This window comes from Melopsittacus undulatus, chromosome 1 (genome assembly GCF_012275295.1).
Source record: "Melopsittacus undulatus isolate bMelUnd1 chromosome 1, bMelUnd1.mat.Z, whole genome shotgun sequence".
Taxonomy (NCBI): Eukaryota; Metazoa; Chordata; class Aves; order Psittaciformes; family Psittaculidae; genus Melopsittacus; species Melopsittacus undulatus.
This window is the reverse complement of record NC_047527.1, coordinates 115187038-115311655: the sequence shown is the minus strand read 5'-3', so window position 1 is coordinate 115311655 and position 124618 is coordinate 115187038. Positions and strand designations below refer to the sequence as shown.

The following is a 124618-nucleotide window of genomic DNA, read 5'->3' as shown; positions in this document are numbered from 1 at the left end:
AAGCTCTTACAGCAAACTCCTTGAAGGCAGCTACGCTCCAGCAGGCAAGGCCCATGTACGCTGAACACTCTCCTTGACCACTTCACCACCACACCAACAGAGACCTCAAAGTACTCTTCACAGGAGCCTTTCCAAATGCCATTCCCTTTTCCCACCTGTGGTCTCAGAAATTTAAATCTTGAGTAGAACTCACACATCTTTAATGATACAAATGCTACGGAGAAAGGTGCCACTTAGAAGCATTAACACTGAATCATTTCCTGCAGTTTGAAGCCAAACTTTTGTGAAATATTACAGCAGCACTCCCACTTCTAAGCAAATTTTTAAAACCTGACATTTAAAAATTGCCACTCCCTATATATAGGGAATATATAAAAAAGGGTCCTTAAGCAAACACCATTGACTTGAAACCTACAGCTTGTCAAGAAGGAAACAAGAGACATTCATTAGCATGTTCTTCCTGTAGATCGATGGACAGGAGACAGATTCAAAGACATTAAACTACTAATGAGCAATATTCTTCACATCTGCACTTCCACTTTTTTTTTGTAAGGAGATAAAGTGTTTTGTAGGGAGATAAAGTGTAAATATAGTAGCTAACATATGCTGCCAAATCAAGCTACTACAGGTTAGATTTTCAAAGCTGTCAGACAATTTGTTGTATTGATTACAGTCAACATAATGCAGCACAGAGAACTCCTATCACACTCCAGCTACAGAACGCAGCAGAGAAACAAGTATCACCACTTGTCACTCCTAACTGAAGAAGAGTTAAATAAAAACAGCTTGTTAACTAATACAGCTTGGTGACTGTTATGTCTAGCTTTCTCTTTTGACTGCCTCAAATTTGAATAAGTTGTGAAGTGCCAGAGGCACAAATTCTGATGGACTTTATCGTCATAAAACCCTTCAGATGAAGCTGAAATACCTCAGAAAACAAACAGAAAAATCAAAACACCCCTGCCTGTCAAGTTTACAAATAACATTTTAGTTTATCCCCTATAACCTTGCTTCTATATATGCTGTGTTTTCAGAGCATACAGTTTTCGAACTCTAGTCTTTACTTTTAAAAAAAGAATCCAAAGATTAAACTCAAAGATAAATTCTATCTATCTAGGAATCTCCCCAGGCAATTTAGGCAATTGGAAGAAATTCAAAAATCCAAATTTTCCTTCAATTTCTCCATCACTTTTTCCATGTAGACCAAGCCCAGCTTTGCACCATGTTATCAGAACAGTCATCTGACATGTTCTGAGGCTAGCTTTAATCACTTCCAGTATCTTTTGCTGTATAAAATATGTGCATTTGATCAAAGTTCTTCCACACTATTGTGCAAGTTTCTGCCTTTTCACTAAAACCTTCATTCATCCAAAGGTGGATTGATTTGGAAGAAAATAGACTTAAAAAGTTAACGTATTTTCCAGCAAGCTTTGGAATTCTAAGAAGGCTTAAGGTTTATTTTAGAAACAAACATATCAAGTTGCTACATGAGTAGTAGAATTGACTTTGGTTTCATACGTGTCATATCTCCCTCTCATCGCCTTTCCTCCCATTAGATCCCCTATCAAGGAAAGAATGAGTTTTTTTGGCCAGACAGCAGTCATGCGTGTGCTGACTGGCCACCAAAGCTCCTCACCTCACCTTCTGTGTGAAGCATTAACACAGGCTGCTCCCGCACTTAGCTACTGAGTTGCTGCAAACTTCCAGGCACCTCATTGTTTCTGAGACCTTTTTCCTGCCTTGAAATTTGACCAAAATCAGCCCATGAGCTCACAGCATCTGCAGAAGAGCTAACAGATGGGCAGACTGATGGAAGGGATCAGCTTCAAGAATTCTACACTCCACTACCTCACTTGCTTCCCACCATGTCTTTTGCATAAAGAACACTGGCCTTGCATTTTCAACTGTATGGCCTTACGCTTCTTTATCATGCAGTTGTTATTGCATGAGCTACGTTCCATAGCCCCTTTTTTTTTTTTAAATAAACCAATTCTCTATTTCATTCAAACTTTCTCCATAATGCTACAGGATTATTGTTCTGACACTGTCCTACAGAAATACAGAGATCATGATCTTCTTATCAGAAGTATAAAAGAAATTTCAGAACCCTGGGCTAGTTCTTTTAATATGTTTCAGGCCTATAATCCTCATGTGACTTCCTTAGGAAAAAAAAAAAAAACAAAAGACAGAAACTGAAAATTATTAAGTCAGAAAAGGCCTACAGCCATATTCTTGTAAAAAAAAATTATGAGTACAAGCAGAAAAAAAAAACCTATTTTATTCTGATCAATTTTTGTTTTCCAATAGGTTAACTTTTGCTTTCCTCATTGTCTGTATGTCTGTAAGGAAAACCAATGAAAGAGCTGAAGAAAGCATGCTCTTCTGAAAACAAATGCTCAAATTCAAAAAACTCAGGCACAGCAAAGGTGGTGCTGCACTTCACTTTACAGGGTGTAGCTCTAGGAGGGGCACTTAGAATGTGAGAAGCTCAGGTTCCTATCTTAGCATCTAGTGCTCAGCTAAGCATCTAGTAAAGAAATTCAAAATAGTGAAGTACAGCCCAAGCAGATGCTAAAAGCAGCAACATATTATGCTGAAGAAAGGAGTACGTCCAAAAATCCCACTTATTTCTACAGTTCAGACAAGTGAACCTATTTTTAGACAGAATGTGAAAAGAACTGTGTAAAATTAAGCATTGCTGTAATGTGTGTCTAAACAATCAAAAGCACAGAAGCCAGGTGTCTGAATTTGTCTGTATGTAACAGGCAATTACTTGTGGCATGAAAGAGACTTGACATGATACTTAATTCTTTCTTACACTGGAATTTAAAACCTTTTAATTTCTTAACCACAGGATAAAAGAAACTTTTTATGACAAAAACAAACAGTATGCAAAATACCAGTGTAGCGCTGGTAAAGACCTGCTTTTTCTCAACTAGAAGCACTGCCCTCTTACATTTATGGAGGAAGTTGATGGCTTCACCCTCTGGCCTCAAAATTTCAATTACACTGTGAACCCAGGGTAATTTTTAGTGGTTACCGCTAAAGGGAAATACACTGATTGCAAAAAACCACAGACTCAACACATATAGCTCTGCAGAGATGGTATCTAAGTAGATCTTAGTAATAATGTGTCGCTTAGAATTATACTTTTTTTAAACCTTGCTATGCTGGTGGCACAATTCATCCTTCCAAAACTCATAAAAGAAAAAAAGCCAGTGCATCCTCTGAAAGGTAAGACAAACACAACACTACGGTTTCCCCACAGTGTAGGAAGTGCCAAAAGCAGGCAGCATCTTAAAAAACAGAAACTTGCTCATATTAGCATGTTAACACTCATCAGCACAAAAAGAAAAATCTAATGATAAACAAGCAGGGTTGGCCAACCTAACAGCCTACTGTTTGACCCTTCAAGGAACCACTTCAGTAAGAGACTGATATGAACATCACCAGAAACACAGCCAGGCCGCAGAGGAGCTGAGGAGTCCCTAGGGAGCAGAGGAAACTGGCTTCTGAGCATTACTGATCTTCGTTCAATTCCTAAAAATAAATAAAAAGCCTAATCTGAAATTAATTCTAGAAGCAAGGACTAACTCAACTGAATTACTGTTTTTCTGTCAACTTTCTAATAAACAGGAGAAGATTGCACAAAATATCACTTTTCTTAGCTTAAAAATATTGTACACGAATATGCACATAGCTTTAACATTTTGAAACCGTTAACAGTATCCACAGAAGTAACCTCACTAATAAATGAAAAACAAGAATGGCATTGCATCTGTGGTCTGATGGCTAAAACTGTAACTTCATCATTACCATCAAGATTTATCAATGAGATGCATGCTCATCTCACATCTATTTTTCCTACTCCTTATTCCCAAGATCTCAACAGAATGATTTACAGTATGAAGTTAAAGCATGATGAGAAAAACCACAAAGGGCCTCGAGGATCTTATTTTAAAATACATTTCTGGAATTCCCCAACATAAGGATAAGACAAGAAAGAAACCTCTAGAAACCAGACATACACCTTCACTTTACTTGAGCACTGTTTCTGCAAAAACTTAATTAATACAGAAGTCACACGGGCAAGACAGCTCTTAATGAAGTTAACCTAATTCTGATTTTCTCATTTTCCTTACCAAAACTTCATCCTCTAAAGTGAAGTGATAAAGAGGAACTTTAAGTTTGACCTAAGCATCACCCTAGTCACAAATAATGATGGATGATGAAAAGCCATCTCCTCTTCAGTCATCACACTGAAGTTCTTCACCCAGGCTTAAGATCAAGATGAATCATCCTTTTCTTATCCCTGAAACACCTTCATCCTTAAATAGACCCATTAAAAGAGAAAGTCTTTGCCATGCACTAAGTAACAGAAAAAAAAACCAACAATGAAGAAAATTCGTTTCATTAGGAAGAGTAAGGTGAGGGAGGGCATAAGGATGTCCTCATTTTTAGGCTAACAGGGTCCCTTTCTGCAAAAGAGGGATAGAGTTAAAGACTTAAGATTTTTGTATTTTATTTTTCAAGTGAGAAGTTCAGGGCTACAATGCAAAACAAATGAAAAAAGGTTAAAAATCCCACACTTAAATGCTCCTAGCAGTTATGAAATAAATACAAGAGCACTTAAAATCTCAAAGAAACTCCTAATGATTAAAGACTGAATCAAACAACCAAACCCAAAAATCCAGGTGCACGATACACACAAATAGCACATAAAACCACCTGAACCGGCATACTTCAACAAACGAGAAAGTTGTTCACTCACCAATATATTTTCTGTATGGGAAAGAACACACCAGGCAAAATGCTATCAGAAAGTTCTAGTCAGTCTATAAGAGCTATATTCAAGACCTGAAATTAATGTGGCAATGAAACCTAATGAAATTACAGTTTCAAGAAAAACACACCAAATTTACAAGCAAAACCTAAATCAATCATGATGTATCTAATACTAGATTTCTGTCAGTGCTCAGGAAAGGATTAATATTACAGCCAAAAAATCCTACAAAATAAGTTATTGAACACTCCAACATTCAAAAGAAATTAAAAAAGCCCACGCATAGCTGCATGTGTTGAATACAGGGAAAAAAAACAAAACCAAACACAGCAGCAGAAACTAAGAAATAAATGAGGCTTATTAGTAGTAGACTACAGCTTGACTATAGAACAAAGAATAAGTACAGGGAAATAAATTCAGAATTGCTTATGTTTGAGCAGAAAGTCTGCCTTGTATCACCACAACCTTCAGTCAACAGCAGATCCTAATCCTTTAAAAAAAAATAAAACTCACTTAGCATCATATTACATTCACAGTATATATTAGTAATGTCTTTTACCAGTCTTGTCCAACTGTGAGTACACACACAGTGACCTATCAATCACAAACTCTACTACGCACATACCAAGCTCTTCATTACATAAGTGACCGTAATAGGACTGCACAAAAATATCTGGTACTAAAGAGGTGGCTCTCTCCTGGAGGGTCTTGTTTTCTTTCTTTTTTTTACTAATAGGACTGCACAAAAATATCTGGTACTAAAGAGGTGGCTCTCTCCTGGAGGGTCTTGTTTTCTTTCCTTTTTTTTTACTACATCTGTAAAAGAACAATGCATTTTCTAACTTTTCTACACTTACTTCAATAAATCACCACATTGCTACTTCAGATCAAATGGCAGAAACTCCAAGATCAAAAAGAAGGAAGAAGTGTTTGCACACAGTAACTACAGCATGTCAAACAATGATATAATAAAGAACACCACTAACATGCAGCAAGACATAAAGATGGCAAAAATTTTCAAACACATTTTGAGTATGCAACAGACATAAACCAGCAATGAAAAGAATCATCTAGTTCCAACCCTCCTGCCATGGGCAGGGACACCTTCCACTAGACCAGGTTGCTCAGAGCCCCATCCAACCTGGCCTTGAACACTGCCAGGGATGGGGCAGCCACAGCTTCTCTGGGCAACCTGTGAAATGTCTCAACATCCTTATAGTAAAAAATCACTTCCTAGTAGCTAACCTAAATCTTCCCTCTTGTCAGTTTAAAGCCATTCCCCCTTGTCCTATCAGTAAATACACATGTAAAGAGTCCCTCTCCAGATTTATAGTCCCTTTAGGCCCTGGAAGCTGCTCTAAGGCCTCCCCAGAATCCTTTCTTCTCCAGCATGAACAAGCCCAACTCTCTCAACCTGTCTTTACAGCAGAGGAGCTCCAGCCTCATTTTCATGCCCTCCTCTGGACTCAATCAAGCAGGTCTATGTCTTTCTTGTGGTGGGGGCCCAGAGCTGAATACAGGACTTCAGGTGGGGTGTCACAAGAGCATAGGGGAATAATTATCTCCCTGGACCTGCTGGTCACACTTCTTTCAATGAGGCCCAGCATACAGTTGGCTTTCTGGGCTCATCTTCAACTTCTTACCGGCCAACAGTTCCAAGTCTTTTTCCTCAGGGCTGCTCTCAATCCATTCTCCACCCAGCCTTTTTATGTACTTAGATTTCCTCAGCCCAGGTGCAGGACCCTGCACTTGGCCTTGCTGAACTTCATGACATAGGCATTGCCTCACCTCTGGAGTCTGCCCACGTCCTTCTGGATGACATCCCTTCTTCCCACCATGTTGACCACACCACACAGCTTGCCATCAGCAAGCTTACTGAGGGCACACTCAATCCCTCTGTCCACACCTCCACCAAATGTTATACAGCACTAGTCCCAATACCAACCCTGGAGGAACACCACTTGTCATGGTCTCCACTTGGACATCAAGCCATTGACCACAACCCCCTGAGTGAGACCATTCAGCCAATTCCCTATCCACTTAAAAGCCTATCCATCAAAAGCCACTTAAAAGTAGGAATGTAAGCTGTTACTTCAGTTTTATTGAGTAGCTCTTTATCAAAAACCTCTTCACTCTTTTTTTTTTTGTAACCAATTTTATATGCTGACATTTAAATTTTATTGTATGATGAAACAGGTTAATCCCCTAATGAAGCTTCCCCATCTCTGCATTTATTTCTCCTGGACAAGTTCCTGGCCAAAAGCCTGTGAGGACAGTTCCCATTTTACACCTTGAACAAAAACAATTCAGAAAGTATCCACAAAAAATGTATTTAATAAAAATATCATAATTTTATTAACATCACAGAAAGTCACAGGCAATCCAGTACGTTTCTGGAATGTACTGACAGTTACTTCCTGACACAGATGACTTAAGTTCCAAAAAGGAAGAGGCAATCTGCTGGACTTTGTACTTACAGACAATGAAGAACTGTTGAGAGTGTAAAGTTCAGGGGCAACCTTAGCTATGGTGACCATGAACAGTGGAGTTCTGTATCCTGAGAGAAGGGAACAAAACCAAATGGCAGCATCACAACCCTAGACTTAAGAAGAACGAAGACTGTTCAGGGATCAGCTTGAAAGAATCCCACAGGAGACAGTCCTGGAGAATAGAGGGGTCCAGGAGACCTGATTGATTTTAGTGGACTTCCCTCTCCAAACACATGAATGGTTCATACCAGTGCACAGAAAATCAAACAAAGGTGGCAGGAGACCTGCAAGCAGCTTCTGACTGAACTCCAACACAAAAAGGAAGCATGCAAGCATTGCAAGCAAGACCCAGATGGATCCAGGAGGAATAGAGACCCTGCCTGAGCGTGCAGCAATGGGTTTAGGACAGCCAGCACCCACCTGGATTTCTATCTGGGAAAAGACAGACCCTTATGGGCAAGCTTATGCAGTATGGGCTAGATAAATGGACAGTGAACTTTACTGCAAAGTGGTTAAACTGCCTGGCTGAAAGGGGTTATGACCAACACAAGTTCCAGACGGAGGCCAGCCACTGGTGGTATACTCCCAGAGGTCAATATTGGAACCAAAACTTACCTCTTCACTAATGACTTTGATAATTGAGCAGAGTATACCCTCAGCAAGTTTCCAGTTTTGTATCATCTGCAGGCTGCTGGACTCTATAAAGCAAAGCACAGCCAGCAGGTTGAGGGAGGGGACCCTCCCCTTCTACTCAGCACTGGTGAGATCACATCGGGAGTAGTATGTCCAGTTCTTTGGTTTCCAGTGTAGGACAGACATGTAGATAATAAACCAAGTCCAGCGAGGGGCCACAAAGATGATTAAAGGACAGGAGCACATGTCACATTAGGAAAGGCTGAGAGAGTTGGGAACATTTTAGCTTGGAAAGGCTTGGGGGCAGGGCAGAAACTTATCCATGTGTACAAATACCTGATGGGAGAAGCAGGAGGAGTGGTGCCAGACTCTCTCAACTTTGCCAAAAATGTGATTATCAGAGCCAGTGGACGTAAACTGAAATAGAGGAACTCCCATTTAAACGTAAGAAAACCCTTTTATTACAAGCACGATTGAACGCTGGAACAGGTTGCTCAGAGAACCTGCTGAATCTTCATCCTCAGAATCAAAACCAGCCTAGACAGTCCTGGGTGGCCTGCTCCAAGTGGTTGAACTAAATGATCTCCAGAAGCACCTCCCAGCCTCAGTGACTCACTGATTCTTGAGAACTGCTTTTAACTCCACGCATTATTTTCAATGGTGAAAACGCATTATACAGCAGCTACACAAACAGTTGCTGCAGACAAATTTGGTTCAGGCTGGGGTCTGGCATAGTACTACACTCTAGCTCAAATCCCTAACATTCCCTAACTGTTCATATCTAATATAGTCTGGCAGTACTCTCTGCTAACGTGCATAAGCCTTTACGGTAAGCATAAAGGTGCATCAATTCCTTCTCTGCCATACCTATCTAACTTCATAGAAACTGTGTTATTCATGCAACTATCATTCTTTTCTCAAACTTCTGGCTTCAGCAACCACTTTTAGGACCTACAATGACAACACATAATGACATGTATTTAGGGAATAAAGGAAGAAACAGAACAAATTCACTCTGATACTGACGTCAGAAAGCCAGAAACTCTTGAGTCATAGAAAGATCTATTACCAAAGACTAACTGCAGCAGGTAGCAGGCTCCACATGAAATCCCGTGAATACTACAGAAAAGCCTTTTCTATGTACCACAACCAGTTATCACGTATCAGCTGATCCCTGTATTTTGCCATTGTGGGCAGTCTTCTGACTGCCTCTTACTTTCAAGTTCAGGATATACAAAAATCTACTTCCCAAATATATAACTATATTCTTTAATAAGTTGACTTTTCACATTAACCTACCTCATTATCCAAAAGCCAACAGGAGGCAGGAAACAAAAACAAAACAAAACAAAAAAAGCTTCAAATATTCACAGCTGCCCACAAAAAGCTGCAAAGGATCCCATAGCAGAAGGACAGACAATATTCAACTGCAATGCAAACCCCTTAAGGCAGAGTTTCTTAACAAAGCTTTAGTATGTTGTTGCTACTTTCCCAGCCTAGTGCTTAGGTAGCATATTTAAGCACTCTGTTATTTCCAAATAACAAAAAAACAAAAAAAAAAAAAGCCAGGAAGAGGTAATTATAATATGCAGACTTTGTTAATGCTGGAAAGCGACAGTAGATGAAGTCTAATTATACTTCAGTCCATAACACGCTGTGGAAAGATGCTCAAGATACTTAATTTTAGATTAAATTTACAACTTAAAAATTCACAATCTGTACTATGTTTACAGCAAGAAGTCCTTTTTTGCCTAGTTTTGGAAAAGTATCTACAACTCTTTCAAGCTGCAGGCATTCAAAAAAGCAGTCCATATTCTTCCCAGAATTCCTTTAAAGAGGCAAGATTTCCCCTCCCTCCAAATACGACTGAGAGAAGTAGCAACTTTTCGTTTCAGACACGAACACATCTACTTCCACTGTGTTTAATTAACTTCAAAATACTGCTATTTTTTACAACATTCCTCATATTTTCATTTTCTTTGACTTCATATATAACACCATGTCATGTTTTAGACATTATCTATAGTTTTGCATTATAAAAAGAAACAGAACTTGCATTGGTAGGATTTTACTCTAATACTTGAAAAAAATTTTAGTTGCTTGGGGTATCCATGATTAAACCTGGCACTGATTCCTCCAAAAGGTTTGCAGGAAGTACATGATCCAAGTTCTTATATTCTAGCACACAATATAATAAGTGGTGAGTGTTAGAGAAGAATAGAATAGGCACAACTGGTACACTTTCAGAAGCTCATTTATTAGAACTGCTGATCCAAAGCGTGCTGAAATACATGAGAAACTTCAGCTGAAAGGACTTACACAGGTTACTTTATGAAATAGAAACAATATCATTTTCCCACCATTTCACAGAATCACAGGCTGGTTTGGGTTGACGTTAAAGCTCATCTAGTTCCAGCCCCCCCACCACAGGCAGGGTCACCCTCCACTAGATCAGGTTGTTCCAAGCCCCATCCAACCTGGCTCTGAACCCTGCCAGAGATGGGGCAGCCACAGCTTCTCTGGGCAACCTGTGCCAGTGTCTCACCATCCTCACAGGATAGAGCTTCTTCATAACATCTAATCCAAGTCTAACCTCTTGACAGTTTACAGCCATTGCCTCTACATAACTCCCTATTTCAGTATTTTAAATTAGACTGTGAATACTATTTTTTCCCCCAATTATAAAAAAAAACAACTTTTATTAACACAAGTCATCACAAAATGTCTTCCTACACACATATAATTTCTGAAATCATCTAAATCTGCACTTAATAATTAAAGGAAAAAAACAGACTACAATCATTTTAAGCAATACATCATACGATAAAACTTCTGGGAACCAACTGGATGGAACTCAAAGTACAAAATAGTGTAATGGAACAGTACCATTTATGTAGTAGCAATGTGTAAAATAAAGTAACAGTGAAAAAACAGGCTTGTGAAAGAAAACACAACTATGGAGAAAGGCTTTCTTAAGAGCTAACAATTAATTGGAAGGTCCTTCTGAAGTGAGTCATTCTAAAATGCAACTAGTCCTGTTGCTTTCCCAAGCAAGAGTCTCTGCAAAAAAGAAACCAAGTTCCCCAGAAAACAACTGCACCATGGGATAAAAAAATACTGAGGAAGAACCATCACTTCTCTCCTCATGGGCTGAAAAGGCTACTTTCTCACAAAAGAAGAGAAGACTCCATGAACCTTCTAAGAAGGAAAGCTCATGGTATCTTGGGTCCTAAGAGAGAGAAATCTGCAAAGGCAGATTATCTAAGTGAGGGAAGTGACCACAGTATTAACCGAATTTAAGGTCAAGTCACTCCCACAGGTCCTGTTCTTAATCTCACACATAATGCCTTCCCCTCAATTCATCTGCTGTCATTAATGGCCTGGGAGGAAAAAAAAAAAACAAACAAAAAAAAAAAACCAACCAAAACCAAACCACCACACACACAAAACCCCAAAAAACAACCCAAATCCACAATCAACCCCCCCCACACTAAAACATGATTCACCCTGCTGGCACTATCCAAAATGAGACAGAGATGATTGTGGTGTTTGTGCTTCACCTCCCTAAAAGCAGACAAAATATAACACACAGATAAAATTCTGTTTCCAAACTTCAGGTTCCCATTGCAAACTGCAGGGAAGCCTACAGACAACGATTACATCACTGACCAATGTTGCATCATCTGTAATTTAATACTGACAACTGGCCATGGAACGGATAAAGGTCAACATGCTGATAGACTTGGGGGGATCTTTTTCCAAACTCACACCACATAGTGTGAGAAACAGGCATCACTGAATTCTACACAGTAAGCCTTAAACTGAATGCAAGATTCTTCCATGAATTTGTACAACTCCCCAGCTTAAATGAAATGAGGAAAAAATGATTCTCTACATACAAACTCACCAGGGAGAACTGTTTACTCTGAACACGCCTTGCTGAGTGGCTGTCTAATATTACCAATGTCTCTACTCACCTCAAAGAATTTTAGTTTCTCAGTCATGAATCACTGATTACAAGAGCAGAAACCATCTTAGCCACAGATGCCTTTTTATGTTTTAGATCTAGTTTTAAAAATAGGTTTTGGGGGCGTGGGTTGCTGGTCTGTCCACTCACAAAAGACAAAAATCACCAACTCAGCAAAATTATTTTGTGGCCACCTCATTTCACAGTTCTTTAGGTACACATTTACCTTTTTTTTTGTTGTGTTTTGTTTAAACATCTTGATAACTGATTTTGGGATTAGCAAAGGGAAGAAGTTTTTCGCCAGGTAGCTTTTCCCTTCAGTGCTTTCTCTATCTGTACACCACTCAATCCCATTCAGCAGTCTTTGAAGCTACGTAACTTGCAATATAGCCTCTCCAAGAGCCACTTCCTTTTCTTAAACTGCTACCACAAAACTGGAGTGGAAAAGGAGTAAATATTTTAGAGCAAACAAAATATCCAGGAGCATCATTCACGACAGGAGAAATAAGTTTTCCACTCGTTCTTAGGGATTCACTGGGTTTGCTGCTGCTGTATTTGCTAGACTTAGAATTAAAGTCCTGCAATATAATCCAGTCCACCAAGAAAAGTAATGCAGAAAACAACTTGACAGACAAAAAAAAGTACTTGCCTAATTGCAAACAAGTAGAAAGGAAAGGAGAACTACACAACAGCCTATGTAAGTTCTGTGCCCAAGCCACACAATCACCTTGCCTTCTCCTTCAACTGGTAAGGGGGATGGAGAAGGGGATGAGAGGAATGCAAAAGCAGGTAACTGTGAATTCATTTTAACTTATCAAAACTGGAGAACATGAGACCTGTGTGATACAGCCAGAATAGCAACTTTGACAAAGGTGAGCAAAACCAAAGCCTAAGTTTGATATCTAGCCTGAAACTTTTGAAGCAAAAATAGGTCCAAGTCCTGAACATTTGAAAACTGCACTTCCTGTTCCGGATCACAAACAGCTGTCTTCTTTCAGCAGGTCTAATACAGAACTTCCTGAAAGATGGAGGAATCCTGACAAATCAGTACTATAGCACATACAAACACCTGTAAATCAGACTAAATGTCCACCTAGCTCATCTTTAACAGGGACATAATGCATAGTTGCAGATATTTAGGAAAGAACACAAAAGCAAGCATTACTAGAATATCCTCCCAGCTTCAATTATTCACAAATTCATAATTCATGCCACTACAAGGGCATTCAGCTCTGTATTCCTGCTCAAAAAATAAATCTAGGTTATCCTTCAGCTTACATACACACTTTGTAGCATCAAAAGTACTATGGTGCAGAGTAACAAGCTTAATAAGCTTCCATGCAAAGGGCTATCTCCTTTTGCCTTTTCTCAATCCATCATGCCCATCTGACATCCCTAGCTCTTGAGTAGATACTAAAAAGCTACCTGCAGAAGTTAGAGAGATGGAGAAAGGTACCCCATCTCAAAATCATCTCTCCATCTAAACAGTCTCCTCTTTCCCAAATTGTCAGTTTCTAGATTTCTTACTTGGTTTTGGTACAGAAACAACTCCATATACTGAATTACCATAGTCACCGTTTCGAAGACTTTCCAGACCCTACTTTACTGTTTCTGAAATAGGGAAAAATGAAGGGACAGAACTAGACCTAGACACATCAGCTCCAAGTGCAGTACGGATTTACATGCTGAGGCATGCCAGAGAACATTAACTGTTCAAAATTATTAGGAAATGGATGACAATTTGCTTTTTTGACCAACATGGAGCATTAAGCTGCTGTTTAATTCTTAGACTTACCTATCACAACTCTTAAGACCTCACCCATGAGCTCCTAGTTAATCATTAGCTCTCAGTATTTTGTATGTGACATTTACTAGACATTTATGTACACTAAGTTTGATTTTATTTTTTTATCAACTAGCACTGAACATCACAAGGTCTTTCTGCATTTCTTCACAGACAATTCATCTTCACATAGCCTGAATACACAAGCAAGAATTCTGTACAAAGGAAGAAAAATAAGCACATTACTTCTCCATTGCCATTTAACTCATGAAAACAGCAGAAAGCTATCAGACCTATTTAGATACAGAGCTGAATCATATTCTCAGTCACAGTGCAAACAGAGAAAATTATTCAAAACCATCTACAAAAACATGACAAACAACACCTAAAGGGTATGGACTATGAAATGCTACCAGTATTGGCCTGTATCCATTATACAATGTCATGTTTTGCAACACTGGTATACAGAAAAATCCTTTGTTCCACAAACAGGGCTACAAGGACCATTCTGGTCAGGTATGCAGTATCCTTCAAAAGCAGTAATACTACTTTTAATAAGAAAAAAGAAAAACACTATCCAGAGATGCAATTAACAAGCTTGTGAGATTACCTCCATGACCTGAGCATCAGTACACCAGCTTGCCAAACCATTCATGGCTACTCAATTACTCCTGCATCTCAATTCAGATGCACAGACTGCAAGAAACATTGAAGACTATTCATATAAACTTGTTTCACTCTTTGAACATTCATACTAATGCTAATCTGGCAAGATGGCTTACTTTAATACCATAAGAGCAATACACAAGCTATTTCTTCTTCCTTAAGGAACAGCTCCAAAACAACTTCTCCCACACAATTTTGAAAAAAAAAAAAAAAATAACTGAAGTGAATAGAAAATGGGAGACTTTATTCAAACAGACCCATATGAAAATGGTGTAAGTACACAGAATGCAGCAGAAGGCCTGTAAAATTGCCATGAAAATTGATTACTCCAGGCAAACTTTACTTACTCACCTTTTACCATGGTGATTGCGGATAATAAAATTTTAAAATGCATGCAAGAAGGAACAAGTCAGATTTTACAGCCATTGATGAATAAGAAATGTTTGTGGCTACACATGGGAATACTTTTCACCAGAGTCACAGACTCCCTATTCAAGTTGCATCAAAACTGGAGAGCTGAGAAGTACAGCAACAATAACAAACATGAGCTGCAATGGAGTAGCTTGTTACACAAAAACTGCAGCATTCCTTTCGGAGATAAACTTAACCAGATTTTTATCTTCCAAAAACAGGTCAGAACCTACAGGTAGTAAGAGCCACCTGCTTGAGGTGCACATACCTTATCTGCTGCTTCTTTTGCTGCACAAAAGAACACCAAAACATTCTGGTTCTCAATTCCTGCAGTTTTGCATACCCCTGCCAGCAGTGCCTGAACTCTAGCCTTTTAAAACATTATAAAACTTAGGATATATTATTTTAGATTTGTTTAAAGTGTTTAACAGACTTAAATAATTAAGTATCAGTCAAGTTTCTTAGAAAATCAAGCACTTCCATGTTCCATTACAACAGACCTTGGACAAGTTAAAATGTTGTGCTTTCCTCAAAAATAACTGGAACCATCTTTAAAATCCACATTCATTTGGCTCCATAAACTAGCATTTGAACAGTGTCTCTTTGTGTAAAATTTTCCAACACAAAAGTGCAACAAGTTGTAGATTGAGCTCAGCTTTAGTTCTCAAAATTGAGAAGTTCACCTTAATGCCATGAATATATCACTGGGTAGGCTACGTCTATTTGTCACAAGCCAAATGATCGTGAAGAGATTTCTGAAAACTTAAAGATCCTTTTTTAGTACATCCCATGGTCAGAGCAGGTCCTACCCAATACAACTATTTACCTCAATGTTAAATGGCAGCACAAGAACATATTTTTATTTTAGCCTTTTCTGCCCTCACACTTAGAATAAAAACAAATATACTTTAAGTAGATAAGACCTATGTGTTCAACACTAACATTAAAGGAGTTTATGAAGCTTTGATTTTTCTGTAGCTTTTTTTTTATTATTATAGGAACATTCATGCTTTATGTTTTTATCAACTTTTTAACATAAAACCCCCATATACTTAGATGAAAAATTAAAATAGAAGAAAATAAAATACAGCCTTTTAAAGGGTGGGTTATTTGTAATTAAGTTTCTGTAAGAAACAGTACTCCATTAAAGTATACAAGGCAACACAGATAGAAATAGAATGCCACAGTACCCTTTCTATTAGTTAATAAAAGAAAAAAATCACTTCAGAAACAGGCTCAGGTTTCTCTTTTCAACTGATTTGTACAAACTGCAACTGCTACTCGTAAGTATTTAAAACCTCTCTCCTTAATAAAATTTATAGCTTTCTATTTGATTTCTTCTCCTTAAGCCTCCAAGAAAACCAACCAAACAAAAAATAAACTTCAAAATTTCAAATAAGGGAGATTATTTCATCCAGCCAGCTCAGTGATACTAGGCAAGATTATTCTCTACAGAGTATTTGCTAGTGCTTAATGCAGCCCATACTGTGTGTCCTAACACATTATGCAAATGACACAGGCATAAAAGAAAATGTCTATCTCAAAGTGCACCCATCCACCAATAGCCAATCTGTAATTAGCCATGTCCTCTAAGGAGGCACCTCATTCACTCTCAGCAAAGCAGCAGCTGCTGGCAAATGAAAATAAAGAAATTTAGAACAAAAATAAGCCTACTACCTACTCCCAAAGGTGTACGTCCAAGCCAGAGTCAAAATCAAGGCAGATATTTGTTATTTTCCAGAATGCCCACACAGAACCTCTCATGCTATTCTATGATTCTATGCCCAATGCCAAACACTTATTAAGATGATTTGTATCAGGCTCTCTCAAGCATCATGCTGTTCAGAGCTTGCAGCAACAGCTCCTAGCGTTTCTTTACTCATAAATACTTTCTAAGCTACAAGTTTTCAATGCAAAAATCGAGAATAGAAATATAAAGCAGCAACATTTCCTGCTGAACACAATTCACTGACAAGGTACAAAACGGTAACAGGATACACTAATTCAGAAAAATGCAGTAGTTCTAGCCCCCCCCATACAGAGCTTCAGAGAACACAGCATACAGCTGTGCCTAGTTTTTACTTTCCTTTTACAAAATGTTCCAATCTCTAAACTCTACCACCATCTCCATGTAGATTCTCTTCAAATCTAACAGCAATGACAGAACATTAACAAAGTTCAGAAAATTATTTCACCATTACTAATAAAAGACAATAAACAACAATTCAGGGAGTAGCCAGAATTCCCACATAACTGGAAAAAAGCAAGAATGTATTTCAACCTCTTAGAAAGGAAACAGAAAACACAATAGAGGAAGCCTTCCTACTAAATAATCTTTATGTATTTAAGAACTGTATACATAAAACAGCTTATCCTACCTTGCAGTTGTAAGACTAGACACTTTCAGGTTTACAAGATGCATTGAGCCTCTGACAGGAACACAATCACAGTGCATTTGGCATCACTGTTCCTACCCATCAGTTGTACTTCCACAGTACGTACCTACTACTATGTGATGGGGGAAAAAGTACCATGGAAGTGTCTTCACAAAAATATTAAAAATGACAAGACTTAGGAAGGACTTTGACAGAAGGAATGTACACCATTTACACTAATCTACACTCTGTAAAATAAACAGGCAAAGTTGATGCAATCATCCCTTTTCGTCCACCAGTCTGACCCAACAGCATAATTCTCATCCACTGTTTACCTCCTATGCTCAGCACAACATATTATTTAGTACATATAACTATATTATCTACTATGGGAGGCAGACAAACACTTCCCCTGTAACAAGGCCCTAAATTCAAGGATCTGATGGGATCACAAGCTCTGACGCCTTCTACAACCACGGAGTTATACCTAACAGCTCATCAGACTGACTTCTGGACTGCTGTCAATTCAGACTGTTTAAACACCAATTTAAGAGCCTCCCCATTTATACTAGGGCTAACTCATGCTTTTTAAAAACAATGACCCCTGTTAACAACAGGAAATAAATCTGCTTTCATTTAACATCATTTCCTAACTCTTTTATATCTGCTTCCTATCCTATGCAATTTAATACACAAACAACTGCAAGGAAGAGTAACACACAACCCAATGCTAGAAAACATTTGTTTTTCTTCCAGTTGTTATCAGATTAAAAAAAAAAAAAAAAACAAAACAAAACAATATGCCAGTTACAAAGCACCAGTATATATTCCTGACATGTCAGTCTAATGCTGCTACACTCAACTCCTTAGGAAGAGAGACAGAAAGGTTTTCTTTTAATAAGGCTCACAGGTTGCACACATTTATATTCTAATCACCATCTACACAGCAACAGATGTATGTATTCACAAGATTATTATTAAAAGCCCAGCGTCTACTCTTTTCAGAGCCCATACTGTTCTGCTGAGTGACGATTTGGTCATCCATCTACACAAAGATGTTTTCATACATTCAAGAGGGACAAGATCATTAGAGAGACAAGATCACAAATACATACAGTGCACAAGATTAAATACTTTCCCTTCCTCAACTATTTTCTCAATTGGTTTTTCTTCTGAAAGCAAGTAAATACAACAGACTAGAAATAATACAGCTGAGGTATCAGAATGAAAACTACTAAAAATAGCTTATACAAGGTATACATCAAGTGCCTTGATGTACCTCAAACTATTCTATGATTCTATCTTTGCTAAACCTGTTTAAAAAAAAAAGTTCACTCTTATAATGTGTATATTGCATGCAGCAACTGCAATTATTTTGTACTGACCCAGTTCAAGATATTCCTCTGTCCATCACGATTCTCTTGCAAAAAATGATGGTCTGGTTTAGGGTTTGGTTTTGGGTTCCCCTCCCCCCCCTGACAATTATCAAAATGGTACCATCAACACACGTGTATTTTTGGGAACAAAAAGTCACTTTAAAACCCACCATGTGCAGCTACATACAAGGAATTATTTGTTGCTTTATATTGTCACTTAATCAAATACCTAGCATTACCTCATGGAAGAGGTCCATGTTGTTTCAAATTATCTTAGGCATACCCCTACATAAATTAGAGCAGAAGTCAGCATTACGCTCACGTGATTAGGCAGGATTTGACCCAAGCAGTTTGAATAGCTATAACCACAACTGCTGCTAAGGTTGGTATTTATAGTGAATTTTATTCTCCCTTTATGAAAGGTTTATGCAGAATTCTTCATCACCATTAGGAATATACACTTCCAATGACTTGTTCTGGTACTGTGCATTGTTTGACATAGAATCTTACAAATGCATTTCTCTAACTTGGATTTAACATTATAGTTAAACTGTATTGCTTTTAAGCATTAGGCATAAGAAAAGTATTGACATCCAGCCACAGAGTTCCACAACAGTTTACATGTTTACAGGCATATCTACATAAAGATGATATTTAAATAAAGGATCAAAACACAGCCCTTCAGTGCCTGTGTCCCTCTAGTAGAGAGACACAGCACCTGGGAGACACCACTTCAAGTTTACCAATGTCATCCCAACCAAGTTGTTAAAATAGTACGCGATCTATTAATTATTGTTAGCAAGAGCACCAATCATTTTCTATTTTTAGTATCATCATTGCCCTTCTCTGGTTCCTGACCCTTCTAGCACAGGCTTCTCTTCAGTTTATGCAGTTGTGCTCTCTCTGATAAGGTATATGAGCGAGTATGTTTTTTTCTTTCTTCTTCTGAAATCAGTATTTACGGTTGCAATGCAAATACAAAATAACCTCTGACTTTTCTTTTACAAAAATCTTTGGAGATTTTTTTTCCTAATTATTGCCAAATACAGAAACTCTGATGAATCTCTAAAGACAGTCAACTGCTCCTAACAACTCAGCTGTTAAACCAAAAAAAAAAAAAACTAAAAACCCAAAGCCAAAAATCCCACAAAACCAAAACCCCAAAGCCCACACTCCTAATGCAAATTTGCAGCAAGGTATTAGAAACTTGCAACAAATACCTAAATGCATGTGTGTTCTGATGAGATCCAACAGAAAAATACCAAACACTTTAAAAAAATTATTTTATCAACTACTTCTAGTTTTCATAAACTAAGGAAACTATTGTTTACAGTAAAAAGTCTACTTCTAAAACTACACATGCTGTGGTTAATATTTTTTCATCCTACGTTTAACATTTTGAATGTGATTTTAATACAGATTAACAGTAAACTATACCACAAACTTAGCAATTCTTTTAAAGTAAACACAAAATAGTGGGAATAGAAAAACAAACCAAAAAAAGCACTTTTTGTTGTGCCTTTCTAGGTAGAGGAAGGGAGATTAAAAGTGCACTAAAGATGAAGCCAGTTCCAGCCTCAAATCTGGACAAGCCTATAGATGGGACGTTGTGACTGAAGCAGTACTGCTTGTACCTCAGCAGGACTTAGGCCAGCAAAACACTGCTACAACCTGACAAAACAGAGATAGTATATGCCTATTAATCTAAAAGCCAGAAAGAACACCCTCACTTATCTGTCCTTATGAACATAAGCTCAGCAATTCTTGCACCCATTTGCAAATGTGTGTCAGATTTCAAACAGAATGGCAAACAGCCCTAAGAGTCTCTGGCCCTCTCTGCCAGCTCCCCCAGGAGCTCAGAATACGTGATCTGCCCTGTCCCTTTGAACAGGCGCTGTATGTTCAAATGGGAGCCTGCAAGCCTGAATGCACAATCTTTGTTCTCAACACTCATTTCAGTGAGGGGGCTCTGAAGTGACAAAGACCACCAGGTACAGTGTCAAAGAGAGATCAGAAAAAGTGAACTGGAAATAAAAATAGAAACCATGGCAAGGCATGACCAAATGGAACATAGTATCAGTGTAGACAGGCATTCAAAATAAACAAAAAACAAACAACAAACTATTATCAACCACCATGTGTGTTACCTAAGGGAGTTAAATCTCCTGTCCTCAGTTCTCCTACCCCTGTGCAGACACACAGAAGCACTAACTTTTCAGTCAGAAATTCCCTTTGACTGGCCATTGATCTTAAAGCCAGAGGGCAAGTTTTTCCAGTATTTGATCAAATCTTTATGATTATAGTTGTACATTTCCAAAACCTTTAACTGGCTGAAAATCCTAATTTCTGTTACAACTCCCTTGCCAGTGATGAGCACCAGCTATGTCTGGAGTCATCCTTGTGACAACCTGCTGTGCATACAGGTCTACAGCTAAACATAAAATGTAGATGAGTTCATACTGCATTATGAAACAAGCACCATATGGGATATAGCATCCCAAAAACATGTATCATTTCCCAAAACTGCTAATACCTTGCATGTCAGTATGAGCACACTATAAAAGCCTGCAACTCCAGTGACTTTTTTTTGCAAACTTCAAATTCCTTTTATATAGTAATTGTGTCTCACTAAAGGTGTTTTCTGGTTTGGTTTTGTTATCCCCAAGAGAAAAGCAGTTCTTACTGTTCAGTACAAGAAAGACTTCAGTTAAAGGGATTTGTTCACACATACAGCACAAACACTGCACAGAGTAACTGACACAGCAGATCTCACATCACAAACTCTAACTCTCTCTTGGCATTTTACACCAATTTATGAAAAAAGATATAAGAAAGTACGTTGACCTTTAAGCTATGCAGCAATATGCATACTAAAGTTACTGAGATAGCACTGCAACCTTGATTAGGTATTCATGAGGGGTATCTACATTCAAGCAAAGATTATGCCAGGCCTGCTGCAATTAAGGTAATCATCAGTGTAAGTGCATGTTTTCTAGCAGTTAAAATGTAACTGCAACATGTAAGTATCAGGCAAAACAACAGGCAGAGCAGTCCATTTTGCAATTCCACACCTATTAGTAGTCCCCAATTAGACAGCTTTAACATAACGATCTCCAAAAGCGCCACAGGCCGTGTTAGGGCTTACCACAGTAGGGATATGTGGATTATGACAAATGCCAGTGCCAAAAGACCAGCAATCTCAATATGACAGAATTAAAAATCAAGTTTTAACTTTTACACTTAGACAGGTGGCTTCCCCATTCTTCACACATTAGCTGAACAGTATTAAAGGACAGGTTCTCCCAAAATGGCCTTGCTTTCAGTCACATTTTTAAAAAGGACATCAACAAGAATAATGCATGCTTAAATCTACATACAAATTAAGAATCATAATTGACCACGGTCTTAAAGGTTAAATAAGAAAGCAGATGATATTAAGCCTCACGTTGTCCTCACCTAACCTACCTGCTTTAAGAGACTGTATCTTACAAAACCATATGTGCCACTTTCAAACCAAGGCAAAAGGGTGAATTGAGGACAGCACTAAACTAAAGCCTGATGTCCTTAGAACACAAAATAAAACAAAAAAAACAAAAAAAAAAAAAACACAAAACCAACCAACCTCACAACAAACCAAAAACAACCCACACTATTTTTTTTCAGTTATGTAGATTTAACAATCATTCTACTTTGTATCAGTTTCAGCAACAAAAGCAGGGAATCCATATAAAAGGCATCCATTCCACAGCCCTACAAAGATTTAAGGCAGTTTTCTTGATAAAACTTGCCCTAACTGTGATAAATACAAAAGCAAGTTTGTCTTTGTAAATAAAGTTTAGGACAGATGTTAGAACAAGTTCCCTAAAGCTGTTATACGTATTTTGTTGGATCTGAAATTATAGTTGTTTCGCAGACATTTATTACTATTAATAGAGCATACAGAAGGCAGCGTCAGGCACAACTCTGTGTTAAAAACTGTGTGGCGAGTCCAAACATGCAGTGGTGCCACCATAGGGCATACTATGAAGTTTTCAAACTAAGCACACAGACGACTGTTCCAGCAACAAATGCTGTTAACAGAAATACGTTTAATACAAGCCGCTACATATAGACAGGAGGGTGACAAGTACTACCTATAAGGAGGCACAGGCCCAGCCAGTATTCCTACTAAAAAGTAGCATAGTTTGAGTGGGACGAGGAGGTGCGGGACGGGGAAGACGAAGCCGTAGCCCAGCACCGTCCGCTGGGAACAGGCCAGGGACGGGGCGGACAGGCGCCGGGAGACCGCAGGGGTGCTGCGCGTGGGGCGACACTCCGCGATCTGACCGCGGGACTGGGGGCTCACCCCACGGAAACCGCCGCCCCGAGGGCGAGGCCGCCGGCGGCTCCGCAGGGCGGGAAGCGGAGCAGCCGCCCGGGCCGCAAGGCAGCGGAGCCGTCCCCCCCATACACACTTCCCTCGGCCTGGGAGCGACTCCCCGAGTGCGAGGGGAGCCCTCAAGCGGGGCGGCAGCCGGTCCCCCTCTGCCGGGGAGCCGTACGCCCGCACCGCTCCCAGCGTCCAACTCCCAGCAACTCCAAGGCGGGCGGGCAGGAAGAGAGCGGGAGGGAGAAAGGGAGGGAGAGAGGGGGCGGCCATTAAGTCCGCTCCAGCCAAGCCGTTCCCCGCGGCGGGAGGCGGCCGCCCAGCCCGGCCCGGCCCTGCCCGCCGCGTACGCGCAGCCCGCGCCCCTCCCGCCCCCGCTGCTCATACCTGGCCGCCGGTGCCGCCGCCCGGGGGGGGTTCGTTGTCTCCATCTCCGCCGGGTGGCCCCGCTGCCCACCGGGTCGCCATTATTTCATTCCCGGTTACAAAGGAGAAGCAAATCCTCTGGAGCCCACATCGGGGAAGAGAAGGGACAGAAGGGGAGAACCAGAGCCGTTCGCGCACACCCGGGACGACAAGGCCAGCCCCACCGCCGGGGGAGGGGGGCTCAGCCCCTTCACGCAGCTGCCATAGGGAAGCGCGCCGGGACGACCCTGGGCTTCAGCTGCGCTCCCCGGCTTCTGCCTTCATGGCTGGAGAAGAGAGAGAGCAGATGTGTCAGTCCTCGGCGCAGGGACGCTGCCGCCTCCTCCGGCACCAGTCCCTTGTTAGGCTAATTGCACCCGCTCGTCATCTTCCTCTTCCTCCGGCTCCTCCTATCCAGAGCCCCAGCCGCGGGGAGGAGAGGGCAGGCGGGGAGAAACGGGAGGCTCCCGCTCCCTCCTACCTCGCTACACACAAGCTTTCGTGCCGCCGGAGGGAGCGGTGATGAGGGAGCGTTGCCCCGGGCCGCAGAGGCAGAGGAGCCGTGGCTACCGAGGACAGCAGGCCGGTCTCGCCTTGGCCCAGCCGAACTTTGATCAACTGGTGGAGTACGGAGCAAGCAGCCAAGGGGCCGCTTGTTCGCCGGGCTGGGCGGAAGCCGCCGCCCGTTCACGGTCCTCGTCCCGGCCGTAACCACTCTTGTGCCCGTGCGGGGGGCAGCGGGAACGCACAAACGCCGGTTAGAAAACAGCAACAAAAGAACCCTCCCAGCAGCAGTGAGGCCGAGACTCCTACTCGGCAGAGATAGGCTTTTGTCTCTCACACGAGTCTACCCCGCTCGCAGGCAGCTCCCTCCCCCAGTCTACGTATTCGGAGCCGTTCACGATCAGACCACCGCGCCCCACGCCCCGCCCGCCACCCCTCCCTCGGGCCTCCCGCCTCTCTCCGCACAGACGCGCTGTTTCGCCTCGACCGTGGCAGCAGGCGGCCGTTCCGAGCCAGCCCTACCCTGCCCCCCGCTGCCAGCTCCACCGCCGCCAATTAGGGCGTCTCGGCGCTGGGGCCATCGCGCCAAGCCAGCTGCGGCCGCCGCACTCCCCCGTCTACCTGCGCACCGGCCTCGCCCACCGCCGCAGGAGGCGGCAGCTCTCTGCACTCCAGCCCTGTGCCGGGCTCGGCGTGAGGGGGAGCAGTGGGCGCACTGAGGAGCTACAGCCAGCGCCCAGCTGAAGGCGCGGGGATTTGCGCCGTCCTCCGCGCCACTGGCCGCGGTCTCTCGTCGGGCCAGCGCAGCACCTCTTGTCGTCCGCGGCCCAAGCACCCGAACACGGGTTGCGTCTTCCCCCGTCCCGTTACACCACCGCCACGGGAAGGCCCCAGCGCCTCGCGGTGGTCCCCGCCCTGACAGCCGGGGCGGCAACCCCTCTCCCTCCCCTCAGCCCGCAGAGCCCGAGCCGGCAGCGCGACCCCGCGGCGGGCGGCAGTGGCTCACCGGCCCTCAACATGCCCCAGGCAGCCCGGGGGTCTCCGGCACCTCAGTCTCGCCGGCGGCGATGAAGCCTTCCCGGCTGTATCGGTTCCCGCTGCTCTGAGGGTGGGGAGCCCGTCCCCGTCCCATTCCCCCGCCTCCAAGCTGGCGGTTGCTGTTCCCTCCAAAAATCCACCCACCTCCTCAGACGACACCGCGAGGACAGGAACTGGCTCCCGGCTGCCTTCCAGGGCACCAGCCCTTCGGCCCGGGAGCGCAGAGCCCAGCCGGGCCCGCACCCCGCCACCGGCCTCCGGCCGCTGCCCACCAGCACGCCTGAGGCGGAGGCGTCGGCGTTTTCTGCCCCCCCCCCCCCCCGCCACCCGCGCTTTCGAGGGGTGGGTCACATAGGAGTAATGTGGTGTTCCGCCCTAAGGCAGAATCTAGTGCTTGTCTCGCCAGCTCTGACCCACACCTGGCTTCGTGAGGGCTCACCTGGCGGTGGAGACGGCTGGCCTTGTGGGATGGGGCCAGGCCGGAACCCTGAGACCGCTGTTCAGTGTGTGGGGAGCTTGGTTTTGTGGTCTCCTTGAAGGTGTTAAATAAAACCATTTTCTACACTTCATCTATCGTCAGAGTGTGTGATTTTATTATTTTTTCCCTTAAATGGTTATTTTCAGCATAGAGGCTGGACAAGTGAAGTGTCTGAAAGGAAAAGAAGAGCAAGGCATTTGTATTAAATGGTAACGGTCTTCTGGGAAATGAAAGGTCTTGTCTGGTTTGTGGGCTCAAAACTGATGTTTTGGGTTGTGGTGGGGTTTTTTTACTATGCTACTCCTAAGTAATCTCTGAAAAGAGGTGACTGGCCTGGTTATCCCTCACATTGGCAGCAGGTATGAATATTGGTATCCAAAGGTCTGAGTGAAGACCTTATATCCAGTAGCTGGAGAAAAAGTCAGTTCATGTGCTGGTTCTTTACAACCAAGGTCACATTGCCATGTTTAAAAGGGTGTTACAACTCAAGGCCTGTTGCACAGGTGCTTACCTACATCTAGGTGGTGCCATGGATTTCATCAGGTGTATATACAGTTAAGAACCTGTAGTGGTCTCTGAAGAGTTTGAGCTTCTCATAAATTTCTGATGTTAATGGCTACTTTGTGGATGAACCTGACCTGGACCAGAGATTATATATATGTATTTTAAATAAGCATCCTGCTGTCCAGCTGGCAATCCACTGATGGTTCTGCCCAGCTCCCTAATTGTTTCTCACTGTTGTCCAGACCCTGAGCAAACTCTTGTAATATAGCCCGGTCCATGGCTGTCAAGAAGTTGAAAAGACCAGAATTAAAATCACTTGAGATTTTTGAAGGGTGGAGAAGGGAAACAGTGGGAGCACTTTTCCTGTTTAGAAGCTGTTAGCAAACAGAACAAAGCATAGCTGTGTGCTCGGCTGCGTACTGCTCTCTGCACTGTAGTCATCATGTCAATCCACAGAGCATCATCAAAAATCCATGATGTATCTAAAACCAGCTCTGTGTATTCAGAATAATTACTTTTTTCTGTAGGAACCACAGTGCTGACTCCAAATCTGAATTAGCACTGTCACCAATATCCACGCAGAAAGTCGTCAGATTCACAAAATATCTCAAAGAGATTAAACCAGAAGTAGACTCTGAGTGATCATTTAGTATCTATCAAGTCTCTATTTAGATCAGCACAGCTACATCAGTATGGTGACAAATCTTCCATTTTTACTTTTCTTACATTGCCAGTCAGTTTCTCTAGCTTTAGCTTTCAAACTATAACAGGGAGATGAAAATATCATTGAGGAAAATGTGATCCTAGAATCATAAATTACTTCATAGCTAGGCTGAGGAAATAGATCTTCTTATTAACCCTGAAAAGGTCATATTTGTGTAATTATCAAAAGTATTTACACTAGCAAATCTTTATTGAACTGTGTATTTAATTTTCTTCCTCTTAATCATAGTGTTCTATTTTTCTGTGGCAGATGCTTTTGTCTGAGGTGCTGGGGTGTACTTATGACATTCATGTATGGTGCTGTAATTTTTGATTCTAACTATGGTGCCATAGTTGAACAGAAGAACTTAGAGAAGGAAGCAACCTTTCAGGAACATGCTTATTATCTTGGATTCTTAACACCCAAGCAAAACCTCGTAGTCCCTTAACCAGCCTTGAAAGTGGTTTAATAAAAGAGATTGCAAAAGCAGAATTAGGGTTACAGGGCTGTAATTTCACTTTCTCACCTTCCAGTCTGAAGGTGTTGACACATACTCACTTAGCAGACAGCTGCAGCAGCTTAAAGCGTTAGCACCATCCTACTGTTTATTATCACTCCTTGCTAAAGAGTACCATCCCCCCAGGAGAGTTAGTGCAGACATCTTCAGCCGCTTCAGTGCAAAGTCTAGCAGCTGAATTTAAATTGCTGAGGTAGGCAGAGCTGAGCCTGGCACTGCTCCCCAGGGCCTGAGGTGTGCTCAGTCATTCTGTTCTCCCTGTTCCCTGGGTCATTCGTGGCACAATAATGGGGGTCTCTCTTCTTAAACTGTCACTTGCTGAATGAATATGTTGAGAACATAGAAATTCAAGAGGTTAAATTGTGGACATCAAAATTCACATGGCAAGGTAGTCTGGAGGACTCCTTCCCACGTGGTCCTTAATATCTGCCTCTAACAGGGCCCAGGGGCATGCCTTTCTCTCACATGTACAATGTGTTCAGACATCTAACCTGCATCTAGCCCACTGTGAGGCAACTCATTTCCCAAGCAGTTATATTGTTCTTGCTATCTTGAAGGCCCTCTCTTTTTCTCACCATCTGCAGCACACCATGGTACGTCAGACCTGAGGTGCCATGAGCAGTGAGGAGACTTTGCCATAGTGAGTCCCAGCTGCCCTACCTTTGGGATAGAGAACAATATGAGTAGAGAGAAACAGAAGTTAAAGTGAAAGCAAGATTCTTACAGGTCTTTTTAGATTAGATTATTGTGGAGTACCTGGGGAGGGAAGATTAGATAGGCAGTAGTGGAAGATAGCAGTAAATCTTGGGTATTTCATTCTGTGATAAGAAGAATAGAAAGTCTGAAAAGTTATGAAAAGGTCTGAGCTTAACAGAGCCTGAATTTGGGAATGAAAGGAAGAGTGAGTGGAGATATGTCTTTAAGGAAGTAGATGTTTGCACTGATGATTGCTCTCAGAAATTGTCACTTGGAGCTGCTGGGGCAATGATCATTCTGATAACACTTTTCAGCATGGACCCCAGCTGCTTAAATCTCACAATAACAGCTCTGCAATATCTTCTGTTTTGGAGGTAATGAATGCTGCTACCTCCCTGAAAGTGTTTGCAAGCACTGCTGTGAGCACCTTGGCTACAGACACTTCAGAACATGGTCAAAACACTGATTGGCATCAGCCTAACAACTCCCCACTCCTAAGGATGTTGACAGGTGCCCTGAGTGAGGATGACTCATTAGATTCTCCCCAAAATGGGAGATTGAGAAGTGGATGACAGATACATTTTTCATTAATCGATATTTGCAAGATACTACAGCTAGTAGTCCCATCCGAGACATGTAAAAGCCATGAAATCTTGACAAGAGCTGTGCAGTAATATGACCTTTTTTTGTAATTGTATTTACTTTACAGACTTCTGCACTGTGATTCCTGTGATTCAGTCATGACACAAGCATCTGTTTGCTTTCCAACACTACTACATTATGATCCTAGACATCACTAGTGATGGCTGTTTTCTTGGTAATTGTACCACAATATCCCCTTTCATACTATGGATGTTCTTATCACCTACACTCTGGCAACAGAAATAAATGTAATCACTGCCATGCCTACGTCTTGGTTCCCATGTACACAGTGAACTATGCTCAAAGTGTTTCCTTTCTTTTGTTTTAATCTTCAATCTTCTTTTTAAAAGAGATCACACCTACCTCATTTGGCCCCGGATGCTGATGCTTTTCAGGTGCTCCTGGGCACTGCCAAAGAGAATTGCAGGCAGACCTGCCTCTGGGTCCATTAGTAAGAGAGGATTTTGGCATTCTGAAGCTTCAGTCATGCTATCTTCACCAGTCACATGGTGCTGGGCAATATCCCATGGAAGGAGCACCATTTTAAGGGCATACAATATTCTGCAGGGCTTAACCTTTAGGAAAGATCTCCGCCTGTCCAAAGTTGTGGTAAAAAGGAGGCATTTGCCTGCTGGAAACCTAAGGAGGATGTTTAAGATATGTGGTGTGCTGTACATCTTAAGAGTGCTAAGGTGTCATCTATGAGCTTTAACAGTGGTCAGCTTAAGACCACTGATCAGAGGTGTCCAAAGATCTTATGAACAGAAAGATAGCTCTGTTTGCAGGTGACCATCAAGGCACAAGAAATGAGATAGGACATAAGAGGACTATACTTAGGTCAGACATCCAGAGAAGGATTAACATTTTGGAGCAAAATTCAGATGGATAAACTTAAAATGGGAATACTACAAAAAAGAAGAATATATTGAAAGCATGGAAAAAATGTATAGCAAGGGCTCCAGTCTGAGATACGAGGTTGTTTGCCAGCATTGCCCATGAATAATGATATGTGCAGAGCAGGTACAGGGCAAGCCTGCGGGAATTAGTCTCCTGTGAATGCTTGGGCACTGAAGCAGACCAGAGGCAGTATCACTAGACTTGCTGAATACAGGTGAGGGGGAGAGAAAGCGATTCTCTGTAAGACCAGAAGTGTGTCACTGATGACTCGTGTGTCCTCATAATATTCTCCAGCACTTAGCTAGCAGTCTGATGGGCAGTACAGCCTGTTGCCTTCCCCTGTGATCCTCCTTCTTGCCATAGCTGTAAATGACTTGAGGCAATGAGGCAGCTTGAGTGTGACATTGCATTAATGCATGGTAAGTCCAGGACCATGAGGGAAAGATCACTACTGGGCATGCTCAGTGAAGCTGTGGGGAACAGCTCCCCGGACCCATGTCACGAGGGTGTGTCCATTGGGTAAGAGATGTACATGGGAAGATGACTGCCCCTTCCATGCAGAAGCTACCAGGGCTTATTTCCAGTTCTGTGCCAGGACAACTCCCCCACCCATTGCTTTGAGGACACCTCAGCAAGATGCCTGCTCCTCCTGGTTAACATCACTGATCCACCACCAACAGAAAGAAGCTGTGTTCTGGTAGGAGGCTCATGGTTCTTCATTCCCCTCAGAGCAAGGATGACCAAGTAGTGAGGTAGGTTATTCTTCCATTAAAGATGTACCCAAAACAGAGATGGTAGAAAGTTTCTGATGTTTCCTGAATTCACAGCTGAACTTGGTACTTATTAATACTCCCTTGTCTGCCTGCATATACCCTGAACTAGAACTGAAGGTGTTTGCCTGAGGCATCAAGGCAGGCTGATGCATGACTCCTCCAGCAATAAGCCTCTTGTTCACACCAATCACCCCTGCTATTCTGTCTAGAGTCTGGTACATTTTGGTGGGTTTGGGGCATTAGCATTTCAGTTCCAACAGCAAACTTGTTACTCTGTAAAGAAATATGAAATTGTTCAAGCCTGCAGGAATTTACCATCATCTAGCCAGAGACAAAAGCAATTTCAAGTATAATTCAGTGAGCCCAGGGGAATGAGTTGCAGTGTAAAATCTGAACAAGTATGATTATGGCTAGGAGGAGTCCAGGAGAACTCGCTTTACTTTAACTTGGGTTCCTAGCAATGAAAATCTCCTGAAACACTCTGAAACCATAAGCAAAGCAAAACTCCTGTTTTTCATGTTTTGCTGTTGGAAACTGTCACTGTGGAATAACAACTTGTTTCTGAAAATGCCATGCCTGTTTACAGCAAGATTTCCTAATTCTGTAAAGGTCTAGGGGAAGAAAAATATCACTCCCATCTCTTCTGCATTCACTTAAACTATCTACATTCTTTCATTTGTTTTAAATTAGTGGAGTCAGAGTCTAACAGATAAAGTCATCAGCCTCATCTCTGCTGAGGGTTTATTCACTTTAGGTCAAACAATGTTAACTTGTTTTAGAAAGCCAGCAGGGACTATGAGACGTGCAGCATTTTCCCTCAGAAACCCTCCCCTCCCACACACACACAGTTTAAAAGAGTTCAGCACAATAAATATACAATCTATTTAAAATTGGCTGTGACAGAAAAGGTTTAAGTGCTCAATGACAGAGAAAAGTGAAATGACAATTGGGGTTACCTTAACTCCTCTACTGAAATAACAGTTCTGTGTTTCCTTCTGTGCTATCCGCTGGGAGGTGGTAAATCAGCCCTGCTTTGTAAAATGTTTAGTTTAACTACTGAACTGACAATTTAGGTGGAAGTAGCCAGTAATGAATTGACAACAGTTTTATCACTGTCTCCTTGCTTTATCACATAGTCAGCAGCTTGATCCGCTGATTAGTGAAACCTTTTTTTAGTAGCACAGTGGTGCTAACAGCCGTCTCCAAAATCCAGGCTACACATCCTGTATTTTTACTGACTATCAACAGCTTCCCTGTATATATGGACAAAGTGTGACAGCTTTCTCTTGCGCCCTGCCATTTAACAGAACTTTCTCTATAGCTGAGGCTGGATCAAGATAGCTTTCAGGCATTGAGAAAAAGCTCAGGAGTAAAAATGGCACATTTATATCATGTATATTGATTTTATCAGAACCCCACCTCCTTCCAACAATGACATGCTCCACCCAAGGGCAGTGTATCAGTTGCTGCTTTCTTATTTTGCCTGCTCTGTGCAGAAAGCTTTTGCTTCATTTTGAGCTCCTCAAAACCTTGCTCTCATATATCCTGTAGAAACCACATACTCAGCTCTTACTGGCTTCTAAACCTGACTCCACATGCTGCTACTTATTCTGACTGACCGCTGATCAGCTCTCTTTTCACTGAAGAGAGACACAAGAGATGTTCTCTGGGACAGAAGGAGCCATCTAAAGGCCAGAAGGTCTTTAAACCTGTAAGCTGATTACTGTTTATGGGGAGTAGGCTCTGAAAGTGATATTACAATGTTTTGTTTTTTTCCCACTCCTTTCCCACCACCTGTTTTCCTGTTCCAGCTTTTAAAAAGTGAAATAAAAGAGACAGTAAGGGGATACAGTAGCAGGAAAGCATGACCCCCCCATGCCCCCCCCCCAAGAATAATCTGTGAAGCAACCTGGGTTGTATTTATGTCTGTATGGTATGAGTTTTCCAGGAGAGGCTGGATTAGGAATGTGTTTAGTATTTTGACAGAACTAAACTGTCACCACTTCCCTTCTTGGAAGAAGTATTATAAATTCCCCAGCAAACTACATCCTACTTCCAGAGAAAGGGTTGCCTATGAATGTTGCTTTCAAGGAGAAGAAAGTATTGGATTCATTCTCTTTCAGTGTTTTACAAATCCTTTGAACAAATGTCAGATGCTCCAGAAGATGCTGGCTGGTCAGAGTTAGAGGTAATGAGTGATTCTGCACTATTTTTAGGGACCAAGAGAGACAAGTGTGAGAATAGAGATACTTGGGGTTGGGTTCAGCTTCCAAGTAGCTCATGTGCCAGTATGAAAAAAAGCCAAGATATGTAAGTTACTGCAACTAATGAACAGAAACACTCATTAATTTTCTGTAAATAGGCTATGCTGACTGCTTATGTGAACTGTAGTATATAAAGAAGAAACATGCTTTTGAATTGACTGAAGAAAGCCTTGAATATAACATGTTTCTAGTGTGACTAAATTAATTATTAGCACCCTCCACCAGTTTGTCCTTCTTTGGCAATGGACTTAAAGTTGCAAATCTAGACAAAAACCAATCCAGAAATGTGATCAGGAATAACATAATGGTGGGGGAAGTCAAAATGAAAGTAATGAGCTAAGGAACAAAGCCACGTTTACAGAATATTTTCAGCCCAGTCTTCTGCTGAGACACCCTCAGATGTTCATTTCAATACTGCTTTCCCATAAGAAAGCAGCAGCCAAATATTTTAACTCATTAGATATACTTGAACTCTTCACTCCAGTACTGTGCTGTTTCACATGCACCAGACTCCAAATGGCTCCATGTGGATGCAAAATATGTCCACACAAAGGTCATGTGCAGGATTAGACCAAAGCGTTACAAGGGAGGCCAGGGGAAATAGTCCAAGTTAATTTAATTCTCAAGGCGGTCCTTAAGCCCTGAGCAAAATACAAAACAAACTCTGCACACAGCAATGCAAAGCATTTTTCTGCAGAGTCTGAGGACAGGGCTTCATCTTCTTGGTACAGTAAGAGTGGTCTTTCCTTTTGATCTGGTGGGGACAGACTATTAGATTTCAGGACTATACAACTGCCTGAGGTGAGGGCCCAAAACATTCTACAACTTCTGTAAAGGTAATTAGTCTTAATGACTGCATCTGATTAATATAAAAAGAAATCTAAAGGGGAAATCCTCCTCCTTGATATACTGTATTCCTGTTCACTCATCTCACTCCCAGACCTGTAGGACCAGCTGCAGGAGCCACAGGTTCTGTTCCATTTGTGATGTGTCAAGTTCCTCTTTTGGAAAAACCCTTAAGTTTAGGAAAATCTTGCTGAAAGCCAGAGAAAAAGCAGAGATCTGCACTAGCTGCCATTTGTCAAACTTTTGTATTCAGTGAGACTTTTTTATGCTGTTGATAGCTTCTATGTTTATTTAATCTGCTTTCCCATATTTATTGTTTGTCTTTTGCAAAGAAACAGTTGTTAAAACATTGCCAGCACAATAATTGTCTTAAAATTTAGTCATATTGCCTTTTGAACTGTGTGATACTTCCAAAGCACAAAAGAGTTAAAGAAAAATAAACAGATTACTGCAACTTTTTGCATTTCAAAACAGAAGTAAATAACAGCTGTGCAGAGCTCAGGTCCGCTTCCAATAGCTAGCTGCTACAGCAAAGGGGATGAACTGAGGGGAAACAGTGCAGCAGTCATCTTTTGGCCTTTCCTCCTGCAAGATGTTTTCTGACTCCAGCTTGGGGGATTACGTTCTTCTTGATCATGACAATATTGTTCTTACAAGAACAAAGATGAGGGCAGAGGGCAAGGCATGCTGCTTGGATCACTGGGAAAGGATGGTCCATGTTAGTGTCTTCTAAAGACAGCTACCTCAGACAGCTGCCTACTTTAGCTGTGCTTAGAGCTAAATGGTTATTTCACAGACTGCTGGACTAATGAAATAGTGCCCCACTGTTTATGCTACTCTGCACTGAAAAAGGGTCTAGGAAAAACTCACCCAGCCAGAGGATATACCAGCTACAGGGAGACTGGCACGGCCGGTCCATGATACTGCTTCTTGCAGCATCCTTTGCAGGAGTGTGGCCAGAACATCTTATTACTGGCAAGGGTGTCACTCAGCACAGAGCAGCCTGGCAGGCTGCTCTCAACTGTGTCAGGGCTCACTTGCCACCCCTCAACAGACAGCAGGTCCATTTAGTAGCTAAATATTTTGGTTCTTCTCTGATAAATGCCAGAGCCCTATTCTTGTAATCTACGGTCTAGACTATTATAGTCTTTGCTCATATTACATTGGCTTCCTCCAACCCTTCTTAGCCTCTGCTCATGCAATTTCCATTGACTATGCATAAGATACGTGCAGAATCTAAACGTTCCTTAGCGTATTGGCTGGAAATGTTTTAATTAAATGGATCTCATTCTCCCTCTCTCCTTCTGGCTTTTAATGAAAAGACTTGCTTTTGGTTCCAATTCAGAGCAGAAGCGCTGCTGAAATATTGAAAACGTTAATGGATTAGCAAAGTATGCTGGGTACTCCCTTTGAAGAATATGAATGTCTTATTCACCTGGCTTACTTTGAAGGCAAGAATGAGAGGCTTTTGCTGTGGATAAAGATGTTCCACATGGAGCTGTTGCCACTGCTGCTATCTCCAGATGTAAACAAATCCTTACAAATCCGGCTGCAATAGGATTCCTTCTGGGCAAAGAGGGAGCCTAATAGCACATCCTGAGGCATCCCCAAGTGTGCTAGACACTGAGGATGGTATTCATGACGCCTGATTTACCCACCTGTAAATTATTAATTTGATCTGAGCTAATCAGCTAGGCTCTCTCAATAGTCGATGAAGACACACACAAGTTGACATGGTTTGCATCAAGTTCTTAGGGATCTTGTTTCTCTTCACTGACTTCTTGGAGAGCCCAGACTACGGTAACTGTAATGGTATATTAGTAGCCTATTTCCTTTTCATCCACAGTTGTATTGTGAGAATTACAATGAAAGTAGCATGTTATTCCTGTATATAATCTAGCACTCCTTTCATGACTAGCAGAGAACAGCTGTGCAATTCTGCTCTGTATAACTGCACATATACAACTATTAATTATTTCTATATTAAGAAATAAGGATGACATGAGTTACTGGTAAGGCTTTCATCCAAGTGTGTAGGGGGAATTTTCTCCTGGTAGCATTGCTGTTCATTAAGTGTACTAACTGAGACATTTCAATTATGTTAATTAGTTATTTCCTAATTCTCTGGCTTATCACTTTATAAATTGTCATGCTGTTTGTGGGGTGAGAGCAACAGTGTGACTGTGATTCAGGATCTATACTACTGGAGGTTTGTCTTTAATAAAAAAGGATGTTTTACTCTGAGCAAGGCACTGGGGCTTGTATTTTGAAAGCTTCTGTAAAAGAAAGTATTGATTTTCAGTTTGGTTTCATTCATCATGTTACAAAACTTAGCATTCTGTGGCAGACTATACCAGTAATGGTTGTGACCCTGGAAACAATATGCCTAGTATATGTCATTTTTATTGACAAAGAAATCGAGTTCATTTAATAGTAATGAAGAATTGAGTAGTGGTGTCCAGTTCCATAAGAAATTATTATAAGATCTGTTTCACAACTGACTTGTGTGTAAGGCCAGAGAAAAGTAAAATACTGAGACATGATACAATTGACCTCTCTTGAGGTGAAGTGTTAAACATCATCTACTGTGTGCTGAATGCATTAAAACTGAATTCAAATCTTGTCTTTTCACAGTACACTTCTACAAAGGTTGTTGGAAGATTTTCAGTACAGATATTCTCTAAAGTATTCTGTAGCAAGGAGTGACTAAATCCTCATCTTGTTCGTTGCTGGACAAGATAGTAGTTGGACAGGTGTCCTTTTCATGTAATGGGGACTGATAACCAAAGCCTCCCTACAGCAGGTTATTTTCCTATCCTTGTGGCCTTTGGTGTGCGTGACTTGAACTGAGACCACAGCAGTTATTCTCCTGATACTGCCAGCAAACAGCATGAAACAGTAACTTTGTTATCCAAGAACTGCTTATCCAAGAACATTTATCACAGCTGGGATGTTAATTCCGAAAGCAAATATAACAGGGTTTTAGCAGTATGTCTGTTTTAAGGTTGAGTGTATGGGAAGGCACGCCGTAGGTCAAAGGTGCTGTTGATTAGTTGCAGATCAGTAAAGTTTTGGAAAGGAGATGCCAATGTGATCAAAAATAATTTCGTTTTGTGAGCATTAGCACTGCAGAAACTATGATTCAGGGACACATCTAGCATATGCAAAAAGCATTTGGCACTGAGAAAGGCCTTCAGTAGAAACCATAGTATTCAAAAGGTGCCAGAACACGAAAGTAGCTGGGTACAGCCTCTGTGGATTTCTTGGTAGCAGCTCCTGCAAAGTGCTCCAAAGCCTATGTATCCATCACGGTACTTTCTCATTTATCTACTTGCCTTTGGTGTCAAGAAACAGACTCCCACAAGTTCCTGAGTACCAAAATTACAGCTACCCACTCTCTTGTTACAAAACCCTCTGGTTCTCCTGTGACAGCCATTGGAATGGAGTAGTGCTGGAGGAGAGTCCTGCAGCCCACTGGCAGCCAAGAAGTGTGAAGACAGCCTGAGGACTGAAAGATCCTCAGGCTGCTGAGGATCTGACCATTATTACAGCATATGCATATATGAAATAATGACTGTAGCATTGATTATACTGTGTATTGCCCTTCTTAATTATAAGAAATGCCTTTTTCAGCTTTCTTGAGGTTGACAACAAAATGCTCCTGTGTCACAGGACCTGCAAACCCCACTTTTTTTAAGACACTTCATCTTGATTAGAAGAATTCCCAGTAGTAAGACTATGTCAGTGAAGTCAAACAAGCACAAAAGCCATCTCACACACTCTTGTATTAGCCTGTGGGCAGTTCAGGCCTCATTACTCCTTTCATGAAGCTATATCAGTATGATAACTGTTATAAAGACCAGAGAGCCTTTGGGATATTAGTAGCATGTTAGATATCTTACCCTGTGTTCACTGTGAATGTCAGAGGGTTTGGGTTTTTTTCATCATTTTCAGTGGAGAAACCCCTACGAATGTAGGAGCCAATTTCTAGTCACCTAACTGGTCACACATGTAACCTGTAATTACAGGATTTGTGTTCAGTAAGCAACACTCACGATGTTTATTTCACCCACTATATAACCAGCTCAACTATATACGTGGCTCCATGCTTATTTCAAGCTAAAAGCATGTAAGTATTTAGCACTGAACCAGAAGGGTATCATTTCCTGTTTTACCTCCAAAGTAGTCCTATTATGAAGATCTATTCCTAAACTAGCACATAGATGTCACTTAGAGACAGGTTGTAATGGGAAACATTTGCTTTTTGGCTAGATCAGTGCATTTAAATGGATCAATGATGAGATGCAGCTGTAGGGTGGAGGCTCTTTAAAAGCTGCACTTCTCAGTGCCAAATATAATGAAATACGGATGACTTCCAGCTAACTTATTGTTGATCTTTATTTGAGGGGAAATTTTGCAATATGAGTATTTGATACCATGAAGCTGTTCTGTGGAAAATCAAAAAAGATACACAGTAATTATAAGACAGATAAAGGGAGGAAACAAAAGCCAACAAAATAGGTAAAGTAAGCGTGAAATGAGCTGGAGACAAAGATGAGTAAGAAATGAGAAATGGTAAAACTCTTTGTAAAAAAGAGATGAAAATAAAGGGAAGTAGATAGAAGGAGTAATAAGGAAATGATCAGTAAAAGACTGGGTGCAAGCAGAATAACCATTATATAAGAAGAAAAATCTTCAGGAATGAACTGTAAAGCTACACAAATTCAGAGCTAAGAAGCCTGATTCTGAACTGATGACATACCAACACAGGTAAAATAATCTACTTGGTTTGCTATGCTCTATTTATAGCTCTAGATTTGGGTTGCATTACTTACCTAAACTTACATGCTCATGTATGTAAGAAAAGGAGACTCTTGAAGTCATTCAGAACAATCTTGCTTCCCAAGTAATTTCCTTTTTCTCTCTATATACCTACCACAGCCCTTATCAGTTTATTTACCTTGTCTCTGACTGTGAGATGAAGAACTCTCAGGCACCTTGTGCTAATCCAACAATCTTTCAAACAGAAAAATGAAGTCTTTTGCAAGTGGAGAAATGCAACACACCACATGGAGCTGCTCAGCTGAGAAAGAAATGGCATACAAAAAAAGCCCTGACCTACTGTCCTTTTCTGCAAATGAAGACCGTTCTGGAGATAACAGAAGTCAAATAATTTTTATCAGATCCTTAAGCTTAAAGAAAGATGTGTATGTGATTTCAGAAGAAATCCTCAAAAAATGACTCAGTTTGGGTTCAGCTTTCTTCAGCACTTCAACACAAAAAAATGCATTGCAGTAGAATTCAATTAGTTGGAAAAACATCTGTGTGAGGATGGAAAGAAAAACTGTGCAGACTAACACTGCTCATGAGGTAACCCGTGGTTTTACGTAACAGAAGGCTTGACAAGTGCAAGTGGACAAGAAGGTCAGCTGTAGCTTCTCAGAACTTGCCTCATCACGTTCATTTCTTTTACCAAGCATTTGCACAACTGTATCAAAGCTGATTTTTCTTCTCAGAAAGTCCATGCAGCTGGACCAAGGGGGTTTGCTAAAGACACAACCACAAATGAACCATTTTCTTGGCTTGATCTTTCTGAGAACTGGAAACTTGAATCGTTCATGGGAAACAATGTATTTTTGGGTCCCGATTCTAACTGCAGTAACTGTTAGAGGAGTTGGACAATCTGTCACATGCGGCAAAGAGTGAAATGCAACAATAGAAGCTGTTTCTAACAAGGGCTGTCTATGGCAGTCCCTGTTACAGCAAGGCTGCATAAAGCATTTTGCATTTCAAATCGCTTCAGCTCTGCCATCTAGGGGAGCTCAGCCCAACAGGGTACGTGGTCGAGGAAATAATGAGGATTCAGTCCAAAACAAAGAAGCATTTTGGCAGAAAAATCCTCTGATGTTCCCCAACCAGGTCCGCGATGTGGGGAGGAGGAGGGCCCATGGGGGACTCCTCTGGTTACCCTAGCAGGCCTGAGCTGTAACATTACCACAACACAGAAAAATGATCAGTGAGAGTCACATTAGCATTTCAACCTGACCATAATGAGGAGAACACAGTGCAGCTGCAGGTCTGTCAGTCCTGCCTGAGCAGACTCTATACAAGTCATGTTACTTAATTTCAGGATAAGAGAAACAGAGACTAAAACCATCTTTTGAAACAGTCTAGTTCATCCCTTTCCAATTCCGACTGGGTTGTTCCTAGCCCTCTGTCTTTTAGTGATTTATCTTGTCTAATTTTAAATGACTCAAGAGATGGAGTTTCCACCGCTTCCCGTGGGAAATTAGTCCATGGTCTGATAGACACGGCCAGGATATTTTCCTGATGTTCAACCTTCAGTGGTTTTCCTTTGTTCAGTTTAATCTCATTACTCCCAGTTATTCCCCGTTGGTCAGTGCTAAGCACTCAGCCCTTCTTTTTTGTGTTTACACCTTCACAGTTGGATACAGTTGCCTTTAGAAAACTCTGGTAGGCTTGATTATTATTCATCTTCTCAAATGCAGAGATAAGACAGAAAAATGTGAGCAAAGGGTGGTCTGGGTTAGTCTCAAAGGATGTTTTCAGACTTAATCTACTTTCATTCACCAAATCTACTGAGACCTGCACATGTGTTTTAGGATACAGTGACTAGTGACCCCATGCAAACCTGTCACGTCTTTCCTGCATGTATCAGAACTATGAGAACACAAGTTATACAAGGTGGGAGTAAAGGACGTGGGAAGCCAAAATCAGGTTTCTATATTAAAAGGACACAGAAGCTAAAGAGTTGTTAGAAAATGTGTCTAGTGGAGTGGCATTAAAGAAGATTACCCAAAATACCTCAATGTGGGTGCTGCGCTTGCTCAGCTTAGGAAATACCAGACAGTAGCTTGGCAATTAATGCCAGAGAGACAAGTCAAAATTTTCACTTGGAAAGACCATGACAGATCCAAAGTAGAGAGGCTGGTGAATCATAAGCATGGAGAAAGCTGCTGAAGTTATATTTGTGCTGAGATCCTTCACAGGCAAAAGTACAGAGAGGGAAGAAAAGGTGACTGAAGGAAGCTATTTCTTGAATGTGCAGAAAATGCTCAGGAGAGAATGAGGACCCCTGAAGGCATTATAAGAAAGATTAAAGATGTGGAAGCCGAAACAGAATTGTTGAAGCCAAATGAAAGTAACCTGAGCAAATCTCTTGAAAGCAGGAGACAGCTCAGAGGAGGGAGCCAGTAGCGTTAGCTGGAAATAAATCAATAGAGGCTTTTGTGGGACCCTTAAGAGATAACTGGCTTTTCCGGAAGCTTGGGCTGAAATGCAGCATCAATAGAACAGTCTGTTCCTTGTTAGCCTTCATCATAAGGAAGCTGCTGAGAAAGATGCACTATTCCTTCTCCTTCCCTCACCAGCTCCTGTCTCTAAAATACCAATTTTTACAAGTAACAGTTTAAAATGTTTTTAAAGTGACAGTTTAAAATCAGAATGAAAGACTCATCTTACCACCATTTCTGAATTTCAGTTCATGAGCTAAGTACACTGATTCAGTGGAGCACAGGAAGCAGAAGCCAAATCAGGGAAGATCTAGGCTAGAACTGAAGAAGAAAACTGAGCAGTGGTTGTAGATGTGCTGCCCAAGGAGCAGACCCACAGCAAGGAGGGGAGAGCAATTGGAGTCAAGGACAGGCTTCTTAAGGTGGGAAAGGCTGAAGTAGCCTTGGGAAGCATTGCTCCTTGCACCTGCAGATGGGCTATGTGAATCCACTCAGGAGGCAGCAGGAGAACATTACTGTTATCAAGGATAATGACTGTAACTGTGACACTGACATTATCAGGGCCACTCAGATAGCACATGCACAAGCTCTGGGCTGTTGTCCTGTCACACAACTGAAAACAGAAAGAACATTCCGATACTGAGTAGGACAAAAAAAAACCAACGGTTGTTACGGGCTCAGGCACAGCTACTCCCAGGACATTGCTTTGCCTTCCAGCCTGCCTGGACTGCAGTGAGGTGCAGAAGATTCTCTGGCATGCCTTCATGAGCTAAGTGTAAAGTTATTGTTGTTATGATATGGGCTAGTGATAGAAACTGGATGAACTTGTCTGCAGACAGAAGAAGCTCCTTTCAACTAGCTCAATTCAGATAACACCAAACTGAGAGATAGACCCAAGCCAAAGACATCCAAGCCTGGAGATATTTATTAAAATAAGCCATTCAGATTTTGAATGTTAGATATTTAAACTCTATATCCTCTCTTGCTGCAGGTAGCCTCTGTAATGTGTGTTTAAAAAAACAAATTTTCTCTATGATCTCTTGCCTTTTTTCTTTATGCATTTTTCCCCATCGGACAGGTTATATTATATGGTTTACAAGGTGCTGCATGTTCAGTTTGACTTCCTACAGCGTGAAACAAGCTGAAGCAGCTGGTGGCTGGCTGGGGTTGCCAGCACTCCGGTTGTCAGGCAGGAATGAAGAAATGCTGCAAAATGGCAAATAGGGTCTCAGGTTCAACCTTTTGAAAAAGAAAATAATATGGGGTTATGGTAACAGATAAGATGTGGGGAGATTTTAAACACTGACTTAGGAGTTGTCAGGCTGTGTCATTTTTATTTCATCTGGAAAGCAGTAGAACAAACAGAAAAATACTGTACTGGCCAAAATCCAGCGATCTTTCTTAATTCTGCATGTTACAGTGACTCCACCTAAGCCATTTGTCTGGATGTTATTTGGCTGGGCTGCAGTGGTGTGTATGCAGTTTCACTTAGTTATCCATTTTAAGGATCAGCCTTCACTCAGAAAGATAAGAGAAATGTCAGGACAGAAAGCAAGAATCTGTGATTCACAAGATGTCACATGCTTCGGTTTCTTCACTGAAATTTCTGCAATGAGAACCACCTGCTCCTGGTAGTAAGGCAGCATCTCCTGTTGGAAAGTCAAACAGCTATTTCAGTGGAGTCTGGGAACAAAAAAGGCTACAAGAAAGAAACTCTGCCAGAAGCTTCAGCAGCAGCCCTGCAAGACCAGAGAGGAAGTACAGCAGATCCTTCAAGGTCTGAGAGCCCAGCAGAAGGCTGCTAGTTCCAGTGAAATCAAGACAAAGCAGAATTAAACACACAGCAAACAAAGAAGGAAGACAGTGAAAGAAATGCAGTGAGAGAAAAAGGGGGTGATATTAGGAAGAGGTCAAGGAGCAGGATCAGATTTTGAGATAGCAGTTGCCCTACTGGCCAAGGGGCTACATAGCTCAATCCCAGCACAACTGGCTGGTGCTGTAATGAGGGCGTCTTCTCGAGATGCTGCTGCTAAGTAGGACCCTTTGCCATGTGCAGTGCCAGTGCTGGATATGAAAAATCATTCAAACTACAGCCCCTACAGTATCCTGTTTTCATTTGTTGTGGCACACTCCCTACTAGACTGAAATGAGATCTGAGATGAATCTCTAAAATCAGGGCTGTAACTTCTTCATTTTCAAGACAGAAAATCTAAGACTGTCCGCTTGCCCACATCACATATTTATATTGTGAAAGTCAGCTTAGAAATGTCTGCAAAGGGCCAGCTTGTAGCATGCTTATCTGAAGTATCACTTTGCTCTTGGATGTCACTACACTTGGCTGTCCACTCAATTAGATGAACTTCCATGGTTTTCAAGAGCTGTTTGAAAATATGAATAATAGAAGGGAAGATGATATCCAGAAAGAAGGAGAAAGGAAGGATCTGGCCTCAAGTAATATGCAGTATTTGGGTGGGAAGTGCTGAAAGCACACAACTGTTGCTTTTGATTTTAATTGCAATAGAATTTAAAGGAATCACAATTAATATGACATGAAAGCTCAGATGGAATGGCCTGGCACAAACCAAGCCTGTGGTTAGTTTAAACATCTATCATGCTGACCTCTTGTAAATCAGGGTCAGAAAACAATGAGAGGGCAGGCGAGTGTTTGCGCTGTTGTTTGCTGACTGGATGTTCAAAGGAATGCTGGAAGAATGTGCCAAGAATCTGGCTTTGTCAGGAAAAAAAGTTCTTGTTTTTGAAAGGACTGACAGACCTTTAGAGACAAAGAGGAGCGAGCTGGTGTGTAGGGGAAGAAGGCTACAACCAGAAGCAGAACTTCAGTCTTCTAGACCTGGAAGTGTGCTTCTTTAGTCTTCTTTCTCCAGGTGTTGCTAAGAATTAAAAGTAATAGGAGAGGCATGAGGCATCAGGCTGTGTGTGACACAAGTCCCGAGGGTGGGAGCGAGGTGGGGGTTATTACAGCATCTTGGCACCAAGCAAGGTTTGTGCGGGAGCCTGCTCAGTTCAGAGAGTTAGGGAGAGCAAACCCGATGTTGCTGAAGTAACTCTCAATTGAATGTACTGAGAAAAGCAGATCAGCAAGCTCTGGCATTGCCACAGAAATGTGGGCCAGGAGCTAAGATGAGGCCCAGTGTATGTTTTATGCTATTGTTATGGCCAGAAGGGCTCAGCTGACAAAGGACAGTCCTCTAAAGCTGGTAGTTCTCACTTCAGGGCTACCTTACTGTGCCATAAAATGTCACTGGAGCTTCCTAGTTGCTGAAATAATTTAGCATTTAAAAGGGGGCACTGCGATTCACTGTCAACATCCACATGATGTATCAGAAGAAATAGGGCCAGTAGACCTGCTGTGGAAAGCATGAGGAAGAACAAAAAGACATTTAAATTGAATGAGCTATCTGGGTGCCACGTTTGAAATATACTGGTTGGAAGTAAGGAAAGGTAACATCCTAGCTAAAACCAGACATGTGAGGGCTCCCTTAACAGTAATTTCTAAGGTCAATAAAGTAGAGCTAATGAAGTACACTCAGTGGGCAATCAAGCAGGAATCCTGTGAGTGACTTAAAATGTTGATCACAGAAGCTCTGGAAAATAACTGAGAATATGAGAAATAGAAAAATACCTTTTAGCTGAGACAAACCTCCTGATTTTCATTTTTAGCTGTCTTTCTGTGTCCACATTTCTCCTAACAACTATTATTATAGGAATATTATACCTAAATAAGAACTAATTTTTGTCTTTCAGAAAGTCATTAATGCAGATGGTGACACATGAATGCTTGATTGCATAGTTTAAAACTAACTTTTAGAGCCATGTTGGTTTGATGACTGAGTTGGATTAACTCAGCAGAGCGATGGCAGCTTCCCAGGGTTTTTCACCTTAGATGAACCTATAGACAAAAAGATCAAATCATAAATGCTTGTTTTCCTGGAATGACTAATTGGGGGACTTTTGGAAACATGCTGGCAAAGGGCTTTGCAAAGTGTGTCAGGGCAGAGGATAACATAAAAAAGCCAAAACCTCTCCAAACCCTTAATTCTTAAATAATTGTTTATAAGTTTGCAGCTCTTTATCTGTTAGCTACTGGATAAATACAGCCCTATCTAGTGTGACACTACATTTCCCTAGATGTCAAAACCATCTGAAGGAGTGAAAGCAGCAGCTCCTTTCAGCAGCCACAGAAGACATTAGGCAGGCCTTGTTGCCTTAGTGTTCCATGTATCTTGGTACTATAATTTTGATTAAACCTAAACATGGAAATCACCTACTTCCTTGGTTTTCAAAATAACTTCCAACCCACTCAGTTATTTCAGCTGGAGTCATGGGCTGGCAACAAGGGAATGGTAAGTCAGGAGTGGTATTTTTGGACTGTTAAATACATGTTTATAAAGCAGTCTGAGGGCAAGAGCAAGAGATTGCAAAGGGTGATAAAAACTGGTTCTGGAAAGAAGCTGAATGAAGGTGGCACTGGCAGTCAGGGAGGGCAGCTAAAATCTCAGGAGAAGGGCAAGGATGTTTAAAGAAGTCAACTCGTGACAGTTTTATTTAGAGCTTGTTCTCGGTGAAGAGCTGACTCCTACATCTTTACAGCTTTAAACTGTGATCCCATCTGCTCTAACATTGAGGGTTGAGCTTGGAAAATACCAGGAGACCTCAGCAGGTTGCTGGAGCTGACACTGGTAGCTGCGTCACCATCTCTCCTCTGCCATGACAGCCACCGAGTCCTGAAGGAACACTGTGCTTCTGGCATGGCATTTGAGATGCTGTGTAAGCCAGAGGCTATCAAGAGTCCTTCTCATTCTCCCAACTCAACCCTTCCAAAAATGGCAAGGTAAAACCCCATCCTGATTCAACCTGTTACTCTAGGCTTGGCTGATACCTAGTACTTGGTGGACAGTCCTGCAGTATGTAACTTAATTTTACACAGTTTAGTGCTTCAGCTGGGGAAGGGTTTCCCTTAGCAAATTAAGGTGGAAGAAGGAGAAGTTCTGCCTCCTCTGTCAGGATAATGCCTGTTATGACATAGATGAAACTATGGCTTTAGGCAGGCTAGGTTTGGCTTTCAGGAACCTCAAGGAAGAAATCTCTGGCATTTATGAGCAGGTGAAATACAGAGCAGAGAAAGAGCAGCTGTGCTCCATGCTGATTGTTATGATTCATAAACACAACTTTATATTCTACTCTTTTTTTCCTACTAGAAATGGGACTTTTAAGTTTTAGTATGACCTCTGGAATGTCTGCTTAATGATGACTGAGAACAGTGATAATGTGTCGTTTGCTCCTCAGTGTCCTGGTTTTGGCTGGGATAGTTAATTTTCTTCCTAGTAGCTGGTACAGGTTTTGCTTTAGGGTGAGAATAATGCTGACACTCAGGTAATGAAGATTTACCTCAAGAGCTGTGACTCCCAGAGGACACTGGTAAATGAACCTTTGGTGAGCTTACCATGAGCTGCGTGACTGCATTTCGGTACTATTTAGTAATGTATTAAATGCACCAAAAATTTAAGTTTTCATAGGTAACAATAGTATAAGGAATCATATTTTCTTTTTCTATACTAAAGGAGGCTAAAGGTCTATTTGGTATAACAATCACACTGAAAATTATGCAATTTTCATGCATACACCTATACGAACTAAAAACTGGCTCCAATCTTGCTAAGACTTGGCAGGGGCTTAAATCAGGGCATGTGAGCAGTTGTGTTCAGTTGGTCTGTATTTCTCCATAGAAAAGGGGCCCATATGGACACTATGGCATTAGTTATTCAAATACAGAGAACATGCACTCCCTTTATATGCACAGCTTTATATGCAGTTTTCACAACCTATTTTGACTTCACAAAATGCTGTTGCCCTGCATGAAATATTTTACATGTCTCAGAGGCTGCTGAAGTCTTCACACAGTTTGAGGGACAGAAAATAACTGCAGTAAATCTGTACCTGGCCAAAGATTTCAGATCAGCCTGGGGCAGTGCAAGGATGTGCCTTGACTTCCTTCTTTCCTTCTGCCCAGGAAATATGTTCTTATACTTGACTCTTTTTCTATAAATGAATGGAACACAATCAGGAAAACACTCTCTAGCTTTGGGTGCCAGCTTGTGTCCCATGTGGGGAAAATACCAAATATTTTGAGGCATATTTTGGCTAAGCTGCCGCAAGATATGCCTGAAGCCCGATGGAATCAACTGTGTGCCAGACCTAATCTGGATAAACTCTCCTGTGTGCTTTTATGAGTACTGGAGCTAGAAATACTGCAGCAAAGCAGAATGCTTGTGTCTCAATGGCCGATTCCTTCTCTAGCCACAGCTGCTGCCTAAGCTCCAGGAGCAAAGGAATCCACGCTGGGTGATGATGGTGGCACACAGAGTACTGTCTCCATACCTCACAAGCAGGTTAGCTTCTCCACTCTGATACTTTTGGACACAAACCAGGGTTTTTTTATGCCTTTAAATTAAGTATTTGCTGCTTTTCTTAAAATCTCCCATGAAAGACCAGTAACTGCCACCCAATCGAGTGTCTTGTCAGTTCATGGGTTTGTTTTCTCTAAGGGTTGTGAACTCACCGGTGTTTGTGCTGTGTCTGCAGGTCATCCTTCACCTTGCTCCCAGCACCTCCTGAGCTTGTAAATTGGTTTCTGCCCAACACAGACTAAGAGGAATTGGGAAAAATGGAAATAAAGATCTAAGGAAAAGGGTAAAGCCTGAGATGGGAAGACCTAAAAACCTCAGAAAATAAGATGGAGAGGCTGTATATTAGAAACAACACTGAGATCTGTTTAGATGAAGTAACATAGTCATCTGATGTGGCTGATTAAATTCAAGACACAGAGGGATTCAGACTGACCTTAAGAGCCGAGACTGCCTCAGATACAGTTTAGGCAAAATAGTACTGGAAGCATAAATTGGGTGTTTGTAATTAAAAGCTTGAATGCAGTTAATAGCATCATGTCATTATGTGAAACGCCTTCTGGAGGAAGATAAACAATTTCAGTTTATTATGGTTTTCTCTCCCATACGGCACAAATGGGCCCAGGACCAAACTGGCTCTTAGCAGAAAGCCTTCCATCCCTGCACTCATTCAGCAGGTCATATTTAACCGATCTTAATATCCTTCCTGTACACTCACTGGTGGACCCATTCCAATCAACACTCTACAATTAAAGTCTTTAATGGCACTTCATTTTTTACCCTTCTTGCCTTTTCTACTGCTCATGGTACTGCTGAATATTCCTTTGTATCTTGTCTGCTTTTTGTCTGTCTGTGCTAGTGTTTATGCTGAGCTATTATTTCCAAAAGCTGAATTTTGAACACTCTCACACCATTCCAAAGTTCCCAAGAAAAGCCAGAAACACTATGACAATAATTCTCGTGAAAACCCAAACAAATAAATCAATTAAACAACACTTGCATGATTCAGAAAAACAGAGATATTCATGCTCACATCAAAGAATGACACAATTGTACTCGCCTCTCCTTTTTATTCTGATATCCTCCTGTTTTCCCTCCAAGACATATTAATGCATGTTTTCCCAGTCTATCCAGATTAGGCAAGAAACTGTTTTCAAAGACACATCATGACTGAGGATGCAGTGGGGCACCCACCCAAGCAGGTGAAGTCCCATCAAATTTCCTGTGATGCTTAAACACCTTTGAAAATCTGCCCTGGAATGTCTCAGAACAAGGGCTTACCTTTCCTGGAAAACAACATGCATTTGTGAGTGTCATTAAAACCTACAAGACTGGCAAGAATGTGCTTAAAAGACACCAGGATAGAACACAACATAAAAATCGGGTGTAATTGGAGAAAAGCAATCTGAAGAAAAGAGATTAAAACTTCTGATTGTTTAGGAAAATTACTGAAAAAAAAGGCACTTCAAGATAACTCTGTTTTCCGGAACTGCTTCAAAAGATCTTAGCTAAATTCCAATGTTTTTCTATGCAAATTCAATAGCTATGAAGGCATAGCATATATCTTCCAGCAACAGAGTTGTCCTTTGTATAACCTCATGACTTAATAGTGCTGACAAATGTACAGAGCTTTCCTAACAGTAGGACCAATGGAGTTTGGAACACACGTAGTAATGATTTAATGTAATGAGACTATCAGAGATGAGATTTTCTTACCATAATCAGAGGCCCAATCATGCAGGCATAAGAGAGACTGACAGATCACAACACAAGTCATTCTCATCTTTTTCTGCTATGGAAAAAAGGGGGAATCTTTCATGCCACTCCTGAAATAAACTAAAGGTCATCCTTTGAATGGTATCCAAACCTTTTTCTTTCTTAGTATTACAAACAAATCGCTGTACTGCAAAGTCAGTTTGTCACAAACACTAGTTTGTCAGTAGTTCATTGCTCCATGCAGCAGGAGAAGGAGCAAGGCATGACAGCAAGTATTTAACTAATTGACTCTACATTTCTGCAGATTTGGAACTCCCTTTGTGTTCCAAAAGGACTGCTGGTAACAGTGAAAAGTTCAGCTGCAGATACATGTGTTCATGCGAAGGTACAAAGAAACCAAGCACTAGTTTATCAACAGAAAGGGAGGTCATGTCAGCCAGTACATCACAGCAGCACAAGTTAGTATCCAAACTACAGCTGACATCCTTCAAGGAGCCTACAGAGGCTCACTCAGAACTGATGTCTCCTTTTTCCCTTCTATAATGTATTGGCTATTCTCTATGCTTTCTGCAAAATAAATTACAACCTTTCTTCAGTATGCTAGCACTCCCTGTTCCATTCTGGTTATCTTTCCCCACTCATAATTTATATTAAGTGAGGAATACTGCTCTTTCTTAACAAAGGATTACCCTTTTAACACCACAAAATGATCCCACAGTATAGTTTATGGCTAGTGATCAATCTTTTCTAGCTGGCGTTGTGCTGTGGCAGTGTTCTCACAGCTCGGAACATCCCTGGCACACACAGCAGTCCCTAGCGGCACACACTGTTCAGCTACTGGGATAGCTGTATGTGGCTGGCTGCCCAGAGGAAGGCATATAGCATTAAATGGGTAACTGTGAAAGGTGTATGAGATTAGGATTAAAGCCTTTATTTTCCCTCAATTTTTTTTTTTGAGAGGATGGATAAAGTACCCGACACTGCTTCCCTCACCTATGAGGTTTCAAATGGGGACCGCTAGAAGAGCACAGGTAGACAGTGACTCAGCCTCTTTAGTTAGTTTGTGCGCTCTGAGGAGTGCAGCCACAGCTAACTTTTGGAAGACTGAACTGAGGTAACACACACCCACATTAACTTCTATGTGTAAATTCCTCCTTCCAATCTAAGGAGGAAAAGTATGTAAGATCCCCTTCACAGTACACTTAGATGCTGCATTCATCTCAGAATGTAGACTACAAGAGGCTTTGGAAAACATTTAAAAAGATAAAAGGAGAGAAAAACCTTCCCAAATGTGATGGTTTGACAAAAGGGCAAAGATCAGCCTCTACCTCTTGCTTTACTACCCTGTAATGTTTTTCTTTTGAGATTCTCATTTTTAACTGCAACTGAAAACTGAAGCTTCCAAAGTAGCTAGAATCAATTACGGCCTGAATGTGTAACAAGTGTGACTACAACAGGGTTTTTTTGCTATTTTATCTCAAAAAATTGAAGTGCAAACATATGCAGCAAAACTTTTGGCCTTTCTCTTCTTCATTATAAAGAAATGTTAAAATTTAAAACTCCAGTATTTTTACTGAACTAAAGGTTATTCTTACCACAAAGCAGTAACGATGATTCATGGCATAAGTACATCTCCAAGTTAAGTGTTTTACTGTATATAAACTGTGATGATTTGACTCTTTCACAGATCAGAAACTGTTCTGCTGCCTAATATCACATACAGTTAATATTGTATTTTGGGGGAAAATGCTGGAATTTGACATTATAGAATTTATTAATAGAACTTTGAGGATTAGCATAATAAGGTCAGGAAATATAACACTAATAGTAAGCAGTCAAAAAACATACCATTTTATACTTTGCTCAACTATAAATACAAGAATGCAGCAGCTAATTGAATTGAAAGAAATATTTCAATTACACGCCTTTTAGACTATTTCAGTTCTATATTTTAACCAGAAACTACCCAATACTCAGACTGTACATATAGCTTGTAACATGGAATCCTAAATAATATTCAGTTAACAATGTTGCAGAATTATAGTTCCTACTTTGACTTCCTACTTTGACTTTCTCTCCAGAAAATCACTTTCAGCTATTTTGGAATTGGAACAGATATAAGCATGAATGAACTGGACAAAGCCTAAAACCTGATAGCTGCTAAATGTTTATGTAACTTTAAACCAAATTTCTGCCCATGTTAGTTTGTACTAACAACAGGTAAGGAAAGGATGTTGGTGTTGAGTGCATGAGAAGAAAAACTGAGATAAAAATGGATCCCTACCAAATGCATAAACATGATGTCCAGAAAAAGAATGGATTGTAAAGAACATCCTCTCTTCTTCAGTAACAGCTGTTGCTGAACTGATCTAAAAGCAATACATAGCTGTATGGGTCATAGGGTTCAACCACAACTGAAAACATGTTTAGTGGCCTTTTTAGTGAAAGGAATGGAATCAACACCGTTATTGAACCAGGAGACAGCTACAGAAAAAATGATAGTCTTTTTTTAAACTCTCTGAGCACACTGAAGAAACTAGACCCCATAGTAATCAGGCTTACATGCACAATTACCCATTTCCTCAGTTACACTAATGGTATTTTGGAATCTGATTACTAAAGTAATTGAAAACTAATTTTTCAGATTAAAGTGCTTCAAGCAAAGAGTAACATGGATGGCAACTGAGATATCTGGATGTGCTCAGAGATATAAAGGTACAAAATTCAAATATGACATTAGAAGAGAAGAATACCTCTCATTCACAGTATAATTGCACATGCAAATTCACTAGTGAAATCTGTATGGTGCTTTTGCACAATGTTAAAAATATGATGGTAGGAGGAAATATAATTAATTTGAAGAAACATTCCAGTTCTTATCTTTTCTATAAATCTGTTCTTTTTCATGAAGCATGTATATGTTAATAATGTGAATCTTCTAACGAAAGAACTTTAACACAGTCTGAATTATGTGCATCTACAGTACTTCATATTTTCGCACTAATTTCACACTAATTCATGTGGTACACTTTGTTGTCGTGGCTGCTGAAGACTGACCATTGTAATAAGGGGAATTGGATTGTGACTTTTTAAGCAGAAAGAAAAAAAGGGAAATAACATAATGGATCTCCTGGACTTAGGCTAAGCCTAAGCTTATCTGCCTATGCAATGTGCCAATACTACTAAATCCATAGAAATCAGATGTGTTAAGAAAAACATTTAACACTCTCATAGAAGAAAAAGAGATTAAACTCTTCACCAGCTTCTCCCACATGCCAAGGGTGGGCTTTCTTCTCTAAAACAGAAGTAAGTTGCTCTATGAAGGAAACCATCTCAACAGCTAGGTGAAAAGACTAAAGAAGATTTCTCTAGCAATCACAATAACTTTTATCTTCCTCACTGCACTAGCATCATGGATTTTATCCAAATAGCAATAGCCTGTGAGCCCCAGGATACACACATAAGGGATGTTTAGATTACCAGTTAAGTGCATATTTTTGAAGAGCTTTTACAGGACATGTGAAACGTGCTGAAGCAGGAAGATAAACAACTGCACAATGTAACAAGTGTTCTTAATGTTATTTTATTAGTTTAAAGGAACCTGAAGCCTCTTACAACAATTGACATCTTATAGTTCAGAGCCACTGATGTACACCTACTTACTTTGTATTGGCTTCCCTTGGAAAGTTGATGGCAACAACTACATACAGTATGGAATTAATCTTTTCACCCTTAATACAGCATGTAAATTAATAAAGTACTTCAAACACTATGTACAAGGGAAGGAAATAACCTCTAGAGTCTACAGTATTCCTGCATTAACTGCTTTTCTATGTTTTCCTATCAGTTTTTTTCTTTTTTGTCTTCTCCAACACTGTCAAATCTGGTTACAAAAAATCTCAACTTGTACATGCTACAAAAATCAAATCATAAGTGAGTAATTATCTGACTGGCATTAAACCTTTGTGCTTAATGAGGTTTAATTAAGAATATACTCACAGGAGAACACTATGTTATTTTTCTCACTCGTTTGTGTCCTGCAGAAACAATGCCTGGCATTGTTTTGTCTTGATTAAAATTCAACACATTCAACAGGTTACATCCCTGGCTATGCCATATACCAACGCCATGGCATCTTCCAGTTTCAGATCAACAGTGTCTTGCAGAGGTTCATTTTGTACCAGCACTCTAATTTAGCACATTCTGAGAGTTAAAACTTCTGTTAGGATGAGGCAGTAATGAGCTGCTAGACATGGACCAGCTCATACATAAATGGACCATATAACATACAGTGTCAGCTGAAACTTTTGAATTGTGGAATTAAATCAAAATAAGGGTTTCAATCTGGCAGCAGCACATCTGACTAAAGCTAAAGGGAGGCTGAAGTCAGTAAAATTCTGTAAAATAATCTTAACACAGTATGGCACTTTTGAATGATCTTATGCAACACGGTGAGGTACATGACTTGCAATGATAGAATGATGGACTGAGCAAAGAAAAGATGCTTTCACAGTGAGACTTGAAACAGACAAATTATGAGTCAAAAGGCAACTTACGTTGTGATTTTAATACTTCAAAAAGGTATAGCTTTAAAAGCCCTCTACTCCACATTTTAGATAAAAGCTCTCTCACTTCTGTAAATATTAATCAGTATCTCTAGAGTAAACCCCTTATATTGAGTTGAAAGAAACACAAGCCAGTTGAAGTGCTCTTCTGGGAGATGCTTGAGGGAGTGTAGTCAAATTGCTGCTTCACTGACCTTACAAATCTTCAGGCGAGGATGTTACTGCTTCAGACTCTGTATTTTGCTTTGCCATGATCATTGATAACACATATGTGCTGAAAAAAATATAACACTGATTGCAACTGCATAGTTGATGACATTATTAATTAATGATTTGTTCAGAAATACTTTTGCTTGACCAATCTAATGATCTTGTAATTACCTCTTCCTTTCCACAGACCTCAGACTGAATTCTCATTTCTCCCTCTAGCTACTGCAAGTTTTCCCACTTGCATTTCCCAGCTTTGAGGTCCACTCCTGGGAGTACCACAGGAAGCAAAGGCAAGGCTTGCACATTTTTCAGTCATTATCCCACTGAGAAAAGGGGCAAGCCACATAGCAGTAAAAGTCCAAACCTGTTTGAACTGTAGCCATGTTTCACTTTTTACTACTCTCTCTGGACAACACTGAATGGTGGACCAGTGAAGTCCTAGGCTCGCAGAAGACAGAAGTGTAGCACAGGTATGACTTCTGCATTTAGGGGGAAAAGATGGGAAGAAACCATTCACAGTGCTGAGTGACTCCTTTGGATTATTTGGGGTTTTTTGGGAAGTTCTACACTCCCTGAGCCATGACATTAAGGCTTGAGGGATCAGGTGAATTACAGGGTATTTAAGACACCCTAGAAAAGTAAACCAGATTTTTTAAACTATTTTTATTTTAAAGAAACTTACGTTTAGATCTCTGAAATGCTCGTTGTAGTCTAAGGCGTAACCTACCACAAATAAATCTGGAATTTCAAATCCATAATCTGTATTGAGACAAATAACAAACACCATCAATACAGGATCAGTGGCAATTATATATCCTTTAAATTCATGTGTTGGTTCTCTGACAAGCAAACTATAGATTTATGCAGCCAGTTGAGGTTATATTACCTTTGACTCTGATACATCAAGGTCAGCAGTAGCCCTATGATCAGTTCCCACTCACAGTTCCCATCAGTGACAACGATGTGAATAGGCAGTGTAGAGTAGAAGACTTGTGTACAATTGTCACTGGCACAACAGACACATTGTGGAAGGAAGCCAAAAATCAGAGCTGAAAAACCCTGACTACATTTGGAAGCCCCATTAGTTTATGTGTGTGGTGACAACTATCCAGTATCACACTAATGATGAAAATAATATACCATTTTAATTCAGTAGTAACTTTCAAAGATTTATACATTTTCTTCTGAGAATAGCAAAACCAATTTTGCCTATTATGCTACCAAAACATGTGAAATGCTTCTTAAAGCCCAACCTTATGAAGACTCATGCATATGCTTGAAAAAGTAAATGTGTGCAGTGTAGCTGAATCATACAACTCACACACTTGAAGCTAAGAACAGGCTTGTGTCTTTTTGTGTGTGAAAGTCTGTGCAGCATCAGCACTATACAAAACAAGTTAAGACTCTCCAAATTGTTCACTAAGTAACTAGAGCAAAACACAGCGTTATGGGCACAAAAGCAGGTCAGCATAAAAGATTTTACACATATTCAAGTAAGGAATTTATTCCATTGTTAAAAATTGTGGGTAATAGACACTTTGGAATCATAAATTTGGGTGAGGAACTGACACACCACTGTCAGCGATTTACAAGGGAGATCTTTGATGCTTTATAAAATTCATCACCGTATGAATAAACAAGGATAAAACCTGTTTCACTTTACAAGTTACTACATAAAAATATTAAACTACCCTTCATGAAGTAATTTAATGGCACTTATTAATGTGTTTAACATTAGTGAATCCAGGCAAATGTACACTTAAATTAACTGCATTAAATTCTAAATGTTAAAAATACCACTGTATAAAAGCTGTACAACAAAATGTTTAGGTCACAGTTCAGATTACTGGGCTACAACCACAGTGCCATGTCCAACATAAAGTAACTTTTGCTTCATAAGGATTCCCTTCCTCCCACAGTCCAAATCAAGGCCCTTCAGGCTGCTTCCTGATACTCACCTGCCTACTCTCCTTCTACCCTCCTCCCCAGCTCAGTTGACCACAGCCTTCTTCAGTAGCAAATACTAGTCGATCTCTTCTAGATGGATCTATTCTTTCCAATATTTAGCCACATACCTGTTATTACATCACTCATTCTAGTAAATCTAAAATTACAATAGCTTTTGTATAGCTCCACTTATGGCTTCATCATAGCACAGTACAAGTACAAATAATTCTGAGAGAACTGGTGCTGGTGTGACACAGAGTAGCAGGAAGAAGTTTAAAAAGCCCAATCTATCTTTTGCTTTTTGGAGAGTGGGATCTAATTATAGCAATATCACTGATATTATCAAACACCTCTCATGTTCAGATGGAATTAATCCTTGGCTCCTCCAAGGAGACGCAGTGAGGAAGAAAGAGGGAGAAGTGGACTTTCTTTTCCACGTAGTTTTCAGACACAGAAGATAAAGCACTCACCTTCTACGGACAAAATTAAATGCTTTCATAACTTCACTATAAAGTTAGTACTCTGCAGAAAACATCAGACTATAAGGAGGCTAGGCTTTCCGAACCACAGTTATACAAATCCTTCCATTGCATCCCATAGTCCCATTGACAACTGATACTTTAAAATGCTTCCAGGAGTCCAGAGAGTGTTATTAAAGGCAGTGGTAGAAAAAGTGCTAACTTTTAATACTGTCATGTACAGATTTTCACAAAGATACTTACAATCTGGTCTGTACCCATCAGGCCGAGATGTTCTTTTCACCAACAAACTAATTAAAAACAAAAGAAACCCCATGTAAAACTAGGTATTGACCTGAATAACAAAGATGAAAACTATTCCCTTTACCAATAAACTTCTGAGCCATGTGATTCACTGTTCTTATTCTGCTTCTCCCAACAACGTCCTAATGGCAGGGAAATGATGGGTGTGCTCCCCTTCAAAGTCCATCAGTGCCAGCTTTAAATGGCTGAAGGGTCATTGCCACTGCAGAACAATACAAGAGCATTTCCTCTCCTTTCCTCCACCCTCCTCTTAGTGACTCAGGCAGCTCCACTCCAGAGCTCCCCATGCAATTACAGCATCAAATTAAAGCAGTATCTCAGAATGGGAACCTCCACTGGGAAATATGGGCTAGACTAATTAATTACTAAGTTTTGTGATTTACTCACCTTGCCACTTTAATCATTTTTGGCTTGTATTTTTCTATATTATTCAGCAGAACCTTCATAGTCCTTCCAGTTCCAACAATATCCTTGCAAAACATGAAAAACAGAGTAAGTAAGTAAAACACAAAGGAAAGTTGAAAAGAGGAAATCTGGACAATGACTGAGCAGTTCCACCTTCTTATTCTGTGGAAATGATGTATTTTTCCCAGTACATTGCAAGCCACTCCAAAAAAGGCTATAACTGAGCTCACACTCTTTGAAGCAAGCACTTTCTACTCACAACATAACTGGTTAAAGGATTGCCCACTTCCTCTAGAAAACAGTTATGTTTCTAGTACTTGAGGTGTAATACTGAACTGGAGATGACTTTACCGGGCACTGCAAGGCTGGAGGGACTTCTCATACTGTGCTCAAGACTACAATATGTGAATATCTCTCCATGTCAGAGTTAAATCTGTCCTATTTGTAGTTTTATTAGACCAGCACATGAGTGTTCTCCAGAGCTGCTGTACCCAACCCAATCTGAAGGAGATCAGTAGATACTTGACTACAAAACTGACAATGACACAGAGAGCAGCTGCTGCTCCTGAACTCTCTGGGTGTGGATTTTTCATTTGACCACTGCACCCCAGTTGTCTAATACCATGAACAAAATTTGCTGTGGTTGTTTTTCATTTCAGTCAGCATTATCAAACATGGAGCTCCTAGCAGCTATGCAGGTAATCAGCCATCTCTGTGGCTGATGACTTTTTTCCCCATCTTTATTTAAAAAAGACATTTCATTATGCTGTCCAGCTTACTTCCCACACAACCACATTTGGCCTGAAATGCTAATCAGGTCCTGATGTGGTCTCTAACCATCCCAGCTGCTTTTCCAACGATTTGAAAGAGAATCACCTACATGAATTAAGACAGGATTTGCAGCACCAGTGAGGTGATACCTTCCTTTTCTCTAGAATGTACCTGTGGTGGGACCTTCCCAGGAGACACTGCAGGATGCAATGCTAAGAAGCTGGACTTGAGAGAATGACTGACATTCTCAACCATTCTCAACCCTGCAATTTGTAAAAGCACGTGCAGGGCTATGCTACTGCTTCAAAGTTATGCAGCTGCGAAGTGCAGGGCATCACAGCAGTTGGTTCATTGTCCTCCAACGAACAGAACAACTTGCAGAACAGGGGTTGGTGAAACCATGGGAAGAACAAATCAAATGACGTAGAAACAAAGACTCCCTGGTATCACAAGGCAGATTACCAATTAGAGCAGCAGCAATGCAGTATTATGCAGTTGCAAGAAGTCTGATGTCATCAAGCAAACCAACCCCTCTCCCTCTTCACCACCTCCCAGCTGAAGAATTGTAAACACAGATGGTTTTAGATACTGAACACACAATGACGACTTGACTAGGTGACTTTATCCAAGTACAATATGACATAAGCACCCAACTTACCTCCACAATGAGGACATTCTGAAAGAAACAAACAAAAAGGAGCACAATTACACAATATGCAGAAACTAAAAGAAACAAATGCTTGGAAAAGTGAAATAAAGTTAGTGCAACACAGCAGGACACAAGAAGTTTCCTGTTTCATTGTTGTGCACTAATAAGATCAAACTCTGCAGTCAAGGGCTACCACTTTATTCAGCTCTATCTATATTATCCTATCTGTGTGTCCCAAATGGAATGATCTTCACTTCATTCCAGTATGCCTGGTTGTGTACTACAGTGTACCCAACAGTTCACTAAAATACTATTTCCAATTTTAATGAGACGACAGCAATAATATTCTTACTTGGAAATAAATGTTCTTCCTCCCTTCCCCCACCTCCCACAGACTTCACAGTAAAGGATTACAGGCTAAGTTGTGCCACACATTCTCCCTTCATGCTATTTCTCTTCAAATACTGCTGCTGAAATCAACAGTATTACTTGAAGAGAAGGGGAGAGGTCCATTCAAGAGCAGTGATGTCAAGACAGCATAATCACACAGGCTGATCTTTCTGCTGAAATGGTTTCAGGAATCACAATACTTCTGGTCTATTAAAAGCAGTAATAAGAAGTCATGTCCTTATTAGGAGAAATAAAAATCTATTTGTTAATGAACATTATCATATGCATGTTCAAAAGAGTGGTCTTTTATGATCTACTCTCTGAGGTGAAACCTGCAATAGCAAGAGGAAAGTAATTTCACAAATACCTTTATCAATGTATGTATGCATACATCTTGCATGCATGCGCACATTGTACGTCCCATAAAACGGATGACAGTTTCATATCCATGCAGTATTCACCAGACTAGCTTACAATCCAATTCTTTTCTCTCAGGCTTGTTGGCATTGTTATGTACATAACACAGAGACAGTCTAAAGTCTAATCCCGAGGCTGAGTTCTGAGAATGACTCAAACACCACAGACGACAAGTGTGTGAAGGGAGCGTGCTCATAAACAGCACACCTTAGACACTTCCATTAACTGATAGGTACATTGTACATATTTTTTAAATCTTCAAAACAGAAATTATTAATCCATATTATCCATATTTATATTCATACTGCAGTTCCTCCTAACAATCACAGTGCTTGGTAGGGAGACATAGCATGCTTCATGCATCAACCACTGCAGAAACATGTTACCACACACTGTGTTATACCTGTATGCTTCTTAAATGGCAAAACACTTGGTAAAGGTGTGGAGGAAACTCCCGGTAGTAGTTCAGCAGGTGTCAGCAATGGAGATATTGCTCAAGAAAGCCACTAATTTAGACTGAGCTCCGGTGGAATGTGCATTAATCTTGGAGGGTGGCTCCTTTTTGGTGTTTTCATAACAGGTTTCACTGGTGGTTATCCTGCTCCGCACTCCTGACTTTCAACCTCTCAGCTGCTGACACAAACAACTCTGGATCTGAAAGACTTAGTCCTGTGGAGGTAAAAAGTCAAAGGCCTTTTAACAAGTCCAAAGATGCCCTGCCTCTAGAGATTTCTTCCCTCAGTAAAGAAGTAAGTTTCTCTTAGAATAAGAACTTCTCTTAGAAGAAGAACTCAGTCCTCTAAGTAAGATGAAGAGATCAAAACCATGTTCAGGAGAGGCTTATGACAGGTGTGCACATTTTCTTGAAGGAAGCCATTTGGAGCCAGTAAGGGTTTGGCTCTCATTTGGCTTCCTGGATGAAGTCATAACTAAGAAAAACACTTCCAAAGAGTAGCCCAGGACACCTGGGTCTGAGGCATAAGCAAATCACTTGATGCAGTCAGTGGACACCTGAAGATTACATGCAGGAGTAATGGTTTAACCATCCTCTGGGAACTTGCACAGCTGGTAATACATGTAAATATTTATGTGTGTGTATATACACACATATATATGATACAGGGAGAGAGCAGAAGAGTTGACAATGAAAGAAGGTCACTAGAACTGAAGACGGAAATGAACTCCTGTAGTATCAGCAAGCAGTCCAGGATGACTGTGAGTGACACCTGGTAAGAGAAGTTGACCTGACTTCAGCTTACCATCACGACTTATTCTGTCAGGTTTGTGCATCTCTTGCTGCTCTTCACAGTGCTAACAAGGAGTTTCCCCCCAGAGGAAAAGCACGAGATGGGACATACCAAAACTGACATAGCAGAGGGCTGCCAAGCTCTCCATTAGCAGGCTATGTCAGGATGCAGCAAAGGCTGGTTTCTCCCAGAGTGAAGATGTATTGCCTCAGTTTCCTCTTCTTCAGATTAAACAACCCCTATTTATTCATTATTTTCTCACAAATCATATTTGCTAGCTTTCTGATCATTCTTTTGTTCTCCTCTGGAACCTGTACGGTTGCTCAGAATCCTTCTCCAGTTGTGGTGCCCCAAACCAGGGAGAAGCCTTTTCCAGTGTTGAGAAGAATAAAAGAACCACTTTATATGCTTTACAAATAATACTGCTTTCTATACATTCCAGTACGTCTTTTATGAAGGTATGCTGTTGTCTCATGTGCAACCTGTGATCCACCTATCATCTCCAGTTCAGACCTGTTGCTTTGTCAATCCTTCTTCACCTGCGTTTATGCAAACGATTACTTCTGTATAAACCCAGAAGTTACTATTCATTGTCATTACATGTCATTCTTTGAACCAAATTCTTAAAATAATTTCTTCAGATCATACTACTGTCTTGTAGTATTTTCCAGGTAGTATTACTAGCAGTAAATGCTAATTCCATCTTTTCAATCATGAATTAAATATTGTATAGTCCCTGGAGAACATGCTTTAACACATCCAGTCTGACAGTGAAGCATAATTAACTGTTTCTTGAGAACAGCTTTCCAACCAGTTATAGTCTGTCTAATAGAAATTTAATCTTGTCTACATTTCCTGATCACAAATGACTCAAGTGAAGGAAAGAAAACTAACATGGATCCAGACATGCCTGAAGGGCTTGTCTGGCCACAAGAGTGATAGTCACCTGCTCATGACTTCAGCTGAAGTGTAAGATCTCATATTTATTGACTAACTTAAGAAGGAAGGATATTGGCGGACCCTAGAATTGTCTGAAAAGCATTCTGTTGTTATTGCCTCTTCTCCTCAGAGTCATGGAGTCCAACAGTTGCAAATGATATACACTGGGAGATTTGGTCCTTTGAAAGTCCCCTCAATCAGGCAGCTGCCTAGGTCAGGAAACACAGATTCCATTTTGATCATACATATTCTCATTATTTTGAAAACATTGAGGAGGATCTTTTTTGCTATAGAGAAATCCTGTATGTAAGCACTTGGGTAGTGGAAAAGCCACTATAAAATATTTAGATATGAAAACATTTTGTATATATAAATAAGCAGGCATCCCGATCGTCGAGTGTTTTGATTAGGCAGGGTTACTGTGACTAAAGTCATCATATTTAAGTGTTGCTTATGACCAAAGGAATGCAAACTGTTTTGCCATCCTCTCGTACCAGGAACCATCTCCTACAAAACAACATGATGTGCTGGGAAACTGACTTTATTGCTGCCTATTCCCTTCCCCTTCCTGTTGAAGCAGGCTACAGATGGAAGGGTTCCAGAAAAGGGATAGCATAGCAGACTAGTAGAGGAGCAAACTGCCAAGAAGTGTTCTGATATACAGTATCCAAGGCTAGAGAGTGGTGATGTGTAACTGAAACGGATTGAAACAGATTAACTTATCCTTGAGCAGACGGATAGAAAAAGATATAAGAAGAATGTAGTGTCACCACCATCTTAAATGCACAGCTGGCTGCATCTAGCACATTTGTGAAAGGCCGTAGCTATGTGAAGGACACTATTTAGCTTCACCATGAAATCCACCTGTGATCTGGTGGGCAGGAGACTAGGGAAACTCATAAGCTTGGGGTGCTACAGCAGTAACTAACAGCTGGGCAAACAACAGGAAGCTAAAGGACGCTAAAGATTTTTTTCAAGTATAAGTGTTTGAAGCTCCTTTACCACATAGATCAAGACTGTTTTGTCCTTTCAGATGTATCTGAGGCAATTTCAGAGCAGGAAACCACATGAAAAGAAAAACAATCCAGCCTTCTGGCATGCATTTGGTATTTTCTGTCCATTTTTGGAGCTTGAAGAACAGGAAATAGGAATATTTACTGACATGTTGACTAGACTTAAGATGGCTTAATTTCCAAGTAGAGCCATCTTCACCAATACAATTCCTTCAGTCTGTGAAGTATGTCCAGAAATCTAATAATGGTACTAATATATCTTACAGTGAGAAACAGAACAGTCAGGTTTTTAAAATATGTCCTGGAAAGATTTCTTATGGAGTCCAAATAAAGAAAGGGCTATGGCTCAACTCTCAGAGACTGAAACACCTTTCTACTGAATCGTTGCAAGAGAATCAGGAACCTTCATTACTGGTGATGGATCAGATGGATGGTTGGGAGCTGATAGATAAGGATGACTGTGATTCACCCTGTGTTTACAGATGCTTCTACGAGGTATCTGGCAGGAAGTACACTGGTGCAATGTAGAATCATGGAATCATAGAATATCTCAAGTTGGAAAGGACCCATACGAGCAGTCCTAAAATTGTACTCTGTGGTGTCAAGTGCAAAAGGGTGCTGTGAATTTTAACATTCTCCAGTTTTGAGTTATAAGGGTGCACACAACTTGTGAGTCTGCACATGGACATTTGCACTGAGCAGAAATAGTATTTGTGGTGTGAACTGCAGCTACACAACAATAAAATTTGTGCTGCCCCTTTTTTGTGCATATCCCTTTTCAGACAGTAGTAGAACAGTTCATAGCAGCATGTCAAGGGACATCTGGAAAAAGCAGGAGTTTTTGGACAGTATTAGTACTATATAAAATGAAGAAGAAATAATTTCTAATCCCTGCACTCCATGTGAATTTGTCTCACATGTTAAAGAGACACAGCTTCACTTTTATAATAAATGTCAATATATCTGTGAGTTTTAAATTTTTTAATAATGAACTGGAAACCTTCAAACACTGAAAATCTGTTAGTTTACTGGTTTTCAAAGCCACAGGAGCATACACATGGCAAGAAAGTAGGCTGTTATTATAAAACATGTAAGACTCTAACTTGTAATAAGCTGAAAAATACTCCAGCACTGAGTCAATGCATTTCCATTGTTTACCTTCCTACAGGTCAGTCATAAATGGAACAATGTCAGCTAACAAGACCAAGCAGAGTAATGAGATCATGTATGCCTCCTGCCTGACAGTGTTTAGTACTATGGAAACTATTTTTCACCTTCCTGGAAAAGCATAACTTTTTTTTTTCTGGATTTTGGTTTTATGTTCCATTCAGAAGACTTCAAAGAAGAAATTGCTGTGCTATAGCAGTGCTTTGAAATTAGCACTGAGTAAAAGTTTGAAGGGAAGGCTGTCTCTGAATTCACAGAAAATGTAAGATTTTAACAAGGTAAAATGCTAAGCTGCATATTTAGAAGGGGGAAGTATTTCCTGGAAAGCAGAAACTCTACTTAAGTAATCAAATAAACAATCGTACTTACTGCAATGCTACAGCTAAGAGGACAAACACAGCCCTTGCATGTACAGCACAAAACTCTGGTAGGTACACAAAGAGGGTATTTTCTCCTTAAATGTTTCAGCATAAATCAGCAGAATAAATCAGCACACACATTTTCTTTTTTTTTTTTTTTAAAAAAAAAGCTGTTGAAAAAGGCCAAAGCCAAACCAGAGAGAACTTAAGACTGAGAAAAGAAGAAGGATTTGAGACCTGGAAAAAACCACCTTACAGTGAAGTCAGTTTTGTAGCAGGAAGTCATAGCTCTTATTAACAGCCCACTTCCCAGTGGGAGAACATTTTTCACAAAAGAACTTTGACCTTTCAGCCCACAACCTCCAAGAGACCGCAAAATACCTGCAACAGCTGAGCCTGGGAACAAACATCCAGAACTGCTGTATGCACCAGAAATCATGACTCCACATAACACTGGCTTTACAGTGAATTCTGATCTTCAACTGCAGCTGACCTCCACCTCATTTATCACTGTTCCACAGCTGATAATTTGCTCTCTTATTTTAGCTCAGAGGAATTCTTAACATTTTTATCTGTCCCGCTGCTCATAAGAGAGGTGATCATGTAGGACAATCACTTTTTTCTCCCAAATTGTCTGATTATAGGTTATATAATTATATATAGGTTAAATAACTGTAATAGGTTATAATAAGGAGTTTCTCCCAATATCTAACTTAGTTTGAAGTTTGCTGATTCTGTTAAGACCAACAGAAGGATTTGCATGCTTAAAATTTTCTTTTCCAACTAATTCAATTGCCTAAAATTAATTTCCTATTATTAATTCTTCCTTCAAACCTTGTCTCATTTACATCCTACAGCATGCCAGTACTGTACAGTAGGCTCCCAATGTATTAGTTTATCTAAAAGACACTTAAGTAATGACTGGATGATAGGCAAATATGCAACCATATGGCAATGTAAATTTGATAATGGCAAGCTGCTCAATCTAGTAGCAAAGATATTAAAAAAGGCAACAGTGAAAGGCAAAAAGCTATCCAAATTCAGAAGAGAAACTTAGGCTCGCCATTTTAGCAGTGATGACAATTTCTTGTTGGTAAAACATGCCTGAAGTATGGAGGCTTCTCCATCAAGTCTTTAAATCAAATTAGTTTTTAGCTCAAAAGAGAAACTGTAGGCACAGTGATGAAATTATCATTTGGGTCCCTTCAATCTAATTGCATAGAAGTTCAGATACAATATAATGGCACTTGTGGAACTTAAAATATAGGGATCTTTAAAAAAAAGCTCTGTTTGTGATCAGACCAAATTACTGAAAAATAAGAAAATAAAAGGAAATTAACCTTAAAGTGGCAAGATTTTCAGAAATTTTTAGGGAATCAATTCAAAAAGGCAGATTTACATGAGTCTTGCAAAGCTCATTGAAGGTAAGCAAGTTTAAAAGACAGAACAAGAACTTTTTCACATGTTACTTAAATATGAAACTCCTTGCCATACAATCTTGTGGGACTAAAGGCGTAACTGGAGTTACAAAGAGATGATACAGACATGGGTAACAGTTCTAGCACTGGATGTATTATAAATGATAGACCACATATAACTGGATTTTGGAAGTCTCTGTTCTTGCTGTGTGTCATGTATCTTTTCTCTAGACATGATACAAGTCTAGACAGACCTTTCATCCTATTTAGTATGGTTGTAATGGTGGTCTTACAAGGGTAGGAAATACATAGCAACAAAGCAAACAAAGGTTAAACAATTATATATCGAGTTTCAGTGAAGAGGTCCAAAGAAAGCTACATGATCTGCTGTTAGAAATGAAATCATTTTATGGTATGCACAGGAGCAAAATCCACACATACTAACACTTCATCAAGACCTTAGAAAATCATATAAAGTACTTTTGAGAAATGAACAAATAAGTAGGAGCTTTCTACAGGGTACTAGGCAAGGTCATGAATGTCTGTTTTTAATCTCTTCTGCTGGACTTATCCACATCTTAGGGCATTCCTGAAAGGACAGACATCATATCTCAAAAATGTTATTTTTTTTAGAGACTCCGTTTGGTCAGTGTTCCCTGCTGATGCAAGCAATTTGGTTAGTGTGTTAAGAGTATACATACACAGACTCCAGCTTCTGTAAGTCTGTAAAACTAGTTCAGTTCCTCCAGGAGTTAACAGAGTAAGGGATATAATGGAGCATGATGATATGCTCTCTCTGATGCTTTGCTCGTAAAGAGCATTGTATCAAATGCTGTGCACACACATTCCCTCCTTACAGCCATATTCATATCATGATTCTGTTGTGCACCAGAAGTAGAGCAAATTACCATAATATATCTAAAGGTAATGCAGGAATAGATCACTGTCTCCATCCTCTTATTTGAGGTGAAAAGTGTAATTTTCTGATCATCTGGAATTGGAAAAGGATTTTCTGGACACGGACAAAATCAACAGAATTATGAACACGTAGAAGCAGGTAGACAGTGAGTGAGCAGAGCTCATGTGAAAAATGGGATAGCAAGACTGGGAAGTTTTCTTTGTAGTTTCCTTCCTCCAGAGCAACAACAACATAAGTAAATAATGACAAGCAGTAGACCAGATTACCTAAGAAAGAAGTGCAAAGAAAGATGATTGACTTTGGGGAAGAAAAATACCAGTGTTTTTGCTGTGGAAAAAGCAGTTAAGGATGGTAACTGTCAGAAGAGTAGACAGTATAAAACTGAATTAAGAAAAAAAGCAGACCAACGAAAGTGATAAAAGATGGCAGTTAAGTAGAGGTACTGAACATGTGGAATGTTTCAAGACACATAAAACTAACCTTTGAAAAGATGAAAAAGGCAAGATTGCATGTCTGATAGGAATACAGTAAGATGCAGAGAGGAGTGGAGGACATGACTATTGCAGAAGCATACAGTGGATTTTGTATACCTCCACTGTCATATAGTCTCTTATGTACATAATGTTTAAAAGTGAATTAATTGTTTTTCTGCAAATTTATGGGCATTATTCCAGAGAGAAATGCATATAGGGAGAGAAACCACATTAGTCAAGGCAGTGAATACTGATGGAGAAAAAAAGTAAGTATAAAACTAACAGAATTCTGAGAAACAAACTTGGAATGGTGAAGTAGAAGATAATATGTATTACACAGCTGCCACATTAAATACTGAAATACTAACATACTTAGGAGAATGCTAGGGAAACAGCTCTCAAAACTGTTGTTAGAACTAGGACATGCAGAAAAAGTGGTTCAGTAGAATAAGAGAAGAAATTAACCATAAGAAAAGAACATGAGATTGCATTATGTTCCTGGAACATCTTCTTGTATGACAAGTGGGAAAAGAAAATGGTAGACAGTTGATAAATTGATGTAGGTGAGACGTGTAAGAAAAGTTTGGAGATTTTATAGCACAAATCCTGCCAGAAGAAAGTGAGGAGTACTGCACAGTGGATATCTTCCCCTGAGTGAAACCTGGTTTTGATATGAGCTGATCAATCATTTTAGTGGAGCATCAGAGTACTGATGGAGTGTTCAGTTTAACTCAATGAAGTACAGAGAGAATATAAGACATTCATTTTCTTGATCATTACTTATTACTACACTAAGCTGATTACTGCTATAATTCTCTGAAAATGCTAAAACACTGAGTGTCAATGAGACTTACTCAATATGGACAAGGGGAATAGCCCTTCATTGAGAAGATAATAATCACTGATCCATATTACAGACAGATGGAATATCAGAAGTTCACTGGCTTCACAATCTTATCATACTAACTACATAATACTTTGTTTTAACTAGAAGTTCCTGTTAACCTATCAAATAAGAAAGATTTTGTCCATATTCTATGTTATGCAGAAATAGTGATAATGTCAAAAATATATGGATCTAATTTTGACATCAAAAACATTATACAACTGTAATAAATAATTAAATGCAAAATTATATAGACTAAGTTTATGATTTTGTCCAACTTGTCTCATTTGCAAAAAGACAAATCAAAGTGGTACAGGAGCTTTTTTGAAAGGTTACAAATAACTACATAAGGAATGATATACACAGTGATTCCTGTAGGTAGAAACTCTGGATTACGTAACCAGCTCCAAAGCTCTTGGGGTAAAATATGTATCAATACAAGTGTAAGAGGTAAATGGCAGTGACAACTCATAACTCTAGTGCAACTGAATCTACTGAAGTTTCTAGATGGTTTAAAATTTACTTTGTTTAAATGCCACAAATACTTCAAAATGTTATGAATTTTGAAAGTATTATACAATGTGATTACAGTAATAATACAGGGCTACATTATTTGTTCTTTCACCTCATCTACATAAATTTCCATAGTCAACTTGCTCTGAAACAGTGTCCAGTTTTCTGGACAGTTATTAATTATCTCCCCATTTTCAAAATTTATTTCTCTTTACAAATATTAATGATAATTTTAACCCAAATGAGCATTTCAGCTCTAAAGAAACTAAAACCTAAGCAGCTACTTAACTATGAAATCAACTACTGAAAAATTTTATGTTCACCACATACATCATTAAAGGAGAGATTCTGAAATTATATTTTTTCTGCATAGAAATGAATAGTTACAAAGTATTAGCTTCTCAAGCCATTATCAGGACTCATTCTTCAAGTACCTTTATTTGTGATTCATTCTTGCCTCTGTGACCTTCTTCACAGAAGAAGAATTTCATATCACAGATGATTTTTTTCAGGTAACAGTTGGGGTCTGTATGCTAACTCTCCTCTCTCAGAAATATTCCTCTTTTTTCATGGTTTGGGTCATTATCCATCTTTCCCAGGCTTATAATACTTTTATATACAAAAGCATATTGTAGAGAAGTACAGAGGAGATATTCTTCCATCTGAAGAGCTATTATCCTTAACAGACTCTTTTTAATTAGCTTTTAATTTTTTTCCTTTATTTAAGCTTCTTCAGAAAAATCGTTGTTCTAGATCAGCATATTCATTAATATACTCAGTAATCTTTTTTTTCCCCAGTAATAAATAGCACATAGAAATGATTTAGTTGTTCGCTAAGATTATAGGCTAGCCAAGGTTCCAGAGATTATGACTTAATGAAGAGCATTTTAAGATCAAAAGCTCAGAATCTTTTTTTTTCTGCAGGTTTCAAAACTGTTTATGTTATTGATGCTTTTGAACTTTACAGAAACTTAATGGAACTTACATTCCAAACTCACGCTGGCACTTGTGAAAACACCTTCCGTAATCATTAAGTTAATGGTACTTAACCTGGCATATTAATTTTTCAATCTAACTACAATCTTTTCTTAGTAAGTATTCCAAGCAGGCAGAAGAAGCACCTAGCTCGCTTAAAAGCAAGAAAGTTGAATTCTATCATTAAATCTTCCACTAGTTCACTCAGTGACTCTGAATAGTTACTAAGCTAGCAGTTTTATGAGGCAGCAGCTAAACTAAGGTACTAAAAAAACTGCAAGGAAAGATTTACATTGACTGTAGGAGGCTCTGAATCAGTCTGCAAATGGCTGATTAGTAAAATGTGCTGAATACTTGCACTAATTGCTTAAGTCAACAACAGACGGAGGAGTTGGCATCTGTGGACATAAGGCCACTCCTTCATATATCCAACTTTAGACATGTAAAGTATAAAGATTTAAGCTCAAGCTTTGTGGCCCAGCTTTTCACTCAGTAAAATAAGCCTTAAGGAAACCCCATTCTCACGTGCTATAGTGAAAATGCTACTTAATTATTCATACATCTGCTGTGTCACATACAACCCCACATTCAAACAACCACCCAATATGCCCTTTTAGCAAGTCTGTTCCCCTGACAGTCCCAGCCCTCACTTCCTGCTCTGCTTACCCTCTTCACAGCCAGCTTCTAGGACTGGGCTCCCTTCCTCTTCAGCAACTACCTCATACCCAAACTAGTCCCTTTGCACCTACCCAAGATTCCAGCCTCCTTACCCAGCAATCTTAAAATACATTGCTAAGTCTTCTCCCCAAGTATCTCCTAGCCTCCCAACTGCCAAATTTTGTCCTGTTCCATACCTGGGAAAACGAGGGCTGTGCCAATAAGAAAAAGGGTTTTTCAGTAAAAGAAAGCAATTTATTTCATTTTTTGAAAGAACAGAACTACTCGGGGTGAAATTTTCCTTCTCTCCTGTAAACACATGAGCACACACAGATACACAGAAGTCCTGTGAAAGGAAATAATGTTTCCCCCCAATGAATTCAAATTATACTAGAAAGATTACACCTGGAAAATATATTAATAACTGAAACCATTAATCAAGAAAATTTGGGATATAAAGATGGGGAGGGAGCTGGGCCTGGAAGCTTAGAAAGTGCCTGGATTATCTGGGAAAGAGAAATGTTAGGTAAAATGAATAAGCGTGCTGATGGTTCTGCCTGTGAGGTACAGAAACATATGCACAATTGTCATAGAAAAACAGGTAGCTCCAGTGTTTGAATATTAGTAGCAAATGAATTAATATTTCCCAAGAACATGAGTAATGCTTTAGTGATAATTTGGAAACAAACACCCAGCAGGAGTATTTAGAATTGCAAATTGAGGACATACGTATCACTAAAATATTCTAAGTATAATAGCACTTTTTCATTTAAGTTCTAGTTGCACCAAGACCTATTTAATATTTATGAAATAAAGTGAAGCTTTTCCATCTTTTCTTTGTGTGCTATATAGTACAACAAAACAGATGAGTTTGCTGGTGCTACATTTGAGTGCTTTGAAGAAACTGGTGTTATTTGGTGTCACCTAATAAAGGAGTAACTGCACGTACAGTACAAATAACAAGATAAGTATTATGTTGCCTTAATGCAACATAAATAAAGTAAAATCCATTTCTGACCATTTTCCACATTTCACCATTTGCCTACTGAAATTAGCCTTCCTTCTTCACAGTACTGCTTTCTATCATCATGGCTGGATGGAAATAGCCTTTTCACAGACTCAAACCACTCACAATACCAGAATGTTCAAGCATAGTGCAAAGCAAATGCAGTCATACAGCCAGCCTGATGCTGAAATAAGAAAAAAATCCCAACTGCTGTTCTGAGTGAAAGGTTCCACAACTGAATCTCATACAATAGGCAAAACTGTATTATTATCCTCATATGCTGAATTCAACAGGGATACTCAACATGCAGTTTGCTGCAAGTACCCATTGAAGGGAGAAAAAACAAGGCTTTTAAACATAAACAAGCTCAGGGGAAGCATTCCAGCACAAATTTATTCCCACAATCTCACTGATGGTACATGTATAACCATTGGAAAATCCCTGCACTACCACGGAGGGGCTGCATTCTGACATCCTAGGCATCTACAATCTGAAAACAATCATATTACAGCAATTTAACAGAGATTAATAAATGTGTTTGATACCAGTGTTAGTATCTGATGTGCAAAAGTACACAGCTTTTCTCAAGTGTTTTTAGTGCATGCATTTTCTTTTTTAAATTTAAAATTAACAAACCTTCCCAGTCAGCTTTGAAAGATCATCTCCTCCCATTATCTGCATATCTTGCATAGACTGATCATTCTGAAAAACAGAAAGACCAAACTTTGAAATTGAGTATAACAATATAAAATACAAGTATAAACACATTAACTTGTTTTAGTTTCTTCACAGTCTCGGTTACCAATATTTTCTCATGTTCGTTAGTAGTGGTGCACGACAAAACCACACTCTCACTTGTTCCTGTGGCTTCTCTCATCTCCTGGTTGTACTTAAGCTGACATCAAGCTCCAGGCTTTCCTGAACTAGAGAAAGTTGCATCTTTCTTTTTAAAATAAATCATGTTTCCTTGCTTGCTATTTCTTAATGTGACAAGTGTTGAGTAAAATACTTGTCCCTTTCACAAAAGGAGGACAGAAGCATTTCAACACTCGACCAAACACCTGTAAGCACATTCCCTTTTTGGAACAGTCTTCAGAAACACAGGCAAAATGTGCTTACATCTGTCACTCACACAGAGAGCTCAGCTATTTTTGAAGAAATTCACTCCATACTTTTTTGAGGGAAAAAGGTTTGCAAACATTATCCCTTGTTATCGGTAATCGTTTCAGTGTGCCATACCGTTTCAAGAGTTTTGGGTTTGCTTTCTCAACTGATTCACAGATAAAATCATTGAGGTCCACTTCATAAAATATAATACCGTTGACCAGGTCAAACTAGACACAACAGAATGGTATCCTTTGATTTTTGTATTAGAGAAGGTATTTTTCCACAAAATCAGTAGACTTCTGCTTTTTTCTAATAATTTTTTACAGACATTTCCAGTTGAAATTCATTCTGATGGAAAATTCTCAACCCACTCTAAGTTCGAGTTCATTACCAACAGCATGCAAACTTAAGATCATATAAGGGAGACATAAGGAAGCCCTACTTTCAAGGGAAGAAAAAAAGAGGCCTTAAGGAAGGTAGCACGTTAAAAAATATACAGTCCTGGCCAGGCTATACCAGCCTTGCAGAGAAAGCAAGAGAAAACTTAAAGTTAGTTAATGTGGGGGTTTTGCCAAATTAGTGCATGTGCTAATGTAATCTCCCTACTCATAAGAAGACAACATTAGTCCAATTTTTGTAATAGCTGCAGTGCCACAACATGGCACTGTAGTTTACTAGTAACATCAGGAAGCTTTATCATTACAAACAACTGGCAAAAATGCAATACTTGAATACTTTTTTACTTCATAAACTCAGTGCTCTGAAGTCAAATATTTTTCCTCAAGTAAATAACAGGACAGCAGGACTTACAAAGTAGGTGAGGATACACTGGGCTAAGTGGTTTTTAGCTCTTTTTCCCCTCAGGAAGCACCAAAGCATGACCAGCAGAGGAGGCATACATACGCCTGCCATGTGGCACAGTTACACCTGCATGCCCACGCAGATGGGAATTGCATCTGCCCATGCTCACAGCCCATTTGGCAGAAGTGCAGGGACTTCCACGGCACATTTGCAGCTATGCAAAAGTGTCAGATCATACATAAGTGATCTGACAACTCCAGGAACTATTCGTGGTCCCCATAGGAATTGAGTGTCTAAATTAATACAGTCTTCCTGAGTACCTGTAAATAAAGGTTGTAGAATTGCCCTGATGACAATTTCTCCAGGTTTGCATACTGCAGACCTCCCAAAAGGCTCCCCTTTCAGACTCCACTCCCCCATAAACTCTCACACCACAGCTTTGTTAGAAGTCCTTAGTCATCACTGCCTTAACAGATGGTTTTTAGACCTGCCTTCACCTTTTCTGCACCGGATCTAGAAGCTTTAGGTCCTTTTCATGTTGCTCTGATCTGTTTCCTGGGAAACAGAGCTACAGCAAGAATGAAGTTTACATCCCATATGTTTTCTAATATAAGTTTCAACATTTCTCTTATTTTTGTAAAGAAAAACATTAAAAACAATCCCAAACAACTAATAAAATCCAAAGAAACCAACAGACATCCTCAGAAAATTATTTTGAAACTAAATAAAAAGTGGAGATAGAGAGGATTTTCAAGTTCAGGCTTAAAAGCATAAGCTTTTTGTTGTAGAGCAAGACGGGTCACTCTTGAAAAGTCAGGGACATGTTCAGGTCAAGACTGTTATAAGACCATAAAAAGCAGATAGTTTCTAATGTCTACGAAGGCATGTGTAACCAAGGCACTGACAAAATATTTTTTCATTTCCAAATAAGAAAGTCTGGAATTTCATTAACAACAAGCACACAAGAATTACTGAAGAGGCAGTTTGCCCTTAGTTGCTAGCTGAAAAAGAGAGGGGAAAAAAAAATTATGACAGCAAGATGCAATGATTAATGAATTTATTTTCAACTTAAAAAAATATCTCTTTCAGCAGTCCTCACAGCAGCACTGTTTCCTTTGCATTTGGTATTTCTGGCTCCAGCTGAAAGGAAGATGCTGAAATAGCATCTTCATTGCTGGCAAGCAGTTAAGCAAACACAAAAGCCATTGAGAGCTGGGGGATCACAGCATCCTGTCAATTGCGCATTCACACATTGGCTGTTGTGACACCACTGCTCACAATGATGAAAATCTTTGTGTTCTGACTGAGGAATGATTGCTGTCAAAGGACAGGGCCCAGTCTTCACTGTGCCTAAAAACTGCACAGGCAAATGCAGCTCAGAGCATTCCTGGCAAGGTGTTTTCAAGAAATTTAAAGAAATAATTTGCATCACGCAGTAGAGCAATTCTCGGGGGGGGGGGGGGGGAGGAGGTTAGGGAGGGGTCATTGGTTTTGATGACATTTTTATCTATCTCTTCATTCATGAATTAATTCATATTGTAAAATACATACCTGCAAACAGCAAGACTCAATACCACGATGTCACATTACCGTAACCATACGGTTCATATAGATAATGTGCATGCTGTGGTTGCCATAGGAACTTCTGAGTTCTCAGTTTATAAATCTCAAGATAACACTGCACTAAATGTTAAGTATAAAGTATGATAAATGTTAGGAAAGAAAAAAATCTGTTTCATTCAGTACCAATTCCTGTCAGTTCAGAACTGTTTGTTTCATCTTCATGGTCTCAAGTCATTCAGACCTTCTTTGTTCACTTTAGGTGTTGACCCCTACCTTGACAAAATTTAAATGATTGGGTCTCCTTTAAGGTTCACTTTCTATCACCAAAGTTCTTCAGTACTTGCTTTATAACCCTACCTAATCCTTAAACCCTATCAATACAATTTTTGTGCTTAAATTCTTCACACTAAATATAATGTCCCATATAGAGACACACCAAAATCACACTATGTTTTAGTTAATGCAGCACAAAAGTTATTGCAGCTGTTTCTAACAACACATGATGCATTGTGCTGCATCCCTACACTGCATTCCAAGCTATATTTAATACTGGGTTTTTCCCTGTGTTTGATAAATCTGCATTTTCCAGGATAAATCTCAATTGTTTTAACTTGCTGTTATGCTTTTTCACCTGTTCATTAGTATTATAATTTTATTTCATTCAGACCTTGTCAATATACATCTTCAGATCTGATGAATACTTGATGAATGAAAGCAAGAATGTTCCTATTTCCACCTCCCTTTTTCATGACATGCAAGATAAAACTTTTACTTTCTATGTTGATTGGAAATATAGATATTTAAATTCCATCTATACTAAGTAATGTCTTTTTAACTGGGTGGGGCACAGGATTATTACATCTCTTTTACATCTCCTGAGATCAGCACTTGGACATAGTTCAAGTTATAAGTGAAATGAGTTGGGTGGTCTCAGGAAAATTTATTATATACAGCACTGCTCATCTGAAAATTGCACCAAACTGTGAACATCTGGTACTCTTCTAAAGAAATAGAATCTGGGCTCACTAATACTGGGCTCAGAGAAACAAAGATTCTTTAATCATGGCAAAAAAAAAGGAGCTCTAACACAACAAACTGAATGCATAACTAAATTATGAAATATGGACACCAAGTCATTATCACACATCTAGTTACTATAGTCTGCAGAGTTCATGTGGAATTTCGTTGAAAAAAACATGATTGCCTTTTTCTCCCAAAATTCATTGTGGAAACTCTTAACAAAGAAGGATGTCAACCTGAGGATTCCTGTGAGGGCAGCTCTCTCGCTTCGCACCATCATCCTGTCTCTTATGAGTTTTCCAGGAAGGTTTTGACCAAAAAGAAGTGACTGACAGACTATCACTTTCAGTTGCCCCTCAGAACCTCAGAGTGTTGAATACAGAGCTTCTCCAAGGCTTCCCTTATCCTTCCCTAATGGTTAAGCGAAATGGTTAGGACAGGATTACTGCCTGTAAGGTTTCTGACTTCTACTCACAATTGGTGGTTTGAAAAGCACCAGACAAACACAATTTCACCAATAGGTTTGGTGCAACATGTCCACTGAAGCAGAGCAGAGTTCAACCTCCACACTCATTCTGGCCTCACCTTTTTATTCTCCATTAAGACTGTCATTAACTGCACATGATCTTTGCTGCTTCTATTCACATAGGGTGACCCATGACTTTGAAACATCTTCATTAAAGGCAGGATTTCTCTGCTCCTAATTTAGGTATCTGAAAGTTAAGACATCTAAATCTGTGCATCCTGTGCTCCCTTCATAATCAATGGAGAATGCAAGATAGATCACATAGATCACCTACTTCACCATATCGGAAATCTACAGCAAATAACTTGCATCTACACATCTGTGAGAAATCTAAAGTTAGATGAGATAAATCCCATCTTAAGAGATGAGATCAATATTTACTTCCTAAAAACGTCACTAAGCACTCAGAAAGGGGTTACTTTCAATTGCACTTACCACAGGCAACATCCTGAACTATCCATTCAGGCTCTGTCTCACACAAACATTTAACACAATTCTCTTTGGTACCACTAAAGGATAATTTGCTTGCATGTTTACCCACAGGATTCATTTTAATCTAGGTGAAATATAATTGAGGAGAGATTTCAAAAGATACAAACACTCTAATAATTCTTCCAACTTGTGTCGCAAAAAAAAATAGTAAAATAATAGAAACCAGTCTTCACAAATTTTCTACAAAAACATTACACTGGATGATTAATAGGGCTCTACATTCTAACCTTCTTGGAGCAGAAATATAAATTTACCTATAGGGTTTACCCACTGAACAATGAAAATAATTAGATTTCATGGTGTGGTGTTCATGATCATGAAGAATGGAGTCTCAACAAACCTCAATTAAACAATAATTTATATTTGATACTGGAGGAAGGATACCAACTGAGTACTTGCTACCTTTACAGTAACTTTAAAGGTGATCTGAACAGCTACATTTCGAATGGCAATGAGGGAGCAAGGTGGATGGCATTAAAGCCAAAGGGGAGAAGACATTTACTATGTTAATGAATGCTAAGGATTTGAACATAATTCTTGGTACTTCATACAGTAAAGAAAAGCTGAGACTTTGAACCATCGCATGGACATAACTGAGTTATGAAATGGATATGCATTTTCAGAGAAATGGCTACTATACACTGCTGCAACAGTAAGTGAAAATGACAGAAAACCCAAGCAGCAGTGTACACTCTGGCATACAAGTCAACTACAGGTACGTTTTTCAGTGAAAGAAAAAGATAATCCTCAGACGAAAACAGAGCAGATGCAGCAAGAAATTACTTTCCAGGTAATATCTTTCAAAAATGAAACCACAGAAGCAATATCTCTCACTTCAAAATAGAAAATTATTACTTCTATGTGACTTAGATGCAGCTAACTCATTCATAATTTAACCAAGCTTTCTGCACTTAAAAAATAGCGTTGCAAGAATTAACTGCAGGTCTTGGCAGAGTTCACATAGATGTATCTGCAATTATAAAGACTTCTGCTTTGAAATTATATACTGTTCAATAGTTATGATATCTTTTCTTACATGACCAAGTTGGATGTTTTACGGTGTTCCTGCCCATGGCAGGGGGATTAGAACTAGATAGTCTTTTAGGTGCCTTCCAACCCAAACCACTCTGTGATTCTACAACCCTGATTTACCATCTCAGTCAGGAACATAGTAATTAAAATGAAAATTTTGATGTTCCAGTTTGGATGCTGACACCCTGGTATGAAACATAATTGCTTTGCACCCTGCCTCCTGAGAAGTACTCAACATATGAGTATGTTGGTCAGGGTAATTGTCCATATGGCATCTACATCATCTGTTAATGTATTCTCACTTCTAGGTAAAGTCAAATAGATATATAAAGTATAAGCTGTGTAACTAGTTTAGCAACAGCAGTAATAAGAACATTGGTGGCATGGTAATACACAAGATGCTGTACTTACAAACAACATACACTTGAACTGACACCATTTTGTGTTTCTTCTCTAAAGAGCAACAGCTAAGCCCAGAGAACCTCAAGACTGTAGGTCAGAACAAGGACTGTCATGATTTCGATGGCAGGCAACCAGGACTCTCCAGGCTTAAGCAGCAACATTCAGCAGACAACCTAGTTAAGTACTGTTAAGCTGGAGACTTGTGCAAAGGGATGAGAATGACATGAATCGTTTCCCAGTGAAGACTGGAAAGCATGCCTTCCCTTCCCAGAATCAAATGTATGCCAAATGGCAGACTGCAACCTTCAGAGCACATCCATATTCAAAATAATCCTGTGCCAGATCACTGATATATTTGTAAGAGATGCTTTGAATACCTTGCATACAAGCCAACAGTGCTGAACCAACTGGAAATAAAACACATCATACACCCACTGTCAGGACTTCACCTATCCTGCAGAGAAAGTAAAGGTACATTTGCACTGAAGGACTAATGGTTTTCTGAATCTCTGTTAGCTTTAAAGCTGCCTTCCTGAGCTGCTTGGTAACCTCACCACTGACTGCTGCACTAAGACCTGCCTTACTGCTATTGCCAGGATAACCTGCTACAGTAAATTTTAAACTGGTGTAGGTATGTCTATTAGAGCTCTTGTTACTACAAGTGTAAGACATACTTTACTTCTCTATGGTTAGAACTACAACATCATTTGAAGATATCTTTAAGTTTTTAATCTTCTTCTTCTTTGTTGTTATTCCTTAACTAAAAAAAGCTCCATCACACAGGTTTGGAAGTGCTTCAAATTCAGGCTAGTCTATCCAGTTCCAGTGAAGGCCAGAGTTCTACAATGAGGAAGTTGGCTTTGAACAGAGAAAGACAAACAGCAAACTTACTGACAGCAAGGTACTCCTTATCAGCTGACCTGTGGTAACACCTGTGTATGTTTCTTCCCTGCTATAAAGGCAAGGCATTCAGCTATCTCTCAGGGCAACAGTAAGTTATTAAACTTAATAAATTGGATTGTTTAGAATTATCTGTTCACACATTCACTAATTTTTTGTGCGCTAGGACTCCCACATGCCCTCTCTGTACTTAATTCAAAGAAGGTAAAGTATCTTGAAACAGACGCTAGAAAATTCATCCCCTATAGAAATTGCTTCCATGGAGAATCTCTGTTATCTAGTGAAGTATAAACTGCCACTGAAGCTCTTCCCTTCCCAGTCAAAGTATCTGGAACTGATCTCTCATGTGCACTCTCCAACATCAACAAAGGTGAACTCAATGCAATGTTAATGCAGTTAAGACAGGTTAATATAGATTATAAGTGCAACAAGGATATATTTGCAAGGGGCAAATATTACAAGTGTAAATGCCTTACAATCTTTTATTTTGCTGGAAGTATGTGTTCAACATTGTCTTTCCACCTATTAATAAGTTCTGTAGATACACAGAATAAAGATATTTCAACTCTTTTCAAATAAAGAAAATTTTCTAAACCTGTGACTGCTTACATGATCTGGAATTTTACTGCTGATAAAACTTTCCTTAAAAGCTCTAAGCAGAGAATGATTTCAGTTTTATCGTCAGAAACATGAAGTTTTTTTTCTACAGGAAAAGGCCCAAACTGTTGTAAATCAAAGCAGAATTCAGACCAGTTAAGTTGGCTAATAAGGATTATAGACAATAAATTATTACATCCTCTCCTTTCTGGTTTAGCAATTATTTTTTATGTATTTGCTTGGTATTGGTTCAATATGTTATTTTGTTTAAGGATGAGGCAGCAAGACTGCAACACCACATATAACCATATGGCACAAATAGTGCCTGTACACTTAAAAAGATCAGCGAAAACTGAAATCAAAAACATGTGATAGAGAATGTTTTGGACCATATATAAATCACAAACAAAATATATCCTCAAAACTTGGGTTAGTTTCCACAGAGTGTAATCTGAGGTTTCCTTTTACTCTAACATCTTCTTTATTCTGTAGAATAATATTTAACACATAGCAACAAGACCTGAATATGTTCCAGGATGAGAAAAGGTACTCACAATTTTGTAGCACTGTTCAGTCATGTGAGTGAGGTTCAGACCATGTACTTTGTCTCCAGAAATGGGAGGCAAATAAAAGTTCAAACTCAGGGGCAAAAGAACAAATTTGCAAGTGTACTCTTCAGAACTGCCATAATCTTACTTAGGTACTCATTCTGGACTGCCAGGAGGCATTACTATGAGTGTCCAACTTTTGTGGTGGTAATGTAATATAAGCCCATACTTTTGGAATAGGAGATTTGGGTTTCTTTGCTTTCTCAGCTCTCAGAAGACCACCATAAGCTGAAGAGAGCAGGTAAAATCTTCCTTCTGTTTCTCTGCTATAGCAATGCAAAAATCATAAAGGACATCAAGCACGCTGTGGCCAGTTCTCCTGGACTCAGCTAGGAAAAGGTTAATTTGGGTACAAGTCCACATTAACCAGAATATCTGTCTTTTACTCAATTATTGTTTAGAATTAAATGCATGAACATTACACCAGCAGAACTATAAGCTGTTTTCCAGCACTGACAGAAGGTCTCAGCACATTAGCCGGAACACTACTAGATCTGTACATACCATCTTACCCCATTTTTTAAATAGTATTGTAAAGTAGTGAGCAAAAGTAAATGCACATTATGAAATATCATACAGTGAAATTTGTAGCTCCATATTAAAAACCCTGTCCCTTGGGGGGTTCTGCAAGCAGAAGAGAAAACAGCTTTCTCTAGACTAAGCACAAAGTACTAACCTTCTGACCCTCACTATCAGCAGTTCCCAGGATCTGGTGATAAAAGGAAGGTAGGAGAAGAATCTTCAAATTTGTCAAATAGCCACAGGCTGAGAAAAAGATAGATAGGTGTAAGCAAATTTACCAAAGATGAGGCTGATATAAACCTCAAATGCTTAGTCCCTTCCAGCAATTTGGATTCTAGTATATCGCTGACTCACAGCTCAGTAGCGTTCTCTTTCATACTACTATGACTAGTCCCTTGGCTAATGACAAGTAGGAAACTTTTGACAATATATGTACCCTTCCAAGTTTTCTTGCAAGGTTATTTTATTCTTCTCTATTTAAATATTCTATCTTCTGTCTAGCAAATGAGGAGGGAAAATAATTTTGTATTTGTCACACAGATAAGCCCTGCAATAAGAGTACTTCTTATTACTGCTGTATTCCTTTAAAGTAACCTTTTTGGTTTATGCCTTAAAGCACTCCTGGGGTGTGGCACTGCATGAACATCGCACATGCTATGATCTGTTTTCAGAAACAGCAGTTGAGATGCCAGTTAAAGAGAGTCATAGAATTCCTTGGGAAAATTAGAACCCTCCAGCTTATTTTAATTAATTTTGCACCATTTCAGATTTTAATATAAAAAAAACACATGCTAAATGGTATTATTAGCACCCAAATAAGTAATCAAGGTGATATTTTTTCCAATGCATAAACATGTCATGGTACTTTCAAACTCGTCACATCTTACTTGTGCAACAGAATTAACAACCATTATGTTCTGGGTCTTTCTGATACCTAAGAGCCTATCTCCTTAGTCACTGTAAAACTCTGGGAAGCAGACTTGAAAACAAAGACTACAGTCTCTCCTAACAATGACATACAGTATTGCTGCAAATGTCGTAATTTAGTAGTAGCTTGCTGTATTTTTGGTGGAATATGTAACAAAATACTAAGACCAAACTTCTGTTTCCTAGACTTTGTAGCCACTGCTTTACAACAAATACTGTATCCAGGGGAACTTAAGAATCGAATTCTTTGAAGAGATGACCTCTTGAATGCTTTTAATGAAATCACTTGATGCTTTAAATCTATTCTGAAACTGACCAATTTTAAAAACATCCATGGTCTCAAATGCTAAGATGTTCCAGAAACCTGGATTGCTTGAAAATGACAGAGATTTAAACTCACAAAGAAAAAAAAAAAAAACCCACAAAACAACCCAACAACTCTCCCATATTAAAAAAAAGAAAAATGAACTTCAGATCTAAAACTCCATTTATCCATAGTAGCTGTACCCTCTGCAACATACTGTAATCTGAAACATTTATTTCAAATCGGAAAACATTTTTCAAAAGAAAACACTACAGCTTTTTAGAAAAATGCAACCCTTGGGGAGACAAATTTCTCCAGAAAGATTAGAAAATACCTCTTGTAGAGTTTGCATTAGATCTGAAGTCCAGAATAACAGAGTACCAACCCACGACACAGCAAAACCATAAAATGTTTTTGGTTAGAGAAAGGAATTCTACAGCTAAAAATCATAAATCAGTATAAAGAAGGTAATACCTAAGCAGGTAACAACAGATAAAAATAAAAAGTATTTTGACAAGGCAAGTAATTACTTGTTTTAATATGCCCCATAAATGCCTTAAACCAGTATTTTGATACTGCTGGCGAGCCGTAGCAGAGTTCAGTATCACTCTGCCTTCATTGCCACATCTGTTCTCGCTCTGTCCCCATGGCAATCAAGCCTCTTCCTACTCAGTTCTCCCCCGGCTAAGCTGTTTGGTTCCCCCAGATCTTTTTTATGTGAGTCACTGAAACACTTACTCATACTTACAAAAAATCACTAAGAATTCAGATGGTGCTAACATATTTAAGTAGTGTGTAGGTGTGTTATCTGATGCATACAGTTACATAGATCATTCCTCTATGAGTAAATTTTACAGATAAACTTGATAAACTGACTGTATGATCAGCTTATTATGACCTTTCCTGAACTATGCCCACAAATTAGCACCTACTTGTATTATTAGTAATACTCCAAGCCCCCAAGCAGTGTCCAACAGGAAAATACTGTGCGTTTTAATTAAAACAACTTAAATTAGAAACACCTTCTTCTTTCTTACACTCAAGACAGCCTTGAGCAAGTGACGAATTTAAGCTCTGGTATCTCACAACTCTGCCATCACATCAAACGGAAGCTGTAGATGCCTAGAAAGGAAAGCATCTGTCTCAAGACCTGAGAAGTTTCACGACACAGTTTTAAGGTTACATTTTATTACATTTAGTACAGCCTTCTTCAGTTTGCCTTAGAACATTACAAAAAGTAGGTTAGTTCACAAAAATAATAAGGGTTTGAAATATCCATGCTGATATCTCTGATATCTCTGAGCAGCATCTCTCAGATAAAGAAGTGGGGAGTCTGAGGCCTGCACCCTTGGTAACAAGGATCCCTGGACTATAAGCAGATTTCTTTTTCCAGCAAGAGCTGTGCTAACTAAAGAAGTTACTGCCCTGGCAGGGTCTACTGGCAAGCCAAGATGCATGTGTGCATCTGGGTCACTAAAAATGAATACAGCAAGCTGGAGCTGGTGAAATAGAAAAATCTCTCCTAACTGGTCTCATCTGGGCTGAGATAGGTTAGGAAATGCTCAGAAGCAGCTGAGCTGGCCAGTGTGACTGGCCAGAGGGCACTGCAGTTGCTAAGGAATGAACTGGAGACTGTCATTGTTTCAGCCAGTCCAAATACAATAAGAGACCCAATTCCCAAATATCTGTACCTGATGTTCAGATGAATCTTGCACAGAGTTTATTCTACAGTTGCCTGAATGGTGGTGTTAATATCTAATAACACCAGCCACAATTTAACCAATGAGACTGCTGTTCTTCTCATTACAGTTTTGTAAATGTCTTTAAAAAAAGTCATCACCTAGTTGCAAGAATAAGCTTTTGGGACAACTTCCTCTACTGACACATTTTCAACAATTTCTCTGAAAAGCTTTAGTGTCTCTAAGTCTGACATTTTGCAGTAAGACGCTGCTGCCTGTATAAGTGTTTTTTGTTTCTTTCATGAAAAATATCCAATTTTTAAAGAAGTCTTAACACTTGGAAAATGAACATTTGCACACAATTGTAGCATCTCTGAACAGTCTAGCCACACAAAATACAATCTGCTTCCAATGCTCCTCACCTTTTTAATCATCTTAGGCCTTATTAAGCTTCAGTAAATAACTGAAGCATCAGAAATACAGAGACAGCATCAGTGCCTGCTTACGACTTGTACCTTTGGCTTGCAACTGTAAAGAACCTTTTACTCATTTTAGCAGGTATGAGCTTTCACTCAAAATGATACTACTACATCAGGATGCAAATGCCATTTTATCCACTCACAGTAATGGAAAAGTACACAGAGATAAAATCCCTTTCGCAATTCTAGGAGTAAGTTTCTAATCCCACATCTTTAGCTTGCCCGTAAGATATCTGTTTGGCAGCACTGCCTATAACCACTAGAAGGTATTTCTCAGAAGAGCACTAAGGTCACTTTAATGTCTATATCCTTGACACTGGTAGCTTCTGTGACTAAATTAATGTTGTGTTTTTGTGGCACTTTAGCTTCAAAATGTATATCATGCTGCAAAATTCTCTGTACAGGTGTTCACTGTCGACAGTGCTAACTACAAACCATGTATGTGAAAAAGCTTAAAGAGCATATTTCAGTTTTGGAACACCTAGTACACACACAACCTCTCTCTAAATTAAATAAACAAGTTGTATTTTGTCTACACCAAAGATATTTATTTGCATGTCAAATTGATAATTCACAGATAATTTGGAGTTCAATCCTGTGAAATTATTGCAGAATTCAGCCTTAAAGTTGGTAGGAATTCATTCTACCAGGTAGGCTCCAATTTGTAGCTCTTTCACTGCTACTCAGCATCTAGAAGACATGACATGGTCATAGCTGCACCGTGTACATGGAGCAAAATAAAAGGAACTCACAACCTACCCAAGATAAAATGTGTTAAGTACAAAAGCAAGTGTGGGTTCTCTTTCGTCTCAGGACACGTATTTTTAGCAGGAGATCATAAGCTGTGTTTTCAAGACACACAGGCATAAAGATAAAAAAAAACATTGCAGACACTGCTGTAGAGTCTGGGTATAGATATGAATCATTACCTTAAAGCAACACAGTTGTTTCTTTTGTGCTGTTAAATGAATAAAATAATTTTGAAGTTACTTGCTTTTTGGGGTCAGGGTTACAACATACTGTTTTCAGATATAAAGTTCACACTGACCTTAAAAAAACAAGTTCCTCAGAGGGAACTTCTACTGAAAAAGAACAGATTATTATGCAAAGCAGGAATGTACATTTTACACTCTTCTCTACCCTGATTACAGTCTGATGCCTCATGCTGTTGTGGGTTTTTTTTTAAGATGTAAGTATTTAGTAATGGTGTATGAGAAATAAAGCTACATGGCAGAAAAATAAAATCTTTTACTAAATTTACCAACTGGCTTTCAACTTACTCATTATAAAATCCCTCTGTTACCTTACTCCTGCAGTAGAGAGAATTAGTAAAACTGTTTACTGAGATGGCCTCATACAGCAAAACCATGAAGATTTCTACTAAACAATGCTTGTTTTGTTACTTGTTTTCAGATTTTTGCAGCACTAATGGTCCTGCTTATGCAAAGATTAATAACTAACAGTTGTAAATATATTTCAAACAACTGGAGGCTGAAGAGGAAACAGATCATATCAATGGATTTGTTTGTGAATAGACTTCAATGCAACCATTGTGCATGGATTACAATTCAGAGGTCACTTTTTCACTAGTTATGTCCTGAAAACCATAAATAATGTATAAATTTTAAAGAATTACATTAATTAACCCAATCCACATAATCCTCCAGAAGTTTCTCCAAGTGACTAGCAATCAACATTCCTTTGAAGTTCATTCGTATTTTTTCAGGATGATTTTCAATGCCTTCTTGACATCAGAAAATGCAAAGCACACTTCCAGAATCCATAATTCAGACACTATGTGGAAAACAGATCAATATTCTGTAATGATCTATGCTCAAGATGGAATTAACACCTATGATATAATTTTATTATCAGCAATTCATCTGTTATCTTCTTTCAGAAGTGCGTTGCACAATTTCATAGAATCATAGAATAATTTGGGTTAGAAGGGACCTTTAAAGGTCTCCTAGTTCAACCCCCCCTGCATTGAGCAGAACTAGATCAGGTTGCTCAGAGTCTCTTCCAACCTGACCTTGAACGTTTCTAGGGATAGGGCATCTGCCACCTCTCCAGGCAACCTGTGCCAGTGTTTCACCATCCGCATTGTAAAAACTTTCTTCCTTATGTCTATTCTAAATTTCCCTTCTTTTAGTTTAAAACCATTACTTCTTGTCCGATCACTACAAGCCCTGGTAAAACTCTGTCCCCATCTTAAAAGCCTCCTTTAAGTATAGAAAGGCCACAGTAAAGTCTCCCTGGAGCCTTATCTTGTCTAGGTTGAACGACTCCAACTATCTCAACCTTTCCACAGGAGAGATATTCCAACCCTCTGATAATTTCTGTGGCCCTCTTCTGGACCGACTCAAACAGGTCCATATCTTTCCTATGCTGATGACTGCAGAGTTGGATGCAGTACTCCAGATAGGATCTCCAAGCTACTAAGAATAACAGCATTTATTATAACGGTGTTATTTCAAAATAAAATTTCAGAGACGACTGGTCTTGTCAGTTTAGTCCACATAGGAATAACCAAAGAAATCACGAAAGGCTTGAGCAAAAGTATCTGTCTCACTACTAGTTTAGCTTTCCATGGTTTTCAGTGGGAATAAAAAAAACTATGTCACCAAGATTCACTTGCCTTTCCCCAAAACATTAGGTTTGCTAACATACTTATAGTAATTAAGAAAATTGAATAGACACCTATGGAAAATGATATGGGAATACCAAATGTTTCACATGAACAGTAAATTCTGCAATGCATATAGAAAGCACACACTGGTGTGTGCTTTCCTTTCCTCCCCCGGCCCCTGCCACCAGTTTCAACAGCTCTTATGAGTCTTTCAATTTTTAGCTTCCATTCTCTGTCCACTAAAGAAGTCTTAATTCACATTCACTTTCCCTTCTATTGACACACTGCTGAGAACTTATCAAGAAAGTCTATAGAATCTGCATATTTCCTCTACTTTTCCAATACTCTATACTTTCTCTACTTAATTTTTCCAATTCAATTTCAAAATTGAGCTCTGGTTTAAAGATCATATTTGTCATACCCCTGCAACAGGATTAGGCGATACTGTTGCACCTATTACTAGAGGATTAGATTAGATGAGCCAGAACATACTCTTCTGTGTCAGTCTCTATTTCAACCTTTACCTTTATCAGCTTGTCCTAGATTGTGTCTTCAAAACTGAACAAAGAGAAACTCTAATTATTGTTTGTGAACACTCTTCAGCTATAGTTCTCATGCTATGTTTTTTTACTAAACCACCACATTCAGTCCTTCTCTTCCTGATATCGACGTCCTTGGATTCTTTTGTTCACTCTTTGAGCTTTATCCACAAACATTCTTTCTTATCTAGTCCTACCCCTTAATTTGTAAACACCCTAGTATAATACATTCCTGCTTTCTTTGTTGTACTTCCTTCTGGATTCTTTCATATTAGTTCTTTACTCTGCTAAGGTTATCAATATCCCAAACATACTAAAGAATTTCTGGATCCATGTTTCTTATCTCTCCTGTTGGTGTCATATTCTCCTTATATGACATTGCCAAGCCTAACTTCTTCCTCCATTACTTTTCATCCTTGAATTCAACCCAGCATGTTTCTGAAAATAATTTTGAATTCTTCTATCAACCTGAAACTCTCAACTCTTTTCAACATCAGAGCTCTGATGGAGGAGCAATCACTCAGGAAAATTCTGGTATAGTGAAATTTTAATATATTAGATTTTATTAATCCAGTTTTAAACTCAAAACTTTGCAGTCAGTTCCACTGTTGCTAACTAATGTTATATCAAAATCCAATGTCTTAAAACTTAGTATGTAAGAAGCTGCCAACTTCTATCAGCTCTAATATCAGTGTTTCCAGAATACCTTGTCTTCTACCAAAACTGACATTCAGCTTTCCACACCTGCATCATATGTCATGTGAGGACTATTCTAGTACTTCCGTGTCTACCCACTATACTTGTTGCCTCACTACTCGAGTTTGTTCAAAAAAGTCTATGTTTTCTGTTCTCTGCCTCTTAAAACTCAGAGCTGCTACTTCTCATTCAAATTTCCATCATTAGACTTTATTTTTGTCTTCATCTACTTCCTGACTCTTACCCTTAAGTCTATATGCTTTCATAGATTTATTTCTGAAATCACATATTCTGACATAGTGATTTCTTTTAACTTGCCTGCTGTTCTAGAAGCCTGTAAAATCACCATACAGCCTCTAACCAAATCCCCACCTAAACAATCTCCTTACTTTGAATTCATGTAAGTACACACAATTAAAATGAGAACAAGTGTGTTGTATCACCTGTAAGTCTACAAGAAACAACATTCTCCAAGAATCATATTTTTCTGGAGGAAAACTATTCACCTTTCTTGCAGTCATGATTCTTTCCCATTTCACAATTATTTTTATTACCATTCTTACTGATTAAGAAGCCTTAAAAATCTGAGTTACCAAATGTTATCATGTGTTTCTTTGTAAATTGTCTATTTCTCGATTTACTGATACAAACTTTGCTTACAATTAAGCACACACAATTTTTTACCAATCTACACCTGAGCCTGTAAGCTCCTGTTCACATGTGTAAACTTCTTAACTTTCTCTGAATCATTTTAGAATTCTAGTGAAAAAAAATTACACCAAACCAAAGAAACCCCCCAAACCCCCCAAAACCCCCACCCCAAACTAAAGAAATGGAAAAATACAGTTCAGTTTCTAGAGGAAATAAAAATATGCTTGCAGACAGAGCTGCACCTCCAGCTGCAGCTGCAGAAATTCTATTGAAGGTCTAGGAACTAATACTGATATCTGTAAATATAAACATTATAGCAGAATATAAAAATTGTATACAGTACAACCACATTATTTTTAGGCTATGGTTTCCTAAGTTGGATTCTACTTTGTTTCCTCTAAAAGTAATAATCTAATGGTGTTTTCCCATATTACCTGTATACTACATTCAATAATCTGACGTGCCAATTTAAGATAATGAAACAAGACACCACTTGTAAAACACAGGAAAGTGTGACCAGGCTTATGCATGTATGTCAAACTTCTCAACCCCGATAAAACCATCCTGACTACAGAAGTACAAGCAACCGCTCACCTCGTTAGTATCCTGAGAAACTACATGTATTATGCTTTTTTTGAATGAATTAATTTTTATGAAGTCTAAAAACCAACTTACATGCCCAACTTTCAGCTACATAATATGAAAGCAGATCTTAACATACTAATTACAATTCTAAATTCTGGAATATGAGGACAGGTTTGAAAAACAAAAAGTCATGTAAAGCTGGTCAGATTTGCCATCTCCTTTTCTGTAGTCACATCTATATGCTAGACATCAAAGTACAACATTTTTCACTGATACTTTGCAGTTAAGATATACTTTCACTGATGCCAAGATCTGACTTTGGGTCACAGTTACCACTCATTTTTGCTACACAATTAAACCAAGAAATCCCACTTTCAGTTACAACCTTTAAAAATCAACTAACCTTTCAGTATTGAAGTTGGAATGAAACAATTCAAAAATCCCATGAGTCTGAGCTGAAATTAGTTGTTGGATTTAAACAGCTGGAAGGGGGGAAGGGAGACATATCTGAAGGAAATATATTGAGACCAGCAGGACTCCCTTTAGGAGAGAAACAGAGAACAGTTAGTAAAAGTAAGCGGGATAAATAATATGAGAAGAGCAGTCTATTAAATTAAAAAGGGTTTAAAGGAGAGAGCAGTAATAAGTCTTAACAGGAAATGGAACGGAAAAGGCAAAGAGAAGTTAAGAAGTGGAATTGGTGATGGTCCAAGACTCCATGTGTAAGTATTACCTTTAAGATCATAGTTGTTTGCCTCTAATTAAAGTGTAAAACAATGTGAAGGATATGTTATTACAGAATAAAGTGACATGGGGGATTTGGGAGTCTCATATAAGGTTAGGATAGAGTCACTCAAACTACAACAGCAAGCTCCTCAAGTGTTCTGACCACAGCTATGTTGACAAGGGTACTTTCTCTAAACCCTGGATAGGATATGATATAACAATAACTCAAAATACAAAGGATAGCAGGTAGTGGTACTGGTACTTTAGTCAGCATTACATTTGTGCATATCTCATGGAACAAATCTACCAGTATCAATGTCATTTCAAATTTATATTGACTGCTGTGTCATTTAGCTTCTCAAGACCAGGCAGGTGTCAAGCACTGCTCCAAGCACTCCATCAAACACAGCTTCAGGCTCTAAACATAAGACCTGTTTGGAAGCACCTATAAGAAAAAAATGAGTTATTTTCTAAAAACTAGATGCAAGCACTAGTTCTAGGGAAGGTGCTACCTTCCTACTAAAACATGAGGCTAAGATCCAAAATATGCACAGCCACTAGAAGCTAAGATACCTAGGACTTAGTCTTGATAATGATATCCTTGCATAACAAAATTTGTATTGCGGTTTCAGCTTGATGTAACATGCTTTTATTTGATTTCCTAAGCAATGATGTGAAAATTTCCAAACTTTTATGGTATGTATCTCCTGCCACTCACTGGTTATGGGATAGTATTGATAATAAGAGTTAACTTGTCTACCAAGGAAAGAAATTTTAGAACCAGGGAATCTTCATGCTGGGTAAGAGATATCATAATAGGAAAAGCACGTGTATTACCTATATGCCAAATACAATAAAAAAACGTTTAAGTAATTCCACTATTCATCAATCAGTATTACTGAAATGCTGTCATTGTTACACAAAAAAAAAAGAAAAAGAAAAAAGATTGTATAATTTCCATGTGCTTTTATGTGAGACAAACTTTGTATTTTATTTATTAGTTCTGTAATACTGCCAAATAGCTAGAAATTGTAGAATATTAGTATTGCATATGTCCTTCCTAGACCTGACTAATTCTTGAAAGAGAGGCCCCAGTACCAAATCCTAACCAAATGGCTACAATAGTTTCACATCCACTTTTCTTCCAGGATAGAAAAAGATCAGACTGGATTTATGAAAGTTAGGAAAAGTTTATGGTTACTGGGGTCAGAGCAAAATGCCAACCAACCAACCATATAAACAAACCCTGTCTGTGGAAAGGACATAGAGTTATTGTGAGAACTACTAGACTCAGCAAGTTGCATTGTGCTCAGAGAGAAACTGTATTATCACTCCATTTGTTCAGTGTACTTCCTCAGATATTTCTAGGACAACTTCTAGAAATGTGCCCTCACTACGCTACAGGGTAGATTATAAATGTAGAGCTTATGCAAATAGAAATTGTAATCATGCATTCTAAAAAAAGGCCAGTAATCGCACTATCATTGCCTCACTGAAACAAATGAATCATTATTGCATAATTTCCTCTGAAGATAACAGGAAGTCTTGATCCTTACTTCAACACTGGATTTGGTTCAATGGCTTATTTAATTTTCTTATAAAACACTATCATCATCTGGTGGTGTATTTTGCTACTATATAAACTGCATGGTATGAAGATGAAAGCATTTCATTTAGTTAGCATTAAACATTTAGAATAAGACACAGATTTATTACCTTGCAGTTATGCCAAACTATGTGGGGGTGAGGGTGGAAAATGAAGTAACATGAAATTAACTTGACAGAACTGTTGAAGATTTTGAGAAGAAACAATATGCCAACATTTTACATGATGGAACTCTTTTACATGATGGAATTTTTCTGTCTGAAAGTGAAGACAGACTAGATAAAAAAATACAGATTGAGGATGCTTCATATCCTTATTCATACCATCCATAAAGCATAAAGGGACATGACAAATATTTTGAAAGAAAACCTTACAGATTTTTCAACCAAAAATATTTTTCACACTTTTTCTATAATTTGAGGAGAAAGATAGGTTTTCCATTTATAAAAGTGCACTATATATTATGAACTTACAACCAGAATCTACATAAAGCTGCATAAATGAGTTGTTGACTTACGTGGTAACTTTTCAGTCTAACAAAATCGACTTTCATAGAGATGAACCTTTCTGAATTTCTGCTGAGATTTTTAATGTGCTCCACAAGGTCAGCACAGAACTTGTAGCCACCTTTGAGGACACAGAGAACCACAATATCATTGTCTCCAATATCTTGCATAATATCTTTGGCCAATCGTTCTGTCCTGGGGCAAAAAAATTAAGGATAAAATAACATTAGATGCAGATTCTCTAAGCTCATGGTATGCTTTCCATGCGGTTACAAAGCAACACTATGTATGGCTTGAATGACAGTATGTTTAAGTGTCTTGGCTTGGTCTGGATCAAGTTCATAGTAGGCAGAGAGTGATGCAAAGCATGTGAATCAAACTGATTAACCTTACATTTTATAAAAAGTGTACATTATCACTATGTCATACAGCAAAAGAGAAAAGTGCAAAGAGCTTAAGTGACTTGTTTGAGGTCAGGCACACAAGAATAATCTATGCCTCAAAGAACCCAGAACTGCAGGGTTCCTGTATCTGTCTTCTCTTTGTCAATTCTGCATTTCAAACACATCGTGACAGATGACTGAACCAGAAAGATACACATTCTCTAATATATACCCCATCTTTCAGGATTCCAGTTTTTGGTTTTATTTTTTCTCTAGCCACTTGACACTACATAAATACATTGACCTTCAGTAAAATCTACATGTGTGCATTTACCAGAGAAGAATAAGCACTAAATTGGATATACTAGTTATGAAAAAAAGCTGTCACTTCATTTTCACATCTTTGTACTTGTAATGCTCAAGTAAATTCCATACAGCAGTAATTAGCATTTTTTAGATTTAAGAAAAAATAAGGTATCATTAGATCATCTTGTTTGACCTCATATATGTCATTCCTTTTACTCATGTAAGAATGAAGATTAGTAAATGACTTTCACTTCCTTTACTGAAGATTAGTAAACCAGTCTTTTAGCATCTCTTATGAAGTCTGAAAATAACAAGGAAAAACCTCCCATAAAAAATAAACATTTTGCTAGTGATTTTTATATATATATTCTTCTCAGATTGTCTGATGATTTGAAATTTCAAAAACTGCCAAAGACCATTTTATATTTTAAAAGAGTTTGAACTCCAGCATAGACAAAAACGTACTAATTTCAACTTCTAAATAAAAGACATACAATTTTTTAAACTTATATTTAATAGCTACCAATCCAGAGAATTTTCTCAAGTGCTGAACCTTCTTCCTAAAATTCAACACAATGGTTACTGAAAATGCAATGAAAGAAAGCTTGTGTTTTAAAAATAAAGGAGCCTTAACTCTTCCTTATGAGGGATGTCTACAATCTTCTTTCAAGGAGTTCCAATGAATTCAGTACTTACAACTGGCTGTTTATATGTGGTAGACAGAAAGCTGCAGGCTGAAAAGTCCCATGAAATTCCATTCAGATATTTCCAATAAATACACTGTTGAAAATTACCATTTCAATTTTGTAACTTTTTCAAAAGATTTTGAACAGTTCATCATGAACAGTTAGTGAGCATGAACACTGAGCTGGACTAGCACAAATACCAAAGCAGCACCAGATGCCTACATGGAGAGTACATGGGAACTACAAAGTAAGGAATGCGGGCTGGTCAAGCTTTCACACTGCTACCTTCCAGACCTAGCACCTGGACCCAAACAGTCCCTGACACGCTTTTTGGTTGTGTTGAATGGCAGAAGCCAATAGTGCAGTCAGGAACCGTTAGGTTAATCAGCATTAACAACTTGTACTAGGGAGTTGCCAAAGTTGTACATAACTCAATGTCGGGTTTTCTCCTTTTCGTATTAGAAACACAGGACGGTTTGGGTGCAAGTGAGACTTTCAAGTATAACTATATTCAAAGCTTTGTACTTGCTCTTTCACCTTGAGTTCAGCTCCCTTGTAGTTTACATTCCAATGCCAATTTCACTATATGACCACTTGACTTTTTGTGGCACCAGTCTCATTTAATGCCCAAATCAGATATTCAGTGAAAGAAATTAGACAGGGAGTTGTAAAAGCAATAAATTACAAGTCTGGTATTTCCTAATCTTCAAGTATTTTTTTGTTTGTAAAATTAAATATTTTTATAATTGCTAATACAATATTTTAAGAAAAATATCATATACACAGTCTGTGGATGATGAGCTTTATGAAACAGAGTAATACTACTGATGAAAGAATTTATTTAGTAACATTCAACCAACACATACCTGTCAACAATAATGCCATGTGGTATGAGCACATATTCCAGATCTCCATAGTAGTGCTGAGGATAAGTGAACAAATCCAGACTGTATCCAGGCCAATTGTCTGAAATCTGAAATATCAAATAATGCTGTTAAGAATACTTAATGGTGTTTGACAATACGTAACTGATATAAAATCAGCGTTCTAGTACACTCTTTTGGCTGTTCTAGTACAGTTTATTGGCTTAATTAATCATATGACCTACTCTCTTCCACTCATGATTTACTGTTTCACTTTTCCTGTTAATTATTTTGCTTCTCAGTATACCTGAGAAACCAAATGCTACAGGGGTTTTTTTCACCCACAGAATGTGAGAAATTTCACCTGAAACTATAAACAACTAGACAGAATAAGTATTTAGTACTAAATTAGTGGCAAGACTAAGTTTCTTACTAATTTCAAATTCGAAAGACAAATGTAAGATTACCAGTAAGAAGGGGTTCTCCAATGGGAGATTCAGACAGTGGAATTAAAAGTTGTAAAATCTTACATTAAAATTATACATTTCTGGTATAGAGGTACTTTAAAGTCATACATAAATAAATAAATATTCTACAGATGAAATAGCATGTAGGGCAGGGAGAATAAATTATGTGGTTCATGGAAGGTATCTGTACAAATCAGTGGAAGATTGTACTTCTTGCCAAAGATGAGGTTCTTGATTTACATCAGTCATCAAAGATGAGTGATTACAAAATGTCTACCTCTCAATTTATGATCAGCTACTCTATAAACCCATACATTTACAGAAAAAAATATTTTACAGATTTAATATACTTTAGTTCTATAAGTATTGGGATACAATAATTAGGAGATCCCAGAGCACTGAGTGGCAACAGGGATTAAGTAGGTCAAAAATAAGCCAACAGGTAAAGGCTTCAGAAAGCGCAAACTCATCAGCACAAGAACTAAACAAACTGCAAACCAACAATTTTCAGAATTCCTATGAAAGATGAGACCTGCAGGCTCAAAAGGCATCTTGGAATCTTTACAAAGCTTTGCTTCAATATTGGTTCACAACAAAAAGCAACACCTAATAGGTTTTTTTTACAATCATGTTCCTCAAGTCATATATTCTTTCTTCTTTCTAAGGCTTGCCCACATGAACCTTGAGTAGAGGGATAAATGGTGAGAATCTTGTCTTTGTAAAGTGCACATCTTAATGGCATGTCTGCTAAATATAACCTTTAAAGGCCCATCACTGAAACTAACCTCTGCTTGTAATTTCATGTGGTATAGCAATAAATCATGTCTCCAAAAAACTCAAAGCTAACACAAGGTATTTGACGTTGAGGTGTTCCTCCACATCCAGTCTTCATGAACTTCAGCATAGCCCTGCCTCATGCTGTACAGAAACACTATTCTGCCTTACGGATTTTCACTTGCTTGGGGTTTTTTTTGCATATTCACCGACACCTACAGATGCCTCAGCTGCTGTGTTTTCTTAACTCTGCCCAACTGCTTCTTTATCCCAAAACCAGGTTTTTGTTGGTAACTACCACTGAACACTCCCCCATAAAAAGCATGGCTCGGAGATCACTGGACTTACACAAGCCTTGAAACTAGAAAAAATAAAAAAGTTACTTAGTTATGCTCCTTATTTCCACAGAAACATGAGATTATAAATATCTTCCTTGACAGGGTTTTTAATTAAGAGGCCAATCTTGCTCCAGAAACCCTGCTGCAGGAGGCCTGCGAAGCCAATTTTCCCATCTTCATTTTCAGCATATAAGGGTGGCTGAAACTTTTTAAACATTTTGTAGCAATGAGCTCTCTGGCAGGGTTTTGTTCAAAAGTATCTTAACATAAAAGGAAACAATTTCAGATAGTGATTTAAATTGCCTAAGGACTGCAAGCACCCACTAAGAACCCTCATCAATACTGCTACTGATGCATCCTGGTCAAATTCCACGTGTTTAGTGTGATGCAGAAGATTAAACTAAATGGATAGAAACTTCTTCAGAACTCATCCAAACCAACAGGTTTTACTTAGGTTACAGTAAGTCCTTTAGGAAACAGGATCAGGATGAAATTTTGATTCTCCTATCTATCCTATCTGAATAAAAGAATATAAACTGCATCGATTTGCAATAATACAGAAGTTCTCAGTTACAAGTGCTAGCTGGCATTTGACCAATAAGATTAAATTCACATATACTTTCTAATTAATTATCTTTCGAATATGATAAGCCTATTTCATATTCTTCTTTCTTTTAAGGCACTTCCCAACATTAAGGAGAAATTGTCATCTACCCTAAAGCTATTCACACTTGTATACAATGGGACAATTTTCATGTAACTCTAAATTTTTATGAGTATTCTGCTTATGAATTAAAAAAAAAAGTGTGATTATCCTCAGTTTAATAGCCAAGCATGAAAAAACAGCCACCTCAAATTAAATTTTAAATTCAACTTCTTTTTACTTCTGGCTTTAGCCCTTGAAAATCTGAAGGAAATATTTGCAATTGTTTCAATATAAAGACAGCATTCAACTGGATAAATAAATATACATACTCAATATATCGGTACACAGATGTGTAAAAAAAAATCCCACACTGAAAGAAAGGTCTGTTTTTAAAGTTCAGGCCTGGCATGTTCAAGCAGCCCAGCAGAAATTCTCCAGCAGGTCTTTCAGAAGTTGGTGTGAACACAGACAAAAAGGTACACAAATACATGGCAATACCCAAAAACACTCCCTCGAGGCATTAAGAGAGAGGCCAGAGACATTCAACACTTCTGGAAGCACATTGCTAGTTTTGTTGTGAGGTCTCAGCACAGTACTCACCTCAAAGCAACAAGGATCTGGATTCTGCTTTGGTATAAAGCAAAGGAGCAAGCATCTAGCAAAGTCTAGCTTTGTAAACTTGAATCATGCTGCAAAAGCCTTACTTTTGGTTGGGGGGAGAGATGGGTTGAGGATCACATGCACACATGCATAGTAAGCAGCAGAACATAGTTATGAGAATTCACAGCCTCCTTTGCAATATCCTCACGTTGCTTTGGTGCTAAACACAGACACCCACTTAAAAAAAGTCATTCACAACAGAGGTGCCAGGAGAGGTGGTTGATGTGCAGTGGTTTCAGTCAGAGCTCCAACACACAGCAATAGGTTTCTTTGGCAGGGGATGGAGTGAAGGCTGGTATGGACTGGATGCAACACTGCCTACACAGAGCCCCCAGCTCTGCTCCATGATCTGGGTAGCAGTTCTACACCTTGGTTAAAATCGCAATGCCACAATAAAATACAAACATTCCTAAGGCAGTGACAGTGATGGAATTTGCTTCACAGGAGAATCTGGTTTGTTCCTCAGAATAAGGAGCATATTTATTCATTTCATACAATCATAGAGTGGTTTGGGTTGGAAACGACCTTAAATATAATCTAGTTCCAATCCTCCTGCCGTGGGCACGGGCACCTTCCACTAGACCATGTTGCTCAAAGTCCTGTCCAACCTGGCCCTGAACACTGTCAGGGTTAAGGCAGCCACAGCTTCTGGGCAGCCTGTGACACTGCCTCACCACTCCCATAGCAAAGAATTTCTTCCTTACATCTAACCTAAAGATACCCTCTTTCAGTTTAAAGATATTCCCCTTGTTCTGTCTCTACATAATTTTTGCACAATTTATTTAGCCCCAGTGGTCCTCAAAGCGCACTGCCAAAGTTCGGGCTTCTTCCCACAACAGAAGATCAAGGGGCAGATGGACAGCGTGCTTTTACAGAGCTCACGGGGCCCAGGCCTCTAAGCGTTTTGGTGAACGCCATCCTTGGGCATCCTGACCTCAGTTACTCAAGCTACCTTGTGAAGCGCACAGCCACCTCCGCCACCGCCCGGGGTAATTCAGGACTGTTCTCATGATGGAAACCAGGAGCCCGGTGAAGCCTGGGGAGCCGGCCAGTCTGCCCACCCGTAGTCCGGGGAGCCCGGCGGGGCCGGGTATCGTCCCCATCCGGCAGACCCGCAGGGCTGGGGACAGCGGGCGGCCCGGTGAGGCAGCGCAGTGAGGGGCCGCGGCCCGAGTGCCGGCGAGGGAGCCCGGAGCAGGCTCCGTGAGGGGACAGGCGGGGGCTGGGGGCGGCCTCGGGTGGGGGCCAAGCAGAGAGGCAAGGCAAGGAGTGGAGCCCTGCAGGGAAGGTCCAGGCCAGCGCGGGGGGTCAAGCACAAAGCACCGGGGGGAGCGACAGTCGTGGGGTACGGCGCTGAGGGACGGGGGGAGAAGGGTCTGCGCAGCGCATGGCGGCGGAGGGCGGAAAGGAGCGGAGGGGAAGCGGGGGGATGATCGGGGAGAGGATCGCGCACTGCCGAGCACGACCGCCCGGGGCGGGCCTGGCGACGCTTTGCATTTACCACAACGCCGCGGCCTCCGCCGCTCCGCGCCACTCCGCCGCTCCCGCCTTCCCCGGCCATCTTCCTGCGCCCTGCCGAGGGGCTGCGGCGGGGCGGGGCCGGGCCGGGGGAGAGCGGCTGGGGCTGGGGCTGGCGCCGGCGCCGGGCCGCGGCACAGAGAGGTGTGGGGGAGCCTGGCAGCGGCCGCAAGGGGGGAACCAGATAGAGCTGGCCCCGGGCGAGGGGCTGTAGCCCTGTGATTCGGGCCGGGTCCCCCGCCTCCGAGGCTCGCCAGGCAGGCGCTCGGCAGCTTTTCTTAAGCCGTGACACGATAGGCTGGATAGGTAAAGGTCTCTAAAGAGGACAGGAGATCCGGGCTGTAACTCGTAAACTGAGGTGTACGTGCAGTCATGGGATGGGTGTTGAGAAAGCACTGTACAGGGCACGGGTAGCCTTGGTAAGGTGGAAGCAGCTACCGCCTTGGAGAAGCCAGCGCCAGTGACAGACTGGCAGGATGGTGGAAGGGTTTGGACAGCTAGGTAGGAGGCCTGGGCTGAGTAAGTCAGTGGAGAAGATTAAGCTGGTGTGCTTTAAGCTGACATTTTAACAGGTTTTTGCTTATGCTGTATGGAGAAAAAAGGATGCCAGAAAGCAAACTTCCAATAGTTCATTAATCTTGCTTTCCATCCTTGCTGACTTACGAGCAGGTGCTCCTTCCACAACCCTGTGCATGTGCTAGAGCAAGCTGTGTCTTCCCAGAGCCTTCAGCCCACTGCCATGTTGCTCATGCTGTTGGTCCAGCAGAAGGAAAGCAGATCAGGGTCCACACAGCCTTCTACCCCTCTCCTCCTCCCCCTTCCAATTCTGTTAATATAATTATTAATACTTAGCTTTAACAGCCTCACAGATGAGAGGGACCTTTTTTCTTCTCTTGGGTTGTTCTGATCATAGTCTACCTTTACATTCCCATGTAAGAAGTTCAAATCTGGACTTGCTCTATCCTTTTTATAAGATGGCTTCTGGGCAAAATGCTAACAACCTCTCAGTTCCCCGCAGGGAAAATTAGCTTTTCATTTTCTTAAAAGTGCAAGTTGTTTATAATTTTTGATAATTATCTGTTAAATATACAACTGGTAGAATTCTGCCTTTCCTGCACTGGAAATTATTAAAGGAAGAAGAAGTTGCTTTTAGGGGAGACTTGGATATAATGAAATATGCTTACTGATACCTGAGGGGCTTTTACCATTCAAGTAAGCAGACATTTCAAGTTGGTACACTACTTTTCTGAAATGTAGTCATTGAGACAGGTAGGTCACAAGTCATAACAGCTGAATCCAGAGGACACTATGGGTCTGTCTACAACAGGAGTTTGTTGTCCAATGTGGGCTGGCTTTTACTTGCATTCTGCTAGTGCACTTACATTAGAACTGATAGACAATTAATAGCTTAGGCATCTGGTGTTAAGAAAACTTCTATAAACAAATCCCCAATTAAAATCTGGCTAAACGCTAAAGCAATTAAAAATCATTTTGGAGTAAATGCTTTGTTTCTTATATGAAGCCAGATTTGTTTGCTTTTTGGCGGATTAAGGAACTATTTTTAGATGTATTTTTGCTACCATGGACAACATGTCTGAAAGAACAGAAGACCAGGTTTACAAAGTGACACTGGCTGACTCCAGAATGTCTGCCACAGAAGTGATGCCTGTATATGAAGACTGAGTTATACTGGAGAAAAAAAAAAACCAGTTCCTTTAATAGTGCTTTAAAATAAACTTAATAAAAAGTAATGAATTTGATAAACAGCATATAAAGACTTGCACAAACCTACATAAATAAAAATATTTTTGCAAAATATATAGTAGATTTTCATAATGGGCAAAATCCCTAAAGACGTTTGCCTTTCAATTGCCTGTGAACATTTCATACAACTATTAAGAAAGAAAGTTGAATATTTCATCTAAAACTGGGGATTAAATGCTACTGATTTGTACCCACAACCAGTTTTCAAGATTTCAAGATTTTTCTTGCTTGGAGATGGGAAAAACCCCTCCTAAAGCACACATTCACTCTAGACCCAATGCATTTTGACTTGGTTACCACCACATTACAGATAAAACTGCTGTTGCAGAAACAGAACTCGGCTCTATAGTTCTGAAGCTATTTGGATTACAGCTAGAAACTCAGATCAGTTTTGCCACTGCTGTATGAGTACTGATTTCTTCTAACTTCGTGACTAGTTGGGTTATTATTACAATCTTCTGTGTTTTAAACGGCATTCTTTATCAGACTACTGCAATACAGGAGATTGTTGTAACTACACTACAGAGAGAAACTTAACAATTTTAAAAATACTAACATGAACAAGATGCTAAAAAATAAATTCCTCCGGCATTGTACTGAAAAACTTAAGCAGGAAATGTTTATTCTTCCTGTCAAGGTTGGATGACTGCATTTTGTCAAGTCTTCCTTTTGGTATTCTTCTCTTCCAACAACTTCCCAGGACTCATTTAATAGGTAAAATGAAGTGTCATGTCTTGCTAATAACAATAAATACGAGTATGGAAATTAAAAGCTAGATATATTTAGCTGGGGTACATTTGAAGGGTAGTGCTGCTATCAGCAGCCACTGGTCCAACCCACAGAGTTGCTCTTCTCCATGTAAGATATTTTCACTGGCATAAAATGTATTTTTTTGTTTATTTATTTGATTTATTTTTTTTAGTTTTGTTGCAAATGAGACAAATTCCTTGTTCTGTAAACCAAGAGAATTAATAGCAACCAGAATTCATGAGGTTCTTTGTACATGATGGAAATGAAGCTGCCAAGGATTTTGCTTGTTAGTAACACTGATTTTTTTTTAGTATGAACTGGTGTAGAATGTATGAATTTACTGTGGGTTTTCAAAGCCTTTTTTTTTTATTAAGGCCAAAAAATTATTATCTGAAACTTGATATTGAGGCCTTAACTGTGAGAAAGACTGTAAGCATTCTGTAAAGCATTTCTATTATCTTTGTTTAGAACTAAAAATAGAAGGAAAAGGATAAGCACTTTTAGACGTACAACCATGGAAAATTATCAGAGAGGAAAAGAACAAATAAAATAGGGTAGATCATACTAACACGTAGGTCTGGGTAGGTCTGGACACGTAGCCAAAAGACATAAAGGAGCAGATGGAAGACGTGACACATAGAGAAACAAAGCAGAGTTTAGACTTATATGCAAATCCCTTATTGTACCTTGGGCCTTTACAGAATTAACTTCACAATTTCAGTAACACATCTTTTCTTCTCTTACCCTGTTACTGATAAAAGCAGGACATGCAGTATCTACCATTTTACAACTCTAATGTAAAGGAATGTTGAAAATACAAGGTTGGGGTCAGGGATATATGAAGAAAGCAGCCCAAGACAAACATTATTGTGGAGTTACCTGTTCACCTTTGCAACTCCAGTATGTATTCTCCTTCCAAGAAGTCATAACAAACATTTGATAGCTCAGTTTGATATGTAAACACCAAAAATAGCCAAGAAAGGCACGAAAATACAGAATATTTCAAGAGTTATGGCGTACCTAGATAGAAGCTTGCCAATTAGAGGATGAAGTAAGAGCTTTTATTCTTGTTCTGCCTGTTGCTTGCAGCTGTTATGTGAACAGCAGAACTGTAAACAATCTTATCAAGCATGAACCTGCATTTCTCAGTGGCTACAAGGTAAGGGATCTCTCCCCAGTTGTTGGAGAGAAAGACATTTTTGGGTAGAATAATCACAGAAGAGAATATTAAAACCAAAAGTCTAGCATATACAGTACTTTAGGGCATGTTGAAAACAATTTTAAATTGTTTTCATATCTAGTTTGAATATATTCCAGAATTTTGAGTTCTTTTACATTACCTGAGGCAGTTACCCAGCCCAAAGGGTGGCTGCTGAAGATTCTGAGTGCAGCTGAACATGTTTGCCAGACAGCATTACAGGCATCTGAGAGAACACAAAGCAGTGTTTCAGATCATTCCCCTACGTGCAAGAACCTAGGGGCACCTTACAGAAAGCTGTCCAATTAGGCAGGCCTAGGAAACATCATACAATGTGCATAGATGCTGTACTTTCCCTTTGTGACTACTGTACTACATTTAGCAGGTAATGGAGTGGCATTACAGGCTGGAATCTAGGTTCTCTCTACCTTGAATTTCAGCAGAACTAGCACCTGGAGGAATTTGAAAGTTCAGCCTTTAAGCAGTTGGAGCATCTAAGACTCACAAGGGAAGCTTGGACCATTTAGCTACCACAGTTAACTTGTTCTGAGTCTACAGGACTGACTCAGGCTTTGAAAATTAACTATAGTAACTTCGATATGAAGAAAACAGCAGAAAGCTGCCATTCAAGATGTTTGTGTGCTTTCTAAATTTTTGTGACTTTTAAATCATTGTTAGGCACGCTTGACAGAATTCTGGGCTTTGACTTATTTGGTCTATGATAAACATCTTTAATACAAAACTACATTTTTGTTTGTTATTAATCTCACTGTACCAGACTAGAGCAGTGAGAGTCACAGTGCAATTTCCTGACTCCTGAAGATTCTCTTCCTGCTTCTCAGGTTCATGTTATTAATATAGGGTTCTTTACAGCTGAAATAAATGCAAACAAAAATTTCCTCTTGTTCTGTAATACTAGAATAAGCTTTATTTCTTTCATAATACTCTGCAAATATTTCCCCTAGCCAGCTATTGAGGTGCATTGATATTTGACTGGTAAAGCATTATGTTAAAGAAATGCTGTTCACATCCTATCCTATGACAAATTCTTCACATACAGCCATGAAGACTAGCCAGGGAATTGTTAAGTATATAGTGGGTCACACCCAATGTGATGAATTTAACTATTAGTTTGTTTCTAAAAGAGATTGTCCACTTGGCTTCATCCCCTTTATTTTTTAGTTTTGCTTTTGTTTTCTAACAAACTAAATCAAATTTGGAAAACTCTGCAAAACAAAAGAATTCTGAGTGTTTTGAACAATCAAACAAGTAGCAGTTTAAAGACTGTGTTTTCCAAATAGCCCAGTAGCCTTGATGTAATTTTGTATACTTCACAGTTTGCCTAGAATAAACAGTGCAGGGAAACAAGCGTGTTGGAAAGCAGAATCTGGTCCAGCAAGTTCTCCTGTAGCGTAGGTAGGTGAAATGTTCATGGCCGGCCAAACCTTGAGCTCTGCACAGAGTAACCCACTCCATAAGGGTGCCAGAATCCTGGATCCAGACCACTTGCTAATTGTATTGTCTGTGTAAAAGGCAGATCATTCCTCCTGAGCATACACCAAAACGTGATTGTTTCTTTACAGTGACTGGGGCCACGTGTTGCATACTGATGATTTCTTTTCCTCTGATGAGAGAGTTGTTACACTGCTTCTTCTGCTTTAATATGGCCATTGAAATAATATGGGAACTGTTCTGCTTGTCTATTTTTATAGCAGCTTTGGGAATTAGAGTATTGAGTCATCTGAATTTTCCATATGAGAGCTTTCACCTAGCAAGAGTAATTTAGTCATTAATTTAATGAATTTCGAGTGACCAGTTTGAGACAATAGCTTTCAAACTATTATACAGCACTGTCCTGCTTCAAAGCATAGCTTTGAACTTTAGGCACACAAATCCTGTATTTAAAACATATGGGCCCAAATTGCAGAAGTCATGAACCCCAAATATGAGAAATGCAGTATCAATGCCTACCAGTGAAAAACACAGGTCATTTACCATTGCATTTCAAAAACATTCTATGACAAAGACATGAATAAATCATATTGCTCCAGGGAATAAGTTAAGTGCTTTAAATCTCATTTCTCTTCCTTCGACTCCTACTTTCCAGTTGCTGAAACAAATGATATGTGGCTCTTGGAAAACATCCTTTTAGTAAACAACTTGAATCTGTTCCCTTTATTGCATGGTCTTAGTTCAACCCCAGATGATCGTATTTATTTTTATTATCATTATTGTAAGCATGTAGGAGCTCTACTTACAGACAAAAATGTTATTGTCTCAGACACTAAGGAAAGAGAGAAAAAAGATCCCCATGACAGATAATTTACAATCTAAGCCTACGACAAGAAACAACTGGCTATAGTGCCAGGGGAGTTCAAGAAAACTGCACAGGTCAGCAAGATAAGCCCTAATCTCAGCTCAGCAGCAGCTTGGCTGTTGTTAAATTTTTGGTGGGCACCATTGCAAGGAATATTTGAGGAAGGGTTTGAAGACAAAGTTACTCCAGTGTTTTCATGTTTATGTGAATTTCTCCATGCTGTGGAGTCAATGTGGAGGCAGGCATGGAATAATGGATTAACAACACAGGCTGGTACTGTGACTGAACAGAAGTTTATCAACAAGGCCAGCTGACATGAATGCAGTCTACTCTGGCTATGCCTGTTCATCTGCAACCATTTGTTGGAGGTACAGTTTGGAAAAAATGTAAGTATGTTTTTTATAATTTGGTGAAATGGAAGCCACATTTACTTCAGCACCCTTTAAACAGTAAAGAAAAAAAAACGCAAACAAGAAATGTAACTCACCTTGGATTCCCACCACAATGCCACTGCGTAGCCTGGAAGATGAAACCCCTGAATTTACTCACATTTTATTTACATAACATTGCATAACAAAAAGAAAGATTGAGGCAGAATGAAAAAAAAGCCAAACCTGCAATCAGTCAAGCACACATCACTGCCACAAATGTCCACTCATGGGGAGAAATGGCCAGTGATACTTCGCTTTGTCAGGCTCAGTATGCCTATAAGTTACTGGGGTGGACAACCCCAATCAGCTATAGGGCTCAGCAGCTGGCTTCCTTAACTATGGGAAATGTCAGGCAACCTTAATAATAGGCTTTGCCACCTGTCTCTCCTGTAATTATATTATTATTATTATTATAAGCATCATAAAGCTGAGGATGAAAGTGTTGACTAGGATTAGCATTTATCTAGGACTGCCATTAATCTGCATATATGTGAAATTTTCTTATCTCAAAGATGTCTGCCTTCATTAGGGCTGAAGTTGTTGGATACATTGTATGCCAGTGAAAGGACTAGGTCTTAGCTGTGTGGCAGAGCAGCAGTTTGTGATGATGACTTTTCACACAAATACACAACAGGACAGAACATACCCTCCTACAATAAAACCCACCTGCAGAGATTAAAGAAAATGAAATCACTGAGGAATTTCTCCTGTATTATTTCTCCCACAGAATTTTGCCCTTACTGTTTCATGGGGGTATGTGGTTACCCCTCTACAAGGAAGATTCTTGAGGAACTGTCCCAGACATGGTCACCAGGAATGCATGTGGAACCCAAGAAACCACCATGCTTGAGACCAGCCACATGGAGCCCATATGCTCTGTTCAGACCTGATGCTTGCTCGAGGCAGCTCTGACAGAGCCATACAATCAGGAACTCCCTGCATTAGTGACGATGCCACATCTGATCCCTTCCTTCCTGGATATAAATAGTTTCATTCTGAAGAACAGCCAGTGAGATATTTATCATAATTTCATGTTGCTATTTTTAGAAAATAGATACACAGTTTTGTCATGCACAACTTCCAACAGGAAATATTTTCTGTTTATGGCAACATAGTTCTTACTGACTGATACATCATTCATACCCTGTTTAGCATGTGTTTTTTGATTGTCATCCAATTTAATATGGACTGTTTAAAAATACCAGTTTGGTAATTATGAAGTACTAGAAGCATTTGGATTATTTTTCTTGTCATTTTTCATTGATTATCAGTAATTGACTAGTGAATTCAGAGAACATTTCAAATAGCAATGCTTCTTTTTAGCCTGTGGATAGACTTGTTTCTTTTGATATTTAATATTTTTTATGAAGGAAAAAGTCTATCAGGATAATTTGGCTTACTCACTTTTTTGCTTTAGTTATACTGATGGTATAACTGATGAGTTGATTTATGAACATTACACCTTCGATTATTGGCATTTCCTGAACATATAAATACATAAATATATAAATAAATTACTTTTTTTTGATTCTGTGAATTTATTTTTTCATACTTCCCAAAGAGATTTAAAGGGTAAGTATGATTTCCTTCTGTGCGTATTTTCAATGGTTTTCATTATAATATATTTGGTCCATAATCAGAAGTGTTGGTAGGTCACATGGGATACACATCAAAATAGATGGAAGGAGTTATAACCTCCTCACAGGATGACAGAAGCTATTCACATGTATCAAGAGAGTCGTGTATCCTGCATGGCAGCAGAGCTACCTCTAAAGCTTTATGCAAAAAAATTCCACAATACTGTTGAAGCACACTAGTAACAGCCCACTCAGCTACAGAAGTGTACTGGCTTTGGTCTTTCCTGTTAAGCAGGAATACTTTTGCATCCCTTCCCATGCACTTTCTAATTTCCCCATAATATACTAATATCCTTCTGCCAGTTTTGAAAAACAGTCATGATGACAAATGTTTCCAAGTGTGGCTTAGTTCCTTGTCACAAATTTTGGGATAAGCCATCATCTACTTTTTGCATTTCCATAAAGTTTACTGATGATAAATGGAAGAACCCAACCCACATCCTTAACCTAATTCAGTCAAATGGTCTACAAGTAAAAATACACTGAGAGTGAAGCAGTGGGAATGCATACTGTTCCGGAGTCAAATCCAGGATCTTATTTTAAGCCACAAGAAAGAGCCATGTTTGATTATACAGAATTTCTTAAGAAAGGCATCTTGGACTTCACTAGAAGATAATGTGACATATTATTAAGTGCCAGTAATTGGTGTGGTTTTGTTAAAATATACAGTATAAGTCATTCTGTTGAGTAAACAGTAAATGAAATTCATACTTTACAAAACCACAGCTTGCTTCCAGCTTATATCTCTCAAAAATAAACATGATTGCTGAACAATAAGTTACAGAGAACAAAATACACATTCCTGCTTGCCCATGCTTTCACAGTGCATGTCATAGACAAGTTTAAGATACACAAGAAGCATAGCCTAGAATCACTGTGGAGTCTTCAAAGCCATTCCCTGACACATTCATGAAAGGAACTTAATGTACGTGAAAAATTGGCTTTTAATAGCTCATTTGAAATATTTTACTTCATCCTCTGCTGATGTCAGATACTGTGATGTCACAACAGCTGCTGGTGCTAATGATTGATACCAGAGAAAAACCTTTTGCTTAAACTAAGGTTAAGTGTAGGAAAGAAAAACAGTATCTCTTTCTATGCAAATAATTGCACTGTAGTGTGCAGATATAATTTCTGCCTAGGTTTTGACTCACTTGCTAGTATGTTGCTTTCATTGTAACATTACACACAACAGAAATCAAACCACACTTCCCTACTTAAGTTGCAGATTTACTATAGTATTACATAATTATTTCTACATAAACACACACTGAAAGCTACATGTGGTATCTGTCTTGTGTGAAGTCTATATCACTACAGGCTTCCATTATAAAAACTGAGCTTTTGTAACAAAAAATTATTACACAAAATGTTACGCAGAAGCCAAGCTTTTTAGAAATACTATCACTCAAGCTTTCAAGTAAAGTGCAACAGCTCTTTAGAGACTAGTCCAGAAGCCATCCCACCCTGAAGCTGTATTTACCAAAATCTCTTCAGCAGCCAATTATTTCACTTTGTTTTGGCTATGCAAGAAAAGAAATGCTCCAAACATATGAAACAGTATTTCTTATGTGTTGTGTATGATGTTTATGGAAACCTTAGTAGTTAATAAAAATTCTGAAAAATAATAAAGTCACGGTTTTATACTCAAAATCTAAGAATTTAATTGTATTTCAAAACATTTTGTGAATTGTACAGATGAGAGCTATATGTACCAACTTTTATAAGAAGCTACACAGTTATATTAGTTGAATATTTTCTTTTGAATAGTTGGCAGCATCAATTTCTTCGGAGAATTTAGGGGCTCTTCTTGGAGATGCATGGATAGAGAAAAAGAAGGAAAGAGACAATATCTGAAAAACAGTCCTTACTCATTTGCAATGTAGATAATTTTGTGCTTCTCAATTACATCTATGTCATGCTCCAGTTGTTTCATCTGTATTTCCAGCTTTTCCTTATTTAACTTCTTGGGAATGGTGTCCATTTCTACCGGAAGACCCTGAAATTCTTGATTCAGTTCCTCCCAGTTCTTTTTCAGCCCCTAGTGCCATTAAATGAAAAGGAAATATATGAAAATGCAACAAGAATTATTTTACAAACTGCACTACAGAATCCACTTCCTTGTAAACAGCAACCTAGCTACCACAGATACCGCCACATCACACAGAGTGGTGTTACCTACTTTAAGTAATAACAAATAGTACCAATACTCAGAACTCCAGCCATAATTCAATGGCAGTTTCAGTTCATCTCACCACCAGTTTCATTTTCCATAACTGCGACTTTGCTCAGACCATGGACACTAAACTGATCCCACCATATTTTAACTTCAATGAAATATTTTGCAAAAATTCTAAAAAGTTGCATTTCCTAATCTACATTTATGATAACATCTATGAGCAACTTATTTAACATTTGAACTAAAACCCCTAGCTGTCACTGACGCTATCAACAATAATTTCAATAACTGTTAGGTTTCTTGAATGCTGCTATGCAAATAATTACCTTACTAGATCAAGTGAACTTTATCTTCCATATATAAACCCTCAAGACTAAAGGCCTGCTTTAAAAAAAAAAGTCATACAAAGACAAACTTTTATCTACCAACAGATGCTGAATGGAGCCAGGCTGTGGTAGAAAAATTAAATGTAAAACATGTCTTTATAAACTCACAATTACTGCAACAATTGTTCTTACTTTCTCTCCTCAAAAGGATAATCAAAATCTCAACATCCTATACATGCGTAGATGAGGATTTAGTAGAGTTTATTCAGTGCATCAAATGTCCTTGTGAGAGCTATGGGTGAACTTATCAATCACTCCTACTACAAGGGATTCATACAGCAATTGGTAAATAATACAGTATGCCTAGCAATGAAAAAACATTTTTCCAAAGCATTTTTTGCTCTCAGTTCTATTTCCTTAGTGGAGATCTTAGGAACCATTCAGTCCTCAAGAGAACTGAAGTTACTCTTTTGGGAACTGCAGTTTTCAGCTCTCCTCTATAACTAAAATGAGATTCAGCTGAAACATTGATTTTATGGCATGTTGTGATTTCCAACCTCATATCCTTCTTCTCCATTGTCATTAAGCACCTCTTTTCCCAGACTGGCTAATTGATTAACATTCTGAAGTTAAGTTTAGAGGAATTATTCTTAATACATATTTAGCTTTGAAGATTGTTGCTTTTATTTCAGAACTCACTTAAAAACTTGTCTGATTTTGTCCACTGTATGAACTGATTTAACAGAAAAAGAAGACCTCTCCTTGCCAATAATAAGAAAAACACTTTTAAATATGAACTAATGTTCAAAGCAGTGTATTTATTGCACAGCAGTTTGTGGTTTTTGCATATTCGTATTAATAATCTAAATGTTGTCCATAAAGGTATTCCAACAGTACTCATGTACGAATATCTACATAAGTTTAAAAACCCTACTTCAACATGTGAAACTTAGAGCAACAAGGCTATTTATGTACTTCCTTTCAGTGCTACTTGTCTTTGCAATACAAGGTTGTAAATTACTTAAATAAATCTCCTAGCTTACAAGGCATCAAGTATAGTTTATGAATACACAATCATGAAAATAAATACTGTATTTCCAAAACTTTCATAGAAGATTCATTTATAGCTTCTTCTAAATAGTTGGTCTTTGTGTACATTAGTAAAAACTAGTTTGGAAATCATTGAAAAATGTGAATTTTTAAACACATGAGAGCATGTACTCATCACAATTTGTCCCTACAGAGTGGGGAGATCAAAATCAGATCATAACTCCCTCTATAAAAGTCTCCCTCACAGCTCCTCTAACAGCAATGTAATATGCTGACCACTATTGCTATGGGCTAGATCACAAACTGAATATCTAACTCTATATAAGGAATTCTTATGCATGCTAGATCAGTGAAAAGCATGTACTGCATTTATCAACATTCTCCTTTATTCTCCCAACCAAAGTAAGCATAATGGAGAGTTCAACAAATGTTGGCACAAATTATTCCCCTTTATTTTTATAAGCTCACGAGGCTTGATTTTATTCTCAAACATCTATTGCCACATATTCTTTCAAATCAGATAGAGCACATGTGTTCACTAGCAATGTCAATTATTTTAAAAGAGAGGAATTCCCATATGTCTACAGCTGAGCACTGGGTAGACGCCACATACCCTGGGGACACTAATTCCTCCTGACAATATAACTGTATAACTAATCTGGCCCATGAAAGAGCAGTCATTTTTGAAAAACTTAAAAGAAAATACTGAGTTAATAAAAAAAATAAAACCTTTAAAATTAAAAAATATTTCAGTGCACTCCTGTATTTTAAAAATATAGAACATATTTTTAATCAAACTAAATGCAAAACTGTGAGCAGCTGAACTCACATGCCTTTTTGCACATGTATTTTTGCTTCATAGATAACTTGCTGGACCATCAGTTTGTCCCATGCCTTTTCCCCATAAAAATAACTCAGCCTTCACCCTTTCTATCTACTGGAATTGAACTCCTTGTAAAACTGGACTAGAACTAGTTGTATCAGCTCCATTCAGTTAAGCTTACAACTATTCTATAGCTCCATCTAGCGAAAAAGTAGCTAATTAAAATCTAGTATACTATTTGTATGGACGTATATTACATTGTTTAATCTCTTTATCGATGTTACAAATTACACTAAATCAAAATATGCACCTGCAGGAGAGTTTTCCTTTCTTCATCAGTTAGCCGTTTCATGGCTTTTTTCCTGAGATTCTCCAAGATACTGGTCTCATATTCTTTCTGAGCTCTCTCCCTTTCTTCATTTCTCTGTGTTACGTATTTTGGTATAACACCATAATCCTATAAGGGTAAGGAAGAATTTTCTTATGTATGCTTCTAAGAAGGAAGCAAAGACATACCTGTCATCCCTAGTACATTACATTTGCAAAGATAGCTTGAAATGGAATTTTGTGTGACTGAGCAATAAAATCTTAGATTGCTATGTTCTTGGAAGTATCAAACAAGACTGCAGCCCAAGGAAAATGCATAAACAATTCTCTTCATTTTCTTTTTGCAACCTTGGAAGACAACAGGACACAGGAACCAAAATGTCTGTTTGTAAGAACTGATGGTTGAGTGAGGAGTTTGGAACCTGTTAATGACAGCAAGCTATTTTACATTTTTATATGGTGTCAGATTCTACATTCTGAAACACATTCTTTACTTTCTTTGAAAGGCCTTCCTGCATTCTGATTTTTGCTGAACATTGTATGCCACAAAGAGAGTGAATAGTGTTAACATGTAAAGGAAATTGGACCAAATATGGATGACAAACTATCTCACACTGGATGTGGCAGAATTGCAATGCTGGGACAAAAATAATTTCTGAATATCCCAGATATACTTGGGGGAACACATTTATTTTGCCTTTTCCTTTGTAAAATGAAGCCTGCCTGGCTCACCAGAAAGTACCGGAGTCTACCTTCTTTCTACCAAATGCTAAATGATCACAAATCTTTTAGTGTTGGGCAGCATCATGGCTAGCATTGTTTATGTATTTTTAGCCATGCAAAAGTACTTCAAGGGCTGCCAGTTCACTTTTTTTTACCTTCTCTGTCATGAGTTGTGTCATGTGTCATGTCTCTTTTTGCATAGCGCTCTGTCATGAGTTATCTGTTTAGATTAGCCAGACTCCTGATACATCTTGTTTTTCTGAGTAGTGGAATAGACTGGTTTTGTGCTTGGAGGAGCTGGTCCTTAAAGGCAGCCTAGCTCCCTGAAGCTCCTCTGTTTTCCACAGCTGTCTCCCACAGGGTCCTACCTACCAGTTTCCTGAATAACATGATGTTGGCTCTCCTGAAGTACAGGTTGTGAAGTACACAACCACCTGCCTCCCTGAGGAGGAGTGGATCATGAAGTACTTTGTTGCCTGTGCAACCAAGACTAATATTGATTATCACATTTCTAACCAGTTCTTTCTCATTTTAAAGTAACAGAACCAGAAAAGCATGACCACTGGTTGGCTCATCCACCATCTGTGTTAAAAAGCTGTTGCTGACACCTTTCAGGAACCTATTTGGATTGCTTTCATCCCATTGTGCTGTTCTTTCAGCAGATATCAAGGAGGGCAAAGTCTTTCATAAGAAGCTGCACTGTGATCTGAATATTTCCTCAAGTTGCTCACCTGATGGGGTAGTCCATAACAAACTTCTGACACTTACTGGCCTTTGCTTTGATCCTGACCCACAAGCTCAACCAGTCTGTTGCCAGTTCCACAGAAGACCTCCATATATATGAACAGCTCCTTTATCCAAAGGGCAACCCCACCTCTTCATCCCTGTCCATCTTTCCTAAAACCAAGTATTCCCTCATCACAGAACTCCATTTGTCTGCCCATTAGATACTTCCTGGGTTCCCAATGCAACACATATTGCTTTAGCAGCACCATTCTGCCAATGTTTTGCTGATAGCATAAGCAAATGACTACAGAGCACAGACAAGGCCCAGCTCTAGTGCCAATGATTTCTCCTTGATGAATTTCAGGTCTTTACCACAAATAACAGTGGTATCTAAACATCTCAGAAAGAATCATAAACATTCCATAGGAGAATGCAATAGAAAAACTAAACCAGGCATTGCTACTAGTATTTCCACTATAATTTAATACAGCTTACCTTTTTCTTAATATATTTTGGAACAAGTCCTGAAGTTTCAAGCAGATATTTATCTCCCTGTCTTCTATCAACATAAATAGGTTGAGGTTTTTTAGGCAGCCCTGTGATAACAGCAACTGCATTTGTATTTATAAAATTCTTTTTACTCTGAATTCCCATAACTGGGCGATCTGTCCTCCGTGGCACTGATAACTCAGGCAATTTCTTAGGATCCTGTTCTTTTTTTCCTGTGAATTGAGCATGTAAACATTCTCAGTGATAGCCATGAAGAGCTTTGCAATTTAAACTTACGAGATTCTTCAAAAAGGAAAAATTATGTACAAGATTACATAAAAAATAGAAATCAACTGTACCAACAATTTAAGAACTGGCTAGGAATGTACTGTAATAAAAATGAGTATGCTTGTTTGACGTAACAGAAACATTATAATCTAGGAAATACTATGTTGGTTTAGATGGGTTTTCCTTACAATACACCATTCATTTCCTCTTAACTGCAGTAGTATGGGACTTTTTTTCAATTAAAACTACTTTTATCAGAGATGCTCATTGTTAATTAATGTCCTTAGACATTTATGGCTCTGCCCAGTCTCATCTGGGCCACCCCACACCCTTGGGCTCAGAAACCCTGTTTCAGGTCAGCTCTGTGCTGTCAGTGCCTGGCTGAGCTGTCACAGCCATGCCTGCCCCTACTCCTATTCTTGAAAAGCAATGTGGAATCAGTGGATGGACCTGACCCTTGGCCCATCTTGCCTGATGGCTGCTAGGCCAGTGATAAGAGACATCTCATCACCACCCCAACTCTGCTTGCCTGACTCTGGTTTGGTGGGACTGCACCCTATTGGTGAGGTCATTGCCCAGCCTGCAACTGTGGCTGCTCTCAGTTTCTGGCTCACCTCCCTGTAGGGAAAAGCCCTGCCCTTGCTACTCCCTCACACTTGCAAACAACTCACAATCCTTTGTCCTGAGAATACAGAAACTCTTCCTTTTCAGTGTTACCATTTCTCCAAGGCACCAAAAGAAGGTCAGTAGCCTCCTGAGTAGTCTCACTTTAGGGGAGTGATGAAAGACAACTCATTTCCCACCAGACATAACTCTTAAATCACAGTGATTATCAGAGATAATGGTTTAATTCAGGTTGTCTGAGTTCATGTTCTTTGGCAGAAAACAAGCATAACATCACTAGTGACAGAGTTCATTCCTACAACAGCTGGTTTCCTGATGATGACCCCACAAACCAGTGCTTTCCTGGGTTTTGTTTTCACAGCATGATAGCTTGCTATAACAGTACCATAGGACACACAGATTTAAATCTTTATTTCACTTCGGATGTCTTTTGGATGAGAGCCCTCACTTCTGGAACCAGCAACTGAGCTTGGTTAAAATGAATGCCAGAGTTCAGTAGTATAAGAATCAGCTGGAGTTAGGAAACACACCTTTTGTGAGAAATGGTGTGTCATCAGACTCTAAAACAATGACACTATTGAGGGGGAAAAATAAAAAATCAATCTTTTTGCTCTGTCATTGCAATGTATTTTTTAACCCGGTTTTGAAGGCAGCACATATACCACAAACACAGTGCTATAATCCCATTTAGAAAACTGACAACTGATCAAATTCCAAGTGATGAAAGTGCCGTGTTTTAAAAGAGGTGATGGAGTAGTGTAAATTTTCTAGGGCAGGTATGAAATTCCAGCCAACAAAGGTACAAGAACGCTCTGAGTTAATGGTAGAGCTCCTTCTCAAGATCTGCGAGGATCTAATCCTGGCAATGAAATTACTAGCCTGGATTAAAGCTATGATGTGTCATAGTTATTTTGAGGTTTTGGAACATTGACTCCAAATGCAAACACCAAAACACATACTGCTATTACGAATCCCTGAATCAACAAGTTGAAATAGAAATACTGTGAGCTGCTTGTCTGAGAAAAATGAGACAGAGTGCTGTATGTCTTTGTATATAACAAATTTAAAGCAGACAACACTAATTTTACAAGTAGTTAAAAGGGATTTTACAGACTGCTTCAATTCATTGGTGAATCAACCTTCTTTCCTGTGCCCATCTAAGATGCTAGTGCAGTAATTTAACAAGGTCTTGAGCTTGGAAGCATTCATGGTTAGACGTCATGAAGTTTTACATTTCAGTATACTGAACGCTGTTCAGATTTCCTGAAAAGGTGAAGGCTTTACTTAAAACTGACCCAGGATGCCTACAGGACCTCTGGGACCAAAGTTTACCTTCATGTTCTAATAATCTGTATTACCTGAAGCATTAAGCCTCCAAATACTCCTGGGACTGCCTGTATTTTCAGTGCTAAAGCCATTTGCATGTGCCATGCAGATTTGAGTGCTGGACTCCTCCATTCTCTTAGAGAGCTTTTATTTATATATATATATATATATACTGTATGTTAAGCTCTTCTGTATTTCCAGGCTAAAACCAACTTCAAGCTGAAACATTATAACTCACTTACAAATTCTGACAGCAATGTACCTAGAACTCCAGCAGCACTAAGAAGGTCAAGCCACACTTGCAGAACTGTCCATAGGGCTGAACATTAGAACTATCCACTCCTTATATCCAGAATTATGGTTGGTACCCAAAGATAGGATGCATTTTGCAACTAAATACTCAAATTTTCTTATTTCTGTGATATGCAGCTCACCCCAAAAAAATCTGTTTTGAACACTGCCAGCCAATTCAGTGCTATGAGATTAAGAGCTGACAGAGTGCTGAAAAGTAAAAGCTGCATGAAGCTTAACATTCAGAAAGGCATGCATTTTTCCTGTATTTCTTTAAGCATTAAAAACAATTATTTCACTTGAATACTCCCCTTCATATTATTTACTTTAATATTAATGATCAGTTGCAGAAAAGTCATACAAATCTATACTATCTAATAACAAATTGAAGATTTGCAAGATAAAACATACTAACAACACATCTTCAACATCTGGATGGCTGCAGCCAAGAGAGAGAGAATTTTTCTTTGTTTCAGCTCGTTTTGTACCACATACCAGTAAATACTTACTGTATTTTCTAATCACATATATAATCTCCTTGTTGTTTGTTTCAGTATTTTACATAGTAAGAAATATTTTTGTAAAATAAAAAAATAATTTTGATAACATAAGTACTATAAAAGGAACAATGGAAACTATCCCAGCATACAAAAATTATTTTAATAAAAAAAAAGATTCTCCATAACTGTTACTTTCAACATTTATATTCTCAATTTTAAAATAATAATAATAAAAAAATACATTCCATGTATTTCATGTCTATACTCACTTGCTGGTAGCTTGGGGTCCTTTGAATGTTTTTGCAGAAAATTTTTTGGAGATGGCACTGCAACTTTTGCTGGTCCCATAGTTTTCCACTGAGCTTTGTTTTTCTCTGCTTCACACTTCACAGATGGTCTATATATGGATATATACCTTAAACATTAAAAAATAGCCATAAAGGAGTTAAAGGTCAGAAAATTATTAAAAGTCCTCTTAAAAGAATACATATTTTTGCAATAGTTCATGCCAAAAGCCTTAAGCTATTTTGTTTTGTACTCTCTCCCAAATAAAGGCCATCATTCATACAACTTTCATACTAAGGCTAAGCCCAGAACTGCACTGATAAGTAGCTTCTTTGATTCTTAGCTTGCTTCTTCCTCCTTCTCTTGTGTCTCCAGGGTCAGTATTATCACATTTATGGAATGGCTCCTGTATGCACTGTTCATATAGGCACTGAAACAGAATTTGAAACTTACCAAAACCTAAATTCTGGAAATAAACTGCTTTGACTATTGCTTGCATGAATTAATTTTGATGTTGTGCATTACAAACTTTGGTCTTTATTTTCTAATAAACTTAATTTTCAGAAGTTTTTTTTTTAATGTGGATATTTGTTCTGTCCAAAACCACACCCAAAATATGAAGCTGTTATGCATCTACAGGAAAATAGGAATATGAACCTACTTTGCTAATTTTCGATATTTGCAAGTTTGTAGTATGAGAAAAGTACCTCATTACTGACTGTCCACTGTATCATTGTCTCAATATTCCTGTTGAACCATCTGTTATAGACTACTGTAAGTGACTAGATGAGATGGATCACTGCTCTAAAATAGCCCAGCAAACTGTGTATTTCTTATGTTAAATAGATTCAAACTATGGTCCTGAGCTATTGTAATCAGTGGTGGGTTTGGCACAAACTGAAATTGCTAATGTGAAATTTGGTAAGGCCTCAGACATGAAAAGATGTACACATGCAGTAAGCATACACTGCTCTTTTCATTTAGTGTTGCATATGGCACTGTAACTTCTGTTTTAATCAAAAGCATGCAAACATGTTCTCCAAAAGAAGCCAAATGCTGATCATTAGCTTACTAAAAGCATCTTGCATTTATCTGAAGAACTGAGCTGTCACAGATGTTTTCTTTAGGGAGCAGAACTTCCTGCTTCTAAGGTTAAGGCTACCTCATAGTATCTTTTAAAATCTGTCCATTTTTAGGTAACATGTGAGATTAATTTATGGTAGGCAAAAACTGATGGACAATTGTGCTTTTTCTTTCACAGAAAAAAAAAAAAATCATGTTTTCATGTAAGGAAAAAACCCATAATACAACCTATCCTACACAAGTAATGAAACAGTTTGAAAAAAACAGTGTAAAGATGAGCTAGTGAATGGGGAATCATAGTAGCAACACTGATAAAAGGTTTTGTATGTTAGATGCAAATGTCCAATGCACGTATTGGTGTTGGATTTACTGAAAATGTGGAGTTGTCTCCTGGAGATTTAGTGTCCAAAGTCAGAAAGAGGATTATGTACATAATATATATATATAATTCCAGAAATGCCTCTAATTATAATGAGTGAGATTTTATTTGTTTGGGCTTTTTTTTTTTCTGCTAAGTTCCTGGTATATAGCTATAGACATAGGCACAAACCCCCAACCCCCACATTCATAAATCATTGCATTCCTCACCATTTGCTAGGGGTTGCATTGTAGCCACACAGTAGATAAAGGTAGTGACTTCATGAGGAGTTTGACCTAACAGGGTTCACACAGCCTTGGAATGCAAAAGTGAATGAGAAGATACTCAGTTTATTACATATTGGCATACGGTAAAAGTGTCTTTTGTAGACAGCTACCGGCTTTCCTTTGGACAAAGGGGTGTAGCAGTTGTATCTTCTCAGTGACTTCTTAGGCCAAGAAAGTGGCTAAATGTCATATACGAATATCATAGGGGTAGAGAGTGTTGAGAGGAAGAAAACGTGATTATGGGGGACTTCAGAACCTTAATCCACTCATTATTTGGCAAGGGGAAAAAGGAATTACTCTTCTAGGTGGCAGCTTGGGACATCAAAGTTGGGAAAATGGGGATGTTTGCTGTGGCTTCATTAGTAGTGTGAAACTGGCCAGTTCAGAGTGAACATATATGATTTTTATTTTTTCTTTTTTTTTTTTTTCCTTAAGACCCTACATTTTGTATGCATTAGTTGAAACTGGTCAGATCGCACTATTAACCAGGTTCAACACTGTTGTTACCAGATGGATATTGGGCACATTGTGAAGCAAAGCTGGAAGTGGGATGACAACAGAAGTCAATGAGATCAGACGGGGATTTAGTCAGATTGTACCCAACCTAAGGAATCTCTTGCCTAAACTGAACCTGATGGTCATGGAGTCTCCAAATCCCTGAATAGGATTAGTACAGGAGTGGATTTAGTGTGCTGTGCGCCTTCCCATACTGTCATTTCACTTTCCTCTGTCCGCCAAAGGTATCTTTCATTCACATTGGAAACAAATAAAGATGTATGAGATATTTTTACATGGAAAAGGTTCAGAACTGGGAATCTCACAGGTCTGAACCCTTATACTTGAAAGGGAATAATTATCTTTGTTCTAATGAGTGTCACTGATATTTCTACTCATCTTCAAGCTAATGAGTTATGACCTACTTTAAACTTTCTCTGAAAATGCTAACTGTAACAGCTTTGTTTCATATAATGTAATAGGGACTTGGGAAAACATATGTTTCCATAATATCAAATAAGAATTTTATCAAAGCTCTCAAAAGAATACTAGAGGGGGCAAAAGGCTTTTAAAAATATTTTAAAGGTAAGAAAGATTTATGTTTGATGCTGATTTTATGTTTGTAAGGGGTAAGAAGCAAAGCAGCAATGTCAGAAGAGACATGAAAGGAATGAAACATGAAAGGAATGGAACAGTGACACTGAGAAAAAAAATTAATTAAAAAAGCCAACTTTTCAGCTGCTCACTGAAAAAAATTGTGTGTGAGTAACAAGGATGTCATCTAATTCCCCTGCGTGGACAGAGTGCTTTGCAAATTCTTTGTCAATGAATAAGACGGCATTAACCAAACTGAATCATCAGCTCATGGAGCAGGCTGTAAACCCGCAGATGTCTGCTAGTGACTCATTGGGAGGAGCAATAAGTGTGCAAAGACTAGTTTGGTTTCCTTAAACTACCTGTTACCAGTGAGAAGCATTGCCTTGCCAGCACAAGTCCCCGTGTGTGCAAGTGCCACTGTGGTACCCACCTACCTGGGAGGTTTGACAGGCTTCTCCTCCAGGCGGGGTAAGAGGTTACTGATACTCTCCTCTGCATACGGCTTCTTCACCATGCGGCCGGATGCAGAGAAGCGCCCACCTGGCGGGGGGCACCCGAACATGGGGAAGCGTTCACCGCGCTAAGGGGCCTCGCGTCCCCTTGCCGTTCGCAGCTCCCCGACGCCGCTCCTCTCCCTCGGCCCACCGCAGCGATCGCCCCTCACCCGTCCCCTCAGGCCGCGGCCGCGCGGGCCGACACGGTTGTTGTCTGGCGGTTACTAGGGAAACCGCTGCTAGGCAACAGCGCCATGAGGGGGCGGAACCTACGCCGCCATGCTTCCGCTTCTCCCTCGGAGGCAGGCGCTAGGGCTCGTGGTACAGCGCAGGCGCAACCACCCCGAGCAACGCCCGGCCCCGCGCAGGCGCAACTCTCGAAGTGAGGCCGGCACCTCAGAATCCAAGAGTGCCGGGAGGCCTGACTGCGCCTGCGTCAAGGCTGAGGGCGGGGTCGCAGCTGGGGGGGCGGGGCCGGCAGGTGGCTGCGCGTGCGCGTGGAGGGGGAGGGAGGGAAAGGCTGGGGGCGCCCACGGTACCTGTGGGAGCTGTTTACTGTCTCTGTCGGTACGTACGCCCTGAGGGGGGTGAGGCTGAGCCGAGAATGTAGGGCCGGTACTCCCGACGGGAGGTGGGAGCCCGGGGTGCCGTTGGCCGGTGGGAGGGTACGGCTGACCCGGCTCTGTGGTGCCACCTTTCTGCCGTGCGGCGTGACGCGGCCCCTTCCTCCCATCGCACTTTGACACCTTCGGGGCGTCGAAACAATAAGGTGGGAGCCTGTGCAGGAGCTTGGTCTGTGGGACGGTCAGGTTGAAGTTGAGTGGTTTGCTTTGGGATTTAGGTGTGGGTTTTTTTTTCCTCTACATGAAAGTTCTGAGGAAAGTCAAGTGGAAGTTGTCCCGTGTTAACAGATTTGAAGTATGGTAATTATCAGCCTTGACCTGCCTAGAGGTCTTTGGCAGCGGCAGACTGCCAGTGGCTTGTTTGGTTACTGAATCTGAATCACGTGTTGTTGCAAACTTTGTGTCTATACCAGTAGCCTGCCTGAAATGAAAAAAATTACTCTGTAAGGATTTTCTGTGCAAATTTATGCTTGTTGCACCCCCTTCTTCCTGATTTTTATGGAGATTTTGCCTGAAACATCACCTACAAATCATGTATTGCTATTTGTGCTGATACACATTGATTTCTCTAGCCAAACAGAATACAATGTTGAGGGCTGCTTCCTTAAACTTTGTTGGAGATCCAACTTTCCTAGCAACCTTTTTTGTTTGTTTTAAGGGTAGAGTGTCTTCACAATGTGTTTTTTCTCTCTCTTCCTTTACACAAACCACACTCAGTTCAATGCCATTACAGGAGCTCTTCACAAATCACTTGGTTTGCCATCCCTCCAGAGGAGAATTGGATGGAACTCCTCCAGCCTTGCTGTGCACAAGTCTTTGAGTTTCCGTGTATTTAAGTGAGTCTTACATTTTATTTTTTTAAAAACACCTATAAGAAATCAGCGATATGTTGGGAGGGCAAATGCATGTTTTGTTAGTTCATTATTGTTATTTATAAATACGTTTGTTGCTCAAGGAAGTTGTGAATGCTCCATCCATAGCAGTGTTCAAGGGCAGGTTGGACGAAGTCTTGGGTGACACAGTTCAAGGTGTCCTTGCCCGTGGCTGCAGGGTTGGAACTAGATGATCTTAAGGTCCTTTTCAACCCTAACTAGTCTATGATTCTTATAAGTAAGTCTATGAAAGGAAAAACTGATTGGTTTTGAATTCCTTTAAACATTATTATTAGTAAATAGTAGTGTTATCTTAGGTTTGGATGTCTTTGTTTACCCTGAGAACATGGACTGCTTGAGGTTGGATTTGACAATGAAAGTGAGCTATGCAGGAGAGGGGAATGAGTCTCACTATGAAAAATACCTCCCTGGCAGTGATGGAATCAAAACTGGATTTATGTTTGCATTCTTGTTGTTCTGAATTTCCTGTCGTTTAGGTTTTTTTCCCAGATGTTTGCTGAAGAGCTAAAACTGTTGTTTTTTTTTCTTTTTGAAGCAGTTAAGTGGATTATCAAGTTGGCTTGAAAAAAAGCCAAAGCAAAAACTCTCCACAGCCCAGCAGAAGATGTTTCAAGTTGTTCAATATCAGTCTTTAAGACTAATAACCCAAAACAGTCTTTCTAGCATGTGTTTAAAACTGATGCCTTCAAGACCTGTTGCCTTTGCACAGATATGGAAGTCATGGTTCTCAAGCTGTCCTCTTGTTGGAAACAAAAATATTATCCTGATGGGAGCTCCGGGTGCTGGGAAGACAACTGTTGGGAGAATAGTAGGTCAGAAACTAGATTGCCCTGTCATAGACATAGATGATGATGTCCTTGAAACAACCTGGAATATGAGTGTGTCGGAAAAACTGCAGGATGTCGGTAATGAGCAATTTTTAGAGGAGGAAGGAAAAGCCCTGTTGGAGTTCTCAGCATCTGGAAGTGTCATTTCCCTTACTGGGTCCAATCCAATGCATGCTGCTAGCATGCAGCATGTGAAGAAAAATGGCATAGTTGTTTATCTGGATGTACCCACCACAGTCATTATGAGCAGGCTGAAGTCAATGAAAGTGGATCGCATTGTGGGCCAGTCTCCGAGTGTTTCTCTCAAGGACATACTTCAGTTTAGGAAGCAGTTCTACAAGAGGTGGTATGACATACGTGTTCTTTGTGGAGGGGATGTTACAGCAGAGGTTGCAGCAGAAAAGGTACTTGATGCTGTGAAGAGATACCAAAACTCAGAACTGGAAACTTTCATTTCAACTAGGTCTAGTAGGTCTGGAAGGAGTATGGAAAAAGATTCTGATAAATACTTCAGTGATGTTGTTACGCAGGGCTTAGCCTCTGATGGAGGACTTTTTGTTCCTGAGAAAGGACTTCCAAAATTCACTGCTGGAGAATGGCAAAGCCTAATAGAAGCAACTTACGTTGAAAGAGCCCAGGTGATACTAGAAAGATGTATACATCCTGATGATATTCCTGCTTCTAAGCTGGCAGAAATTATCGAAACTGCTTATGGAGAAAACTTTGCATGTTCTAAAATTGCCCCAGTCAGGCATCTGACAGGCAATCAGTTTCTCCTCGAGTTATTTCATGGGCCAACAGCATCATTTAAAGATTTTGCATTACAGCTAGTGCCACATATATTTGCCTACTGCATTCCCAGAAGCTGCAATTATTTGATTCTGGTAGCCACTTCTGGAGACACAGGAAGTGCTGTCCTAGATGGCTTTAGTCGTCTCCATGACACTGACAGGCAGAGAATTGCTGTGATGATTTTTTTTCCTGAGGATGGAGTAAGCCATATTCAAAAATCACAGATGATCGGTTGTCAGAAAGAAAATGCCTGGTCAGTAGGTGTCAGATCTGATTTTGATTTTTGCCAGACAGCTATAAAACAGATCTTTACTAATTCTGATTATACTGGCTTTCTTACAGTAGAATATGGAACAGCTTTAGCTGCAGCAAACTCCATAAACTGGGCACGACTGCTTCCTCAGATAGTTTATCATGCCTCTGCATACCTTGATCTTGTTCATCAAGATGTTATTCCTTTTGGAAGCCCTGTAGATGTTTGCATTCCTACAGGAAATTTTGGCAACATACTAGCTGCTTTGTATGCTAAAATGATGGGAATTCCTATTAGAAAATGTATTTGTGCATCCAATGAAAATAATGTTTTGACCGACTTCATAAGGACAGGTGTTTATGATTTGAGGGGAAGAAAACTAATACCCACTTTTTCACCGGCAGTAGATATTTTGAAGTCCTCCAATCTTGAGCGATATTTGCACCTGATTGCTAATGAGGATGGACAGCTGGTGACACAATTGCATAACCAGTTGGAAAATCAGGGCCACTTCCAGCTGCAGGAAGATCTGCTCAAAAAGCTTCAGCAAGACCTTGTGGCTGGATGGTGTTCTGAGGAAGAGTGCCTGGCTGCCATTCACTCTGTGTACAGTACTACAGGATATATTTTGGATACACACACAGCTATCGCTAAAGTAGTTGCAGATCGACTACAAGACAGAACTTGCCCAATTATTATTTCATCTACAGCTCATTATTCTAAGTTTGCACCTGCTATCTTGAGGGCCTTGAAGATTGCAGAAATAAACCAGAATCCATTAAGTCAGCTTCACTTGCTAAATTCTTACAGCCCTCTACCTCCAGTCCACTGGGGCCTATTAGAGACCCTGAAAAAAAAAGGCAATGAAGATTACCAGGTCTGCGCTCCTGATATGAGTATGCTGATGTCCACTATAGAAACCTTAATTCAGAATCACTTTATGAGAGTGCACTGAGCAACTGATCAAATGACCATGGTGTCAGTTGTGATACTTATTTAGCAAACCGCATGTCTTAACGAAGTCATGATTTGCCTGGCCTGTGCCCAGTCTGCAGCACACCAACTGCAGTTTTATACTCTGTTGTTGAGTTTTCAGCAGTATTTTTAAGTAGCACGTGTAATGGTGAAAGGTTGTGAATTGAGAGTGTAAAAGACTGGAATACTTTTTTTCAGATCATACACAGCAGAGACACCAGTACTGCCAGCTTTCCTTGAGAGTACTGTCTCCTTTGCAAGTCTGAAGCATCCTCTGTGGAGGAGGGAAGATAATGAAGTCTGACCTTTCTAAAGCTAATAACTCTTTCTTGTTGCAAGAACAATGCAATTATTTGGTCAGTGGGTGATTAGTTACACTTTAACTCACATCACTTAGGGCACCAAAACATAATAAGATGTTGTAATGATGTTCGATGTTACTAAACGAGGGTTGATTTCACTACAAAGATTGAAGTATACTTGTATTGTTAGTCCTTGAACCATTCAGTTTAGTGGTATGTTATCTTCTTGTATGTTTTTTTATGTATTGTGAGGCCAGTGTTTATGTAAAAAAAAAATAAATTCCCCTGATATTTTCCTGTGTGAAATAGAATCCTTAATTTGAAATTTTTAGTATTTTTTGAGATATAGCTCTTCTTCCAGTGCGTTGTAGTCTTTTTCTTAGATCTTTTCTATTTGAATTTTCAACTTCTGAGTCATTTCTTAATGCTAGGGAAGATTTTGCCGGTAGTATCTGCAGTCTCCTTAAGTAAAAACCAGACTTCACTGTCTATTTACATTTATTTCTTGTATGCTGAATTTTTAGAATATAAGGATTATATTTGAGGTCATGTAGTTTGCTTGTTCTAATTACTTCCATTTTTATATTTTCTCTTAAATTAATTTCCTTGACATTCTGTTATATTCATGCCTAGCATGAATTAGTGTAAGAAAGAATCTTCCCTAAGTGCTTGGCATCTCATCAAGGGAAGTGAAGGATGAATTCCAGTGTCTGGAAAGCATGATAGCATCAGAGGTATTAATTGTGTTACCTAAAATAGACTTATGTTAGCAGTCTGGTTTTGCTAATGACATGCTCCTTATTGTTTTTTGGTTTTTTTTATTTTGCCT

At 39.4% G+C, this 124618-nt stretch overlaps 3 protein-coding genes across 8 annotated transcripts; 1 reads left to right on the top strand and 2 right to left on the bottom strand.

Moving 5' to 3' along the window:
- Positions 1-52077: 52077 nt before the first annotated feature.
- PRTFDC1 (phosphoribosyl transferase domain containing 1) lies at positions 52078-97801 on the bottom strand. The gene is made up of 9 exons (XM_005152974.4): positions 97740-97801; positions 93357-93463; positions 91127-91310; positions 70855-70920; positions 57849-57866; positions 56402-56484; positions 55955-56001; positions 53968-54044; positions 52078-53349 (listed from the first exon to the last, which is right to left on the bottom strand). The coding sequence occupies exons 1-9, from the start codon at positions 97797-97799 to the stop codon at positions 53302-53304; spliced, it is 690 nt and encodes a 229-aa protein (XP_005153031.1). The 5' UTR covers positions 97800-97801; the 3' UTR covers positions 52078-53301.
- A 9743-nt stretch (positions 97802-107544) lies between these two features.
- ENKUR (enkurin, TRPC channel interacting protein) lies at positions 107545-119416 on the bottom strand. 3 transcript variants are annotated; one of them, XM_031052524.2, is made up of 5 exons: positions 119061-119416; positions 115795-115940; positions 112503-112729; positions 110542-110688; positions 107545-107894 (listed from the first exon to the last, which is right to left on the bottom strand). In XM_031052524.2, the coding sequence occupies exons 1-5, from the start codon at positions 119126-119128 to the stop codon at positions 107721-107723; spliced, it is 762 nt and encodes a 253-aa protein (XP_030908384.1). In that variant the 5' UTR covers positions 119129-119416; the 3' UTR covers positions 107545-107720. The 3 variants fall into 3 exon arrangements, with proteins under 3 accessions (XP_030908384.1, XP_005153137.3, XP_030908385.1); XM_005153080.4 differs by having other exon boundaries at positions 119065-119416; XM_031052525.2 differs by lacking the exon at positions 110542-110688 and having other exon boundaries at positions 119065-119416.
- Positions 119417-119636: 220 nt separating this feature from the next.
- THNSL1 (threonine synthase like 1) lies at positions 119637-124083 on the top strand. 4 transcript variants are annotated; one of them, XM_031052580.2, is made up of 3 exons: positions 119637-119691; positions 120481-120583; positions 121179-124083. In XM_031052580.2, exon 3 carries the CDS (start codon positions 121245-121247, stop codon positions 123465-123467), a length of 2223 nt encoding a protein of 740 aa, XP_030908440.1. In that variant the 5' UTR covers positions 119637-119691; positions 120481-120583; positions 121179-121244; the 3' UTR covers positions 123468-124083. The 4 variants fall into 4 exon arrangements, with proteins under 4 accessions (XP_030908440.1, XP_030908443.1, XP_030908442.1 ...); XM_031052583.2 differs by having other exon boundaries at positions 121176-124083; XM_031052582.2 differs by lacking the exon at positions 119637-119691 and adding an exon at positions 119703-119893.
- Positions 124084-124618: the final 535 nt, after the last annotated feature.

Bases quoted from the DNA above. Each gene is read 5' to 3' on its own strand.
- PRTFDC1 (XM_005152974.4), bottom strand. From the start codon at position 97,799: ATGGCCGGGGAAGGCGGGAGCGGCGGAGTGGCGCGGAGCGGCGGAGGC. The intron at 54,045-55,954 runs GTAAGTATCTTT...GTCTCAATACAG, and splicing joins TGATGGGTACAGACCAGATT to ATTATGGATTTGAAATTCCA. The intron at 53,350-53,967 runs GTAAGTTTCTTT...TATTTTTTTCAG, and splicing joins AGCATTTCAGAGATCTAAAC to CACATATGTGTTATCAATGA.
- ENKUR (XM_005153080.4), bottom strand. From the start codon at position 119,192: ATGTTCGGGTGCCCCCCGCCAGGTGGGCGCTTCTCTGCATCCGGCCGC. The intron at 112,730-115,794 runs GTGAGTATAGAC...CTCAATTCACAG, and splicing joins GGACCCCAAGCTACCAGCAA to GAAAAAAAGAACAGGATCCT. The intron at 110,689-112,502 runs GTAAGCTGTATT...TTACCCTTATAG, and splicing joins CAAAATATATTAAGAAAAAG to GATTATGGTGTTATACCAAA.
- THNSL1 (XM_031052580.2), top strand. From the start codon at position 121,245: ATGTTTCAAGTTGTTCAATATCAGTCTTTAAGACTAATAACCCAAAAC.